Source organism: Schistocerca piceifrons, chromosome 8, assembly GCF_021461385.2.
Source record: "Schistocerca piceifrons isolate TAMUIC-IGC-003096 chromosome 8, iqSchPice1.1, whole genome shotgun sequence".
NCBI classification, from domain to species: Eukaryota; Metazoa; Arthropoda; class Insecta; order Orthoptera; family Acrididae; genus Schistocerca; species Schistocerca piceifrons.
In genome coordinates, this window is record NC_060145.1 from 33,941,524 (window position 1) to 34,085,702 (window position 144,179).

The following is a 144,179-nucleotide window of genomic DNA, read 5'->3' on the forward strand; positions in this document are numbered from 1 at the left end:
TTGTGGCAACTGCTGTTTACTGCTGTTATTCCTGGGCCGTTTCACAGACCTGACCACTCTGCGGAACACGGTGTATGTGTGACTACATTAGTTCTTATCAGAGAACGGAAGACTGAAACCTAACGAAATGACACACTAGTTAAGTCACTAGATTCGCAATCGGAAGAAGGGGCATCAAATCCATCTCTTGCTTTTCAGATTTAGATGCTCCGTCTTTTCTCTCACTCATTTTACATTCATTAATGCCGGAGAGGTTCCGTTGACAATGCCGTGGTCGAATTAATGCCCCATTCCTGTCCTATCCAATTTCCTTGTCTCTTATGACGTAAACTGAAGACGTGGCATGTAGTCACACAAGAGATAGGCGCCCATTTTATGAGATTTAAAATGTTGAACATTGTTGATATGGACACTGGATAAATATTTAAAAGTCACTAGATTAGGGCATCCAAACCATTTTCGGAGAAAACGGGAACACAATGAGCCAGAATCAAATGCCTCCTCCCCCCACCAAATGTACGCAAGTTCCTTTAATTATTAATATTAATATTTTGTTAAAACATTTCGTTAACCTTATGACAGCCTATTTACTATCGATGAAAAAGATAAACACAAGTTTTCTCTATTTATTTCTGTAATATCTGTTTAATGGATGATGTTTAATATACACTATTAAAAATGTATTATGATTTTTCAAAATATGAAAGCCATGAAATTTTTAATATAAGAAAATTAAAATAAGCTTTAAGTATCACTGAGGGCTGGTAGACGGCATTGACTGCTCTTGGAGAAAAAAAGTGTCTTTCACTGTTTCAAGACTTCTTGATAATTTTGGAAATAGATTATAAACATTCTCGACCGCAAAAACATTTATTTCAATGGTGATCCGTTTAGGTCAGTATTTGACCATCCTCAGACCCCCATACGATGATGATAGGCGGTGGCGGTGAACGCAGCAGACTTGTGTGACTCCACGAACGTCAATATTGCCATCCAAATAAATGTTTTGCGGTCGAGACTGTTTACAGTCCATTTTTAAAGTACTTTTAGTCAGAACTCTGTTTCTTCACGACAGATGTTCTCAAAAATGACTTCTTGATCATGTCTTTATTCTTTTAGACCCACTGGAAAATTCTACACACTCGATTTTTTCAGTTGTACAGGATCTGTTGGATTGCTTCAAGAGAGTCCCCCTCCAGTCTGTTCCTTGCATGAGTCTACTGGATATTCGTGAACGAAAAGTTCTTTCTACGTTGGCATTACGGACTGATGTTGCAAACAAATACGTTGCACTTATTAGTATCTCAAGAGTATTGCTGAAGACAGTCACAAAAAAAACTGACTCACTTTTCATCACACTGCAATGGTGCTTCGTCTACATTATTCTACTTGTAAAGATTTACAGCGAAATTTTGTTATTATCTATAACTGATCAAAGAGGGTGGGATCATCGATTTCAATTTTTCCTCTTCAAATAAGAAACTATCTCTTTAACACTTTCCCGTTTTGGCGTTCCCTTCAATAACATCCAACCAAACACGGACAATAATGGTAGATATGAGGTGGTCCAACTACTCAGATATTCCATGCAAGTATCATACAATTCGCTAACTTCTTCTTTTAAGTCCTTTTTTGGTGAATGGGTTACTTCTGCTATTTTTAAGAACAGATTTAACATTAAATGGAATAAACTTCTGCTCTTTTCTCTTAGCAAAAGTTCAAGGGTATTTTTCGAGACATCTTTACCACTATTACACTTTTCGTGCCTCCCTCACATTTCCTTCATCCCAAGCCGCAAAGTGCTAAGCTTGATATGAATGAACCTTACGTAGGATTCTCTTAAAATATCGCTGAAAAACTATACCAATGTTTTGGACGCTTTGTCCTCATTTAGGAAGAAAATCTTTTAATGCCTCAAAAAGCCTGACGACTTGTTCAGCTGCTGAAAAAAATGATAACCAGTGGATTTTCGAGTAAAACATTCCATCCATATATTTAGTCGCTACACAATCGCAAAACTCTTTAACCCTCTCTATTCTGTGTACGTAGAAATGAACGAGAATACCTTTACAATGATAGTTTCAAGATCACAGCTTAAAGTATTAGAGAGGTCTGTACGCCATTGTGTAAAACATGTGCAGGATAATCCATCCCTTAAAAAGATTTCATGCAATGTTCTCTTTAATTTGGTAAAAACTCTACATTTGCCTTCTATTTTTAAACCATCAAAGTTGGTGTTCGTATAGTCTTCACAAAATGTCACACATTCATTTTTTTTTCGAGATCAAACATTTCGGCAGTATTAATACAAAATATTGAAATTTCATCGTATGTTTCATTAGCTAGGGAACTCACCTTCAAAAGTTTGGGCTGAATTCCTTCGTTAATATCTAAAAGTTGAACAACAAACGGAAATATTTTGGCGGCTTTATGATCGCTACGATCAGGGGATATCCCGCATCTTGATGTACTCAGGGCTTTCCTTTAAGCTCTGTGGAGCAATAACTCCGCTTACTAAGGCTGATACTTTAGTTCCTGCTCAACTAAAATTTTTTCGCAGTGAAAGAATGATCAAACGTAATGCTATTAACCGCCCCTGGATTTGCATTCACGTTTCGGCGTTGCGTTTTGTAACTCACTGGCAACAATATGACTAATACGAGAAGCCACCGGTACAGCTTGTCGGACGCTGCTAGTACACTATTCTGAAAATATCCGTGCTTAGTCGTGCGACAGTAGGACAGTTATCGTAACTCTTCTCAATTTGCAAAGCCTGGAACTGTTACAGAACAGAATTGCTCTCCAGCGACAGTAGCTCTCAAGTATATTATTGTTTAGTGCATCGAAGTTGACTCTGTAATTACTGTGGGACTACGGAGGTTAGAAAAATAGGGTAAAATGTTTTAACTGAAAGTGTTGTAGTCCGTTTAGTTGAGCGAAATCTCTGAAACCTTGTAGACCTTCACAAAATATATTTAAAAACAGAATTCCGGGACCTTCGGGCGCCCCGAAACAATTTTTCGGCAACGGTATATTACCATGAAAATTCGGCGCAATCCCGTTTATCCTGGTTGTTTGGTCACCCTACTATAATCGCTCTTTCCGTTTAGGGCTTTCAATATTTGTTGGAGTGAATATAAAAATCAAAGAGAAAAATAATGATGAGAAGATCGACGAAACTCGGCGATGCCTGCGCTGTACTTAGGCCTATATTTGAGGCGATGATCAGTAACCGTGGAAATATCATTTATCAGTTTTGTGTGTCAGAATTAATGACGCTCATAAATCGGCATCGGACTTCACTATCACATAATTAAGCGAAGACAGTTTCGTTTTCTGGAAAGTGCCATGAGCACTTAAGGCTCCCACAATGGCGACGGATCCATTGCATCATCATATTAAAACGACCAGCAACGAATATTTGCTAAAAATATTAAAAAATATTAGATAAGGACAAAGAGTAAATTAAATAATACAAGAGAATAAATTAAATCTTCAGATTTATATAATTCAAGCTAGTTAAACAATCATAATAAGCCATCACCTTTTATTACATCCGTTCACTGACAGGGCTACGACAGAAGAGTGCGAGTACAAGAGAGTAATGAGGCACTAGCGTTTGTTATAAAACAATATCGTGTCGTAAATAAGTCACAGAACAAACCGGGTGTTTCAGAAGTGATGATCAATATTCAGGGATGTCACAAGATTGATCATTCGAAACAAAAAAGGCAAGCAAATATGGGGTCTAAAACGTTTACATTAAGAGGTAAGAGAAATTTATCTTCGATACTGCGAAACAAACTTCTTCTACCGCAAGCTCTTTGTTTTCCTTATTTTGGGAAGCGGTAGTATGGAACAAAACAAGGAAAAATGCCTAGTGAACATGTGGTCTAAAATGCGTACCCTAAAAGTTATGAGCACTTGTTCATTAAAAGAGTTGTGTTTCAAACTAGCGAAGATGAACAAGTGCTCATAGCTCTTAAGTATGCATTTTAGAGCCTTTGTTTACTAGACAATTTTTTCTTGCTTTGCTCCTTGCTACCACTTTCCAAAATATGGAAAGCATAAAGCTTGCAGTAGAAGAGATTTGTTGCACAGTATAGCAGATCAAGAATTGCCCGTAGCTCTTAAGGAATGCGTTGCAGAGCCCATGTTTACTTGACTTTTTTGTTTCGAATTATCATTCCTGTCATATCCCTGAATATTGACGATCACTTCTGAAACACCCTGTATATCAGATATCAGGGAGCTGTGACTAATAAATTTTGGGATTACACAACCCCTGTGAATGGCGTTGGAACAATTCTTCACAATGAATTTGACAATGCCGTTCAACAAGTCACTACATAATGTCTATCCATTACTTTTTTCCCTTGAACTCACGTAAGAATAAGTACATTTTATCATATACATACACAAACCAACAAAATTTACAGAGAAATGTAGAAATTGTTTTCTTACTTTTGAGCGGATATCTTTTCATTTCTTTATTTCTTTCTAATTTTTACCACCGATTGGTGTAACGGTAGACCACATGCCCAGGGAAGAAAGATGAAAGAGGCGACAAAAGTTGGTGGACAGTTCCATTTGGGGGAATGGCATCCAGAAGATGAGTTTCTTGTCCGTACTGTCCCTGGATGTCACGACTCGGCCAAAAAGTTATTTAGGTAGCCGTCAGATCTTCCACATAGGAGCAGAAACAATTGTACGACAGAATCTGTGCTGATTTTGCACAACTCAAGAAGACGGTTGCGCTGAAATAAATGTTTTGAAATACAAAGGATTTCTAAAACAAAATGAAAGTTGAGATGAAATTAGCGGTTTGGCGCCATTGCTCGGGGGGGGGGGGGGGGGGGGGGGGGGGCTTGCGGGGCAGGTCCTGCCGCCTTGGTGCAGGTCTTATTACATTCGACGCCACATTAGGCGACCTGTGCGCCGGATGGGGATGAAATGATGATGAAGACAACACAACACCCAGTCCCTGAGGGGAGATAACCTCCGACCCAGCCGGGAATCGAACCCGAGCCCGTAGGACGGCAATCCGTCAAGCTAACCACTCAGCTATCGGGAAAATTTATAAATACTGTAATAAATCGAAAGATATCTCAAGAGATTCTAGAATATCCTAGAAGATCTGCTCAGTATTATACAGGGACGCAAGTTTCTTTTAATCACACAACACAAGAAGTGCCCGGATAGTGTAACGTGTTACGAAAATCCAGACATAGTTCCTTATGAACTGTGACACAGTCGACCAGTAGGAAAACTTGATCACCTCAGAATTTTTGGAACAAGTACAGAGTTCATATAAACAAACAGTTTCTTTCGAAGTTTGATAACAAGGTTGTTTTTTGTCAACTTGTAGGGTATGTCGATTTAGAGACTAGATTCCATAAAAAAAAAGGTCATGAGTCATGATGTAACATTTAAGCCAGAAGCTGTTTGTAATTTCCGTACTGATCATATTAAATTTGAAATTCATTGACAGTCTGTTCGCGGAGGAAGTCAAATAATGCAGAATCAACAGAATTCCTGAAAGCTGAAGCCAGCGAATTTTCTGATGAAGATAAATTGGAGAGCAGAAGACAATGAAGAATACCAGCATGAATAGACAGTGGCCATTTCTTGACACCAGTAAAAGTTATTGCTGATGAACATAAAGATCCAAACTGTTTTGCTGAATTACTGCACTCAAATGAAAAGGAAAAATGTATACAAGCTATTAATGAAGAAATAGAAGGCTCAAGAGAAAAAATACGTTGGTGTTAGTTGAATGCCTCTCTAACTGGTTCAAATGGCTCTGAGCTCTATGGGGCTTAACATCTGAGGTCATCAGTCCCCTAGAACTTAGAACTACTTAAACCTAACTAACCTAAGGACATCACACACATCCATGCCCGAGCCAGGATTCGAACCTGCGACCGTAGCAGTCGCGCGGTTCCGGACTGAAGCGCCTAGAACAGCTTGGCCACCGCGGCAGGCCCTCTCTAATTCCAAAGTATTGACAATCTCTGGGTTCTACGTCGAAAAGTTGCATCTGATGGAAGCACTCTCTTCGAAGTCAGATTGGTTGCTAAAGAGTATATTCAGCAATCAGGAATTGATTATGAAGACGTCTCTAATCTTGCTGCAAGTTATAACACCATTCGAGTTTTTCTAGCGTTAGCTGCTTCAAAGAAGATAGTTTGAAACAATTTGATGAGAAGACGGCCTTTTTGAACGGAATACTTCCAGGAGAAATGTATAGGTGGAACAACCAGAAGGCTGTGAAGATAATGCATATAAAGTGTCTCTTGAAACGGAGTCTCTCTGGACTTAAATGAGTACCACCCTGCTGGAACAAACGTTTTATTTCACTCATGAGTAAGGCGAGTTTTCAAAACAGTGCTGCAGATCCTTGTAACTCCGGTCACGCCCACTTTCTACGATATATAAGTCGCTCTCAGACGTCCGACCCGTCAGTCGGCAAGACTCAGCGGAGGAGAAACACCCCTCTGAAGATGTCCAGCGCAGCTCTGGACGAAACGTTAGGAGCTGAAGAGTTTCATGGACCACGACCTTACATCCCGGAAGGTTTACCAGAAGATATGTCATCCGGTCGTGAAAGCTTTCATACTAAGATCCTTGTTTGTTTTATCTTACATACAATTAAAAAAACTTTATGTATCAATTCACGTTCATGGTGGTCTAACTGTTGGTAATGACAAAGAAGAAATTAAAGCTTTTCTGAACACTTTACAACATGAATTTGATATAACAGAGAGGACTTGTAAATTTCCGTGGCATAAAAATATAGCAAAATGTCGATGGAACCATTACGGTAAATCAAGGAAAATACTCATAAACAAATATTGAAAAGGTTTCTAATGGTAGAATTCAACATGGTTCAAATGGCTCTGAGCACTATGGGACTTAACAGCTGTGGTCATCAGTCCCCTAGAACTTAGAACTACTTAAACCTAACTAACCTAAGGACATCACACACATCCATGCCCGAGGCAGGATTCGAACCTGCGACAGTAGCAGTCGCGCGGTTCCGGACTGCGCGCCTAGAACCGCGAGACCACCGCGGCCGGCAATTCAACATGGTTTCAGCTCCCATTGGATATGAGGAAAATGATCAAGATGAAGCAGTTTCTTTCTCAGTCTCCTGTCGCGAGGCAATTCGATGTCTTACGCATCTCGTCCAGACATAACTTTCGCAATGAATAAAGCTGCTCGAGCTGTGGAAAAACCAACTACAGAGGACTGGAATCGAGTGAGGCGCATATTCCAGTATCAGAAATGTACATTTAATTACGGTATTATTTGTGCAGAGACAAAATTTGAGAATCTACGGTGATGCTGATTTTACTGGAAACAAGCGGACAAGACATTCAAAAACCGGCATTGTGGCAAAGTACTCTGTTGGAGCAATATCATGGACAAGTCAGTTACAAAAGATGGGTGAACTGAAGCAGAAATTATTTCAGCGAGATAAGGATCCAAAGAATTGATTTGGTTATGTCATTTATTAAGTGTAGTAGTTGAAATGCAGGGACAACCTCCAACATTTGATATTGACGATACTAGGGCATTAAAATTGGCAAAAAACTCTGAATATCATCGTCAGTCAAAGCGTATAAGGTCCAACACTTCTGTGTTCGTGAAAGATTTCTGAATGGTGTAACTATGTAGGAACATATATATGGAAATAATGAGTTAAAAACCTGACAAAGCCTTTTGAGAGAGTTCGATTTAATTTACTGCGTGCAGAGACTGGCGTTCAGTATGGTAACAGTAACTCTTTATTTGTTTATTTGACTGATTTCTTATTTTTTCCTTTTGGAGGATGTGTTGTGTCAAAAGGAAAAATGTTTTAGCGTTCACAATAAAGAGTTATTCCTCGGTATTTTTTTAAATATTTTATATTTTTATATAACCCCGAAGTTCGTTTTAATTAAGAAGAAAAGCTGTATCTTGAGAAAATTTGCCGTTCATAGATAAAACTGTTATGTTCAGACTTAATAATTTACAAAAGCTAGTGAACAAAATCTGCACATTTTACAGCAGGATTATCTTAGGTAGTGATCTGTTCCTTCGTACTTTTCTTACACATATGTGATTAATCTAAAATTCACACTATAAAAGCATAGGCTGCGTTCTTTGGTTACTTCAAGTTTCGCATATGCCATTTGCAAAAGAAACAAAAAAACCGTTAGTACATGTAATGATTTCTCAGATCAGAGAAAAAGACCGTTACCGTTAAACATGCGCGTATCTTTTCAGATCTTGGTGACAATAAAGTCTTTTAATTTGATCAGATTTTGAAAAAGCGAACAGATAACTACATGGTTGTGGTGTGCTGACTATTCGATAGGGTTATTGTCATTTGCTGTTTTTTAAATCTAAAGTAGACGATTTCGGATCCGATTTAAGTAGTACTGTTTCTCGAACTCAACATTTCTGAACATGGCCTAACCTACTGCAGTATGTATTTATTCTGATGCTGGCTTGATCAGTGAGTGCAAGTGCGTTCCTTACCTTTCCCTCCAGTACGGGTTCTTCTTTAGGAAGACGTGGCAATGGGGATTTATCCACTCGTTAGTTGCCTTATGGTTATTACGTAATTCTGCAGGTGTGTGTGTTGTTGTTGTTTAAACAGGTAAATTATTTACAATATTTTCAAACGGTTCAATAAATTCCATCCGTCTTGTGTGTTGTGTGCTAGCATAAGCTCTATGAAGCGACTAAATTCTCTGGCAATACATTAAAGCGAATGGTGCCGGGATATCAAAATGCGCTTAGTACTGTTATTGTCTTGTAAAAAGTCATTCCATCTCTTGCACGCAAAATTCGACGCACCATCTGTGAGAACGTGACAGTCTTGCCAACTGTTGGTATGTAATGTTTGAAGATTCTCCTGATGAAAGTGGACGCTACCGCCGATCGTGTAGCACACAGCTTGCCATATTTTGAAAAAAAAAAAAAAAGGTCATTCAGAGCAACTAAATTGGAGGGGCAATCATTAAAACGGAGGCGATTTTTTTGATACAATAATTTACCAACAGCCGTATGTGAAACGTCCCATTTGAACAATTTATACATGACTGTGCTTAAACTGACATACAATATTTTTAGCGCAACGCAATCTGACTTTCAAAAATCCCTACAAACGAATGGCCCTGACTAACATTAACCTATACGTTTCACAAATCACTTACCTCACAAAAATCTTGGTTACTCGAACTGCAATACAGTGAGTACCACTACTGCCAGCTAAATAAAAGATTCAAACTACGGAAGGCACTAACTACTGATAGGGATAGTTAGCAAATGAAAGATATTAATAGAGAACAAACAATGTATTTACCTTAATATCATCAAAAGTCATAATATATATAGGAGTTCATAACATCCATTCTTACAAATATCAAAACTCCGCCATTTCTCTCTCCACATCCACCACTGCTGGCGGCTCACCTCCAACTGCGCAACGCTACGCGCTGTTCACATCCAGCTGCCGCAGCCCAACACTACAATGGCAGACAACAATGCAAACTAGCCACAGACTGCACACAGCACAGCCAGTGATTCTCACACAGAGCGCTACGTGGCGTTACCAATAAGAACACCTAAACAGCCTACTTACATATGTATTGTAGAAATTTATTTTATGAACTTCATATATGCAACCAGTTTCGGCATTACAGTGATGCCATCTTCAAGCCCCACTCGTCATAGTCGTAAAATCGCTATACACTGGATCTGTGAATCAAATCGCTATGCAACAGCTCTTGGTGGCCAGGTGCCATCATCAGGCCCCACACGCCATAGTCGTAAAATCGCTATACAAAGTAGGTGCCATATAACTGGATCCGTGAACCAAATCGCTGTGCAACAGGTCTTGGTGTTGATTCACGGATCCAGTTATATGGCTCCTTCCGTGTCTAGCGATTTTACGACTATGACATGTGGGGCCTGAAGATGGCATGAATTTAATGCCGAAACTGGTTGCAATAAGAAGTTCATAAAATAAATTTCTAAAATACATACGGCTGTTGGTAAATTATTGTATCAAGAAATACCTGTCAGCCGTTGTCTCCTCCGATTGCAAAAACATTCTGTTGGCACTACCTACGTAGGGAGAAATGATCATCATGATAAAATAAGAGAAATCTGGGTTCGCACAGAAAAATTTAAGTGCTCGTTTTTCCCGCGTGCCGTTCAAGAATGGAACGGTAGAGAGACAACTTGAAGGTGATTCACTGAACCCTCTGCCAGGCACTTTATAGCAGAGGAATCACGTAGATATAGATGTAAATACTAAACCCGACCACGCCCAGAGGGCATTGTCCCGCTGACATCAAGAGAGTCAGGTTTTGCTTTTTGTACACAACAGACAAGATTTTAATAGCTGTTCAACATACCCTCGCAGATTTGGAAACAGTCTTGTTGCACTGATCAAGCTAGCATCAGAATAAATACATACGAGAGAAGGTTAGGCCATGTTCAGAAATACTGAGCTGGAGAAACAGTACTACTTAAATCGCATCCGAAATCGTCTACTTTACATTAAAGTAGCAATATAAATTCAGTTTCATTCAACATTTTGTGATACCGTTATCACCCCAAACATAATCAGTATGCCAAACTAAGGTTTCTTTAAAAGTATCAGGAATGCATACACCACACACTCACACTCACACACACACAAACCTCTCTGTCTGTGTTGTCACCAGAAACCTTGATATTTTGGATGCTGTAAAATTTTTACAGATGGGTTTCATGTAAAGAGAGTTTTTATTTTACACCACCTCGGATTTGCATCTTGCAATGTAATCATGCTGTTATTCATAATTACATAGTATTGTTTGTAATGTGTGTGTTTCATTAACAAAACTCTGTAATCAGTTATTTGTTCTGTTAAATTTGAAGGGTCAGTCAGTCCTTGCGTTAGACACGACAAAGCTTCATCAACATTGTTCTTACCTCGAAGTCTGATTCCCGTAGAAAAACTGTCAACATGGTAATCCTAGCCCTTAACTTACGAATTGTGGTCTCTCAGCCCGCGCGAAAATTTTCGAACTCGCTCTCCAAAGCCAGTTGTGGTGGAATGCTTCTATACTCCCCCTACCCTCCTTAAATTGCCAAGCCTACGATGTTTTGTTGTCGGATGCGTTATCGCCTTCTGTGTTCGTTGTTGACACGTATTATTGATACGTGTTGAGTCTCCTGCGCCGCGCCTCGTGAACTACGAACCTGTTTTCTTCATTACAGTACCGTATAGCTCAAAATGTGTTGGCACAAATGTGTCATTTTCAACTTTCCCGAGTTTGATGAAATGGTTTGACGGTATGAGGAAGCTGTTAGTAATATAGATCAAGAAGTAAACGAAAAAGGCGACGATTTTACATTAGTCAGTGATCACAGTCATGCTGTCCGCCCCCCGGTAGCTGAGTGGTCGGCGCGACAGAATGTCAATCCTAAGGACCAGGGTTCAATTCCCGGCTGAGTCGGAGATTTTCTCTGGGTGTTGTGTTGTCCTAACCATCATCATTTCATCCCCATCGACGCGCAAGTAGCCGAAGCGGCATCAAATCGAAAGACTTGCACCTGGCGAACGGTCTACCCGACGGGAGGTCATAGTCACACGACATTTACGTATACAGTTCTGCTATCGAACAAGAATATCATTCAGAGGAAGAACTTCTGGAACGTTGTGATAGGGATCTGTCTGTTTCTTTAATGAAGTACTTAAATACTGTTAAAATCGAATGTCTTCTGAGTGGTGATAAAAATGTAGTTCCCGGCAATGAATGTCAGTTTGACAGACTCTCTTTATGTACCTGTCGGGTGAAAATTTTATGCGCAAATTTAAACCCTGGAATTTAGTTTTTTTTTTAAATTTATGTGTTACAAGGGTTGTATAATTTACAGAATGTAATGAATACTCTAAGAGTATATTTATGTGTACTATTTAGAAGAACCACACAAAATTATGTGCCTCTGTGTGATAAATAATAAAACTCGGCAGTCTTTGTCTAGTGCAATAAAATAAACTAGAGGCCTTTAAACAACACTTAAATAATTGTAAGAATAAATGTTATATAGCAAAAATTAAAAATTTCAAATTATTTTTGCATTAAATATCGGTTTAAATGTAGGGATCCCAGAGACCCCATCTCGTGGTATACGTTATAGAGAAGTCACCTCGCGAGTTAAGGGCTGGGTTGCAGTAGTTTATAGGTTAGTAAAAAGCTCGGAGGGTGGAGGTCGCAAAATATTTGATGTGTTTTCCATCAACATAATAGCTGAACTTCTTAAACAAGATCTTCTAACTCTGTAGCATAATATCCACGCTTACACTCGGAAAGCGTTGAACTACAATACTAATCATGTTAAGTTCAAACTTTCTGTCCTTTTTAAACATCTAAAATAGACATGCACCGATTCCCCAAAAGCAGTGTTTCTTAACCTTTTTCAATACGCGATCACTTTCGAAGTAAAAATTTTCTGGCGACCTCCAGAACCATAATAAAAGTATGTCGGCGATTTCAGAGGCAACGTATGTAATTTTCTTTCTATTAATACTATACTGATTGAGAAATCAAGTGATCTGCGGAGAGAGATATAATTATATTCTTTCCCCGCGGTAGATGCGTGGGGGCGAGAAGGGGTCAGCGGGGGCATAGTCGCGCGTTTTCGGTCACTACAATCAGTGTACGGACGTGATTATAGTCTTCGTGCTACGCTCTGAACGAGCATGAAATGGACAAGTTTCTAAGATCTGTGAAGCCCTCCACGTCTGGCACAAGTGGCAGTGGCGGAAGCGAATCAAAATTAAAAAAAACAGACTTTATGACAACAGTTATCTGGAGTATGGTTTTACTCTAATGAACACTAAGCCGCAATGTGTAATTTGCAGGGATTTATTGTTACATGAGAGTATGAAACCATCAACGCTTCTGTATCACCTCTCAACTAAACATTCCAAGGAAGCTGATAAACCGTTGGAGCAGATGATCGTCATGAAACTTAACGTTAACAGCCATGCTGCAATTGCGGGTCGCAACCCACAGGTTGAAAAACACTGCCCTAAAAGAATGCGCCCGTGGCAACGCAAAAATCTCTGTTCATATCAGGACAACATAGGATTTCAGAATTTCCTAAAGTATTCTTTACTATGTCGAAATCTGCTTCACAATTTCACGACCGGTGCCATGCGACATTATTTTTTAATAGTGCCAACATGGAGAGCTGCATCAAACCAGTCTCAGGACTGAAGACCACAACAACAACAACAGTGCCAACAATGTTGACTATTAAGCAACTGTCCAGAAACAAAACGACAAGAAACAAACAAATGCCAAGAAAAGCTTTCAGCTGCAGTTTTGTGTTCGGAACTGGAAAATTTACTGCACTTATCGTATCAGGATCAGGTGTACTCGTGCAGGAGACGCATGACTCAAAAATTTTATTTCCTCACGACCGAACATTGATTCCTGCAAGTTAACTGCGACTCCAACTTTTGAAAATTTACGTAATGTACGGTCCAATTATTCAAGGTGTACTTCCCATGTGGCGGTTCCACTCAAGTTGTCATCAACATATAGTCTTACTTTGTCTAAGAGATTTGCTCCGAGAACTGTATTTAGTGCCACAATAAATACACCAGAACTTTCGTTAAGTCCAAACGGTAAAACACAACGTTAAACTTTTGCCAGTATGGACAAAAGCTGTGTATTTCCTAGACTCATTCGACAATAAGGCCTGGCAGGAGAAACAGTAACGATATAGGCTAGTCAAAAGAATACTGCATGAAACTTCTGTAATCGCTGTTCTAGGTTTTCTGCTTGCATGCAGATTGGTATTATTGTTTTATTAATGGCATGCCATCTTTACTGCTAATAATGGACTACAATATGGTGAACGTGATGGTTCAATTACTTTCTACTGACGCATTCATCTTATTTGCCGATAAACAGCCTCTCGTTCCATCCATGGCATGGAATATGGTTTACGGCAAAATGTATCACATGGCGTCACGTCCCGGTGTACACCTACGTGTTTATTACACCAGGTTTCTTCTCAAAAACACCTAAGCATTTCAAAAATGTGTTTCTTAAATCTAACTGCTGTTGGGAATCCAGTTAAGATGATTCCATTGCCTTATCTTGTATATACGCTTTGTTATTGTCATTGTCACCATAGTGGATTGAGAAACAACAGGTACACTCTCTGCCTTTACAAATTTTACTTTAATTACCTGGTAGTACTTACCATATTCCACTGGGATTTGTATTAAATCTTCTCCAATATCCTTGTCCTTCATGCGTAAATAGCACTTACCCAAAGAATAATCTAATTTTACACCCTTCTCCCTACAAAACTGTATACCCAGCAAGCAGTCGACGATAACATTTCTTAGAATCAGGAACAGCCATAAGATCACTCCGTTTCCGACAGCAATGTTTACTTGTTTCTGCCACTTGACAGTTTGCGACTTAGCTCCTAAAGCTTCAGCAATACAATTTTGTACAGGGTGGATGGACACTATGTCTGCTTTTTAAACAGGTTTTGTGTTGAAACATTAAAAGAGGCATCTGTTTCTTCTACTTTTGTAGGATTTTTTCCCACTATGGCAAGTACTTAGACTTGTACCAAAACTTATGTATGTTTAGTGTTCAGAGATTGCCCTTTAATCAATTCATCTCTGATATCAATACCGTCATTACACATTAAGAGATCGACGTGATTGCCCCCACTCTCTAATAGATCGTCATCGGAGGGCTTAATGAGATCTAAAGGAATTTGTCACAACTTGGTTATGGTTGTCCGATTGTGGTTTATGAATCACATCAGGGATATTTAAGGACAAGACGTAATTCTGTCAGCTAGTGTCAGGAGAACCATGGGACATCTGTGAGTAATTGAGTAATTTTTATTCTCACTTGGTTATGGTTCGCATTTCGCAAATCCCAGCACCGTTGCGTTTATTTCTGTAGAATAGTCCACCTGCACTTCCTTGGTGACGTGGTATCGATTACTGTACTTTCTTCTGCTTACGTTTCTGGTAGCGCGTACACTGGTCATCAAGCCGCGCGTCACACACATGTGACGTGCAGATGACGTCACCTGAGCAGCGCGGCAGCTATTAGGGGAGCTACACTGTGTTCATCATAGGAATAAGAAGGACGTTAACAGTACACCACGCATTATTCCGCGTTTGCTGGAATCTCAGTGGATTTCGTTTCAAGTGGAGCGGAAGCGAAGCTGTCTCGAGTATGGTTGAGTATGATAATAAGGAGGTGTTACTTACAGCCAGTTGTCAGTAATCTCTGAACTCCTCCCATATCCGAATCCGAGAAATACATTTCAGTACTGGAAGTGCAACCCGCTACAATGATAACGAGTCAATCAACAACAGAATTCACGAACCTGTCCAAGCGCCAGATCAGTGCTGTTGGGCTCATATTTCAGTGATATGGTAGCAACTGTAAAAATGGTGTGCTCGATGATGTGGAAATTATTGCTTTCCCTGTTTTCACGACACTAATCGCTCGTGTGACAACACATTTGTGCTAAAAACAATGGACATAGTCCAAATAAAGAGGATCTGGTTTAATATTTTTGTCCTAAAATTTGATTTGTTGCGCTTTCTTAATTTGAAAAACCTTTGGTAACAATATTTTATAAAATGTCGATAACGAAGAATTCATATTTGCAATGAAAACTGGAATTTTATGTGTAATATGTAATTAGAAACATGAAGGCGTACATTTTCATTAAAATGATGATTAGAAAGGCGTTAATTAGCATAAATTTGATGAATTTTACGTTTAAAATATGTAGATTTCCACACTGAACGGAGAAAAGAAACACCAAAGAGACACTGGAACTAACGAAACGCGGATTGTACAGGATTACCATTCAACAACGCAACCGATTCAGCTATACATCCCGCTTAAGGTTGCCCCTTAACTTTAGCAAATATAATTCCTCAAAAAACTTCGAAGCTAATTATTTCTGTAAATTTGTGAAAAAAATTAAGAACAACCTGTTTCTCACCACTTTTTATGATGTTCTACGGGCATGTTTCACTACAGAGGAGGAAGCAGCTTCTGCCATTTTCACACTACGTATTAACAGCGCGATAGTCAGACACAACAGTACGGACTGAGACTGTACACGATTTTTGAAATAAAAACTACATAGCTAAAGTAAGATTAGGAAAAACGTTGATGGCTGTTAACACATTAGAATATCTTAAAGCTTCATTTGCTGTGATGTAGTAGTAAGATATATAATACATAAGTAGTGCAAGCTGTTGCCTGTTTTAATCATAAATATGATGAATGATGCTAGGAGCGGTGCGCTGCGGCAGCTGTATGTTCTGATACGTCCACGAAAACATGCCAACTACGCGGTCTGGTGTTCTTATTATCAGAACGCGGGCAACTTCCCTATCAGAGACCTGAAATCCCGGCAGCTTTCAGTGTGAGTTGCACACGTTCGCTGGTCTGGCCGAACCAATTTGACTCACAGGCACGACGATGCATGGTGGATTTGTCAAACGTCACACGACCGACTCAGGACGAATAAGTACACCCTCGTGAATCACCATATGTCCGAGATGACAAGCAGTTCACTGTCGGTACAGTTGGAAACTGCCACTGGCTCATAGTCCACCACAAGATAAAAAGCGCAAATCTCACTCACTAGGGTAACTCTGAAGCTCTCCACCAGCGGAGGACCAGAAGACGAAGAAGGCAAAGAATCAAAACCGCTTTCCACCAAACCTCGGTATGGGAGCCGGATTAGCAGAATCGAAACCGCCCCCACATTGCACAAACCAATCGCACTATCCTCTGCTCACTGAATCAACCCTCTTGACTGTTCTGTTGGCCTGGTAGCCAATCCATAGACAGCACTAGGGAGCAAGCCTCCACTTTGAATATCCTCAGAGCAGACAATCAGCGACTCTAAATCTCTCTTGTCTGAAAAAAGAAGATTTTAGACTAGGGAGGCGTTCTCACGGTAACCACAGCCATGTTTTGGCAAAAGACATCTACCTAGATGGAACCACAGTCCCTCATTTATGGAGATATCTAATCTTTCCAGGCCAACCATTTCCAGTTTTTGAAAAAAGGCCGTTAAGCTTCCCAGACAGTCACACTCATGAAAAATATATGTTTTGTCCCCTTGCTAAAAGAACCTGGCGATTTCCTGGCTTTAGAAGAGTTACAGTCTTGTCTACACTAAACACATGCGCCAGCTGCTGTCTCCGTACCGCCCCAGCTTCTAACATGAGGTGCACAGCGTTTTATGACGTTCCCACAATTTGCACAATAGCTCAGTTTGCTGCAGTCCTTCTTAAATGGTTTCCTTCAGCCACTTTCTGCCATCCGCCCACCTTCGTGATGGACTGCCACCTGGCCCAGGTAAAATGTTTTGCAAACCGACGCCTTTCTGTCCAACCCTAAGCGGAAAGTGGAGAAGGCGTCGGCCAGAAGCCCCTCTGCAGGTAAGATCCACTGCGAGCTGGTTCCCAGAATCACTCTCATAGCCATGTCGCTGCAGTCAGCATTTATGGCCCCCAACTGATGTCTCTCCCTGTTGTCCGTCACCTCCACTGCAACCCCTCGGGTACAACTTCTGTACGTTCTCTACAGATTACACATGCAGTTATAAGAACATTCTGGACACAATTTCCTGATGCCAAAAGTTATTAACAACACACAGCAAATGTAGTATTGGAGAACACCGAAATCATGACTTAAAATACGAATATTAATCTGACAATGTCGTTAAAGTGAGAGAGTGGCTGCTGACCGATCATCACATTTGTCTTTGTTTACGTTAGGTTTATTCGTATTAATAAAAAGTAGAATTGTAATTCAGCTCTGCTACATGGTCCCGCGCTCAATTAAACTTTCTTCAGGTAGGATAAAAGAAAGTGATTGTGCAGTCATTACTTCATAATAGTACGAAAGCTTGCGACAGATTATTAGAATCTGTGTCGCTACCACTTGTTCACTGCAGTACGACTGGCGTAATAATTATGTAATTTACCGACATTCGGTGGGGTACTTTGAACCATGTCCCCGACTGTAGACAGTTCCTGTGGTACGTTTCCAACTTGCACATGTATCTGGTCACGCCATTCCAGTAAATCTTCACTTACTGTGGCCTCGATTTAACTTAATTCTGATTTTACAGGTTCGCTGTAACTGTTTCATTCAGACGTAGAGACTGTGACAGTTTCATCTACGACATACTCTAGTTAGGAATTTATTTTGTCATTTACCTCTTCATCCTTTTGTGAAAGCCACTGTGAAACATTAGCAGTAAATTTATCTATGTTACCAGGTTGTTTTCTTATTCTACCATCGTTTTCATAAATCTTTTTAAACAATAACGAGATCACTTGGTATTTCGGTGTTCATTTCAAAGTGAAATATACCGCCCCCCCCCCCCCCCCCCCCCAGAACATTTACTTCTTGGGTTGATGAATTATACTAGGTGAAAGATTACCTAAGTGAGCACCATCTTACACAATAAATTATATGTCATAACATCTGCTTCAATTCCAGAGCATGGTGCCAAATTAGGTTCTGAAACTCGTGCGTTTTCAACATCCATTTTAGCAAACGTGTACTGTTCAATGTTAAGCTCTACGTTATTATCTCCAGTTGGATCATTTTAGAAATCTTGCCTATATTCCTCATAACATTGATGTTAAATAAAAATTATTTTTGCAAAAATTTTGAAAAACTATGATCTGAAGAAACTTCTACAGGATAACGATGCCCACTCAGGAATGTTGGTACGACAATGTAAAGCAGCACACGCCATTACTGATAAATCACTAGGAAATTAGCCATTTCGCGACTTACATTCACAGTACCAAAATTCAACGCAGAAAATATTGTTATTGAATGACTCGGACGAGAATTTCCTTAATACACGTTGCACGCAGCATAAGAAGATAAAATTACGCGTAGCACGTTGCCCTTACCTTAAATAGTTACGCATTGACTTTCTGAAAATGTTTCCTGGATTTTATGAACGGGATTCTCGTAGTTTGACTGTGGTATTTTTTTTCTTTTTATTGCTTATTTCTTTTTCCTTTTTAAATGTAAATTCCCCGTTGAGATGTGGTACATGCAACATAGAAAAACAAAGAATGTTAGATGATTATAAATCCTTCCGCAGCCTCGCCATTCATAATCGCTCTTTCCGTTCCGTAAGCTGTAATTATTTGAAATAGTGAATATAAAAATCAAAAGAGAGAAAAGGCGATTATAGTGATGAGATGAACGACGAAAACCGGCGAAGCCTATGTTGCAGTCCTATCTTTAACACGACGATGTGTGTCTGTGGAAAGATGATTAATCACTTTTATGCGTTAGAATTAACTTTGCAATAAAATGACGCTCATAAATCGGCGCCGGACTTCGTTATCATGTGATTAAATGAAGATAGATTCGTTTTCTGGAATATGCAGTGAGCACTTAAGGCTGTAACGCTGCTGGGTTGATCCGTAGTATTCCTATTAAGGTGACCAACAGCGAATATTTGCTGAAAAATATTAAAAATTATTAGAGAGGACAAGGAGTAAATTAAATGAAACACGTGAATACTGTTGTGACTTGGCAAGACAGCCAAGTCACTATGCGAGGATGCCGAAATGCACGCGTTTAAGCTCACGCAGACTGGCGTGAGGTCTGGAACAGGACAAGTATTTGAGAACTTAGAAAAACGGATGCATTTGGTGTAATACTTAACTTTAATACATAATTGGAGAGCATCGCTCTTGATGACACAGGATTTACAATCTCAATATAAACTGGTAATGGCGCCTTGCTAGGTCGTAGCAAATGACGTAGCTGGAGGCTATGTTAACTATCGTCTCGGCAAATGAGAGCGTATTTGTCAGTGATCCATTCCTAGCAACGTCGGCTATACAACTGGGGCGAGTGCTAGGAAGTCTCTCTAGACCTGCCGTGTGGCGGCGCTCGGTCTGCAATCACTGACAGTGGCGACACGCGGGTCCGACGTATACTAACGGACCGCGGCCGATTTAACCTAGCAAGTGTGGTGTCTGGCGGTGACACCACAAATACAGTAAATTTTCAGATTTATATAATTCAAGCTAGTTTAACATCCGTTTTCTAAGACGGCTACGACAGAAGTGAGCGAGTGCAAGACAGTAATGGGACACTAGCATTGGTATACAACAAACTTGGCTTTCATAGCACTTCGACAAAGATTTCTGTGGCAGCTATTAGACTGTGACGTTCTAGATTTGTGTCATTGGGTTGACCACTGAAGGCTCTCCCAAAATTGGTCATGCATGCTGCACATCAGGTAACATACGAGGATTTCTTGATTGTTTGGGGGGGGGGGGGGGGGACCATCTCGGATGGTGAGCCATAGACAGATGCAGAAGTAAATTCAGGCATACACTAGCAAACCTTTTTGGGTTCCTTAGCGTTCCTGTATATCACTGACAGGACAGAGAGTATTAATAGTAACCTCAAATGTTCTGCGGATGCTGTTCGTGTCTACTGCGTGTAACAAAAAGGTACGGCCAAACTGTCAGGAAACATTCCTCACACTTAGAGGAATAAAATGTGTTACATGGAAATTAGTCTGCAAACCCTACGTTCCCACGTTAGAGCTCATTTTCTTCTTTTCTTCGTCATCATATTACGAGGGTAATCCCAAAAGTAAGGTCTCCTATTTTTTATAAGTACCTAGACCCGTATATTTCTACAATCGTTTACATCAGTTTACAGCTTGAACATTTAGCTATTTTTCGACATAATCACCATTTCTGTCGATGCATTTTTGTAGAGGCTGTGGCAGTTTTTGTATGCCCATGTCATACCAGCTCGCCACCAAGGTGTTCAGAAAGTTATGAACCTCTTCTTTTACCTCGTCATCGGAGATGAGTCGCTTTCCGGCCAAATGTTCTTTTAACCTAGACAACAGATGAAAGTCACTGGGCGCCATGTCAGGACTATAGGGTGAGTGGGTGGGTGATTATGTTCCACTGCAACTGCTGTAGGAGAGGAACGGTTTGCCGTGCGATGCGTGGGCGAGCGTTGTCATAGAGAATGTGTACGCCCTTGCACAACATTCCTCTTCTCCGGTTCTGAATTGCCCGTTTGAGTTTTTTCAGAGTCTCACAGTACCTGTCAGCGTTAATTGTGGTCCCAGTGGGCACAAAGTCGACCAACAATACCCCTTTCCGGTCCCAAAAAACTGTTGTCATGACTTTACCGGCAGACTGTGTTTGAATTTCCGCGGCTTTGGCGAAGAAGGATGCCGTCACGGTGTGATTGTTGCTTGGTCTCAGGTGTACAGTGGTATGCCCAGGTTTCGTCACCCGTGACAATTGAGTCCAGAAAGTTGTCCTGTTCGGCTGAAAGGCGGTGAAGAAATGCGCGGGAAGCCTCAACTCGTTGCCGCATTTTAGTCCTCAGTCAGCATGCGTGGCACCCATTTTGCTCACACCTTCCGGTAGTTCAATGTTTCCGTTAAAATTCTGTGAGCGGTAATTCGGGCAACCTCAGGAACCAACGTGCAGAGATCATCCAGGGTGATCCGCCGATCTTCACGCATGCTTTGCTCAACCTTCAACACTGTCTCCTCAGAAACTGACGGTCTCCCGCTTCATTGTTCGTCGTGAATTTCGGTCCGACCAGCTGCAAACTACCTACAGCACTTACGAACATTTTTGACATCCATGCACGACTCACCATATACTTCTGTCAGTTGGCGATGGATTTCAGTCGGGACGTGTTCAAAAACCGAATAACTGCGCGCATCTCGCACCAGGCGGTAACATCCAACGGGAGCTCCATTCTCAAAGACTGCCAAACTATGACTGAGCGCCTCAGCGCGGCGTGCGCATGTTTACACACATCGCATGAAGCACTCTTCATAACATTGTGACCAACTATCACACAAACAGAGCTCTGTACTTTTTTTAAAAAAAGGGAGACCTTTCTTATGGGATTACCCTCGTAGCTATGGGAAACACAACTGGCTTGATATATTGTCACGTAGAAGACGGTGTACTTAGATGAATGACGAACGCAAACTTCACTTAACGAAGGTTTATTCAGCAGTTACACATACAAGAGCGTTGAGCGAACTGCCTCTGGCCAGAACACATACAGTATATATACAGCTACAGAACATTCCAGAACAAAGATTCTTGACATTTGTGAATACCTCGAGAATGTACTCCAACCGAATATAGAAATTAAAATGGTACAGTCCAGGTGAGTTTTGAACTTACGACCCTCCATTCAACACGTTAGTATCATAACCACTACACCACGGTACTACTCAACCTTTCCTGCAACATCGCTCCCTCCTTAAGCGAACAGCGTCTCGGTGTTACGTCGTCCTAGTCCGGGAACGAGTCATCGGTCCTGCATACTCCGGCTGCCGATGACTGATGTTCGCCCTGGCTGTGATCTTCTTAGAACTCCCCTTGCCGCTACGTTCTTCGTTGCCTTTCCGCTTGTTACCTGTCGCTGGAGCTTCGAATTTACCCTGGGTTGCAGGATCCTTATAGGACTTCATTCGAAGGACGTGGACCGTATCTCTGATCTTTAGTCGTCTTGTGTCGGGGTCGAAATCTTCAACTTCATAATTAATGTCAGACAACTGTCTTAAAACCTTTTGCGGTCCAAAGTACCGCCTGAGGAGCTTCTCAGAGAGACCAACCTTCCGAACAGGAGTGAAGATACATACGAGGTCACCAGGCTGGCAGACAACAGGTCGGTGGCTCGCGTAATATCTTTGGCAGCGTGCGGCGTTGGGCTAAATGACGAGCTTCCTCAGCTCTGGTTAACACCGATGTAGTTGTAGTGCACGTCATCAGGATGTAACAGAAACACAGTGTCCATCGTCGTAGTCGTCTCACGCCCATGCACCAGGAAAAATGGCGTAAATCCTGTGGTGTCTTGTTTGGCGGTGTTGTAGGCAAACGTCACAAATGGTAGCACCTCATCCCAGTTGCTCTGCTCAACATTGACGAACATTGATAGCATGCCGGCCAAGGCGTTCAGTAAGCCCGTTAGTCTGTGGATGGTAGGCAATCGACATGAGTAATGTCGCACCAACAGGTTATCTCTGTTACAAGATTCGACTGAAAAACTTTCTCTCGATCCGAAAGTTAACTTCCTTGGGGCACCGTGTTTTAATATAATGTCTTCCACGATGAATTTGGCTACCTCGGTTGCTTCGGCTCTTTTCACAGCTTTTGTAATGGCATAGCGTGTCAGATAATCAGTGCAAACAATAATCCATCTATTGCCACTAGTAGACGTTGGAAATCACCCGAAAGGCGTTCGGCTGGTGGAATTGGTATGAGTCGGCCAGGTGGTTTCTGAGGATCTGCCTTTCTCCTCTGCTCTCTACAGTGCGACACATAGTGACGGACACTCCAAAATAAACCTGGCCAGAAAAATCTCTTGCAGGTTCTATCGTAGGTCTTGATAAATCGTAAATGTCCGGCCTCAGGTGTGTAATGGAATTTCTGCAGAACATCTAAGCGCATGTGTTTAGGAATCACTGGTAGCCACCTCTTTCCCAACGGATCAAAGTTTTTCTTGCAAAGTAATCCATTAACTACCTTAAATTGTCCTTTCACATCCTCTGATCGATTTAAGGCAAGCATAATTTGAGATATCTTGGCATCCTTCTTCTAGTCAGCAGAGAGATCCTGGAGTGCAGCGAGACAGTCTCTATCTTCATCAAAGTCTTGATGGTCTTGCAAGGGTTTCTTGAGAGATAGTCGGCATCTTGGTGTTTTCTTCCACTTTTGTACGCTATGGTAATGTCATACTCTTGAAGACGTAACGCCCACCTAGCGAGTCGTTCTGTTGGATCCTTAAGACCTGTCAGCCAACAAAGTGAATGATGCTCTGTAACAACTGTGAATGGCCTTCTATAGAGATACTGTCGAAACTTGCACATGGCCCAGATCACAGCAAGACATTCTCTTTCTGTAGTTGAGTAGTTTCTCTTAGCTTTTGTAAGTGTGCTAGAAGCATAGGCTATAACCTTCTCTTTTCCATCCGAAGTTTGCAACAGAACAGCACTGAGTCCATACCACTGGCATCTGTGTGCAGTTCTGTCGGTGCTCTCTCATCATACAGGCCAAGTACAGGGTCAGTGATCAAAGCTTTTAGCAGCACATCGAAAGAATCTTGTTGAGCACCATCCCAGATAAATTAAGCATCAGCTTTTAACAACACTTGGAGTGGCCTGGCTTTGATACAAAAGTCTTTGATAAAGCGACGGTAGTAAGAACATAATCCGAGGAAGCTTCTCACATCTCTAATACTTTTAGGAATAGGAAATTCCGTTATAGATCTCACATTTTCTGGGTTTGGCGGCACACCTTCGTTTGACGCAAGTTGTCCAAGTATTAAGATTTATTTTGCTCGAAAGAGACATTTTCTTGGATTATGTTTCAGTCCGCCTTGTTGAAGACACTTAAGAACGGCCCTAAGTCTTTTCATATGTGCATCAAATGTCACAGAGAACACTATAGTGTCATCTAAATCACAAAGACACATCGTCCACTTCAGGTGACGTAGAATATTATCCATCATCCGTTCAAAAGTTGCTAGTGCATTACACAAACCGAACGGCATTACCTTAAACTCATACAGGCCCTCAGGGTGGATGAATGCACTATTCTCATGATCAGCCTCATCTACCTCGATTTGCCAGTATCCCGAGTACATGTCCATGGTTGAGAAAAGCTTAGCCCCCTTCAGACAATCTAGTGTACCGTCAATTCGTGGAAGAGGTTAAACGTCCTTTTAAGTTATCTTATTAAGCTTCCTGTAATCAGCACAAAAGCGCCAACTGCCGTCCTTTTTCCTGACGAGGACCACTGGTGACGACCATGGGTTCTATGAAGACTGAATGTTCATTCTTCATCATTTTCTCTACCTCGTCGCGAATTATTCGATGTTCCATTGCTGACACACAGTATACTCTCTGGCTTATTGGTTGATGGTCTCCAGTACTAATCCAGAGCTTCACCATCGATTTGTCTAATTTGCTCTTCACCTGTGTATTGAAGCATTCAGAAACTCTTGAAGAAAGGCAAGTAGCTTCTTCCGTTGTTCCTTAGTGAGATCTGCTGACAGTCGAGCTATAAGATTTTGTCTCGTAGTGGTAGTGCTAATTTCGCCCACAGACTCGGCATGGGAGGTTTCTATGACGCTCAGCTGTTCTTCAATTAACGGCTCAGCGTTTGATACGAACATGCGTTTTGGAAGGATCTGCGGTTCTCGGCTACAGTTAACTATCCATAATTCACCGAATCCGTTCGTAAACAAGACGACAGAGGCTGAGAGGACCAAGTTATTCTTCAGTGGTATGCTTCTCTTACATTCCACTACAAGATCCATGGGTTGATGCATGGCATGACACGTGACAGTTACCTTTCTAGCGTTGACTGCAGGAATGATCACTTCATCCAGCACACATAGTCTCCACACACTCAGATGCGCGTCTTCCTGTCCACAGTATCTCATCTTGTCTAGCATAATCTTCGAGTGACTACAATCTGTAATTACCTGAGAAGCTTTCAAAAGGTCCCATCCGAGAATGACACCATGACTACACTATTATAAGATGATGAATTATAAGGGCTGTGTATGGCCACTTATACCCACACGAGTGGTACATCTTCCTGTAGGTTTTACATATTTCCCATTAGCCACCTTCAGCAGAGATGTTTTGCTGTCGACAAACACGGTTTTCTGCAACTGGAGACGGTACTTCTCCGAAATGACTGAATATGATGCTCCAGAGTCCACAAGAGCTTGGGCTGGTTGGCCATCCATGAGGATATCGACGTAGTTTCCTATCATTTTTGTAGTGATCGACGGCGGAGTATTTTTCTCTTCGGCGGCCTCACCTCCAAGGAAGTTCGCATCCTTTAGTTTTCCATGGTGCGACGGCTAGGTGATTGGCTGGAGCTTCTAAACAGCACTGGAGACCTTGATCGGCGTGTTGGGGAACATCCTCTCCAGCGGCTAGCTTGCGCCGATGGTGACCTATGTCGCCCTGCACCCACATCTTCTTGTTCGTCTTCGTCGTCCCGGAGTTGGCGTCGGCTAAGATCGGTCTGCTGTCTTCTGGTGAGGGCGTCATCAAATATCCGCCGCCTTTCTCGACAATAGCGCACCACATGTCCCGGTCGTCCGCAGTGGAAACATACTGGTTGGTTTTCCTGGGTCCTCCAGACGTCAGTCTTCCTTGGTGTCCAAACAGGTTCCTCATGCGGCATTGTAGGAACTACGCCTAGGTCTCGACTTTTTCGCCGTTTTAAAGGGAAATGAAGGACGAGAGATTGGGTTCAATGTCTGTTTCACTTCCTCCCTTTTGACCTCTTGAAGCGTCTCGGTTTTTTGCTCGCCGTGCAATCCAAGTGCTTACTGAACTTCCTCTGTCACTATCTGACGAAGAACACTTGTTAAATCAGTTGCTTCCTCCATCACAGACCTCAATACGACGTTTGGAAGCCGTTAAAACTTCTTGCGTGTAATTCTTTTTTGATGCATTGTCTCGATATACTTGCACCATTTTATGAAGTCGTCTACTGTCGAAACCTCCTTCAGGAGTAGGGCTTGATTCATGTCCTCAGCAATACCCTTCATTAGATGTGCAACCTTATCTTCCTCCTTCATTCTAGGATCCACTATAAAACATATTGTAAGCATTAATCTATTCATCCATTATTTCAATTGTAACTCTGAATAAAATAAATGCCAAGCATATTCTAGATACCAGCCTACACAATCAACTGTACTCTCTTCAGACCTCTCACAGAGATGAATACCTGCTTAAATATATCATAAAACTTCATTATTCCTTCTTGAGCAAAGTCAAATCTACTTTCATCTCCTATTGCTACTAATTAATTAACAGTCTATGCATCCAGCAATACCAGAATACCATAAAAAAGAAAAATGTTTGCACTGTTCATTCTCTTCACTGTTTATACTCATCACAGTTAAAAATGAAATAAAAGACAAACTTTGCTTTTGTCATTATGTTTTTTTCTGTGATTATACTGAGCTTTCCTGTTTTTGTGTTCACAAACAACCTACTTAACACTGCTAGTTTTATTATAATGTTCACATCTTACAGCAGCACCAACATCATTACACTGAATTTCACAATTAAGTGCTGGTCAGACGGTATCTGGAGCCTCTTCCAGACTGTTTCTCTACTGTACCATCTCAAATACTCCATGGGAAAAATGAGTACTATAATCTGTCTGTGCAGGCTCTGATTTTCGATTTTATTACAATGGCCATTTCTCTGCAAGCAGGTGGGATTCAACAGTATTTTGGCGCTCAGATTAGAAAGTTAGTGAGTGTGATATTGCCACAATAAAAATGCCTTTGTGTTAATGATTGCCATCCCAACTCACTTATCATATCCCTGACACTCTCTCCTATTTGGTAATAATGCTACATTAACTGCCCTTTTTTTAAACTTTTTCGTTGTCCTCTGTCAGTTCTACCTGGTATGGATCCCATATTAAACAGCAAACCCCCAGAAGATGATGGAAAAAGGTAGTGTTGGCAGTCTCTGTAGCAGATTTCTTGCACCTTATAACGGTTTTATCAATAAAATGCAGACTATTTAGTTGAACCAACCACCTTTAAATTAGTGTGGTTAATCATGTAACTGGAATTAAATAAAAAAATTTTAGTACTCATGTAGACGCCATCACACTTTTTATTGTTTAGAGTTATCTGTCACTTTTTGCACTGTGTATACAGCGTATCTAAATCATTTTGTAATTCATTTTGATCTTATGATCAGTTTACAAGGAGATAAATAGTGGTATCATCTGCAAACTGTCTAAGAAGGCTGCTCAGTTCATCTCCTAAATAGTTTATATAGACTAGAAATAGTGAAGGGCCTGTAATGCTTCTTTTGGGAAAGCCAAATATAATTTGAGTTTCACTAGGTAATTTCTCATCAGTTACTACTAACTGTGACATATCTGACAGGAAATCACGAATCCAGTTTCACATCTGAGATGAGGACCCCTGTTGATAACACTCACTGTTTTGTGTCAATAAAGAGCCAGTTATAACAAGAATGAAATTTATTCTGAACCTGTGCCATTTATGGTTCAATAGATTTAAATATTTCACAATGTTGGAATGCAGGAAATGTTCTAAAATACTAATACAAATCAATGTCAATGATATGAGTCTATAATTCAGTAGATTACTTCTATTTTCTTTCTCGTGTGTGGGTGTGACCTGTTTATTTTTCCAGTCTTCAACTACAGATCTTTTGTTGAAATAGTGGTCGTATATGACAGCTAAAATTGGAGCTATTTCATCAGCATGCTTTGAAGGGAACCTAAATGGTATATAATTTGGATCAGAAGATTTGAATTTATTAAGTGACTTGATTTTCTGTAGCGAGGGTACCTGCTTTGAAATTACTCATATTGGCAGCTGTTCCGGTTCAAATTCTGGAATATTTACTGCACCTTCTATGTTGTAATAATTACAGAAAACCATGTTTAGTAACTCCAGTACTGCTGTTGTTGGTTACCATTCTTATCATGTAGGAGAGGTGTGGTTGTGTCTTGCCGCTGAGATATTTTACATGTGACCCTCTGGATTTTCTGCCAGATTTTGAGACAGAATTTTGTTGTGGAACTTACTAAAAGAGTGTCACACTGATACCTACATTAAGTTTCTAGAACCTGTGAATTGTGCACAGTCTGAGAAGTTTTGCATTCTTTTAAATCTGACATATTCTTAATAGCTTCTGCAACAGTATCATGTTTTGTGTACCATGGAGAATCAGCTCCATCCCTTATTAATTTATTTGGAAAGAAGCTCACAACTGCCATCAACCCTGTTTCTTTGAATTTGAGCCACATTTAGTCAAGGCTCCAGCTGTCAGCTGATATGCATCTGCAGAGTGGCAGTTCAAGTGTTTATCTTTTTCTGTGGCTTTTTTCGTAACACATATATTAAATTTTGTGCATGTTTCTCTGTTTGAGAGTTTTACTCTTGTATTTTTGGAAGTGTAAATCCATTCTGTCTGTAGCACAATAGTTGCTCACTGAACAGCCAGCTACGTAGCTCATTAATGCATCAGCATCCATTGGTGACAAATCGGGAGTGTAGCAAGTTGCATATCTAGTATTGTCTGCTTTTATAATTAACTTCTTCAGTTATTCTTACTAGGATGGCTAGGATGTGTGTGCATGCTGTGTGCAGATGCAGTAGGAGCTGGTTGTAGTTCATGAACAGCTGAATGTCCTTTTGGCAACGGGCAGTCACCTTCAGGCTGCTGCCTCAGGGTGTAACAGTGGCGGAGAGTCTAGCACGTCACATGGGACACCTCAGGCATCACTTATTTTGCTCATGGGCTCTGCTTCCAAGGCATCTCCTAGTGGATCCAATGTGGTGGATCTGCCCTCACCGCAGGATGAGTTGCAGGTGATAACACATTCATGTCACTCGAAGTGGAGGATCAATGTGGAGACTGGGCACCTGGGCTCGCCGCCCATTCATCTTGTGAGTGGTCAAGCGGACACTCCTTTAGTGGGGTCCGAGCAGGCACATGGTGGGAGGGGTTTACCAGCTAGTGGGAGCTCCAATGTTAGGTGCATTATGGAACTCCTTAGGCAAATAGTGAGGTAGAAAGAAAGCCAATGTGCACTCAGTATGCCTGCCGGGGGGCCTCGTCCAAGATGTAGAGGCGGCCTTGCCTATGGCTATCAAGGGTGCAGGGTGCAGTTGTCTGCCTGTTATGGCTTGAGTCGGCACCAACAGTGTCTGTTACAGGAGTTTTGAGGTGATCCTCAGTTCGTACTGGTGGCTGATGGAGGTGGCAAAGACTTCCGGCCTTTCGAGTAGGGTGAAAGCAGAGCTTGCAATTTGCAGCATTGTTCCCAGAGTTGATTGAGGTACTTTTGTTTGGAACCAAGTGGAGGGTCTCAACCAAAGGCTTCGTCAACTCTGTGATGGTTCTGGCTGCAGATATACAGACGTGTTATTGTGGGGGGATTTGCGGGAGTCCCCTTGATAGGTCAGGAGTGCACTACACAAAGGAAGCAGCTGCTAGGGTAGCAGAGTACTTGTGGATTGCACAAGAGGTTTTTTTCTAGCCTAGGCAGTATTTTGAGGTGCTCTGATGAACACTCGCCAGTCAGTATGCAGCAAGGGAAGTCAAACAGCATTCAGAATAAGGACACTTCAACTGTCACAATTTTATCAGTAAACTGTCGAAGCATTTGTAATAAAGATTGTGAATTTACAGCCCTACCAGAAAGTTCTCATGCTCAAATTATTTTTGTCACCATGAGTTGGCTGAAACTCGAAGTGAAAAGCTCTGAGGTATTTTGCTAGTCATGGAATATTTATCAGAAAGACAGATTAGAGGCCACAGGAGAGGGAATGTTCATTGCAGTTCACAAAAATATTGACTCAAAGTTGAGTGTGACAGGGAAGTCATTCGGTCATGTATAACAGGTGTAGGTGAAACCAAATTAATTGTGTTTCTACTGGCCACCCAATTCTCTGTGACATTTTTAGAGTCATTCAAAGAAAGTCTACAGTCAATAGCATATAATACCCAGATCATGCAGTACTGGTTGGAGGGGACTTTAATCTGCTGAGTATAGACTGGGATGTCCATAGATTCATTGTTCATTGCAGGTGCTACAGACAGACAGTCACGCAAAATACTTTTGGACACACTTTCTGAAAACTGTCTTGAGCAGATAGTTCAGCAGCCCACTTGGAACGGAAATATCTTAGACCTTGCAGCTACAAATATGCCGGACCTTATTGACAATGTCAGTGTAGAAACTGGGATTAGTGATCATGATGTCATTATAGCAACTATGGTTTGAAAGTTAATGAATCAGTTATGAAGGCTAGGAGAGAGTTTCTGCTAGATATAGCAGATAAGCAGTTATTAACATCTCACTTAGACTGTGAATTGGCATCATTCGGTTCAGTAATATGGTTGTAAAGGAATCTCGGACAAAGTTTAAGTGGATTGTAAATCTTGGTCTGGAGAGAAAATTCTAGTTGTATGTAAAATTGCTAAGCGGGTCTGAGACTCATTGAGTTCCTTGTTGATCAGTCTTGTGTGGTACATGAAGATAGCAAAATGAAAGCTGTAGTTTCAAATTTCACATTCAAGAAATCGTTCAGACAGGAGAATTGTATAAACATACCATCATTTGACTCCTGTATGGAAGACATAAGAAGCATACCTGGCATAGAGAAACAACTGAAAGATCTGAAAGCAAATAAATCCTAGGTCTGGGTGGAATACCTGTTCAATTTTATAAAATGTACTCTACAGCATTGGCCACTTAACTAGCTTGCATTTATCATTAATCTCTCGTCCAGCGCAAAGCCGAAGTCACTGGAAAAAGGCGCAAGTGACTCAAGTATACAAGAAACATAAAAGAACGGACCCACAAAACTGTAGACCAATATTCCTGACTTCTGTTTGCTGCAGAATCCTTGAACATATTCTCAGTTCGAACATAATAAACCTTCTTGAGACTGAGAAGCTTGTGTCCACGAATCTGTGTGGTTTTAGAAAGCATGTTCAGAGACAGCAAAGGATTCAGAAGAGCAGATGAATGGAACAGACATTATATTGAAAGGAGGATATGTGCTGAACGTGAACAAAAGCAAAATAAGGATAATGGAATATAGCTGAATTAAACCTGGTGATGCTGAGAGAAATGGATTAGGAAATGAGACACTTAAAGTAGTAAATGAGTTTTGTTATTTGGGAAGCAAAATAACTGATGATCGTTGAAGTAGGGAGGATATAAAATGTAGACTGGCAATGGTGAGAAGAGCGTTTCTGAAGAAGAAAAATTTGTTAACATCGAGTATAGATTTAAGTTTTCTCTCTGAAAGTATTTTTATGGAGTGTAGCCATGTATGTAAGTGAAACATGGAAAATAAACAGTTAGGCAAGGAGAGAATAGAGGCTTTTGAAATGTGGTGCTACAGATAAGTGCTGGAGATTAGATGGGTAGATCACATAACTAATGGGGCGGTGCTGAATAGAATTGGGGAGCAGAGAAATTTGTGGTACAACCTGACCAAAAGAAGGGATCAGTTGGTAGGACATATTCCGAGGCATCAAGGGATCACCAATTTAGTATTGGAGGGAAGCGTGTGGGGTAAAAATCGTAGGGGGAGACCAAGAGATGAAAACAGTAACCAGATTCAGAGGGATATAGGTTACAATAGATGCAGGATAGAGTAGCATAGAGAGAGTTGCATCAAACCAGTCTTTGGACTGAAGACTACAACAACAACAATAAGCACAAACTGTTCGTAAGTGTCATGGAGATGCTTTGGGAACTCAAATGGGAATCCCTGGATGGTAGGCAATGTACGTTTTGAGAAACACTATTGAAAAAATTTAGAGAATGGGCATTTGAAGCTGATTGCCAAGTGATTCTACTGCTCCCAACATACATTGCGCTTAAGGATCACAAAGGTAAGATACTAGAAATTAGGGCTCAAACAGATGCATGCAGATTGCTGTTTTTCCCTCACTCTGTTTGTGAGTGGAGCAGGAAAAGAAATAACAAGTAGTGCTACAGGGTACCTTCCTCCATGCATTATACAGTGGCTTGTGGAGTATCTATGTAGATGTAGATGCAGATGCTTACATAGTTAGTATGGAAGAAATGAAACTGCCTTAGTTAGGTAAGTTTCAAGTGATTTTTATCTGTTTTCTTTTCTTTTTAAATAGATATATTTTATGTCTATTTTTGGGAGTTTTAGATGGTATGGTATCCTATTCTGCTTCAATGACCTTGTGATCTGGATCAGAGGTTTGGCCTGTTATTGCAAACATTTATATTTGGTCTGTACTCTTAACTAATTTTTTATGTTTTTACTATTCTGCTTCTATGAAATCCAAAATGATTTTTTTGTTGTTGGTGGAGTCATTCATTATTGTTCTTTGTTACTTAAAAATGTTAAAATACAGCATATAGCTCCACTTTGTCAGCAACATTCTATGTTATTAATTAGGAAAATAAGCCCCTGTGTTTAATAAGCTACATTCTTACTCTCTTTATCTTAGGATCTTGAGAAATGTTTCCTTTTTTCTTGCCAAATGTTGCTTCAAAATATGACATAAAATCATTTAACATTTGTGTAATTAAGTGTGAGCATTTATTTCTGCGCCGACCAGGGTGGCCGAGCGGTTCTAGGCGCCACATTCTGGAACCGTTCGACCACTACTGTCGCAGGTTTGAATCCTGCCTTGGGCATGGATGTGTGTGATGTCCTTAGGTTAGTTAGGTTTAAGTAGTTCTAAGTTCTAGGGGACTGATGACCTCAGATGTTGAGTCCCATAGTGCTCAGAGCCATGTGAACCATTTATTTCTAGACTCCAGTCAAACTTCTATAAAAGGTTGTTGCTGATTATTAACATACAACGTAGGAGACAAGATACTGGCAGAAGTAAAGCTGTGAGGACAGGGCATGAGTCATGCTTGGGTAGCTCAGTTGGTAGAGCACCTGCCCGCAAAAGGCAAAGGTCCAAGTTCGAGTCTCGTTCCTGCACACAGTTTTAATCTGCCAGGAAGTTTCATACAAAAACCTTGTTTTCTGAGTGCTAATTCTCACTGACTTGTTTCCAGGTGTTTACATTGTTTTGGATTGGCTTTGTAATTCATGTTGTCATGTGTGACAGCAGCTTAAATTTGGGGTAACATGCCAACTTAGAATCTATATTAGTTTTCGTTAGTTCTTTGATAGTGTCAAGTTGGTTTCTTTATTGTAATTTGTCCCTTGATTAAGAAAATAATCTTGCTCCAACATATGGGAAAACACAAAGGCCGATTTTTTTTGGTGACATTGTTGGCCTTGCCCTTCAATTTTTCTTATATAGGTGGATAAAATAGTACCAATTTTGGAGAATCATGACAACCACCTCTTGTTTATCTATTTTATTTTTGTACTTATGACTGGTATTACCTATTTACAGAATGAACGGATGAAGTTAACTTCATCTACTATATTCACATGTTGTCTTGAAATTCTGTCAGTATTAGTGGGGTGGTGTCTGACTAGATGAAGAGTTCACTTTTATTCTGAAGCAGCTTGCTGTATATTTTAAGTTTGAGTTTAACTTAGCTACATGTTCTGTGAAATTGTTTTATGTGTTAATTATGCCACAACTATTTCAGGTTCACCTGCTGTGTCATGTTTGTGGGTTGCAAGGGCCATCAGTTTATTTTTCAGTAGCAGCTTCACACCATCTAAATTAGATCTTGACATACACAACATAGTTTTCATCTATTAAATGTTTCACCCGCACACTTTCAAATTTTGGGACATGATTGTTTCACTTTTATTTTAATGAAAGAAAAACAATAAAGTTCTTTTACTGTGTTCCTGAGCCTCAGATAACACAAACAGTATCATGACCAATTTTGCTTCCTTGTAAGTTGTCAACTTATCAACTGTACAGGCGAAGAGGGTGCTCACAGTTTCATGCTGAGTGCCATCTGATGATGACTTACTGAGGATAAAAACTATTCACAATACTATTTATACGAAGCAAGGCTGAAAAATACAATAAAATAATTTCATTACACAATTGTCACTTTTTTCATTTTGGCAGTAAACCTAATCAGTGGGAATAAAACAAAATCACTGATGTCAATTAAAAAACAAGAAAGAGATTTACAAAACTCCCTTTATAATTTAACAATACAACAGGAAATTATTATACAATATGCACAAATAATGAAATGAAAGCTTGAAGGAAGGAAACTAAAAATGTAACTATCTTATAATTTTTCACTGTTATGTCTCATATATAAGAAATGTTCCATCCTGCACATCTGCTGTGCTGGATAGACAATACATGATGATCATGTACAGTCCATTGCTTGCCCCTTGTGGTCAACGGTAATTTCATGATGTACTATGTGCACATCAATCAAGCCCATGTTTGGTGTCAGGAATTCACGTAATGTACTGGCATCTGCACGTGGCATACGATCAAAAGGATATCCCATGTTGCGACGGTCTGGATAGTTGCGATTCTGAATGCCACAGTAGCTATGAGCAGGTCGACAAGTATTATCTGATGGAGGCTGGTCAACCTGTGAACATTTTGTCCAGATAATGAACAATATGACTAAGCAAACAACATGCAATTAAACTGGCATCACTTCCATAAGTTTACAATGCATTTTTCAGTTTAATGAACAGTAAACAAAACAATAAAAATCTGTATCTGTAGATTCATTGAGTTGACTTACCAGTTTCATAACCAACATGAAGTTTTGAGGAACAAGGCAAAAATGTATTTTGTTTAGTCTATACAATATACCATGTCACTGAAAGAACCCACAGTTGAATCCATTAAAACAACACAAATAATATACTTAGGTGTTTTTTGAATTATGTATGAGATGCTGTAAGTATGCACACTTGCATGCGTGTGCGCGCGCACACACACACACACACACACACACACACACACACACACACACATTTACTGTATCTCTTGGACGAGGTGTGTTTCCAGATAAGTGAAAATAATGTCATTGTTGGGTCCATGAACAAAGAGGAATTATGACAGACATTAATCATTCTCTACCAGTTGCAGAACATCTTTCTTTAAAATTTTTCCAGAGGCAATCTGCTTAGTAACTGTTGACTGTCTTTGCAAAAACAGAATTTCAGGCTAGTTATAGTTTGAACTTCAAATGGGTTTTTCACTGAATGTATGAGTTGTCAATCTATCAACTACATACTAAAAAAAATTAATATCATTTGACATTATGAACAGAACAACTGATAAATAATGGTTGTACACTAGTTGCATTCTTACGTAGATCTTTCCAATTGTATACAAATTAGAACATGTGATAAAAGAAAGTGTAATTCTGCTGTTTTCCAGGATCTCTCTCTCTCTCTCTCTCTCTCTCTCTCTCTCTCTCTCTCTCTCTCTCTCTCTCTCTCAGCCTCATCACTGTTTTTGCACGTTTTATTTTCTGATATCTGCCTTACCAACAACTCCATATCCTGTTTTTCCTCTGATTTATCAGCTGGTCTCTCTGACATTTCTAGTTTCTCAGGTTTTCAGATCTTCTGTCTAGATAGCATTTCATTTTTACATTGTTAATTTTTGCTTGGCATAGCTGCTGTGATTATTTATCTAATTACTTGTCACAGCAGTCTGTGATTATTTATCTAATCCTTATTAAGTCCACTTTATCCTTTTTCTTTCAGACAGAGTAATTACATGTTCATAAATCTAAGGAGTTGTGTGACTGTTGTATGTGATGGATAGTGCTGCTGTTTGATATGTAGATATTCATTATTATAAGTAGATTTTCATTATTTGATTTTAATTTCATTTCAGACAGTTTTGTACATAAAAACTGTGGATTAACAATCAATCATTCTTATACAATAACCAGTTGCTCCTATCTTTTCTCAACTAAATGTCAATGGTTGATCTGAAATAAATACTTGCTGGCTACAGACAGCTGATTAAGTGTAATTTGCTTTATAAATAATTTTATGGACCATTTTCTTGTAGGGTGCAAAAGAGATAATGCATATAATTGAAAAAACAAATCCACTCTGCTATGCATGTATCTGAAAAAAATCCACTCTGCTATCTTCTGTATCCTACCTGGCTCTGTAAGGAGCTCTATTTTATTCAGATATACACCGCTTCACCCTCCAACAGGTAGACAAAAACACATAAACACGAACTTTCCACTCCTCTTAATCAGCACCTTTTGTTTTGCATTTTCAGGATGTAATAATTATATCCTAGTGTTAATATGATATCAGCAAACAGCACGAGCATCCAGAGTAAGGTTTCAAAATTCATCTCCATTACCAGGGCAGCAATATGTGCTTATTACTGTATAATATCAAACAGCTGCAATGTTTAAAGTAACTGGTGTATTGTACCAGACAAAAGACCTCAAGTTATGGAGAAAAGAAACTGTTTGTTTCGATGCTGAAAAAATTATAGGTCAAACAGTTGGTGGTAGCTAGGGTGTAGATATGCTAAGAATAGGTTGCTATAAGAATAATGTGAAACAGGAATAAAAATTTGAACAATAAAAACCCCAGGTTGGAACATCATCAATGTAAGGAAAAGATAGATTGCTACTTGTCATAATGATGACACATTACGCTGCACACACACACACACACACACACACACACACACACATGCAAGCACACCTCAGTCTGGTCCGACTGACAGATACGACTGCCACGTGCATGTGTGTGTGTGCGTGTGTATGTGTGTGTGTGTGTGTGTGTGTGTGTGTGTGTGTGAGAGAGAGAGAGAGGTGTGTTTGCTTGTGTGAATGTATGTGTACTTGTTTCTCTTTCTTTTTCTGATTAAGGCTGTGGTCAAAAACTAATGTGTAAGTGTCTTTCAATTGTGCCTGTCTGCAACTTTACGTGTCATCCTTGTGGTAAGTAGCAGTCTACTTCTTCCTTACATTAGGAATAAAAATTTGCTTTGTAGCACAACTAAGAAAAAAATTCTGTGATGAGGTCACAAGAGACAATAATTTCATGAGGCTCATTGGCCTGGTGCAAGTCTTCCTATTGGATGCCACGTTGGTGACTTGCCTGTCTCTAACTTTCCCCAGTTATCCAAACAGGAAAATGGAAACTACAGTTTAATGTGGAATCCGAACCATATGTCTTCTCTGGCAATTCCTCACATCATTTACATGTGAAAACTAGGTTAAGACAAAGGCTGAAAAATCCAAGGTCTGACTGTGATTTGACCCTGTGACACCTTGGTTTCCAGAGAAGCACTTCACTGCTTGACCAACAGGCCCTGCAAGAGACGAGACCATACTATTATGGGAATTTGAAACATAATTCAGTACTATTGAACTACAAAGGGTATGATACTCCTTTGAGTGATGGGTGGCATCTTTGTGGCGGTGTAAGTGCTGATAGTTTGACATGATCTAGAATCGAGGCAGCAGTAAATAAACTGAAAAACAACAAGACAGCTATTTCAGTTACTTCAGTACAGACATGATCATAATACTTGGATAGTTTGGTTAATAATAGCTCTACAAAGGGCTCAACATCATGTGGAAATAAAATGTAATAATCAGCAACTGAATATAAGAAATAACCATCATACTGTTTAAACAGGATGATAGGAAGAAATGCACTAACTACAGAGGTATAACTTCTGCTTTCACATGATCTACAAATCTATTAGTCAGTCACTGAGAACAGAACAAGAAAATCTTCTGAATCTACACTTCAGTAAGAACAACATGGATTTAGACATTGAAAATAAACTATTAATCTCATTTTTACATAAAAATGCTTATTAGAAGTACCAGGAGAAAAGTAAAATACTCATACCTGTCCTTTTGGACACCAAAAAGACATATGAGGCCTGTTCAAAGAGTATCTTACCTTATTTTTTACTGGCAAAATGGCAAAACCAACAATGGTGTCAGAGCATGCATACTCTCTAAGTTTGTTGGCATAAATAGTGCACATGTCTGATTTGTTTCATGACTACAGAAACAACCAGTTGCTGGCTAGTCATTAACAAGTGAACATGTGTAAGTGGTAGTTATTGTATTTTGTGTTGTGGGCAAAATGACAGAAAAAGTGGGACAACATTACTGCATCAAATTTTGTTTCAAGCCAGTTAATTCTAAAGTTGAAACAATCCTCAAGATTTGACAAGTGCTTAGGAATGAAGCAGTGGGTACCACACAGATAAAGGAGTGGTACAACCACTTCAAAGATGACTGCTCATCAATGAAGACTGAAGCATGTTTAGGCAGGTCCTCAACATCAGCAAGTGAGATTGTTATTGATTACGTAAGGATCCTGCTGATGCAGGATGGATAAATCACATTCAGAGAACATGCAGACATGGTTAAAATAAGTATTGGATCCATTCAATCCATTTTTAACAGAACCTCAGGAGAATCTCAGCAAAATTTGTGCCAAAGTTACTAACATCAGAGCAAAAGCAACTTTGTTAGAAGATCACACAGGACATACTTGATGCTATGAACAGTAATCCCAATTCTCTTAACACAGTAATCATTGGTGATGAGTTCTGGGTGTATGGATGTGACTCAAAACAAAGTTCCACTCATCACAATGGAAGCATCCATCATCTCCAAGACCCAAAACAGTGAGGCAGATCCACAGCAGTGTTGAAGTCATGCTAACCATCTCTTTTGACTCAAATGGCATAGTCTATCATGACTACACCCCAGAAGCTACTAAAGGCAATAAGGAGTACTTCTAAGAGGTTGTGCACTGCATTCATGGAGCAGTGTGATGCAAGTGCAAGAGCCCAGACTTGTGGGCAGAGGACAGTTGGCACCTTCACCACAATGTTGTATCAGCTCATCATTCTCAATTAATTCAAAGATTTTTTGGCCAAATACAACACAGCTGTGGTTTGTTAACTTCTGTGTTCCCCTGACCTACTACTGAATAATTTTTGGCTTTTCCCTAAACTGAAAAAGATTATGATAAGGACCAGATTTCAAAATGGGGAAGATATTATACATAATACAACAGAGCAGCTGTGCACCACACCAAAAGAGGCTTTACAGTGATGCTTTCAGCAGTGGCAGCAGCATTGGGAGAGGAGTGAAGAAGCTGAAGGGAACTACTTTGAAGGTGATTATCGCCTAACAATTGTATCTGAATAAAGATTGATTTTATGTAAGTCGGATACCTTTTGAACAGCCCTTGCACAGCATGTATTATGACAAATTGAGGAGCCAACACCTAATAATGTAAGTTTACACTTTGGATGCTATGATATGGCATGAAACACGGACTGAACTGCATGTTAAAATAGATTTCTGGCATGAAACTTTTATGACAATGGGTCTCAAAATGATCAAACCACAAAACTGCAGGAATCAGCTTGGACTCAAGTTTGTTAGTTGTTTATTGTCCACACATCATTTTACAGTGATATCAGACACATCAACTTAACAACACAATAAAGCATAATAAAAAGTTAACAAACATGCAGGTGTATAATTACTAACAGGTTTAGGCCTACTTAATTTCAAAATGAGTGTCATACTGTTTAGACATGGAAAATCCAGGATGGAATAACAATACGTATCAAGTCTCACTGCTCAGAAGTGACAGTGGCCATGTGTATGTGTATGTGTTTCTACATCTGATTAGTCTTAGCTCAACACCTCATTCAACAGTTTACTTTTAAATGTGCCTGTCTGTTACTCAATGCCTCCTCTATGTGGTGAGTTGCAATCTATCCAAATTCAAATCATAACACTATTTCTTCACCTCTCATCACAAGTTACTGCTCACACTGTGCTCATTGCCCACATTACTCTCATATACTTGTAGCTGAAATCAGGACCACAGTAATACCCCTATTAATTCTATGAGTGTTCCATTTTTAAATAAATGAAATCTGTAAACTATGCAGAAAGCAGCACAGACATCAGAGAGAACTCACCTTGTCTTGAGCACCATCAGACACCATCACAAAATACTCTGCTGGTAATCCATCTGCCTGCCCCTTTGGAATCAACATGTGTTGTGGCCAACCACAGCCACAGAATGTATATGAAGCCTCCTCAGGTTTATCTCCAACCCCTGTTAAATTTCTAAATGAACGCTGATATGGTATTGTTACAGATGACTCCTCTGAACTACGACGTATGATGTTTCGCCCACTGTTCACTGCAACAATAAGAATAAGGTGTCAGAATCTAGCATTGAACTTTTTTTGATTGAATATAATAGAGGGAAATATTCCACGTGGGAAAAATATATCTAAAAACACAGATGATGTGACTTACCGAACGAAAGTGCTGGCAGGTCGATAGACACACAAACATACACACGAAATTCAAGCTTTCGCTGTTTGTTGCTCGTCATTCCCACATAGAAAGCAACAAACTGTCCATTTGCATGAATGGACACAGGCAGACAGTGTTTGTTGGTAATGAGGATCACCCTGTGGCTAAACATGCCTTGGTGCATGGCCAGCACATCTTGGCACAGTGTTACACCGTCCGGGTTATCTGGATACTTCCCACTAACACCAACCTGTCAGAACTCTGGAGATAGGAACTTGCCCTTCAGTATATCCTCTCTTCTCATTATCCGCCAGGCCTCAATCTCCGCTAATTTCAATTTGCCGCCGCTCATACCTCACCTGTCTTTCCACAACATCTTTGCCTCTTTACTTCCACCCGACTGACATCTCTGCCCAAACTCTTTGCCTTTACAAATGTCTGCTTGTGTCTGTGTATGTGCGGATGGATATGTGTGTGTGTGCGAGTGTATACCTGTCCTTTTTTCCCCCCTAAGGTAAGTCTTTCCGCTCCCGGGATTGGAATGACTCCTTACCCTCTCCCTTAAAACCCACATCCTTTCGTCTTTCCCTCTCCTTCCCTCTTTCCTGATGAGGTAGCAGTTTGTTGCAAAAGCTTGAATTTCGTGTGTATGTTTGTGTTTGTTTGTGTGTCTATTGACCTGCCAGCACTTTCGCTCGGTAAGTCACATCATCTGTGTTTTTAGACATATTGAACTTTTTTTTTTAGATATAACAAATAATTTGTAGTATTACTGCTCACAAGTAAATTACTACATATGAACTGCCATTAAGTGACTGCATACAAAAGATACTTTAGCAAATTCCATAAATGTGAGCGAACATTAAAATTTTACATTAGATTTTTATTTTTCTTGGCAGCATATCTCTGAGAATGTTTATTTAATTTTTGTTTGTGGTCACATATATCAGAATTATTATTTATTTAATTTATTAACATATATCTACCACCTACTCTCTTGAAATGCAGTTGCAAGTCATAGACTTTCAAATGACATTTACAATCTAAAGGAACATATTCTTTTTGATCGTCATCTAGTAAATAAATTTAAAAACATATATTTCACTGTTGTAGCAAAGTACTAACACAAATAAAAATTCAAATATATATTATTTTAAATTATTTCTTACTTTACAGCTGCATAACAAGGAAAGCGAAACTTAAAGAAAGGACCTCACCTTATTTTCTTTGTACTACTCAGTGCATATAGTTTTTACCTTATTGTGTATTGTGTTACATATAGGGCAAAAATTATTGAACTTTATTCATAATTTAAACATCACTAAAGTAATCAAATTTACGTTATGACATGTTCAATATACCTGCCATCATTGATGATTTTGTGGTGCAGACAAATAGCAACATTCTGTGTGACCTGCTGAAGCATCAGAACATCAGTGCTGATGATGACCTCCTGAATGGCTGTTTTCAACTCAGAAATAGTTTTGGGGTTATTGCTCTATACCTTGTCTTTAATGTAGCCCACAAAAAGAAATTGCATGTGTTTGGATTCCTAGAATATTGCGGTCATTTGAGGGTTGTTTTGGGGGAGGAGACCAGACAGCGAGTTCATCGGTCTCATCGGATTAGAGAAGGATGGGGAAGGAAGTCGGCCATGCTCTTTGAAATGAACCTTCCCAGCATTTGCCTGCAGCAATTTAGGGAAATCATGGAAAAGCTAAATCAGGATGGCCGGATGCGGGATTGAACCGTCATCCTCCCGAATGCGAGTCCTATGTGCTAACCACTGCACCACGCGGTCAATCGAGGCCAATGCCAGTGGCCTCTGGGTTCCCCAGAGCCAGAATGTGGTCCCCAAAGTGCTCCACTGGGACATCAAACACTCTCCTGCTTCAGTGGGGTTGAGATCCATCTTGTGTGAACCACATCTTGTCGAAATCAAGGTCACTTTGGATAAAGGAGATGAAATCATCTTTCAAATCTTCATGTACCATCTGGTAGTCACTGTTCCATCAAGGAATATCGCACCGATTATTCCGTGACTGGACCTTGCACACCACACAGTCACCCATTGAGGGTGAAGAGACTTCTCAATCACAGAGCGCTGATTCTCAGTCCCTCAAATGTGCAAATTTCACTTTCTTTCATGTGCAAATGGCTGACAATAACAACATGTGTGTGCATGTGCATACTAACTGCCATCACACCCCGCATCCAACCGTGCAGTTTGAATGTCCTAATGCAAACCGTTCAGAAGTTATGACGATTTGATTTCATGTAGTTCAACAATTGTCACACTGTAAATCTGTAACAAAATGTTCCTCAATACAAGTAGAGAGAGAAATAACACAAACTGTATTTCTGACATTAACACTTAGATTAACTTAAGTATTAACTGGGTACTGAGAATTTAAAATACCTCTAAACAAAAAATAACTTCAAACACAATTTCTGTTTAATGGCTTTGGCAAATTCATGTTTCAGACAGTTTTATTACAGTTGTGTACCGTATTTGCCAGAAAGACAGTCTTCTGTCTGTTAGATGTTGATGGTGGAACTGCTGTGGTACAATGCTTAACTGTGATATAACTTATTCTAAAGACTCAAATGGACTTCTGCACTTCCCTCTTTAGTGTGTCTTCTTTTTGTTCCTTGTTACTGCCCATTGGTATGTCTTTGGATTCATTTCCGTTGGCACAATGCTTGTTGAAATTTTTTGGCAGTCCTGCCATTTATTCATCCACATATGTTACATAAATATCGTGATGAAGGAGAACCTTGAGGGATGTGGAACAAGTCAAGAAGAATGTGGTTTTTGCAATGTGTAGATGGAGTCAGTCCAAACAAATACTACTCAAAATGTATGTAATGTGATATCCAATATAAACAGAATCTGTCGAATTGTTTCCTGTTTCAATCAGAATTTTTTAAGATGGAATTTTATGCACCAGTTCAACAGAGTAATTCGAAATCAGTATAATGCTGTATTTAGTTTAGCTGTATATATTAACAGGAGCAGAAAAATGCAAAGAATAAATAGTCCAGCAGTGACTTAGTAGTGTTGCTGCATGACGGTAATAGAGAGAGGACTTGGTGTAGGTGAGCACACAGAATTAGGCAAGGGAGCCATAGCCAAAATATGTTTCCTGCTCTTTCAGTGTCTGCTGTTATTGGTTAACCATACACAAGTCACATAGTCACAACACTAGTGCAGCTCAGTACAGGTATTACTCACAAACAAATATGCAAAAACACCTTGAACAAGCCCTTGCTTGTGTACTGGCTGTGCACTCACTTACTGTTTGCTGCCTTCATGCAGCAGAGCTCTCAGTTGTTGATCGAGTACTGGTTGTTATCGTTTTGCTGCTTTGTTAATATATATTGCTAAACTGAATACTACACTCGACTCATCTGGGGCTGCTCTGTTAGTTAGGCATGTAAAAATCCACTTGTGTGTTTGTGGTGGTGGTGGTGGTGGTGGTGGGGTTATTTTTGGAATGAGAAATAAGTCAGTGTTTCCAGGGGACAATGGGCATCACTTGACACACATAATCAGCAGTAACTACTTGGTTGACTTGAGCTACATGTTGTTGAAACAAAACTGCAGATATCTAGATACACATCAAAGAAATATGCCCGGAGACTCTTAGGAGAAATGTCTGGAATTTATGTGTGTATATTAGCAGAAAGAAGTTCCTTGAAAAAAGCCGCTGGCTGGAGTGGCCGAGCGGTTCTAGGCGCTACAGTCTGGAACTGTGCGATTTCCAGTTTGCTGCATGAGGTCTACCTGCAGACTTTTATGGATTTTTCCACCATTCTGAATCTTAGACAGGAACGTACAATTTACATGGATTTTTTAAATATTTTTATTTAATATTTGTCAGGCGTTCTTAAATTCACTCTTATTAATAACTACAAATATTATTACGAAGTAACTATATTAGCACATAGTATAAAAATCTGATGGAAACTGCAGAAGCCTCCTTAAAGTATTCAGTTATTAACTTTATACAATATTCTTACCGTGGAGCAAATTCTCATTTTTACTTTATCTGCAGTGCCCCAGAACGATATGCCATATGACAGTATAGAGAGAATGTACGAAAAATGTGCTAGTGCCACCTCACGTTGTTACCCTTCTGGAAACCAAGGAATTTCACATACACAGTTACATAATGTGTGTGCCCTCTGATCTCTACTCCTGGTTCTGACAGTCATTTTTATCTGTATGGAATTGACTAACATGAGTTTCTTTGAGATTAAGGTTTAAGTTGCTTGTTGTGAACCATGTGTACATTTACTGGATCATTTTCCTGGCTTTGCGTGGTGTGGATTTGTTTAGATTGTCTGTCTGTACACTTGCATCAGCAGCAAACACTATGGTTTTTGAAGTCATCCAATGTCTACAGTAAACCAAGTATGCAGATCTAGAACAGGTGTGAGCCAAGTACCAAACCTTGCTGGAAATCATATTTAATATCCCCCACTTCAAATTTAGTTTTATTCTTTTCATATCATTTACGAGTATTAATGTGTCCCTCTTGCTTCCTGTTGTTAAGGTATGATTACATTCATGCAAGAGGAATGCCATTAGTGCCTTAACATTTTAGTTTCACAACCAGAATTTTGTGATCTACACAACTGAAGACATTGGCGAGAGATCACAGAAAATGGTAACAGGCTACAGTTTCTTGTTTGGTTCTACCTGAACTAAGTATGTGATATTACACATTGCTTTCTCAGCAGAGAAGTCTTTATATAAGCTGAACTGAGCTGTTGGCAAAAGATTATTGACATAAAGGCTATTATTATGGGCTTCCTTCTTAAAATTTTTTGATATCATGAGAAGCAGAGAGGCAGGCCTATAGTTAGAAGTCATTAGCTTATCTCCACTTCAATAACTGGGTGGTCCTGCTATCCACTGAAACCTTTCAGGAAATACATATTGACTTATCAACTGCTTGCAAAGATAACTCAAGGTGGAAGGTGGCAAGGATGGAGGCTATAGTAAGCACAAATTTTAGTATTTTGATTGAAATACCATACTGGTCAGAAGTGTTGCTGCTTTTCAGTCATGTAATGATGTTTATGATCTGTTAACTGCTTAATTTGACTAAAATTGTGTCTGTTGGTGAAACATGCAGTCCCTGAATAAGGAAATCTAATGGGTATGCTTCTGATGTGCTGTGTGTGTGCCCTTATGTTTCCAGCACTGTATGGAAGAATTAATTGAATTTTACTGCCAAAGACTTGAATATAATATCAACTTTCTTGCTGCTACTGTCATCAGTGAGTTGAATATAATTTGCCTTACTGAGTGTATTCATATCATGCCTTTGCTTTGCCCTTGAAATTTTAGAGTTTTGGTACACAGTGCATGGTTTTTATTTTTTTGACTATGTGATGGACAATTTTGTGATAATGCTTATTGTTCACCTTTAAATCCTGATTACAGTTAGTCCTCTGTAATTGTACTAGATCCACTGAAATGAAACCAGAATTCATAATAGTGTATGATTATTTTAGGAGATAATTAAATTTCTTACCACCTGTGAGCTCCGGGTAAACTTCTTGCCATTGTTCATCCAGTAAATTGTTTTTGAATGATGTCTCTATGTGAGCAATTATAACTCTGTGAAACTGCACTTTTTGGTTCTTAACTACACCTACTGATGAGAATGCATTCTACTGCCATTTGATTATCATGATCTGATACACTGCTAACTTTGGGCTCACATCTATTTCATTAATAAGACTTGTATTTAGAAATAAATTATCAATTGCTGTTGAACTATATGTTTTTACTCTTGTTAGGAAAGTTATTGCAGGGAAGAAGCCAATTTTGGACATCACTGTCCTTCATCAGCATTATCCAAGGTGATTTCAGTATTGAAATGTCCATATACTAATACTTTCCAATTATTTCTACTAAGTCTTACTAGTTCTTTCTTTAACTGCTCAGTGCTGGTTAAATATATAATCAGCTATTTGCCTGCAGTTGTTGACTTATTTTATTCATAGATGCTTTTTCCTTTTGTTATTCTTCAGTACCCAATGAACAATTGCCAAACTAGTCCAGATACAGATTTTCTACACAGTTTCTTCTCATCTCTGCCACTCCCATGGCTCATGCCTCTGTGGATGACCTATGCAGAAGACCATCTCCTACTACAGGCGAGATACAGGCATTTCCTATGCTATCACAAGTAGTCCCACATATGAAAGGATCTGCATCATGTACTTGTTGGGCTACAATTACCATGCAGCATTCTACATGATTATTTCCATTACGCAACTGCCCATCCACATGACTGGCCTCTGTCCAACTAAACCACCCAGCTGCTACACAAGCTGGCATGACAGCATTAACCACCTCAACAGCTGATTCACTGTCCATGAAATATGGGTCCTTTGATTACACCTTCACGTTTTTCTCTCCTGTAATTTCCATGCCTTATGCCTTTCCTCGTCTATCTGACAGTGTTCTCCCATTTCTCCTTCATGTTTCTCAATCTTTCTTCCTCACAGGTTAGTGACCACTGTGAACAGTCTATTTCCCCCCTAATTCTGTCTCTTGGCCTTCCACTATTTGATGTGTGTGGAGAGAGAGAGATAGAGAGAATACTAATCTTAGAAAAGAGTGAAAGCTGGTATGTTTTCCTCATTTTTTGTCTGAACCTTTGCACAATTTATTATTCAACTGCAGGATACTGTTTGCATATTTTTATTTTCAGATTATTATTTCCATGCTGGAATTTTTATTATTGTAATTTACTAAAAATTAAATGATGGTATTGTCACACTGTTCAAGAAAGCAGCTTATATGAGACAAGTATAATTAGAATGGCTTCTTTAGTACTCAACCACTTTCTTTTCAATACAGAATTCAAAAGTATGGAATCAAGAGTCTAATAAAGAACATTATGCTAGCCATGACCAGTACTAAGAATCATGATGTAAATAACAGCAGAGTTGTCAAAGGCTACGTATTTAATTACATATTTAAAAACAAAGATGATGTGACTTACCAAACAAAAGTGCTGGCAGGTTGATAGACACACAAACAAACACAAACATACATACAAAATTCAAGCTTTTGCAACCAACGGTTGCTTCATCAGGAAAGAGGGAAGGAGAGGGAAAGACGAAAGGACGTGGGTTTTAAGGGAGAGGGTAAGGAGTCATTCCAATCCCGGGAGCGGAAAGACTTACCTTAGGGGGAAAAAAGGACAGGTATACACTCGCACACACACACATATCCATCCGCATATACACAGCCACAAGCAGGCTTCCTTAAAACCCACATTCTTTCGTCTTTCCTGATGAAGCAACCGTTGGTTGCGAAAGCTTGAATTTTGTGTGTATGTTTGTGTTTGTTTGTGTGTCTATCAACCTGCCAGTGCTTTCGTTTGGTAAGTCACATCATCTTTGTTTTTAGATATATATTTCGCACGTGGAATGTTTCCCTCTATTATATTCGTATTATTAATTACATATATTTGCATATTTACATATTTATATACGAATTACATATATTTACATATTTACATATATTAATTACATATATTTCCATAATATTATAGACTTACATTGCACAGCAAACTTGTCAATTTCAATGAAAAGGTCCTTCTGATCTTCAAAGAGCATTGAAAGACCACGTTCATCAAATTTAGGTGCCATGAAAATTCTAACAGTTCCCAGTCGTGGAGCACCGTTATTTTCAATCTAAAAAAATAATAGTTATTGTTTGAACCAAATGATTACATGCTAAACCTGAAATAAATAGAGGACAAGCCACGAACACTTACCAAAATTCTAGTGACAAATGGTAAATGCTGCAGATGAGTAAAACGAACAAACACTGATCCTCGTGGTGCAAAATCAATTCCTCTTGAGGTATCCACATCACTGCATTGCCAGAATGTGAATAATGTATTCCTTTCTGACTCTTTTGCTATGACTTCTACACCTGTTACACGAACTTTGTCAAAGCCAAGCTACATTTGGGAAAAGACAGAAAGAGTAATTCTGTTAGTCAGATTATGTCCCACAAAGCTCACATCAACAATTTTTTGTTCATAACTATTTGTAAAACTAATTCCTAATGAACTATATAAAACAATATAATCTCATTCCAGGAAAAATAAGTTCTTGTCACTTTTGCTTTCTTTATCTTATGGTATTGTTGATTCTCAATGTACTTGCTTTTATAGCTGGAATGATGAATTTTAATTCTTTAGAAGAAAAATGAAACTGAAAAAACACTGCAAAGTGAAACATGGGAAAAATAGGTTGAAATGTCTCATAATGCCAAAGGAATGAGCATAGTTGATATGGAAAACAATTCAAAGCACATGCAAAAGTGTGTCCAGTGACTGAAGATTGTTTTGTTGCTTATTATGTATTACTCTATGTTCAAGAGCAGTTTTTTGGTTGTAACTTCAGTTTATGGTAATGTGCACCATATCACAAGATTATCTTTTTACTGAGGAGGAAATTAATGCTCAGTTGAAAGTAGTATATGGAAGCAGAGATTCCTCCCTGAGAGTGACTAACAACAGTGACTGAATATGCCAAGAAAACTGTTATATTATCTATATGTCATTAATAGTGACCCACAAATACTGTGGAACTGCCATGGAGAGGTCACCATGGAGGGACTGAGTTTTTGAAACTATCTATATGGTGGTGTAGGTCAGGATCCCAGGTGTCACACTCTGTCGCTATTCATCCTGGTGGGACCATGTTTATGAGCAACAACAAAACAAAATTTCACAGTTTCTTGTGAATGACTACGGCCATGAAATTAGCAATGAATTCTAAGTGACGCCATAGCATTGAGGTTAAATTATGCTGAAGGTTGCAGATTGACAGGACTAAAATTACTATTTTAATTTAATTAAATGCTTTAAATAAAATTTGTTTCATTTATAATACTTAGCTGCATAATGTTAACCATTGTATTAACTTTTTTATTTGCTGTCTTTTTTGTTATGTTTCATTCTTCTTCTTTCATTTGGAATCTTTGTCTAAGTAATTTTAAATATCTTTGTTTATATGTTGTAAATGTTTGAAAATAATGTCCTATCAAATAAAAAATAAAAGACATAATTACCTATTCATATTTTTGGATGGTAATCAAAACGAAATTTAAGGAAAATGAATAAAAGGAGTAACAATTGCAGTAACATGGACAAAAATATAAAATAACAAAAAGGAAGAAATTAAATCAAAGTAAATACATAAAAATAATTAAAGTCACATGAATGAAGATTCCAAATGAGAAAAGAATAAAATTGAGTAAGAAGATCAGAGCACATAAAAAGTTAATAACGATGATTAAAATGATACAGCAAAGGATTAGAAATGAAACAAATTGTATTTAAATCAATTAATTGAGAAAAAAGATTGCAGGGGTTTCAGTAAATATGTAAGAAAGAAGTAGAATGTTTTTGACGGGATTTTAGCCCACAGCCTCCCAGCATACTAGCCACAAACTTAACCATTACACCATTGCACTGCTTAGAAATTTTTGCTAATGTCAAGGTTGTGTTCAGTCACAAGAAATTATGAAAGTTTGTTTTGTCAATCACTCACAAAGGAGGACCCATCAGGGTGAAAGGCAGGGGAAAAGGGGGGGGGGGGGGTCTTGACACCTGGGACATTAATCATTACTGTGTAGGTGGTTTTAAAAAGTCAATCCCACCCATGAGACTTTTCCTTGTCAGTTGTGTAATTTTAAAGTACCGATTGCTACTTTTAGTGATGCAGATCAGAAAGCCATACTTCAGTTAATGCAGAACAAACAACAAGAATATATACCGTGAAGTTACAGACACAGAAGAAAAATAATTTCTTCTCACATAGAATTTTTAAATTAGGTAATTTTTGTCATGATTATTATTATTATTATTATTATTATTATTATTGGTGTCATCATCTTTGGACATACATGAGCTGTACTTTCACAACATCTTTCTTACTCTGGTTTATAAATATTTTTCATCTAGAAACAATCCTAGATGTGTCCAAGAAGGTCTAAAATGATACTGCAGTCACAGTTGCCACTGGTTATGCTCATTGTTAGTGTCATGTTGTCATAAAATTCAGGTAACTCAGCTGAACAATCAGAAGCAAGGATCTTGCAGCTAGAGGCTAGAAAGTTCATGGTGACTGAAGCAGAGGCAGCAAAATTAAGTTTTTTTCCTTTTGATATAAATTTGCTATCTGTAGTGTTCACAATAGAAGGAAAAGCAATTTACATAGAAATGTTAAACAAATTTACAAAGGATAAACAGTTTTGTTATCTACAGTAAAAAATAAAACCATGGCTGGGGGAAGGGGGGGGGGGGGGCACTTGTGGAATAACAAAACCTTTGTGACAGGGCACTACAATCAAACTGATGAAAAGATGAAAGAATTTGTCAAAAATTGTAGTGTCATTATCCTAGAACAACCTGCTCACAGATCTGCCTGTGCAAAGTGTTTTAAGTTAGCCACTTATGGTTACTCAAAACTGGAGAAAATTTCAGTAATGCATATTACTGTGAGACTATACACATGGTATTCGACATTAGAAAAGATTTGAAAGACGTCATATATGTTCTCATTGCCTTCCCGTAAATAACAGGTTAACATTTAAGTGATTTTATGCTCAGTACCACACAGGTATAATAAATCACAAGAAGATGACAGAATATGTTTTTGGAACAAGATTGATAGCCTGCACAGTCATATCAAGTAGGTATGAAAAACGAAAGAGGAGATTTGGACATTCTTACAACATGCAGTCAACATCAAATCTTTCAAAAGTAGTCTGACATATGTTTTAATCTTCTGGCACAGGACCTTCAGTGGGTTATCAAACTGCTGGAAAATAGGTTCAACAGCAGATCCAAAGCTGATGTTTCAGAACAGAAATGTACAATTAAAGAACCAGAGACATCTCCCCCATTGACATGACAGTAATGATTTTTAAAAGCCCAGTAATGCAGCAGAAGATACACAGTTTAGGAGAGATAAGGCTGAGTTCACCCAGCATCCTAGAGACACTTTCAGATGAGAAAAGAAGGATGGTACCACAGTGATAGCAGATAGCCTTCAATATCAAACAACTTAGCTGAGAAATTTTCAGTGTGGTCAAGAAACCATGTATCATCTTCCCCCTAAATTTTTCAGAGCTTAACAACATGCCTGATTCAAATGCTGATTTACAGTGCCAGAGATAATTAAAATACTTGCTTTGTGGCTTAGAACTAAGTTTGTATATGTAACAACTGTGATGTTATTGGTATCAGTTTAGCACATAAAATGATGATAATGTATAGTAATCTTTGATACAACCCTTAAGCTATGTATAGGCTACATATGTTTTTAGTTACATTGCATTACCTCACATTACATCTGTATTTACTAATGTGTGTATAAATTGTTAAATCTAAAATTCAGTGGGCCTTTGTACAGTAATATAGCTTGCAGACTGTTAACCCTCAAGCGGGCGTGCCTGTGTATAAAGTGTGCCAACCACAAATAACATTGTCGTGCACAGTTCCATTGTTATTTTACAATAGCAAGCCCCTACCTATTCCTGCATTATTGTTTCAGCCAGCACTGTGACAAGTTGTGTTGTCATAGGTTCACATGAGCTACAGTAATTTAAAATAAACTGTGAGTGTGTCATCTTAATGCACAGAGTACGCTGTGCGCCCGGTCATGTAAGTAATTTTTCCTTCACTTTTATTTTGTTCCTTTCTCATCGAATCAAAAGATAACACATAGCACGCGGGTATATCACTGTGCAGGGCAAGATCAAAGCTGACAGACAACAAGCTTTATTGGTTAGTCAACGAGGATCCAGAGTTCAACTCTGTACCAGACAATGAAAATGATGACGACTCTGAAGAAGACGATGACTCTGAAGAAGAAGAGGAATTTATCACACGAAGTGACCATGATTCAGATTCTGATCAAGTCCATGATTCAAAAGATGACTGAATAACCACTCTCCACTGGTGGCATTGTTATTGGTGGGGGAGGGGGGGGGGAGGAGGGGGAGGGGGGGGGGGAGGGGATGTGTAAATGGAATAAAAAATGTTTTTATGTGACTTTGAAAACAAAAATAAAAAATATTGTGGAAGTATCCCTTGGGTCTACACGTGTTGCCAGTGGGGTCACAAGTGAAACAGAGGTTTTATGGACAATACATAGCCTGTAGATGGTTGATGACATTGTAAATATATGAACCTATACATTCAATCTAAGAAAGAATGTGGACAATATGCCAGAGAAACGGATGCTAAGGAAACTACAAGGTGTGAAATAATGGCACTGTTAGGATTACTGTATCTTGTCAGGACTAAGAAAGCAAACCACACAAATATCACTGAACTGTGGACAGCAGATGGTACTGGTATTGAGATTATGGGAGCTGTGATGAGCTACAGAAGATTTCTGTTCCTTTTATTATGTATCCATTTGGACGACAAGAGTACAAGGTAAGAAAGAAGAGTAACTGCTAAAGTTGCTGTAATAAGGCAAATATTGGATGCCTTTGTGGTGAACTGCAAGAACGTTTATATGTAGGACAATTTGTGAAAGGAGACAAAGAGTTGTGACCTTTCTGAGGTGACTGTTCTTTTGTTCAGTATATTCCAAACAAACCAGCAAAGTAAGGGATAAAGATTTTTGTTTTAGCAGATGCTAAAATATTCTTCAATAGTAATATTGAAGTATATTGTGGAAAATAACCCAAAGGACTATACGATGTTTCTAATTCTCCCTGTGATATTGTAGGAAGGCTAGTTACTCACACTGGTCTCAGGAAGGAACGTTACAATGGATAACTAACTATTCCTTAGCCGACTGCCTTTTGAAAAAACAAGTAACATGCATTGGCACATTGAGAAAGTACAAACACGAGATCCCACAAGAATTTTTACCTGGGAAATGTATGGCTATCCACCCCTCTTTATATGGTTTTCACAGTGATATGACACTAGTTTCGTATGTGCTGAAACAAAACAAGGCAGTTATATTACTTTCAACTATGCACGATTTTGGAACCATTGACGAAGTTACAGATAAACCAGAAATAGGTCTGGATTATGATATAACAAAGGGAGGAGTTGACAGTCAATCAGCTGGGAGGTGCGTATTCCATCACATGGGTGACAAGAAGATGGCCATTGGCTGTATTCTATGCTCTAATGGATATAGCAGGAATCAATGCTCAAATAATCTTTCATGCAAATGAGGCAAACCCAAAAAAGAAGAGAAGAATTTTCTTGAAAAATTTAGCTCTGTCCCTTATGAAGCCTCAACTACTGGAAGGAGCTAATATTCCTTCACTTCCTGCTGACGTTGCAACTTTCCTCGCGCGATACAAAAATCAACATGTTGAAAGATTTGAGAGGAGCCTACCACCAAGAAAAGAGGCTGGTGTGTGACATGTGGAGGAGCAAGAAACGCATCTACTATCATAAGGTGTAACTCATGCCATAGCTTTGTTTGCAAAGAACATGTAAAAACAGCACACACATGTGAGAAGTGTAAAGCATTTCTCGAAAATGCACAAGACAATTAACTGTGTAGGGGGAATGAAATTTGTGATGACTGATACTTCTTCAATATATAAAGCCTTTGTCCCTTTATATTGCAATGAAAGATTGTTTTTGTTCAGTATGTGCTTACGAATAGATTGATTTGTCAGCTGCAGCAATAGAATGATATGGAAGTTTCTTATATGTTTAATCAAATAGTAAATTAGGAATGTAATATAGTTTTTTGTATTGTTGTTTAATTAAACTAAAATTAAACTGTGATTTAGCTCATACATTGCCCTTGCTAGCATAATGACAGCTTTTGACTACATGTGTATAAGTTGTGCCGCGAGTCTGCTCATGTTATGAAAATCTGCTCGATGGTTAAGGGTAAAAATTATTTTAAACATTATTTTCTATATGTCACATGTTAAAAACTTTACAGCAGTTATTTAAAGAGTGGAAACTAAATAAAGACAATAAAATGTAATTTCACATACAAATAACAAAATGAAAGAAATGATCTAGTATAAACTATTCTCCTCTCTTTATCATAGAGATGTAAAATTAAGGCATCATTGGGATCCCCAAAAGAACCATTGCAATACATAACAAGAAAATACAATGAGGTCACTTTGTGTGCTTACAACAGTCAGTGTATCTAGAGGTCTAATGTTAACGGTTCTGATAATGTATTATATGCATTTATGAGAGAGAAGCAAGACGGTACAGGGTACAGCAAACACTTTTGGATGACATTATCCATACCCAATCATTGTCAGATTACAGGCTTACAGATTTGCAGTTGGATGTCTCCCACAGAATTATTTTATGTTTGTGGAGAAGAAGCCAGTAGGGAGTAAACATTCAAAGGCAAACAGGCAGTGTCAACTAAGCCCTACAACCCAATGCCAGGATTAGTATCCTGGTTTAAGTACCCAAAGACATTTGAAGAACACAGCACCTGCCAGAACTGGAGGTATCACTGCAGCATCTGGATTACGTATCTTCTGTCAGACTGTGTATCATTTACTTTCAGAGATTGTCCAGCATGCATGACCTACTGTCAGATGCAATCCCCTGGCATTAAGGCACTGTATGGTTCAATGAATATTGTTTGTTGTCCACTGTGAGAATATTTAAAAAAACAGCAAAGCATCTTGCTCATGGATAAGTAGTGGGTTTGTAGGGAGTATGAACCTTGCCAAATGTTCATTCTCTAGGGTAATATCACAACCATGCAAATACCATGGGAAAGGTATGTTCAACTTTTTTTAGCATATATGGGCCTGGATTCCAGTTCATTACTGCTAATCATACAGGACCAGCCTGGTGGACAAATGCTTACAATGCGAGGACATTATGTGTGTAGAGGGACTAGCTCATTCCCTAGACCTGAAAGTGCATGGTCACCATAGGCAAAGAATTTCTGGCCTAGAGCTTGCTGCCACACAGCCTTATCCACAGGATTGGTGGTGGTGGTGGGGGTTATTGTGCATTAAACAGAGTAACCCAAATGTCCACCAACAATTTAAAATTCAAAACTTCATGGAATAATGTAGACAAGTGCACAAAATGACCAGCACGTGATACAAAAGCAATACTTAACATGGCAATTGATTTTTAGCAAAGACAATGTTTTTTATAACAAATGCTCAAAATTTCGGCCATCATTCGTCAGCAACACCTGTTTGTCAAAGGACAATGTTATGAACAGCACTGTACAGCATATCAGTAGGTATGGTGAGAAATTGCAATCTAATATTGTCTTTTGGCTCTGCTAATGAGGTCAGATGATCACATCAGACTTGCGACTTTGACTATCCCACAAAGCAGTAATTACACAGATTGAGGTCTGGAGAGTTAGAAGGATGATTCAGCATTGATCCTCACCATATGATGTGCACAAGAGCTCTTTGACATATGTAGCAACATGGCGTGTAGCACTACCATGCATAAAAGTCATACCTTTCAGCAAGTGTTTATCAGCCAGTCTAGGGATGATATGATTCTCTAATATATTCATGTACCTTGCATCTTTCATGCTGACAATTTGAAAATCAGCACCCCACTTTTCTTTAAGTCAGAAGGATCTGGCCATGACTGATGAGGTAAATCTGCGCACTACCATGACTTTCTCACCATGTATGTGTTTCCACAACAGTTCTAGGATTTTTGGTAGCCCAAATTCAGAAGTTGTAGGCATTTTCATGCAGCATCACTGATGTACTACTGTCAAGCACCATCTGTTGGCCAGTTTTTGCACTCATTTTTGGTTTCAATAAAACTCCATGTCATTTCTGGCAAGTGTGCCAAGTTTTTCATCTCTGCCAACATTATTCTACGAATTGGTGTATTTTCAAATGTTAACAGACTTCAGGGTCACAATGTATATTGCCATGCTGGGCATCACACTGAGTACTGACATTCTGAATGCCACTGGCAAAGGGCATAGCACAGTAAGAGCCACTCATGCCGTATGTCCCATTTTATAGCAAGGGCACACTTTACTGGATGCATTATTGTAACATCTCATTTTTTGTGTGTAATTTGAAAAACGCTTGACTTAATGACATGAAAGTGTAAATATATAAGCCAGTGTTATTTTAAAAAAAGCTACACTTTATAAATGTAATGTACTATGACTAAAAGCAAAACATAATAAGTAGCTACAAATAATCTACAGCTTTAAGCATACCTGCTGAACTGTGTATCTTGGTAGAAGATTCTTATGTTCCAGGAAGATGCCATTCACAAATGCATGCCATCTGTAGAATATGGGATCCCTCATGGCTGTTGCAAAATCAGCAACAACACCAAAGCTTTCCTGTTATCAAAGTATAGAATTTAAAGACAATGCCACTTATTACAATATTATTGCACACATAAATCTAATATATGTTTTATTATATTAGCAGACACAGTCACAATAAGTTCATCGTAAGTATTTAAAGACAACATTCCAAGAACTTTTGTAATTGGAGACAGTGTCCTGGAGGGTTGTTCATTCATTCATAGTGTTATATAGATCCTGCCACAAAGAAGAACTTTCATGATGTTGGAATGAGTCAAGGTGTACATTAACAAAAGACAAGTAAATCATAGAACATTAATCCGTATACTGCAGTAACAATAAACAATCAGTACATCACTTAATACTGTTCATGTTTATTTCAGATTACTTTAAACAAGAAAATTAGAAATAAAGGTGCTACTTTGAAGTAAGCTACTGCCTCCTCAGCTGCCGTTTGTCTCCAATTAGTAACTTAATATCCACTTGCTGAGAATGGTATTCTTTTAAACAAAACAGTCACCCCCCCCCCCCCCCCCCTGTCAATACTGACTATTGTTTGTAGCATAGGGTGAGCCAAAATTATGCGAACAATGTCAGTTTTGTTTCCTTTTCTATTCCCAGTTGTTACCGTCCAAGTGTCCAAGGCTGAGTCAAAAGTATGTGAACAATGTTAATTTTGCTCTGTTTTCTATGACAGGTTGTTAGTACCCATGGCTGAGTCAAAAGAATGTGAACAATCTTAATTTTGCTCTATTTTCTATGACAGGTTGTTAGTGCCCATGGCTGAATCAAAATTATGTGAACATTCTTAATTTTGTTATGTTTTCTATTTCATGTTATTAGTACACATGGTTGACAGACTCACACTGGAGCAGGGAAGAGTGACTGCAAGTGAAAAGGAACTTGTGCACTCAATGACAGAAGTGCATTGAAGCTTTGCAGAAAGATTTCCAGACAGATGGCCACCTGTTCATTTAACAATTCAGTGCATTTACCAAAAGTTTGTACCAACTGGATCAGTAGCAGACAATTATCAGGGAAATGCAAGACAACCTCGAACAGGCAGAAGTGAAGTAAACATTGCTGTCGTGCAGGAAGCTATACTAAGAAGTCCATCAAAATTGACGAGACCTCGCAGTCTGGAAACAGGGATTCCATAGAGGACAGTGACCCATATTCCACCCAAGGACCTTAGTATGTGATCACATCACCTACAAATCGTTCAAGGTTTGACTGCGCACCAGAAACTTGTATCTGTAGAACACTGTGACATTCTGGCAGCCAGCCAGGTATTGTTCGGTAAGTGATTTTCAGTCACAAAGCTACCTTTTATGCCAGTGGTCATGCTAATCATATTAACACAATGTACTGAAAATCCAGGTTGATACCTGTCATGAGTGAGAAGGTGCATCCCGAAGATAAATGTATGGCATGCTGGGACCACTACTGGTGTACTTTGCCCATTTTTCTTTACAAACCCAATGGTGAATGTACTTAACTATCTGAAAATACTGAAAGAGTTTGCCATTGATAACATGCCCTACAACTTAGTTCCAACAGGATGGTGCACTGCCCCATTTTGCTAGTTCCGTCTATGTTTATTTTGATCAAACATTCCCAAATCGTTCAATTGGTCTTGACAAACTATTTTTATGGCCTCCCCCCCCCCCCCCCCCCCCCCCCCCAGTCTCTGGATCTCACACCCCGTGACTTCTGGTTATGGGGTATAGTAAAGGAATGCATATACAGTATAAAAGTGAGAGACCTTGAAGAACTAAAGGACAGAATAAAAGGTGTGATATCTAATATTTCCTCAAAAATTATACTGTTGAACATTGACTTGAATGTGTTAATCATGCTGGTAGTCAGGTGAGAACATGCTTTCTCTCAAATAGTGTTCACATGATTTTCACTTATGCTGTATGTTATTACAAGGGGGAGTGGAATTAAAATCCTAAATATCTTTTTAAATTTTTTTATTGAACAAAAGTGTATCATTTTTTGACAGTCTCCGTGTCATAGATAATAATAATCTCCCTCTCATAAATAATAATAATAATAATAATAATAATTTGCTTTGCTTGTGTGCGCAGCCACTTGTGCATTGCCTGCTGCACCTCTTCATCAGAACCGTAGTATAGCGCACATGGCAGAGCATCAAAGGGCAGGTTATCGATGGTTGCAAGAGTTTCATGGGCTATGAGGCTGAACACTGTCATGTTGCAAAATGACACTTGCACTTAGAAGTCCATGTCGCTTTGGTCTCATTGCAGACTGAAGCTGACTTCTTAACACATTGAAATATGATGCACTGGTGATAGCATTTGCACCGTCCTTGCAAGATAACATCTCATTTCTCCAGAAAGACAGTTAGCTCTCTTTGACTCAGGTTAATGGTATGTTTCATCTCCTGTAACAACTCTCATGAAGAAGATATTCAATTTCAGCTTCAAAGTGCCAAATTGTTCTTCACAGGTGTCAATGGGTGACTCTTTCAGATCTAAAGTGATCCGCTGTGGCACCCATCTAGCAGACAGTTTGGTAAAGGTAAGCATTTCATGGCACAGTGATGCACTGAGCCATGGCTAACGTTAGGATCTGTGGCTGTTTCATCACATGGCAATTTTCCATCACAATAGCTTCAACCGCTGCAGTAGACTTGGGGTGTCACAACACAGGGTTGTGACCTGGGCATTGAGCATCTGCCACAAAAGTCACACAATTTCTGAACTTCCCTCTTCACTCATACACTTGCATCAATATAATGGACATTCATATGCCAATGGATTCCAATAGGTTTTGCAGTTTCACTGCTCAGAATATATATGACAGAACACTGCCCTTCCTTGGTGCATGTTGGAAGTGGGACAGCCATTCTGAACTGGTATTGTGCCCATGTTGGTTGTCTATAGTATGTTGCCACCTGTAGGGCATTCCTTACATTACTGCTAACAGTACTGTGAACTTATGCTAACAGTACTGTGTACTTACAGAACAATGGCAAGAAACTTCGATTTTTTAATTAAACTTCTAATTTTTCATTTGACTCCCCCTCATACTTGTCATGCAGCTTTACAATGAACACTGTTACTAGGCGACATAACTAACACAACTTTTCAATTTTTGAGTCCAGATATTCTGATAATTTGTAGAAAGTGTAGTTAATGAGGTATATTTTTTATTTTCTTTTTGAAATGGTTGGGATTCCCAGTTTCTTGCTTTATGTTAGATGTGAAACTTTGCATCAGACTACATCACTCAACTCTGAACCATAGACAAGGAGGACACAATCTACATAAAAATTATTTTTGTGTCCTGTATTCTGATTGTGTGTATAATTGCTCAGCTGAAACAGATTTTTATTGTCAGTAATAAGTAAGTGTACTAAGTGTACTGGGAATTCCAAAATCCTTTAAAAAAAGGCTTCTGCAAGATATACATTTATTTACAACAAGTGAAAATTACCAGAATAAACCAACACTCTTATCTTTAGGTCAACACAGTTTTGTTGCATGATATTTCAACTGTATGACTTGCAATTTTCTTCAGGTGTGGTCTTATACTAGTTCCAGTGTGGAACGAGTCTGATATGTATGTCTATGTTGTGCTAAGTGCTCTATCTGTGGTTTGTGCCACATCTTGAACTCTACCCATGGTATGCATTGACCAGTAGCAATGACTGTAGTGCTTTCACCTGGCTACAGCAGTTCTGAATGCTGTGTGCATACTTTTGTGGTTATTATTCATTCCAACTGCCATCATTTAAGCCCTCCTGTGATCTAGGATGTTCTGTTACCATGGTATGCTGTGTCAGGCATTCTGTCCAATGTTTGTGCCCACCAGGAGCAGCTGCAGTGTTATTTTCAGGCCAATGGTGTTCTGATTGCCACACAAGACTCAGCAGAAAGTCCTCAGACATTGGGTCTATTGTCTAAGATACTATTTCACGTGTCTCCTTTATTACATGTACTAGGCTGTTTTCTCTAACTACACCTTCATACTTGTGTAGATGCAATCAAGGCAACATCAAGACTCCAGGGGACGCAAGTATAAAGATGTAGTAAGATACAACTGTCCAGTACATATAATAAAAGATGTAGTTGAAATAGTACCTCAGACAACAGACCCAACCCCAAGAATGTTCTGTCAAGTCTAGAGTGGCAATCTGGACACCATCAGCCTAAAAATAACACTGCAGCCACTCCTGGCAAACACAGCCCTTGGGCGGAATGCCTGACACACCACACCACAGTAATGGAACTTCCTAGATCACAAGAGGGCTTAAATGGAAACAGTCAGAAGGTAAAATTACTAGTGCAACTTGGACATCATACAGTAAGATTAACAATGGATGATAACCACAAAGTATGTGCACAATGCTCAGAACTACTGCGGCTAGAAGAAACCACCACAGTCACTAGTATTGGTTGGCACATACAATGGATAGAGTGCATGATGCAGTGCAGACCGCAGGTAGAGTGCCTAGCACAACATAAACATGAATACTGGACTCCATCTACACTGGAATCAGTATCAGATATCTCAACTAGATTATCTATGGTGTTATTTTTTTATATAGTCAGGATCAGTACACTAGCAATGTAAATATTCATTTGAAGATACAGTACCAAATGTGCAACTTTTTGTATGTACAGCTTATATTTATGGTATAAGTGTAAATGTACAAAAATGACAATGTCCAACATGGTACAGTTATTATGAGCAAATAACAATTATTATTATTTAGGGATTGACTAATAATAAAAGTGATATACCAAAATAAGCTATGAAGATTATACACTCAATAGTGGCTTTCTGTCATGTCTAGATAACTATACTTCTGATACTACATCCATTGTTTAATGGTCTAGTACAGTTTTGGTCAGTGGCTGATTCTCATATGCAGATTTTTCTTCTTGCCAGAATTATTTGTTGTGTGCTAGATGCTGTTTGACAATGGTGTTATCCTCAGATGTTCCCTCTCTTTCTACACTTAATTTACAGTAAAGAGTGCGTGTGTTTTCACTTTGCTGCGTTACACTAATTCATGTTGCCTCTGCAAGGTAGGGATAGTTTTATGATCAAAATGTTTTGTATCTCAATCCTGGACTTCAAGCCTTGTTGGATAACTTACAGTCTTTTGATACAATTCCCTCACCCCTTAGTCTGACTTCATAATATAGCTCCAGTCAGTTTCTTTAATAGAAGAAATTGTCCACCACCAGTGATATTTTTTTATATTTGTATTTTCAAAACATATCTTGCTTTCTCTGACCAAACTGTATGATGTTAGTTTCTAAATGACATTATTAATGATGAGTTTTCATTTTGCCTTGTCTCTCTTTAATTTATTCCAAGCTAATTTTTTTTGCCACATATTCATTCATATGGAACTGTTATTGAAGTCATCTTTAATGTGTCAGCATACACTGTTATTCAAGAACTTTAAGAGTCTCATAATTTAATATCACATCTATATTGCTTTTCTGTATTTTTCATTTCATTTGGTTGGTGACAATTCATCATAGATACAACACTGGAAAATCACTTTCTTGCATTACTGCTGTTTACGGTACATGCTTGTCTTTTTTGATTATGTATTTTTGTAATTGATATTTAGCTTTGGTAAGTCAAAATTATTTCTTAACTAGGTATGTCAAAGTTCAAGATTTCAAACATAAAATTCAATTACGTCGTCAGTTCGTCTGTACAAAAAAAAAATCATTTTGTTTTTCCACCACTTTATTGGAGAATCCTTCTCTTCCATATCTGATTTCAGTGTATTTTATCTGTTAGTGATCCCTTCCATGGTTAACAGAGTTTTTCACCTACCCCACCTGCCTTTCAAATACTGCCACACTTTTCACACACACACACACACACAAAGTGACATATATCTTTCTTTTTTCTACACATGTTTCATGTAACTATTATTTAATGAGTCACTTGCCTTGGCAGCTCACAGTTACAACATAGAACATTACTCACCAGATGTCTCCCATCAGGATCGTGGCAATAGCCCATCAACACATGTCCAAAATTGTGAAGGTCACCATAGTAGTTTGGATTAAGAGAAAGTGCACTTGCTTCAAGCAGGTTACCAAGGATGTCAATGCCTTCGAATTCTGTCAACTGAACTATTTCATTTCTTGACTAAAATGAAAGGTTAAAAAAAGAAGAAAAATAAATACTGATTACACAAAATGTTAATAGATTTAGCTTATCTGTTGTAATTGCTACAAAATTAACTAGTAGTACTGTCAGGATTAATGACTGAAATAATATGTTATCAATGTCTTGCTTAGACTGATCATGAGATTTTGATAACATGTGAAGACAGTAAAAAACAAATAATTAAAAATGGAGAAACCATTTTGTATTATGGTAAAATGTTTTTAACTAAGATAAAATATTGAAACAATTTTTTTTTAAATTGCCACAAATATTACAAACAAATATTGTTTATATTCTTCCACTTTATTATAGGATTGTCTTTTCTCAGTAATCAAATCTTTTCTCAGTAATCAAATCTCCTGTGCCGTATCTTTATCTTTCCAGTCTCCCATCATCTCCCAAAGTCCCACCGTATGGCCACAGAGGAGCATTCCTCTCGTAACTCAGTACCAGCTAGAACTGGAGCAACTGAATTACATTCTCTGCTAGGGTTTTGATTACCTCTCGTTGTGCTCTGAAATGAAAAATGTCCTGCCGACTATCCTTCCCACCCCTCCCACAGTGGTATTCCACCGTCTGCTGAACCTACTCAATATACTCATCCATCCTTACACAACCCCTGCTTCCAATTCCTTACCTCATGGCTCACACCCCTGCAATAGACCTAGATGCAAGAGCTGTCCCATACATCCTCCCACCACCACCTCTCCCATCAAAGACAGGGCTACCTGTGAAACCAGTCATGTGGTCTACAAGCTAAGCTGCAACCACTGTGTTGCATTCTATGTGGGCATGACAACCAACAAGCTGTCTGTCCACATGAATGGCCACTGACAAACTGTGACCGAGAAGAAAGTGGACAACCCTGTTGCTGAACACACTGCCAGACATGATAGCCTTCATTTTAATTACTGCTTCACAGCCTGAGCCATATAGATCCTTCCCACCAGCACCAGATTTTCTGAATTGTGCAGGTGGGAAATTTCCCTGCAATACATCCTACTTTCCCATAACACTCCTGGCCTCAACCTTCATTAGTCACTGTCCTCACCCATCCAGCCCCTTCCCTGTTCCCATTCCAGCACTACACAGCTGTCATTCCACCACCACACCCAGTCTTTTTATTTCTCTCCTTTTCCGCTACTTCCACCCCTCCCCCCCCCCCCCACCACCCCCTCCCCCACCACTCCCGTGTCCTCAACCTAACCTGCAGCCCTTCACTGGCCACCACCCCCACCATACTATTCCTCCCCATCACCGCACAGTCCCCATTCTCATCATGCACTGGTCTTGCTGTTCGCAGTGTGGTTTCAGTTGCTTGAGACTGCAGTTGTGTGTGTGAGTTGCATTTGTGCCTGTGTGTGTGTGTGGTCATGCATGCGCATATGTGAGTCTATTGTTGATGAAGGCCTTAATGGCTGAAAGCTTTAATTGTGTGAGTCTTTTTGTTGTGCCTATCTGCAGCTCAGCATCTCTGCTATATGGTAAGTAGCAACTTTCCTTCTCTTTTCAGTAAAAGTGTGTGTGTGTGTGTGTGTGTGTGTGTGTGTGTGTGTGTGTGTGTGTGTGTGAGTGAGTGAGTGAGTGAGTGAGTGAGAGAGAGAGAGAGATGGAGGAGTGAGTACAGGTGGATGAAAATTCAATTTACTGGCTTGAAAAGTGACAGTGGCTGCACAGTAAAAGAGAAGAGACAAATATATCTCTCTGAACAAGTGATTAGAGGAGATAAAACACTGTTAATTGAAAAAAAGCTATTTAGCAAAATCATTAAGGATACTTGTCTAATGTGAATTGCAAGGAGAGATGAAACTAAAGACAGATCTTTCACTATATTGTACTGCCCTCCCTTTTCCTAGCTGCCCCTGTTTTGTGATACTGGGTGACATGACATAGGACTCAAATTAAGGATGATAGAGTTTGAAATCTCCATCTGGCCAACCAGACTTGGGTTCTCTACGGTATTTGGGTAAGTGAATGAAGGCATATTATGCAATTGTTGCTTTGAAAAGGACAATGCTGACACCCTTCGACAATCTGAATTTGTGGTGGTGGTGGTTGTTGGGATGATTAAGGGGGACTAAACAGCTAAGGTCATCAGTCCCCCACTGAATTTGTCCTTTATCTCTAATGACTTATCACTGTCATGATGTTGAACAATAATCTTCATTCTATCCTTTTTGTGATGCATTTATTTCAATTACTCAATTACATCTTGTCCACTCTATAAAAAGATACACTTATTCTGAGTTTGAATAATTTTGTACCTATTATTAGCTCTTCTTTTCAAACTGTCTCATTTTTTGCCAGTTGAGTCTTACAGAATATCAGCTTTTCTTCTTGTCATTAATATCATTACATTCTTGCTAAACTCTGTCATATATTCTGTTTCTTTACCTCTGTTTATTCTTTGGTATTACTCTCTAGGAATTTTTAGTATGAATACTTAAGCCTGAAATTAATACATGTGAACAGCAGGTTCAAATACAACATTCTGTTAGCGTGTTACATCCATAAATTTTACCAAGTGGTGTGGCACAGTGGTTAGCACACAGGACTTGCATTCAGGAGGGTGACAGTTGAAACCCATGTCTGGCCATCCAGATTTAGGTTTTCTGTGATTTCCCTAAATTGCTTGAGGCAAATGCCAGGATGGTTTGTTTAAAAGGGCACAGTTGATATCCTTCCCCACCCTTGACACAATCTAAGCTTGTGGTTTGGCTCTAACGACCTTCATGTCGATGAGACATTAAACCCAATCTCCCTTCCTTGTTTTTCTATAAATTTCATTTTTCAGTTTTCATAAACACAAAATTCTATCATATATGAACATGTGGTGTCTGTTCTTTTGGACATGTCCGAAAGAACAGACACCATGCATTTATATATAACTGATTCGTCTTCATGGAAAATAAATCCACCACCTTCAGTGCATATGCACAGTTACATCCAATCTCCTGTGTAATCTCAAAGTAGCAAGCATGGAGGACATGGAAAGGTATTTTGGATAGGTGGCACTATGTGGGAATGTGGGTAGGCTAAGAGGTGTGGTATGATAGTCTGCGCAGCTCTGATAAACACTGTGTCTGGGTGACACAGTGGTTAAGGCAATTGGTTAGTAAGGAAGAGATCCAGTGTTCAAAACCCTGTCGAGCACAAATTTTCACTCATTGTCACTCATTATGCATAAAGTCGTGATGCAGCTGATATCAATAGTCCCTTTCATTCCGTTTCTCCCCCCTCCACCTTCAATTTACATAAAATTCTGTTTTTATATGAAACTGTATGATGCTCTGACCCTTCCACTACGCTCATGCACTATTGGATGCAATTAACCATAACAGAAAATTTGTAGGGTACATCCAAACACAAAAATTCAATTATGTAATAATAGAAAAATTCTTGTCTTCTGGCCAGAGTGTAGTATTATGAGAAAATAATGCAAAATGTTTTGATATTCACTAGTTTTTATAATGGGGATTACTTTGTCAAACAAAATAGGGTAAAGGGTCGGACTCTTCTGAAATTTCATAAATCTGTTAACTTTCATAAGCATCCTTCAGTTTTCTGCTGACTGGAAAGAAGACGTTGAGTTCATCTTCATTCAGTACCAATTCTACTTTTACACTCCATGGTTAACTTCCAGTTCATTCTACCTTGAGCTGTGGTCCTGAATGACTTTCCTGTGTTAACATTTAAAATGCTTGCACATATTTTGCTCTCCCTCTTCTGCATATGCTCTAGTACCACTATTCCAAAAGTCTGAGATTTTTTCCTCCCTGTGACACTAACAGAACCTTATATCTCCGCAAGAAGACGGTGATCTTGAATAACTGTAACTACAGGCTACTCACAGTTTTTCCTGTATACACATATAAATATTTTTTGAGAGCAGGTATATGTCATGCAAAAACACAGTTTTATCTTCTTCTTACTAATCATGTTTTGCCATTTTTGTAGTATCATCAATGGGCACACTAGTGATTCTGTTGAATTATTGTATGATAAAGGGGCATATTACAGAGTTAAAGTTTGCATAAAAATGCAGTACAAATTTCAATTTTCCATTTGCAGAGGATGCTACATAATATCTTGGCTAAGTTGGATTCCTCCAATGTCAGAGGTAAAATGAGGAACACAATATGCTGTCAGGATATCCTGGTAAATTACAACTCTGTAATGTGCCTACTCTACCATAAAGTAATGCAATAGATGCCACAATAATGCATAACATATTTGGATGTGAAGAAAAACAGTGTATTTTTTGCATAAGACAGAAAGCAAAAATATTAGTACAAATTTTTTAACTATCTTTATTTGGATGAAGTTTCCTTATGAGCTGATGTACATATCTTTCTGATAATCTTCTGCATCTACATCTATACTCTGCAAACCACAATGAGATGCATGGCAGAGGGTACATCCCATTGTACCATTATTAGGGTTTCTTCCTGTTCCATTCACATATGGAGAGCAGGAAGAAATTAGTTCGAATGCCTCTGTGCATGCAGTAATTATTATCCTCACAATTCCTATGAGAGCAACATGTAGGGGGTTGCAGTATATTCATAGAGTAATCATATAAATCCAGTTCTTAAAACTTTGTTAACAGACTTTTTCACATAGTTTATACCTATCTTCAAGAGTCTTCCAGTTCAGTTCCTTCAGTATCTCTGTGACACTGTCCCCTGGATTAAACAAAAATGTGAGCATTTGTGCTGCCCTTCTCTGTATATATTCAATATCCCCTGTTAGTACTATCTGATATGGATCCCACACACTTGAGCAATATTTTAGAATCAGTTGCATGAGTGATTTGTAAGCATTGAGAAGGTAATTCTGTTCAAGATACCTCATTATGTTTGAGCTCAGAATATGTTCCAAGATTTTACAACAAATTGATGTCAAGGATATTGGACAGCAGTCTTGTGGATCACTTCTACTATCCTTCTTCTAGACAGGTGTGAATTGCGCCTTTTTCCAAGAACTGGGCCCCATTTTTTGTTTGAGGGTTCTATGGTAGATTATAGTTAGCAGAGGGGCTAACTCAGCCAAAAATTCAGTACAGGATCCGACAGGGATTCCATCAGAGTCTGGAGCTTTGTTCAATTTTAACAATTTCAGCTGTTTCTCAATACCAGTGACACTAATACTTATTTTATTCATGTTTCCAGTGGTACAAGGATTAAATTGGGGCAATTCTCCTCAGTTTTCCTTTGTAAAGGAACATTTGAAAATGGAGTTAAGCATTTCAGCTTTTGCTTTTCTATCCTCTTTTTCAATTCCTACCTCATTCACTAGGGACTGGACACTAACTTTGGTGCTAATAACGGCCTTTATATATGACCTCAATTTCTTTGGGTTCTGTGAAAGATCACTTGACAATATTGTGCTATGGTAGTCACTGAAGGCATCAGACATTGATCTTTTGACAGCCAAACCCATTTCATTCAGCATCTCTCTCTCTATAGCCCCATGCTTTGTTTTACATCTATTATGCAGTAATCTCTGCTTCCTTAGAAATTTCCTTAGAGTGACTGTTCACCATGGAGGGTCCCTCCCATTACGAACTTCCTACTGGTTACATATCTTTCCAGTGCTTGGTCAAATATTCTTTTAAATGTGAGCCAAAGTTCCTGTACATGCTCCTGGACTGTGCTGAAAGTTTCATGTTCCTCATTGAGATTTGACACTACTGATTTTTTATGTAGTTTACTACTCATATATATCTCTCTGCTTGGGTCATCACTGTTGCCACAACTGCCCTTCATAGTCACTGATACCAGTTTCGATGCGGACATCCTCAAAGAAGTGAGGTCTATTTGTTGCCATTAGATCCAATCCATTCCATTATGAGAGAGGTTCTATCTGTTCTAGGTCATTTTCAGAGAAGGCATTTAGTAAAGTTTCACAGAATGTCTTATCAGCCAACCACTAACAAAACTGTAATTTTCCCAATTAATTGTTGGATGATTTAAGTCTCCATTGATAATTACAGTATGAGTGGGGAACTTACGTACAAATGAACTGAGGTTCTCTCTCAAGCTTTCAGTTGCATCAGGAGATGAGTCTTGTGGGCTATAGAAGGATCCAATAATCATTTTATGACTAACACTGATACTGAGTCTTGCCCAAACAATCTCACATGCAGCTTCAATTTCTGTCTCAGTGGATTTGAATTTCTTGTCTACTGCAACAAATACACCACCTCCATTTTCCATTTGCCTATCCTTTTGATATAAACTTAAATTTTTCTCAAAAATGTCACTACTATAAATTTCACTTTTCAACAGCTTTCTGTACCTAGCATTATGTGAGCTTCACTGCTTTTCATTAACACTTCAAACTCTGGCACTTTTCTGTGAGTGCTTCAGCAGTTTACAATTAGGATTTTAATACTCTCACTTGTTGGAGGCGTGTCTTTCGATCTTACACTTATACTTCGGAGTTTCCTACAACTATCGTTATCCGCATTGGATGGAGAGTTGCCTAATCTAAAAAAGCCTTCTGTGCAACCCACACACAGCTATTTGAGTAGCAGCCTCTGATGTATAGTGCACACCTGACCAATTTGGGGCAGCCCTACAGTTGTTAACCCTATGGAACAAGTCCAGGAAGTTGTAGCTTAGATTGTCACAGAACCTCTGGTTCAGTCCTTCCACTTGACTCAGAACCAAAGGGCCATGACCAGTTCCGGGAACAATGCTGAAATTGTGAGCTTTGTTGAAACTCTATGCTCAAGGCTGGCTTTCTCAACCTTCTCAGACAGTCAGTGTTACAACCCAAGAATGACCTCGGAACCCAGATGACAGGCATAATTTGTTCCAATGTGTACTACAATCTGCAGTTGGTTGCACCCTGTTCCCTCAATGGCTGTCTGAATAGCCTCTTCAACAAGCTGAAGTGAGGCCCCCAGGCATACATACTGGGTCCTTTCAAGATTCTTGCTGCTATTACCCTAAAGGGTGCCAGCATTTGCTGTAAGTTCTAACTGATGATGATTAGTAGATCCCTAACTTTCGTGTTTGCCTCCTCCTGATGCCTGCCAAAACAGGTTTCCAAAAAGATGTGAAGTGAATCTCACTAGCCCAGTTTCAGTGAAAGACAGCACATCAAACTTCTTGGTTAGGGGGATCGGTACAACACCCTGAGACCTCACTGGCCCATGTCCACTGGTCCCTAACCACACTGTAGAAGACATCTTTATGTATCATTGACAAGTTGATCAACTCCAAGAGTTTTCTACCGTCAATCTCGACAGAATGTACTTTGTTTTCCTCAGGTGTATTGAAAATGAATCTGAGAGAGAGAGACAGAGAGAGAGAGAGAGAGAGAGAGAGAGAGAGAAAGAGTGTTTGTATACTTAAAATGGAAAACAGTTATAGCTCAGAAGCTAGTGACATTGTTTCCTTACACATGGCTATATAACAAGCATGAGTCAGCTATAGACGGCGGTTGCCTTATCCCTTGTTTGATAATCATTTTGATCCTAGAATTTACATAATTTTAATACTTACATTTATAATAGCTCCACTGTGGATGGCCTCGTACAGCCGGTCACGCCACCTTTCCATGTCCTGGATGTCGACTTTAAGTCGCTGGAGTACTCGATTTACATCCTGCATGAAGAATTAAAATTCTTTATATCTTTATCCAGCCACATAAATTCAGATATATATCTGAATTGAAAATAATATTTAGTCAGCTCCTCACAAATGTTGCTCATGCTGTTATGGAAGAATCAATGAAACTGTATAATGGACAAGGTGTGGGGGAGCAAACAGCTATAGATAATTTAATGTGTACATAAATAATATCAAAATAAAAATGACTACTTGTAGTTTAATAATAGATTTAATTAAGTTTAAGATCACAGGGTATTACCACAAGTAAAAGCATTACAGTTTTAAATATGCTGAATGTTGTTCATCACAGGATGCCGTAAGTTATTAATTTTACAATATTTATTCATATAAAATTTAAAAACCTTATAACTTGTGATTTCTGAACTTTCCCTAGTGTGACTGGCAGATGATATATTGGTGTGTGTCCTGTGAGTTGACAGTCGCATTATTCTGTTCAGTATTTTGGAAGATGACATAATCAACCTTGTCAGATGTTGTGTTTTTTAATCAAAACTATTACTTGCAGCTACTGATCAGGATGACTAAATGAACCATCAAGATTTTGTGCTGGAATCTGGGTTCTTAAAAGCAATATGGACATTTGTAAATCTATCTTTTATGTCAGTAGTTTCTTAAAGTTCTTATGCATATACTATAAAAACACAAACTCTTCTGTGAAAAATAATGACAACGTTGCTCTGGAACCATATGGAAGAGGAATCTCTTACCCTTAGGATAGCACCTGAATGACGCTGTGGCCAAACTCTACTAGAGACAACATTATCCAGCTTTGGAAAGTATCCCTCCTCTACAGGTTCACGCCAGTTCAGCAAACGCTTCACACGACCAAGTTTGTTGGATAATCGCTCAAAATTGTATCTGTAAGGATGAAATAAAGACATGTGAAGAATAAGAAAAAAACATTTAATGTCATTGCAGTAGTGTAAATTCCTTAGTGCAAACAATAAACAAATACCATTCACTACCATCAAACAAATACAATCTTAGTCATTCTCCTTGCAGAAAAAGACTCTACATAATTCCTCAGACTTTTACATTCCACGTGCATTCCAAGGTCCCTAAACCATACCATCAGGGACATTCACTGTAACTGCCTATTACACCCACAGTGAAATACTCTCTACATCAATGTGCCAACACCTTTTATAGTCAGTGGCTACACCAGTTCCTGCTACTTCAACATTCCTACACCTGGCCCCAAGGAAGGCTGCCTTTATTAATACCTGACTATCACCAAACCCACAACTTTTTCTGGTAAGTGTGACCACATTCTCACACATAAATACTTCCACTTTGAAGACATCACTAACAAACAAATTTGCAATGCTGCCATGGACATCTCATACATGTCCAATGCCAGAATTATTTGTAGACAGAGTCCTAAAACACTCAACTGTTTCATAATCACTGAGACCACCTTTGTGATCTGGGATCAGGGCAAGGACAAACAACCTCCTCCTTCCGTGGTGATCCTCAGTTCACCAAGCCAGATTTCACCTCAATGATGGCTTTATAAGAATCTCTCTTGACATTAAATCACATCACTAACGAATCATCCACACAACAGCTACCACCCACTGCACACCAAAAGGCCCTCCTGAGTGATCTGGTCACCTGCAGGAATCACGTCTAGAGATACAAGCTCTCTCTCTTTCGTATTCTGACTGTCTTGTCAACACTCTGACAAACTGAAACTATCCAACCAGAATCACCCAGAAACAGATCTCCTTTACCTTATCTACTTGTATTCACAACAGTCTGCTGATCAACCGTGATAAAACACACCCTTTATTACTCACATCTGGAAATACTGAACCATATTTTTAGCATCTCAAATACCCTTTTGAAGCCTTAAAACAAATCCATTCAAGTAACTTATCACACCACTCAGTGTTGTTTGTAGCTCTATGGAATAAAAAGATAGTGTTTTACTGATGATGAGAGTATTAGACAGGGAGTAGAGTATAGATTAAAGCTGTGCAAGGAAATCAGACATGTTCTTTTTCAATTAAACTACCTTGTAACAATTTGGCTTAAAAAATTTAGGAAAACCACAGAAAATCTAAATCTGAATCACCAGATTGAGTACAACTCTTGAATGCAAGTTCATTGTCTTAGGTTGGGCTTTCAGTCGTTTTGTTTTGAGTGCTATCTATGTTAGTATAGGAACAACAAAATTACCGAAATTTATTCATTGAGCAAAATCCTTCATGCACTTTGTAGTGATGACACAGAGCAGAGTCGAGCTACACATCATCCAGAGAGTAACAGCCTAGGAAGGACTAAACAATTAATTATGTGTAATAGGCTATTGTGTTCAATTTCCAACCAGATAAAAGATTCCAGAACCGTGTTGATTATTTAATAAGTTCCAAAAGGAATATGAAGTATGCAACACAACACACTTTGAAATGAAATTTGCATACTGCTTGCATGGCAAAATGACAGCTGAGTACAATGCACATGTGTAATGGATTTGAAAGGAATCAGAAATGCTTCAGGCATGAATATCCTGGCCATGTAAAGTTTTCTATGGTACCAACTTCTTTAAATGACTGAAATTAAAAAGACATGAAGAAAAACACTGTAATAAAAACTGAATTTTTTTGGAAGCAACCACAAATGAGATTGATTGGTGAGAACTTGCTATTTTGTTACTCAATCTGAAACTATTAAAAATGTTATGTGGTCCATTGTGGAACTTATCATTTGTATAATACGTATGCTTCAGTGACAATGTTGTTTTAACTGGTATGAAAGTAACAACTGATGTACTGGTAAACATTTATTCTATAAATACCAGACAGATCCAACTGAACACCATTTGCCTCATGAATGATTGTTGCTGCTAAAATGCTCAAAAAGAATTTTTCTGTCAACCTTTTCCTTTTCCTCGGCACATTTGAATATGATTACTGTCATAAAACAAAACACATATGCTGAACAAATCTTATGTAGGTAGTAAACAAATGATCGTAGTGACTATCAACTGTCATGTGAAGAAAACTTTGTTTCTCAGAAACAGGCTGATACGCAGTACATTTTACAGAAACAGTGTGAGTGGGATGATTTTGCTGTTATATTGAACAACTTATGGGAATTAATCACTCTGTTACTGTACTACAAATACGCAGAAATTCTCTGTAAGTACCATACTAATTTATGCTGAAACAATTAGGTTCTCACCAAATGTTTTACAGATATGCTATCATCAAATGCTTCCAAGCTGTCTGTCATGGATGTGTAATTTACAGTTATAAACATTACTTTAGCTTTCATCCCATGTAGGAAAGGCGTTACCTCATACTCTGTAGCAACTTATTTTGGCTAAAAAATGTTACTTCTGTTAACCTTGTCCCAAAACAATCATGGTGAAAAGTAATTAATTTAACAGTTACGTTAAATATATTGCTAATAATCATTACTTCTGTTCATTTTCAAAAGTGAACAGTACATACCTTGCAAGAATTTGATGATGGAAATAGAAAAAAAGTTCACCACGGCGATTTTTATTTACGAGATCGATTGATCCAGTGTTTGGATAGACAAGATGCCACTGCCAGTGCATCAGATTAACACCCATGTCTTCTCTGAAGTATGCAATACGATGTTCTATTTCCAGATCAGAAGCTGTGTAGTCACGAGGAATCACAATTGGTCTCTAAAAGAGTAATTAACATTATAAAAATTAAAGATTTTACACTTGTTCTGAAGCATATATTCAGTGATTCTTCAGAATATAGTCATAAAATATAGCAGTATGTTATTGAATGTCATTCTTTTTCTGTTGCAATAATACCTGAACAGACTGGTTTATTGCTTACTGAAAAATTGCCCCCTAAAGTGTAAAGCACATTACAGGACCAGCACTTACTTAAAAGGAAAAGAAAAGTAAAGAGGCACACACTAGAGGCTAAATAGTTCTTTCTTCTTGAAATCTGTCAGATATTGATCAGAAACATATGCAAACTGATAAGTATATGACATGACATATGAGTTGTGATCTATGCTGTAAAAGTGCTCTTTTGCATCCTTGAATCTGAACTCATCATAATCATATAAATTCCAGTTAATCTGTCTTCTTCCCCACAGTGTGCATCAATGAATGTAGCATTTTACATGATATAAGGACTTTATCATTTGTCTGACACAAATACACACATAGCATCTACTTTGAAATCAGTATGCTTGTTTGAAAAATACCAGCTGGACAAAATAAAACTAGTCCAGAAACTGTTTCTGACATTTTGTAACACAGCAACAACTTCTGATTATGTTAAATGAGATCAAGCACCAAACAATATTGCTCAGGTGAAAGCTAGTATCTAACAAATATAGACACACCAGTTAGCTGTGCAAATGAGAATTAAAATTGTCAGAACATTTTCAAAGTCGACCTACATCTTTAGCACTGCAAATTTCCTCTTATATGTGCATCATTCATAGTTCATAGTTATTAATGAGAAGCATTAATACAAGTTGTTATGAATTTGACATAATGTACTGCTATTTTTACATGTTCTTTGTATAGCTTACCCTGCTTCCTTCACCAACAACATTAGCTTCTCTTCGACACCGTGCATAAACTGCACTGTCCATGAATCTGTCTGGAAACACTTCAGATAGTGGTGGCAGAGGTAGATTTTGTGTGTCCTTTCTATTTATCATGGCAATTGATAATGCATAAGCATACATGTATGGGTTGATACGGTCATGACAGTAGACTGACATGGAAAAGAAATCCTCAAACGACCGCATTCCTTTAAATGAAAAGAGAACATTTTTTACAATACAAAATATTTTATTTTAGTAAACATATCATTCTTTCCATATGTGTGTGTGTGTGTGTGTGTGTGTGTGTGTGTGTGTGTGTGTGCGTGTGTGTGTGCGCACATAATATTTTCATGTTTGACTTAAACGAGTACTTTATTTTAGTGTATGTTGAATTCTACCTTATTGTGAGTTTTATTGATAACAATTATTTAACACAATACATAATTTACTTAATTTTTTAAAAGTCTTTCTTAGTTATAGTCACTCATGCTAACAAGTTTCCTAAATTGTAGGCTTTCATATGTTAGCCATTAGTAGAACCTTCTGCACACAATATGTATATGTATTATAATAAATTATTTTGGTTATCGTTCAGTTTCTATTTTACAGAAAAGTATTCACTATCCATATGATTAACTATTTTACTCCCCCTTGAATCTAAGTTGACGTGTTTGCAGATATCCAAGTGATGAAAAACCTTTTTTGAGCAGTGTATATTTGTTCCTGATGTCTAAAAGATATCTTATTCCCTTGGAAATTTTGTCAAAGTTCTATAGCTACACAAATTATAGCTTTATGAGCCAGACAGATTCAGCATAGGACAGCAAAAATTGTTGTGGCACGTAGTGTTCCATTTCTGAACATAACTGTGATCATAAAGCAAAAGTACGAAAAGGATAAGTTGTTGCTCACCATTTAGGGGAGATGTCGAGTCACAGGTAGGCACAACGAAAAGACTGCCAAACAAGTTATCATTTGGCCAAACAGGCCTTCTTCTGAATTAGACAAAACACACACACACACACACACACACACACACACACACACACACACACACACACAGAGAGAGAGAGAGAGAGAGAGAGAGAGAGAGAGAGAGAGAGAGAGAGAGAGAGAAATTCTTCTGTGGAGTAGAGGGAGTTGTCAAGCAGATACAGTTTGTGTTTGATGTCAGTTTTATTATCCATTCAGTTCATTACATCAGTGGATAGACTGTCAAAGATTTTTATTGGTGATTACTTCACTCATTCTGGACTATACTAATGCTGGGTGATTAGTGGTATAAATCATTTCTCCTTGTAGTCTATGTTTTTTAATGTTACAGTTGTTTTCGAAGTACGATTGATTTGTTGGCAGAAAATACCATAAGGGGTTAAATGTATTGTAAGGCTGTTGTCAGTGTGTCCAACTGTTAAAAGAGCTATCTACAACAGCTGGAGTCAGTAAACTTACAAAAATGCTTAGTATTTACAAGTAAATAAAATGTACCTGAATACTATAAGAGAAAGAGCAGAAGCTTTTGGAAAAGTAGCTTCTTTTCTCCAAATACAGTTATGAAAAGTAGTAAAGAAGTAACTCCTGTAACTATCAAAAAATGGTTCAAATGGCTCTGAGCACTATGGGACTTAACATCTGAGGTCATCAGTCCCCTAGAACTTAGAACTACTTAAACCTAGATAACCTAAGGACATCACACACATCCATGCCCGAGGCAGGATTCGAACCTGCGACCGTAGCGGTCTCGTGGTTCCAGACTCAAGCGCCTAGAACCGCTCGGCCACACCGGCCGGCTGTAATTATCAGTGTGAGTGCATTAGCACTTCTCATAACTGATTGTAAGTAGCTGATTCTGTCTGCTATTGTATGATATATAACTTGAGACAGTCCACATCCCTGAATGCTCTCATTCATGATGAGATTTACAGAACAATATATGGGAATGGATGAATTCGTTTCCCAAAAGTTTAGAGCTATGGTGAAGTTAAATTATCATACCATTTTTAGTGTCAATAATATACTTTTCAGAGTACATCCTCACAACATGCCTCTCCAAACACTTCTCACACGCTTATGGATTTTAGTTGGGACATTATAGTTTTTTGATAATATGTCTGAAAAATCCTGCAGTAGAATACTGAATAAACAATTGTTTTGTACAAAAGGAGAATCCACTAGTGAAAATATGTAACTGAATGATTTCTTTCTAGTTTGGAACAGTATATGTTTTAAATGTGCCAGTATCTTCTGCAGGTGTTGGTGAATCCATTTTGTTTTATTCCTTTTATCTTTACTGATGCTTGAGATCAATATTGTTTTATTGTTGGAAAATTTTATTTTCGTACAATGCAAAATAATACACATATCTTAAGTGTTAAAATTCATGTAAAAAATACTTATTTGTAAACGTCATTCTAATTAGCAGACAAACTATTTAATTCTACAGAAAATTACTAATGATCAAAATCCTTCTGAATCCTTATGATACACAGGAATCATGATAATAAAGTAGCAAAACAGTGTGTAATGCCATTTGGTCAAAATGCCAGAATTCAAAATAATTTCTAAGAGTGTAGCACAGTGAATTGTTAAACAATTTCCTCCTGCTAATAATCTTTCACTTCAAATATTTAAAAAAATGTCATATTTAGGGACAGAAAGAGCTACTGATGAAATAAATTTTTGTTAGTTGATCATTATTGAGTTTCATAAAATTACAGTAGCCTGAATAGCAATGTTCTTACTGTGGTATCAAACGCATTATAAACCATACTCTGCCACTGCTGTCAAAAGTAAATTGCAATATTTAGCCAATAATAAAGTGCACTACTATAATTAATTAATCTTTGCACACTGCCATGATCACATTCCATCTTTCAGAGTGGAGAGCACAGAAAGAACACTGTCACAGTAACCTGTTTGTGATCAGATGATCAAAACTGGTAGTTAATAATTATTTATTTAATCAGCAACTCTTGGCATTTCTGGAATATGACTTTCTTCACATAATGGTATTTATGCTTCCACATTAAAATACAATGTATTATGGTGATAATTAGACTGTTTACTTACCTACAAGTGTTTCTGTCAAATATGTAGCCATTCTTCTGTGATGTGGTATAAAAGGAGAGAAACTCTCTTGGCGACCCAGGCTCTGGGGGAATGAGATGTCTGGTGGCTTGATAGGCTTCACTTCTAACTCTTGTGCATTCTTAACTCCACTCCATCGATTTATTAGTTCAGAAACTGCAGATTGGAAACGAGATGGCTGGAAGGAAAAAGATTCATATAATTTTGTACTATAGATTGATGATTGTTTTTCTGAATGTCAATTAATAGGTATAATATAGTGTAAAGTCTTATACTGTCATAATCATACTATTCTTACCCACATACACTGCATCCATAGGTATGGAATATTGTTGGGGTCAAAATGCAAGAAATATGGATTTGATTATCAAATTATGGATAAAGTTCATATGAATAACAGCTGAAACAAGTACTCAACCTCGTTTAAAGCTCTACTTGGAAACAGAGAGTGTGAATGCATGTACCAATGTAATGTCCATAATAACAGAAACATTAATAATTATTACACATCCCGGTTATGAAAATAAGGTATCTATCTTAAATAGTGTGCATTACATGAGGGTGTACCCAAAAGAAACTGGACTAATTTTTTGGTGGATAGAGCTTTTGTAATATCATGCTCTGCTGCTAGGAGCACACAGACTGAACATTCCAGAGTCAGTAAGCCAAGTGCTGTCAATTAAGAAGGCCAGGACTAGTTACAGCAGAGTTAATAGCAACAACCTGTTTTATGTGATTGTTGTTTTTGCAATGGCAGATTTTCGGGAACAGTGTGCAGTGGTGAAATTCTGCTTTTTACTCAGAAAAAGTGGAACAGAAACTCTTAAAATGTTAAAAATGGCGTACAAGGATGGTGCTATGGGGAAAAGTAAGGGTCTGAGGGGTTTTCCCATTTCAAAAATAGTGAAATGTCAGTTGATGACGAACCTCATTCTGGTCATCCTTCCATGGCCCAAACACATCAAAATGTTGAAAATATTCATGCAGTCATCAATGAAGGTCAATGATGGACCATTGAAAAAATTGTGGACCTGGCAGGAGTAGCTTGGAGATCAATGCTGTGATTTGGAAACGAAAAGGGTGGCTGCCATGACTCCTGACTGCTGAACAAAGCCTAGGTTGCATAGAAGCATGCTGTGTTTTGAAAAAGGATCCCAAAATATTTCAAACTTCTTCTCAAAAATTTTCACAAGTGGAAAAACTTGGTGCTGTGCTTACAAATCAGAATCAAAGCAACAAACAAGTCAGTGGAAGACTTCCAACTTGCCTCATCTCAAGGAAGCTAGTCAGATGAAAATAAGCATTAAGACAACACTGATCTTTTTTTTAATGTGAGATAAGTCGCCCATTCAGAGTTCATTCCACAGGATCAGACAGTTGACAGGCTTTCTACTTGGAAGTTTGAAAAGACTGAGCAACAGAGTGTGACGGAAGTGGCCTGATTGTGGCAGTTGGGTGACTGGTTTTGCATCATAAAAAAAATGGTATGACACATGCTCCTAGCCCCCACCCCCCAAAATAGTCACCTAACCTTGTCCCATGTGACTGTTTCCTAACAGAAAAAGTGAGGTACAGTAATAAATAACAGAGGTGTTCTCAAGCATCATGAAAGATGAATATAACCAATGTTTTGAAAAATGGAATAAAAGATTAGACAACTGTGTTACTGCAAGTGGAGAGTACTTTGAAGGGAATTTAATGTTTGTGCTTCAATGGGAATAAATAAGTTTGGTTTCTTTGGGGTACCCCCTCATACAGTCAATGGTTATCGAGATAATGCACAGTAGGGGTTGTCCAACATGTAAAACAAATTAATAAAAGAATCTTTCTGTCATTGAACAAAAACTTTCACAGTATAACACATTTTACTAGCAAATATTCTGCTTAAAAACGATAATGGATATGTCTAACTTCCATTCACCTTCTTAAGCTAGACATTTCAGGATGCTGACTCCAATGGAAAGGAAATGCTGACTCAAATGAGAAACAATGAAGGCTAAGATTGGCCCATTTGATGATCATGTTTGCTCCTGAGTGCAACAAACTGTGAACACTGCTGAAAGCAACTTTTCAAACATCTGTAATTTGACACATATCATGGACATCGATGAACTCGCCACCACTCAGATTTCAGATCCACAACAGCAGCATTTACTGGCCAACCCTTCCACAGGACTGCAGGAAACAAGTGAACATTATGATGTGATGTGTCTCACCAGAAGCCAACATCCTATGCTTCGCTAAAATTCTGCTGAGTTGCTTTCAACAGTGTTCGCAGTTTGTCAGAACTAGGAGCAAACACAGCCATCAAGTTAATGAACAACCATTTTGGTGGTCATTGATTAAAAAAGACACTTCTGATGAGGTCATGTTCATGTGTTCAATGCCAGCAATGCTAAAGAAGATGGCATGCACATGCTGACATCGGGCAGTTTCAAGACTCTCCAGCAAGATCTTCATCAATCTCATAGGCCCCCGTACACCTGCTGTTACCATCCCACCCACCAATCAGCAGGCTCCATCACTGTCACATCCAGTAGCTGCACCAAAGCCATGGCCAGCAGTCCATACAAGAAGTCAGTTCGCAAATACAATTTTTAATTTCCTTACATTCCAAGTGTTCCATACTATGTCAGAGAGGGGAAAGGGCAAGGGGCAGTTGTTGGGTATTTCTGGTACAAGGGGTATATCTGAAATTATTTCCAGTGTCAAGATATTTATGTTCATTTACGGACATGTATTTGTGTCATTAGATATAAAGTGTAATTCTGTGCACTTGAATTCTGTCTACATTATTTTGTGTGTGTGTAAGCCTAACACACATACAAAACTGGTCAATTTTGTTCACGGCATTGGACCACCGGAGGCAGAGAAACTAAAAAAACCTAACTCAGTATGCCCAGATGGAGTTTCGAGACTTGATGCTCTTGAATGAGAGCTAGCTGTCAGCTTGATTAAAAATAATTGCTCATATATATGTCTAGGTGGTAGAAATGCAGTGAATATTATCAGTGCCTTTATTAGAAACACTAATAGATGTTGTGTTAAACTATATAAATCTAATTAACAGCATCTAGAGGAACTGCTTATGGAAACTGGTTGACAGAACCAAAACATGATGAGAGTATATAGACCTGTTTTGAACTAGACTTTAAATTTGTATTAAAATTGTCCATGTATCCGAATTAAGTCCTCCAAACATATTTATATAATCAGTTTATTACAGGCTAGTCTCACACATATCAAGTGCTGAAACTATGAGTGAAATAAATAAAATTTACTAAAAGCTATTTTTATGTATAGAACTTAGAACATTCTGGAAGATGATTGCTGCACAATAGCTGCCGTCACTATTCATATTTCAAGGAGTAGATTTATTTAAAAGATAAATGCAGAAGAGGAAGTGCATGTGATGAATACCCAAAGAAAACCCAGAATCATATGACAGAGTAGACATTTCAGTATCACAGCAGAAAACAATGGGAAAAATAAGGGGGAGAAAAATGCCAAACAATCAATAAGCTGAAGAAATCACATTAGGAGATCCTTATCACACAGTGATTTATTTAAGCAGCAAACTAATTATTTTATATGATAGTTGAGATGGGACAGAAACTGTGATTTTTACTATACTAAGGACTTACAAATAGAAATTGACTGAAATGGGTTAGAGTATTGAACTGTGAATTTTTTTCAAAAGTTTAACTAAACAATGTGAGGGCTTAAGTCCCTCACTGATTGGTTGTGAGTGAAATAGTAATTGAGCATTCTGCCCGTTAAACTCAGTTACGCAGACACAGTTGTTGTAAGTGCAAAATCTTTTTCTGTAAAATTTACTAATTAAAAATATCCCGTCCTGCATCCTACTTGTAAACAGTTAAAAGTTTTATTTTGAGCCTATTTTGCCACTGTCACACCAACTAAGGAGTTTTATTTCAAATTCAATGATTAATGTTTTCTCATCAATGAAATAGCCACAGCAATCTTCAAAAACTGCAGAATGGCTTTACAGAGAAACTGCCTTCATGACAGGCAGTACCATGTTAGACAAGTGAACATATCAGTGACTTGCAGAACTAGCACTCCTGAAAGAAAGGATACTGCAGACACATGGCTTAGCCACAGCCTGGGGGATGTTTCCATAATGAGATTTTCACTCCGCAGCGGAGCCACTATGCTCATTTAGAACATTCCAGCTGCATACTCCAGTTGTCCTCCTGTTTCCTTGTCCTCCATACTCTTTCTCTTCATTCTTTTCTTTATCCTTGACTCCTTGGTAGCAGCTGTCTCTCTTCGGTTACCTGCTGCTTATCAACAGCAGTTAGAGCTGAAACCATATTCTTTCCCATCTGGATGTTCAATTTCTTCATAACATTGATCCTTGAAATTACACCATCTTTGAATGTTATTATTGCATCCATTACACCAATCTTCACCACTGTCAGCCCAACAAATACAGTTTTGTGTATCCTCTAACACATACAGCTGTTGAAGCTTTCATTTAAATTCTGAGAGAGACTATGCATATATTTCCTAAGCACATTTTTATTTTCCAGATCCCTATGTATAGGCCTAATTGCCTCCATTACAGCAAGTGGTAAGGAATGCTTGTTGGTATATTGTACGCCTGTAGCATAGCTCAACCAGTACTTGCATCACGAATATTCCCCTTTTGCACACAAACCATGCTGTGGGGTTTCATCTGTTGACACTCTGTGAAACCATGTTGTCCAAACAGCTCGTCTCATGTGATACAAATCTCCTACATTTCTCCTTATTGCTAGTCCATAATATTGAGTCAAAAAATCAATTTCACTTTTTGTAAGATGATCTGGACCACCTATGTGATTTCCACCTGACAGTTTTTTTCCTCTGAAGTCTTTACATAATTTTCTCAGCCGAGCTCCCAGTCTTTTTTTGTACATGCCCAACACATTCAAGCTTTTCTATCAGTGTGTCCCCATACGGTCTGTCATTAACAACAGTAGTGTGACCTAAACAGTCTCCATCCCCAAGGTAGCCTACACACCTCACACCACGACTGACCTCTGATCTTCTAAAAATGTTTAGAACTCCTTTCGTTTCAATGTTCCCACGTGGGCCATCAGAGTTCTTTACATAAACATGGGTGCCGATAAATTTACTTGAACAACCCTGACAGTGCTTTGTTAGGCATTCATAATTTAGTATCTTACCAGTTTCAATAAATGTGGTAGTTACAACCTGTTCAGAGAAGTATGACCTCTCTTCTACCAAGACCCATCAAATGCTGCTACAATGTCTGTATTCTCAGTCAAGGTTACTGCTTCTTCTGCTGCTCTTTTCATTGAATGTTCACTTACACCACATAAAGCATTATGTATTAATTTATTGTATCTGTCAAACCTCAGTAGAGGTGGAGGTAAATCCATCACTGCACAAAAAGTCTGAGCAGCTCTCCTTCTCCTTCCAATACATCACATTCCATAAGTAAGCTGAATATTTACACTGTAATGTCGACTATCAGTTACTGGCGATGTCATAGTATCTCTGTGCATCTTACACGAGTTACAGGCAATCGGTAACCAACTTAAAGATCCTTCCTTAATGATATGTCCTCAGACACATCAATATTATCTTTGCAATTGTAGTACTTACATTTCACAGCACTCTTCATAAGTCTTGACAGCATATTTAGGTTCACAATAACATTTCCATCATTATTGCATTCAGAAAGCGAAAGTTTATGTCTAGAAGCACTGCCTGTAGACACAGTTTCCTCGGGCAACTTTTGAAGCAATTGATGTGTATTATTCGGTTGTGTTTGGAATTGGTTGCCGCGAAACTTTCGTTTGGTGCTAAATTTCTTTACTTTCAGCATTTGTAGCACACACACACACACACACACACACACACACACACACACACACAAGGAAACAAAACAACACCCAATAACCACAAAACCACACGTGTATTAAATTCCAAAATCATATATTCTCAGATCAACTTTACAAGCAAACATCTGTATTTACATTCGAACCATAGCCTTTTAGACATGCCTGTACTTTGGTTCCAGGAGTCAGTGCCTTTTAGAATACACCTGTGTTAACAATCCATAACTAACAATGGGAAAAATGGAATAACAAAATAAAGTATCACGTATTCTGATGCACTTCAAACTGACAGATAGGTGTGGCCCCTGTGCAACATTACATTCAACCTCAATTTTAGAACGAATGGAAAATGATAATCCCCATAAACTATACATTTTTGAAATCAGCGTGAAATGCTCTTTTCTATAGACCAAGACTTTTTCCCACTTTTTGGTCATTTTCACGAGCATATGCTCTTAACATTAGAGATGTGCACAGAATATCACCTTTCTCCAATCTTTTACCTCTACCTGTTTTTAATTAAATGTAATTACATACTTTTGAGGAATTGGAAAACAAGATTAAAGCAACAGTAACTTAAACATATAAAATTAAAGCTAGGACTTGTGAAATATAAGCAAAGGCTACATTTAACTGAGAGCAACATTGAATTCAGAATTCATACAGATGTGACAATCTCATTTGTGGCAATACATTAACGAATTCACACTGTTGTAAGTAACCAGCATTTACAATAGTCAACATTTTGTTGTTACATTTGATCTATATGTACAGCATACTATGCCAAACTGCTAACACATATTAGGAGAGCAATTATGCCCACTTATATGTATGTATTGTATTGTATGTTAACCGGGGACCTAGAAATGATGAAGAGGCTTCGTCCCCACCGCATTCACAGTGATCCACAACCCCACAATGACTACCGCAGTTCACTTCACCCATCCACCGCCCCACACCGAACTCAGGGTTATTGTGCAGTTCGGCCCCCGGTGGACCCCCCCAAAGAACATCTCACACCAGATGAGTGTAATCCCTATATTTGCATGGTAGAGTAATGCTGGTGTATGCATATGTGGAGAACTTGTTTGTGCAGCAATCGCCGACATAGTGTAACTGAGGCGGAATAAGGGGAACCAGCCCGCATTCGCCAAGGCAGATGGTAAACTGCCTAAAAACCATCCACAGACTGGCCGGTTCACCGGACCTCAACACAAATCTGCTGGGCGGATTCATGCAGGGGACCAGGCACTCCTTCCCACCCGGAAAGCTGTGCGTTAGACCGCACGGCCAACTGGGCAGGCTTATGTCCACTTACTTTTTGCACAACAGCACATAGAAACGTAATTGAGATACGTGTCCACATATTCACCTACTATAACAAACAGTTATATTCCCACTAATCATTATTACAGCAGATCTTTCCAGCATATGTATATAATGTATGTATTTATTTGCATCCATTGTTTTGTAAGCATGAATATGTTACCTTGTTCATCTGCATCAGGCATAAAGGGCAATGTAACCAATTTTGGAGATTTGTTTAGTCGGTAGGATTTGAAGTATCTTATGTTAACTGAATCTGCCAAAAAGGCACTTACTTCAAGCTGACTGCAGTCAGTAGATCTATGGTGCTATGGTGACCATGTCATATACTAAGATATTTAGTATATTTTTTATACTGTAAGATATTTAGTATATATATACTATAAGATATGTAGTATATTTTTCCCACGTGGAATGTTTCCCTCTATTATATTCAAGACATTTAGTATTACGGACATTATACTGAACTCCTGTTATCAGAGCACTATGCATAGTATGGGGACAATACTGATTTCACTCATACTTGTTTATTACAGTTAGAGCTATCAAAGAGTATGTCAATGATTTAAAGTTCCATTAACATCTGTAAAACTGTCTTTACCAAACCAGTAAAAGTTGCAACTGTTAGTGAGACAGATAGGTAAAATAACAGAACCTTTTTACTCAAAATTATGGAGATAAGTTATTTAAAAAAATGAAGGAATATGCACATTATGTTAAAAATCAGTTACTCCAACCACAGGCTTAAGGTCTTATGGAATGTAGTGGAATGAGAGACAGGACAACGGTGGAAAGAGCAGGATATCATGACTACTGAATTAAATGGAAGGACTATAAATGCTCAGTCACAGGTAGAAAATGTGTTCAATAATCATTTCTTAAACATAGTATAAATTACAGAGCAAATAGTTCACAAGAAAAATCACAGAAATATGTCCAAAAAGCACCTCATAAAATTCAGTTATATGAATGTATCACCAACTTCTCCTCTGAAATTAAGGAAATTATATCTTCTCTCAAACATAAAAGTTCATCTGTGGATTTGATGGCATTTCTAATGGAGTACAATTTTTTCCAAAAAATGGAAAATCCAAGCTGGAATAATGCTAGTATTATGGAAAATATAGATGGCTACTCACCATACGGAGGAGAAGTCGCATTCGTAAAAAAAGGCTGCTATACATTTAAGCTTTTGGCCAAAATGCCTTGTTTTAAGTAGAAAATGCACACTCCCACTCACACTCACACACACAAAACTACTCACACAAATGTGGCCTCTGTCTGTGGCCAATGGGGCCTTGCTGCTTCCATCTGTGCCAATACAGGAAGTGTCCTTATCCCTCGCCAGAATTCAGATCCACATACTGTTGAGTCAGACCTCAGTGAGCAGAGACAGCGGCAATGTCTGTGTGAGTTGTGCTTGTGTGAATGTGTGTGTTTTCTACTTTGGAAGGTCTTTTGGCTGAAAGCTTAAATATATAACAGTGCCTCTCTGCGACTTAACATCTCCCCTAAATGATGAGTAGCAGTCTATCCTTCTCATAATTTTGTTGTGAATATTTGTTCCCATTTAGTAAGCCCAGTCTTATTTCAAATATGTAATGCATCATTAGCTCGAGGCATATTTTTCCAGAGACTCTGAAAGATGCCATTGTTAAACACCTTTACAAGAAAAATAATAGCAGAGACATCAGTAAGCTGTTTTGGGGAGAGACGAAACAGTATGCTGACGTATTCTGTATATTTTCATGCAACAGTGTCATATAGAATAATGTTCTGACGCAACTAGTCTTTAAGAAAGTCTTTATTGCTCAAAAAGATCCTCTAAGAATAATAATTGGTGCTCATCCATGATCATCTTCTATACACCTGTTTAAGGAGTTGGGCATTCTGACTGCTGCTTCACAATACATTTAGTCCTTGATGAAGTTCATTGTAAATAATCCACTGCAGTTCAAAAGGAAGAATGATTCACATAATTACAATATGAGAACAAAATGGCATTCACTACTCCACATTAACATAATATTTAGCACAAGGAGAAGGCACAAAGCTGCAGCTAAATTTTTCGTAACTTACTGAATGATATAAAATGTCTGATGGACAGCAAAGCAAAATTTTAAAACAAATTGAAAAAGCTCTCTCCAAAATCATGTTGTTTTCTGTAGAAGAACTGTTATTGTAATGTGTGAAAGATGGAGGGTAGGAATTACCACAATTCACATCTGTATATTAAAGAAAACCAGATGTTTAGCATGTTGCCATATTTACAAATTAATTTGTGATGTGAATGTAAAATAACTCATTCCACACTAATTCAGTTTATTGAGCAAATGTTCCTTAGAACATGAAATTAACAAAAACAAAAACTGTTACATTATGTAGGATAAAATAACAATTAACTAACTATAGATGATGAACTGATATGTGTATTTTGCAGACACTAGATAGTTTCACTATATTACCATGTAAACACTGGATCAGAAAAAAGTTATTTGTCATGAATATTGGCCATTATATTTAGCCTCTGTGCCTGCACTAGAAACATGAATCTCATCACTATATTTTTCTGTACAAGGGCTCTCATAACCTATTAATGAAAGACCATAGTTCCATTTTAAAGCTCCCCTTCTTTCTATAATAGAACTAAATACAGGAACCCCTCCCCCACTCCCCACTGTCCATATGCCTACCACTGTGGTCTTATTATAGCACGCCATTGTCTCCTTAACATAATGCTCAAGAAATTGGCTGAGTACTTTATATACAATCATAATAGCAAGCATTTTACACATTTCACAATGTCGTGTAAATTCCAATGGAGAAGTTTATACAGCAGCTAAGATTATGTGACATTTTTGTAAACTGTACAATGGTGGTTGTTCAGAATAAAGTTAAGGACTAAAATAATGACTTGCTCTAACAGTCAAATCTAACATGGAAAATCATTCTCTGAGAGATGTTGCATGCATATTACTCTGTTAACTCATTTCCATTCAGTGATAAGATGCTTTAAATATATCAAACATTTTCCCTAATTTTCAATGTAGAAATGAAAGGTGGCATTAATTTCATTGCAAGTCAAGGTTTTCAACACACACTACGTAAAAACAATTGTGACTATGGATTGTTGTTATTAGGAAGTGTTATAATTCAAGTAAATGATAAATTTATTGATATTTTTGTTAGCAAATATAGAAATAAATACTTCTTGAATATTTAGTAAATGGTTGGATGTTAATTTGCCTGAAAGACAGTTGCCAACAGATCAAACTACTGCATTAAACTATACTCACCAGATAGTCAGTTGGCAGCTTGAATACAATTTTGCTGTCTTTTCCTTTAGGCACAAAAAGTGGTTCTGTTGGGCGATCAAACATGAGATACAGATTTTTAGGGTTACTGAATGAAATAGGGTTTGATTTTGGCCCTGTTAAATTCAAGAAATTGTGTGGTATGTTCAGGCCACTCCATGAGAATGAACTGGATTCTGACTTTGATGAAGAGTAAGTCTGGGCCTGGAAAAAAATGACAAATATTATTAGCAAAAAACATTCATGTGTCATGTGACCTATCCTAGAATATTGCTCAAGAGTGTGAGATGTGAAGCAAATATGATTAATAGGGGATATTGAAAGTATGTACATAAATGGTCACAGCCTTGTCTGACCCAAGGGAGAGTGTTAGACAATTGCAAAAATATCTGAACTAGCAGATGCTTGAATAGAGACACAAACAATCCTGTGAAAGCCTGTTTGCAAAGTTTCAAGTACCTGCTTAAGTGAGGGTCCTTGGAATTTACTGCAACGTTGTATATATTGCTCCCACAGCTGCCGTTACAACAAGATTAGGCTAGCTGCAGCACGCAGAGAAGTGTTTAAGCAATCATTCCTCCTGCATTTCATAAGTGAACAGCATAAAAATAAGTCATAATAATGGGAAGTACCCTCTGCCACACACTTCAAAGTGGTGTGCAGGGTATAAATGTTGATGCAGAGGCAGACACTGATTAAATGATTACATAGCAACTTTGCAAAAACAGACATAATGTCTTATGGGATAACAGCAAACAGTGATTTTATAATGTTACTTAAAATCCGTCTTGACTGCAAATTTTTTATTCATATGACCGGTTTCGGTTCATTCAGAACCATCTTCAGATCTGATATTTCAGTTACAGGAGTAACCCGTCCAAATACAGAAACTTGATGTAGCATGTGAAAGTTGCTGGATTTGGATGGGTTACTCCTGTAACTGAAATATCAGATCTGAAGATGATTACATAGCAACTACTATGTTGTAGTAGGCCTGCAATAGGCCTACTGTTCAAAGGCAATGCATGAGTTTGCAAACACTACTTGTCAGAATCTTTTGTCTTCTGACAGTTATAATAAGGGAAGGAAACATCTATGTAATAAATCTCATGGTAAAAAAAAAAAAAAAAAATGGAGACTGCTTTCGTGAAGGGTGTTGGATGGTGGGCTTAAACTCTACCAAAAGGTAAAAATCTTAAAACAATCGACAGAGCTGTGCTCAAGTAGAACTAGATACTGGCAAAAAGTCTTAATGTTTCAGCTGACTGTGGAAAACCAATAACCCACAGGAACTGAGGACATAGTCTCCTTTCTGTCTGGGCTGGTTCTAGTACATCAAACACAACAGGTGGAGATGAATAAAATTTTCATGCTCTCCAAGTGCTATAAATGAATATCAGTTGGCCAGCTGTAGCAGTCTCTCACATTGTTTTATACACCAGTTTTTTGGCCATTACTACAAGTAGCTTTCATGAGGATCGTATAGCCCCTACTGTCATAAATACATAAACTGATGAAGTGAATTGAGCTTATAACAGTAATCCTGGTTAGTAAAACAACCCGACGAGATCTTTATAAACCTAGAATTGCTTTATTCAAGGAGACCATAGCCACAGAAGTCTACAATCATACTTCATGAGCTTGTAACAATACAAGCACTAGGCTCATGGAATGAGAGGTGGCAGAGGAAGCACCAACAGTTAGTGCGGTAGTTGCACAGGGCTACCTCTGGTAAGCAGTGCCAATGGACATGGGATTTTTCTTGACGAGTCCATTCAGGCATGGTTGAGGTGACTGGGAAAGACCTCATGGTGCCTATAGTGAAAGAAATATAAGATGCATACGGCATTTTCAAGAAAACTGCATTACAGACCTTACAAACACGGCACAATAAAACCAAATACACCATAAAATTGCAGTGCTAGGACAAGCTCATTGCAACTGTAAGTATGATTTTATGGTAAGCAATACGAAAGTTACAACTGGTTTTAATTATGAAATTTACACTGGGCAATAGAAATTGAAAAAGTTATACCATTTCAGTGATCACATCATATGAAGCAGCAAATGAAAGCTGAAAATATCTGCAAACAGCAAATAGACTACATTTCAAATACAGAATTCATATAAAAAGTTATATATGATTTTATAAAAGTTAGATATGCAACCATGACATCCATAAATCGTCCACAAACCCTGTAAAGTATGAAAGGACCATGACCTATCTAGTTCCTCACCTGATTATCCCAGGTAATGACTACCTAAAGTTGACTGTTGGTTCTATGTTATGTGACTTTATGTAAATGGCCATTAATGGTAGTTATATTAAGTAGCTAGGGAAGTGTGAATAATAGAAAGTCAAATGCAGTAGTAAAAGAACTGTATCTAGAGGGCAAAAGAATTCTGTTTCTTCATGCTGACAAAATGTATTTTGTAAATTTAACATAAATCTTTCATATTATAAAACTGTATGTAACGATATGTAGGAATTTAGCTAATAACTTATGTAATACTGTACTATTTTTTTAATAACTTTTGTCTGGGTGTAACATTTTTGATTAGTAATCAAAATGTCCTAGATCCCGAGTTTGTAACCAGTAACTGATTAAATTTAGAATAAAAATCATCAGCAATGACAGCTGAAGACTTCCAGTACAAGCAATCGCATTGAGTCTGCCACTGGTCCTGTCAAAGAGGCAGAGGAGTGAACAGAGGATCAGAGCACCTTCTTCACATTAGGATGGGAAACTGCTCCTAAAAGGCAGAAGAATCAGTGGTGATCAATGGCACGACAATGCAGAGGACAATGGAAATCAATACAGGAAAGACACACAATACGTATCCACAGGACATGTTGTCTATGACTGAAAAAGCATCATGATGATCTCTCCATTGGTGAAAGATTTTGTTATAGTGTACCATCTAGATCTCTGGGAGGGCACTCCCACAGGGAAAGTAACCATGAGGAAAAGATTGGATGTCCAACAGAAATGTAACATCCTATGAGTCGAAGTGTGGACCGTCAGAAGTTTAAATATGTTGGGGAAGCCAGAAAATATGAAAAGTGAAATGCAAAGGTTTAGTCTAGATATAATGCAGGTCAGTGAAGTGAAATGATAAAAGACAAGAATTTCTGGTTAGATGAGCATCAGATAGTATCAGTAGTGACAAAGAACGATACAATGACAGCATGATTCAGTATGAATAGGAAGGTAAAGCAGAGAATGAGTTACTGTGAACAGTTCAATAATACAATTATTCACATCAGAATCATCAGCAAGTGAGAACCACCTACAACAGTTCTTGTATGTATGCCAATGTCATAAGTAGAAGACAGTGGAAGTAAAATTATATCAGGAAGGAGGATTGGAATGTCGTGGTAGGGGAAAAAATAAAAGACAGAGTTACTGGAGAATATGGGCTCTGTAGTAGGAATGATAGAGGGAAAAGACTAACCTATTTCAGCAATGAATTTTAGGCAGTAATAGTGGATACACTGTTCAAAAATCACTTGAGGAGGACAAGGAGGAGGAGGAGGAGGAGGTGGTGGTGGTATACTTGGGATAGGCCTGGAGACATAAGAAGATTCCAACTGGATTACATGATGATTAGACACAGGTTCCAAAATCAGATCTGGAATCTGAAGCATACTGATTATTTATTCGAAGGTGAAGGTAGTTACAGTGCCTGTTATCACACGTGTTTAGCTCTTTGACATATCTAGTTATAGGAATTAAATAAAGTTTTTTCTTCCCACGATGTAATACTTTGATTGAATATATTAAATAATCTTTCTCCACATTTTTGTTTGAATTTACCTAATTGTCTGCAAGGTAAACAACTTTTAATTAGGAGCCACCAGTTTTCCTACCAAGCTCAATAAAAATTTATTTGCTGTCACAGCTGTACCAGTACATCAAAATAGTAAGATTACTAAAATAGTAAGTTAATAACAAAAATAGTAAGGTACAAAGGGCTCTATATGCAACCAATTTTCTGGCAGACTACACATATCCTGACCAACTGCACCCAGAGACTGCAATGCTGCACAATTCCTATCGCTGGTTGCAAATTGTTTATAGTAATTTCATTAAGATTATTTTTCGACACAAAAAAAACTGGGGTTTGTCTTGGCTGTTTTAGAGGTAACAAAGCCAAGAAATGCCAAAAGTAAGGAGTGTGCAAAGAAGTGTCTTTTACAAAGACTAAAATTGACCCATGCTCTGTTAGTTAAGGAGCTCAGAGCCATTCATTTTTGTAATTATCTCAGAAAGTATGAAACATGGTTTTCAGAGCTGTTGAACATTATGAAATCATTCTTAACGAAACAAAATACAGTCATGAGAGAGGCTGCAAGTTGCGAGGAGATGCTGTTAGCTATGGTACGTTGCACTTTCTAGACACTGGAAGAAATTAGAGGATCTCAAATTCACTGTTGTTGCACCTCCACAATCATCAAAGATGATTCCTGACACCTGGTGAGGAAACATATCAAAGTAATGAAAAAAAAAGAGACACTGAAGTACACTTTGTTATTATGCATTGGTAGCATAAATAGCCCCCCCCATGAACCATGGACCTTGCCGTTGGTGGGGAGGCTTGCGTGCCTCAGCGATACAGATAGCCGTACCGTAGGTGCAACCACAACGGAGGGGTATCTGTTGAGAGGCCAGACAAACGTGTGGTTCCTGAAGAGGGGCAGCAGCCTTTTCAGTAGTTGCAAGGGCAACAGTCTGGATGATTGACTGATCTGGCCTTGTAACAATAACCAAAACGGCCTTGCTGTGCTGGTACTGCGAACGGCTGAAAGCAAGGGGAAACTACAGCCGTAATTTTTCCTGAGGGCATGCAGCTTTACTGTATGATTACATGATGATGGCGTCCTCTTGGGTAAAATATTCCGGAGGTAAAATAGTCCCCCATTCGGATCTCCGGGCGGGGACTACTCAGGAGGATGTCGTTATCAGGAGAAAGAAAACTGGCGTTCTACGGATCGGAGCGTGGAATGTCAGATCCCTTAATCGGGCAGGTAGGTTAGAAAATTTAAAAAGGGAAATGGATAGGTTGAAGTTAGATATAGTGGGAATTAGTGAAGTTCGGTGGCAGGAGGAACAAGACTTCTGGTCAGGTGACTACAGGGTTATAAACACAAAATCAAATAGGGGTAATGCAGGAGTAGGTTTAATAATGAATAGGAAAATAGGAATGCGGGTAAGCTACTACAAACAGCATAGTGAACACATTATTGTGGCCAAGATAGATACGAAGCCCACACCTACTACAGTAGTACAAGTTTATATGCCAACTAGCTCTGCAGATGACGAAGAAATTGAAGAAATGTATGATGAAATAAAAGAAATTATTCAGATTGTGAAGGGAGACGAAAATTTAATAGTCATGGGTGACTGGAATTCGAGTGTAGGAAAAGGGAGAGAAGGAAACATAGTAGGTGAATATGGATTGGGGGACAGAAATGAAAGAGGAAGCCGCCTGGTAGAATTTTGCACAGAGCACAACATAATCATAACTAACACTTGGTTTAAGAATCATGAAAGAAGGTTGTATACATGGAAGAACCCTGGAGATACTAAAAGGTATCAGATAGATTATATAATGGTAAGACAGAGATTTAGGAACCAGGTTTTAAATTGTAAGACATTTCCAGGGGCAGATGTGGACTCTGACCACAATCTATTGGTTATGACCTGTAGATTAAAACTGAAGAAACTGCAAAAAGGTGGGAATTTAAGGAGATGGGACCTGGATAAACTAAAAGAACCAGAGGTTGTACAGAGATTCAGGGAGAGCATAAGGGAGCAATTGACAGGAATGGGGGAAATAAATACAGTAGAAGAAGAATGGGTAGCTTTGAGGGATGAAGTAGTGAAGGCAGCAGAGGATCAAGTAGGTAAAAAGACGAGGGCTAGTAGAAATCCTTGGGTAACAGAAGAAATATTGAATTTAATTGATGAAAGGAGAAAATATAAAAATGCAGTAAGTGAAACAGGCAAAAAGGAATACAAACGTCTCAAAAATGAGATCGACAGGAAGTGCAAAATGGCTAAGCAGGGATGGCTAGAGGACAAATGTAAGGATGTAGAGGCCTATCTCACTAGGGGTAAGATAGATACCGCCTACAGGAAAATTAAAGAGACCTTTGGAGATAAGAGAACGACTTGTATGAATATCAAGAGCTCAGATGGAAACCCAGTTCTAAGCAAAGAAGGGAAAGCAGAAAGGTGGAAGGAGTATATAGAGGGTCTATACAAGGGCGATGTACTTGAAGACAATGTTATGGAAATGGAAGAGGATGTAGATGAAGATGAAATGGGAGATATGATACTGCGTGAAGAATTTGACAGAGCACTGAAAGACCTGAGTCGAAACAAGGCCCCCGGAGTAGACAATATTCCATTGGAACTACTGATGGCCGTGGGAGAGCCAGTCCTGACAAAACTCTACCATCTGGTGAGCAAGATGTATGAAACAGGCGAAATACCCTCAGACTTCAAGAAGAATATAATAATTCCAATCCCAAAGAAAGCAGGTGTTGACAGATGTGAAAATTACCAAACTATCAGCTTAATAAGTCACAGCTGCAAAATACTAACACGAATTCTTTACAGACGAATGGAAAAACTAGTAGAAGCCAACCTCGGGGAAGATCAGTTTGGATTCCGTAGAAACACTGGAACACGTGAGGCAATACTGACCTTACGACTTATCTTAGAAGAAAGATTAAGGAAAGGCAAACCTACGTTTCTAGCATTTGTAGACTTAGAGAAAGCTTTTGACAATGTTGACTGGAATACTCTCTTTCAAATTCTAAAGGTGGCAGGGGTAAAATACAGGGAGCAAAAGGCTATTTACAATTTGTACAGAAACCAGATGGCAGTTATAAGAGTCGAGGGACATGAAAGGGAAGCAGTGGTTGGGAAGGGAGTAAGACAGGGTTGTAGCCTCTCCCCGATGTTGTTCAATCTGTATATTGAGCAAGCAGTAAAAGAAACAAAAGAAAAATTCGGAGTAGGTATTAAAATTCATGGAGAAGAAATAAAAACTTTGAGGTTCGCCGATGACATTGTAATTCTGTCAGAGACAGCAAAGGACTTGGAAGAGCAGTTGAATGGAATGGACAGTGTCTTGAAAGGAGGATATAAGATGAACATCAACAAAAGCAAAACAAGGATAATGGAATGTAGTCTAATTAAGTCGGGTGATGCTGAGGGAATTAGATTAGGAAATGAGGCACTTAAAGTAGTAAAGGGGTTTTGCTATTTCGGGAGCAAAATAACTGATGATGGTCGAAGTAGAGAGGATATAAAATGTAGACTGGCAATGGCAAGGAAAGCGTTTCTGAAGAAGAGAAATTTGTTAACATCCAGTATTGATTTAAGTGTCAGGAAGTCATTTCTGAAAGTATTTGTATGGAGTGTAGCCATGTATGGAAGTGAAACATGGACGATAAATAGTTTGGACAAGAAGAGAATAGAAGCTTTCGAAATGTGGTGCTACAGAAGAATGCTGAAGATTAGATGGGTAGATCACATAACTAATGAGGAAGTATTGAATAGGATTGGGGAGAAGAGAAGTTTGTGGCACAACTTGACCAGAAGAAGGGATCGGTTGATAGGACATGTTCTGAGGCATCAAGGGATCACCAATTTAGTATTGGAGGGCAGCGTGGAGGGTAAAAATCGTAGAGGGAGACCAAGAGATGAATACACTAAACAGATTCAGAAGGATGTAGGTTGCAGTAGGTACTGGGAGATGAAAAAGCTTGCACAGGGTAGAGTAGCTTGGAGAGCTGCATCAAACCAGTCTCAGGACTGAAGACCACAACAACAACAGCATAAATAGTCATAATAAATAATAGCAATGAAAGAAACGGAAGATACCTCATTGCTGATAAATAAAAAACTCTGTCATCACACTTCTATTTGCCTTGTCGTCTGCCTAATTAGCCATTTTATACAACATATAGTTTTGTGTGCACAAACGGCAGTTGACCCTCTGTTGGGAAACTGGTCAGACTGTGCCATACATGGCACTATTTGATGGGATGGATAGATCCAAGCAACTAACCATCTGCCCAACAAGAAAAACTTGTCAGGAAGTGCCTACACACATCCAATTTATTGGACAGCTAGTAAACTGGTCTGCTATCTAGGAACAGCCACAATTAAAATAAAGACCAAGGTGTAAAAATTAAGATTCAACATTTTGAACATGTATATGGCATCATAAACAGAACTTTGAATAACAAGATAAGAAAAGAGTCCAGAATTAAATTTATAAAATAATGGCAACATTAGTTTTAATATATGTGTGTCTGATCTGTATGCCTGCACAGAAGAACTTGTGTATCATCCAAACACTACAAATGAGATTTTTAAGAAAGGTAGAAGAATGCTCAAGATTAGACAGAATACATAATATAGACATAAGAATGGTACTTAGTGTTCATAATATTGAAAAATGGTGGGTGATTACAGAAGCAAATGGGATGAACACATTAACAGAATGAATGCAGATAAATTGCCAAATAATGTAAGTCATTATAAGCCACAAAGAGATCAGTATTCTCGAAGACCTTCAAAAAGATGTGAACATCTCTGAATGTGAAGTCACACAATGCATTTGGCCTAGACCACAAAGAACAAAAGAAGATTTATAACAAATTTTCCCAGTCTGTTATTAAATGAGAAGTGGAGAACTTCATAACATCACATATGTATCTTGACTCATTTCACATCTCTGAAGATACATCTGTGAATTTAAGTGGAACAGAGTGATGGAGATAACAAAGGATCCAAACTAACAAAGAGATAGAGGGGCTGGCCAGTACTTACCTCAGCTCAGTACAGCCGATAGATACACATAAAACAGAACTGAAAATTTACATTCCTAGCTTTCGGAACTTTGTTCCTTCATCAGGGAGGAGAGAGGGCAAAAAAAGGGAAGAAGGGAAAGTGGATTCAGTTACTCACAACCCAGGTTATGAAGCAACAGGGAAAGGTAAACAGGGAGGGTAGCAAGGATGGAGGCATGGTTGTCAGAGGGAAGCTTCCCTCTGACAACCATGCCTCCATCCTTGCTACCCTCCCTGTTTACCTTTCCCTGTTGCTTCATAACCTGGGTTGTGAGTAACTGAATCCACTTTCCCTTCTTCCCTTTTTTTGCCCTCTCTCCTCCCTGATGAAGGAACAAAGTTCCGAAAGCTAGGAATGTAAATTTTCAGTTCTGTTTTATGTGTATCTATCGGCTGTACTGAGCTGAGGTAAGTACTGGCCAGCCCCTCTATCTCTTTGTTAGTATTTGTTTCACATCTTATATGAGATTTTCCATTAATCATTTAGATCACCAAAGGATCCAAACTGTCAGTTAACTAACACAAATCCATTAAATATTTGATAATATAGTCTAGTCATGAAAGTTTCTGGATTATTAGATCTAACTTATGAAACTTGGTTTTTGGAGACCCACACTGACAGTGAGTAAAATATATTACTTGTTTTATACGGGAATTGTTTTGTTAGTCCAGACAGGGCAGGAACAGATGGAGAGGATTATGTTCCAAATAGGCTGTGTTGTTTACCAACACAATCAAGTGTTGTAAATGGAAGAAGCAAGCAAACCACAGCATGAACAATTATTCCTGTGGCTTATAAATGCTCTACTGGTTTCAACAGCATTTCATTGAGTTCACTCCCATGTTATGCTTCAAGAATCAAGCAAACACCAATGTATTGCTTCCACATGTAGTAACCACAATTTGTGACCACTTCCAATTACATATTCATCCTATTAATAGTTAATGCGGTACAAAAGTGAGAGTATTGTGAGCGGATGTAAATTATCAAAGAACAAATGCACCATTCAAAATTACCTGAGTGAAACACACAATTCAGGGAAGAAAAGTAACACTTTGAAAGTCTAAAATTTTATGCATGAATGACAGTTCCACTCCTATAGCACATCTTAATAATCACTTTAGAGAAACAAAATTGTGGCAATAACTGCAGAGAGAATACCATTTCCAGAACTGAAAAGGAAATGTATAAAATGCTGAAGAAAAATGTTGAACTGAACATGATTTTCAGGGATATAATTTTAAGAGAGACATGGGAGAAAAATAATATTCATATTGCATGCAGATAATAGACTATATAGTGAAGTTAAGAAATATATCAAGAAGTTCACATCCACAAAGTTTACCTGAACCAGCCAGCCATCCAGCCACAGCAGGCCCCAAACCACCAGCAGCCTGAGTTCCATGTTGGTGGCTGGCCTGTTCCAACATTGGCAGTGGCTTTATATAGCCTCTTGGTGTATAAACATTGGTTCTGGTCCAAGTGAACTTGGAAAGCAGCTGCTACTAACGTTTTCCTCATAATATTGTGCCCCACTGTGTTTGATAACAAATCAAACGCGATGAGACCTTAATGACACTGGATGCAACAGCTGAAGCTATTCAGATTTCATTTATAATTACCATAAATTTAATGTAATTGCATATATTATGTGGCTAGACATTATTTATGAGACAGATAAGTGGTACAGACAGTAATTTCACTCTGAAAATTTCTGAAACTCTACATGACAATATTCAACAAGCTTGAGTTGTGTTTTTCACTATTTTTTTGAACACAGGACCACTGGTAAAGGCACAGAACATTAGTGAATACATGTATTGTGACACAGGTGTAAAAATACAAAGCTGTTTGAAGAGCTCTGCAGAATGTTCTAGAATTTAAAGCAGATATAATTCTTATAACACACTTATGTATTCTGAAAATACTATCCCTTTAATTAGAGTTTCTCCAACTTAGAGAGACACATTTTCAAAATAAAAAAGTGTGCAAAAATTATAGCTAGTGATCTCTTTCCTGATGGCAGCAACATCATAGTCTCTGATAAAACAACAGAACTATTAGAGAAAGCAAATGAAATCTTCAAGGATGGTTATGATTTGGCAGTAACTAATAAATTAATACTGAACTTAAAACGAACAGTATGTACTTCAGTTAATACTGAATGAACTCACAAAGATACTGGCAAAAGAACGTTATGAGCATCTTATGCTCTTGTCATCAGTTTGTAACCACTAATGTCTTATGGTGGCATACTATATTTATGTACATTCAGATCTTGGCCATGTGTTTTTTTTCTGGGGATCAAAGGCATAAAACAGGTACAAAATTTTTAAACTGCAGAATAGGATTGTAAGAACAGTAACTGAAGTAGCAGCTCTACATCTGCTTCTACATGTACGTGATTACTCTGCAATTCACAATTAAGCGCATAGCAGAGGGTTCATTGAATCAACTTCAAGCTGTTTCTCTGCTATTACACTCTTGAAGAGCATGCATGAGAAATGAACAGTTAAATCTTTCCCTACTAGTTCTGATTTCTTTTATTTTATTATGATTATCATTTCTCCCTATGTGAATGGGTGCCAACAAATTATTTTCACAAGCTGAGGATGAAGTTGGTTATTGAAATTTCATGAGAAGATCCTGTCTCAACGAAAATCAGCTTAGCTCTAATGGTTGCCATACCAAGTCATGTATCATTTCCAAGGAATTATCTCACCTATTTTGCAATAATACAAAAGGAGCAGCTGTTCTTTGAACTTTTTCAATGTCCTTCATCAACTGCATCTGAAGCAGGTCCCACAATGCAATACTTCAGATGGCTGTGGACAAGTGTAGTGTAAGCTGTGTCTTTAATAGAGCTGTTTCATTTTCTAAGTGTTCTGCCAATAGATCACAATCTTTGGATTGCTTTCCCCACAACATTATCTATGTGGTCATTCCAGTTTGAGTAATTTATAATTGTAATCCCTAAGTATTGAGTTGAATTTACAGCCTTTAGATTTCTGTATTTTATCCTGCAACCAAAATTTAGTAAATTTATTTTAGTACTCATGTGGATGAATTCACATTTTTCATTATTTAGAGTAAATTGGCATTTTTTGCACCACACAGATATCCCACTTAAATAGATTTGCAGCTTGTTTTATCATCTGATAGCTTTATAAGACATAAGTGGCAGCATCATCTGCAAACAATCTAAGAGGGTTGCTCAGATTTTCTCCTAAATCATTTATGCAGATCAAGAACGTGAAAGGGCCTATAGTACTTCTTTGAGGAACGCCAGATATTACTTCTGTTTTATTTGGTGTCTTTCTATCAATTACTATGAACTGTGACCTTTATGATAGGAATTCATGAATCCAGTCACATAGCTGAGGTGACACTCCATAGATACACAATTTGATTAGAGTTACTTGTGAGGAATGGTGTCAAAAGCCTTCAGGGAATCTAAAAATATAGAATCAATTTGACATGCTCTGTTGATAGCAGTTGGGCTCATTGTACAAAACTGCTTAAAATACTGGGAACCCTTATTGTACCAAATGAACAAATCTACCAAAACGTTGCAAATACCATGGGAAAAATTACTAAGTGCTTCATTAATAGTTCTACACATAAACATGGGACAATAGCCAGTTTAGACTTACATTTACCACAGAAAACACACGAAAACTCATAACAGCATTTTCTAATATGGGATAAACTTGTATACTACCTTGCTCAAGGGCATGAAAAAGTTTCCTAAAATGCATTCATTTGAAAATGCAGCTGAATCATTCTTCACAAGTGCAGCATACTACATACTTGAAGATTATTTAGAGGACTGAGATTAGTGGTTAATAATGAAAGTGGATAACTACAAAACCCTATCACATTACAGTAGATCATTCCAACGAATCTTTTACAAGAAAATCATATGCCAGGATCTATATAGCATGATAGTAATGTCTTGTCATTCTCTTGAGTTTGTCATCTCACTCATCAGGGAGAGACTCAGTGTTCCAGATGAAGGGAAGTCTTAGAGACATGCATGTTCATGGTCCTGGAGTCATCAGTGGGCATCCAAAGTGTGTACACTACAAAACTATGTTTTCATTATACAAAGTAATTCCATGGGGATGTTATAAACTTTCAGAGCTCATGGTGAAGGTTAGAGGTATGAATTTGAGGTAAGGGATCCTGGTCTGGAACCAAACAACCTGAAAGTTATAACCAGAATCATTCTGATACCTCTGACAGTGGATCTCTTCTACAGCAAGCTATTTGCTTTCTGTAATTTGGGAACAGGTAGTGCGAACCAAAACAAGAGAAAAATGTCCAGTAAGCAAGAGTTCTACAGTGAATACCTTAAGAGTTACGAGCACTTGTTCATCTTTGCTACTGTGAAACACATCTCTGCTACTGAAAAAATGCTCATAGCTCTTAAGGTATGCATTTTAGAGCATGTTTACTATGTCTAGTAAACATGCTCTAAAATTTTCTTTTTTTGGTCTATACTACCACCTCCCAAAATATGGAAAGGAAAGAGCTTGCAGCAGAAAAGATCCACTGTCAGAGCAATCAGAACAATTTCACTTATAACTTTTGACTCAATAATCTCTAGACCAGGGTCCCTCACCTCAGATTGATGTATTAATGCTTTCCCTTAATCCCTGAAAGTTTGAAATGTAATCACATATTCATTCTGTATTAGGTGCAAAACTGTGTATGATCAAGAGAACATTGCACAGTACAGAGCAACAGAATGATTAAGTGCAATTAAGACACTGACTTCTTATTGGTAGATGGAGATTGATCAGTTCGGTCCTCCCAATTTAGATTTTGCATGGCTTACCTAAATCACTTCAGGGAAATCCTGGGATGGTTCCTTCAGCAAGGCCATGCCTGAGTTCTGTCCTATCCTTATAAATAAACTTACATATTTTATGTGTATGTATACCTGAACTATTTATTTTCATTGTATTATGATGACAAGCCAATGGCCTTGCCGCACTGGTAACACCGTTTCCCATCAGATCACCGAAGTTAAGTGCTGTCGAGCTGTGCTAGCATTTGGATGGGTGACTACCCAATTTGTCTAGTGCTGTTGGCAAGCGGGGTGTACCCAGCTCATGTGAGACAAACAGAGGAGCTACTTGATTGAGAAGTAGAAGTTCTGACCTTGTAAACTGACAAATGACCAGGAGAATGGTCTGCTGACCACTGACCCCTATATATCGACATACAGTGATGCTTGTGGGCTGAGGATGACATGATGGCTGGTCAGTACTATTGGGCCTTCATGGCCTGTTCGGGTGGAGATAGAGTTATGATGTCAAACCATTTATTCATTATGAGAAGATCCCTGGAGGGATAAATGAATGAAAAACTGAATAAATGAGAATGTTACTGTATTGTTACAATACCATACAATGTATAAAATCATTATCTGTGTAAGGGCTCCAATAGAGGAATTTTTGTCTCTAAATGACAGACACCTCAGATGACAGGTGACATAAAGGTTCATATGAGTATATAACCAATACAAAAGTACGTGGAACATGAGCATATGCTAAATTCTAACATTCACGGTAATCCATGTACTTGCCCTGTCTCTTGAAGAGAAATAAAGTCATTTATTCAGACAACTGCACTAAAGATAAATGTTACTGATTGTACTTAGTAGAGAATTCAGTGTTCTTATAAGGCCTTCCTTCAGATGAAACATTCATATATATCAAGAAAAGGAATTACTCTAAAAGTGCTATACTTAACAGCAGAATTGTGCTGATTATGAAGGAAAAGGCATGAACAAAAATTGGTATATAAAAATTGTAGGGAATTCTGATGGAATCTAAATAATTAGGAATAGCACAAGCATTGAGTCATCAACAAGCACACACAAAAGAGGATGAAAACTTGCTAGCTTTTGGTATGAATCCTTGTAAGAATACAAAGACACACACACACACACACACACACACACACACATACACACACAGACACACACACACACACACACACACACACACACACACACACACATACACACCTGTGCCCCTACATTGTGTCAGCTGAACTGAACACAAAATTGCATTTTGGCAGGTCAACTAGAGTGGGTTGGGGGTTGTGTTGGATGGGTTGATTAGAGGGAAAGAATAGTGAATAGTGTTTTATTCGTCTCATCACATACAATTTCTAATAATATGATTAGTGTACAGAAGACACATCAAAAAAATGGATAACACAACTTAGGCCTAATTGGTACAAAGAATTTTAACATTAATATAAACTTTTATTTTTCTTTCCTCCCTTTTGTGAATGACAGCTACATTTACACACAAGACTATATGTAAATTTATCCTGCTCAAATGTTCAGTTCATCCTTCATGAACTCCTCAACAGTGTAGTAGCAGCGTTTGACAAGTATATCATATAACTTTATTTTCACTGTCTCTAGGTTCATACTCAGAACATTCTTTCCTTTTAGCTTGTTATGAATTTTCATTGCCATATACTGAGGAGACTGTGCATATAGGTTTAAGCGATGACTCAGAAGGATACAATTGTCTTTGTTTCTCGTGTTATATGTGTGATTGAAACAGTTTTTCTTGAATAACTCTAAATTGCTGCGTAGAAAGATGATAATATCATAGATGTATAAGGAACGAACTGTTAATAACTGTTGTTTTCAAATAGTGGGCGACATGATGTCCTTGGATGGGCAGTACACATGTTCCTTATTATTCTTTTCTGTAACTGTAGTACGCGCAATGTATTGCTTGAATTTCCCCAAAAAATAATACCATGCCTTACAACTGATTGAAAGTAGCTGTGGTATGCAATTTTCCTTGTATTCATGTCTGTTGCACCAGATAATATTTGCATAGCAAATGCAAAGCTACATAATTTGCTTAAGAGGTAATCAACATGTTTATTCCAATTTAAATTTTTATCTAGGTGTGGATTAATAGAGAATGGATTATATGTGTAGATAGCAAGCATATTAAATAACAAACTGTAGAAAAAAAAGATATTCATTACTTCTAGAAAAAATCTAATCGTTATTTCATTGGGATTACTTTAGAAATTTTTAGCTTCAAGTTTATTAAACACTTAGGAACTACATGAAACTAAATGGTGTTGATATTTCTAAACATTTGTAACAAAATAGTGGGAGAGTGATTCCTGACAGCAAAATAATACAAAATGCTCCTATGTATACATGCTGCATACCTGTTGTTATTGTCCGCAGCTCGTGGTCGTGTGGTAGCATTCTCGCTTCCCACGCCCGGGTTCCCGGGTTCGATTCCCGGCGGGGTCAGGGATTTTCTCTGCCTCGTGATGACTGGGTGTTGTGTGATGTCCTTAGGTTAGTTAGGTTTAAGTAGTTTTAAGTTCTAGGGGACTGTTGACCATAGATGTTAAGTCCCATAGTGCTCAGAGCCATTTGAACCATTTTTGAACCTGTTGTTATTGCAATTCATGCTTCAGAATTATTGGATGTACAGTGGCTATCTCACAGAAGTGTTCAATGGTGCATGTCTCCTGTGAAACAGCTACACAGGTGCTACGAATGTGCTGTCCAGGTCACTGATGTCACTAACTGTAGTATCATACACCACACTTTCATGTGTCATGTAGCTTTCCAGATAATATAAAACACAGAGGAGAATTCTTTTTGCTCATGACAGCAACATTATAATCACTGATAAAATATGAGAATTCTTGGCAGAGCAGGCAAATAAAATCCTGAAGGATCTATACAATCACACAGTATGTAATCAATTAACAATGAACATAAAAACAAATTACTTGAATTTTTACTTAGAGTGTAAACTTCACATCACACATAAATATTATAAATCATTTAGGAGTAAAGGTGACCACTCACTGAACATCAGAATCACTAACAGGACAACTGGATAGAAAATGCCTGAATTGCATTTCAGCAGACAGACTAGGGTGGGCTGAGGATTTCGTTGGGTGGTGTGGATAGAGGGGGAAAGAAATGGGAGGCAGGAAGAGCAGTTTGGATTGGCAGCTGGCAGCTCAGAGGGAGGCAACAGGTTTGCTGGCGAGCACTGTGGGAGGGAGGGGTGGCAGGTGTGCAGGTTAGGCACATGTTGCACGGGAAACAAGCTGGTGGGGTGCAGTCATGATGAAGGTGATATGGAGTCATGGATAGGAAAGGGATGACAGGGCAGAGGAAGGGGAAACTGTTGAGTGCAGGATGTGAAACACTGGGTTAACAGAAATTGAGGCTAGGAAAGTTACAGGAGCAAAAGATGTGTTGCAAGGATAATTCCCACCTCCATCGTTCAGAAACGCAGCTGGTGGAGGGCAATATCCAGGTGACCCAGGTTATGAGCCAGCCATTCAAATTGAGCATGTTGTGCTCAGCTGAACGTTGCGTACCTGGGTGACCAATTTGTCCGTCGCCACAATTTGGTGGTGGCCTTTGTCCTGATGGACAGCTATTTGATTTTCATGCTGACATAAAAAGCTGTGGAATGATTGCAGCGGAGTTGGTGTAGGACACTGCTGCTTTCACAGATGGCCCTGCCTCTGGTGGGGTAAAATGAGCCTGTGATAGGACTGGAATAGGAAAAGCTGGGTATGTGGACAGGGCACCTGAGTCTTTCAGAGGGATATGACTCTTAAGGTATAGGGGTGGATCATGATGTTGTGTAGATTGCATGGGAAGGGGAAAGACCTGGACCATTTGGATCTTTTCTTCCACCAAACTTTTCAGAACTATGCACATAGAAGTTATCCTTGCAACACATGCTTCACTACCATAATCCTCATCATGTCAATATGCTTTTAGCCACTGTCTGCATACCCTTAACCTACCAGTTTTCCCTTTCTCTGTCTTGTCACTCCTTCCCAATCCAAGTCGGCATGTCATCTTCATTGTGTGCCACATCATATTGTCTACAGTAGCTGTGCATCACGTGCCTAGTCCACACACCTGTCACTGCTGCCCCCCACATTCCCAGCCGGAAAACCTGCTGCCTCCCTCCATCCTAAATGCTCTTCGGGCTTCTGCCTCTCTCCCTGTTTCTCTCTCTCTGTGTCTCTCTCCATCTACCCACCCCACTTGACACAATTCCAACTCCACCATACTGCTCCTGCCAAAATGCAATCTCAACAGAACTTTCCTACTATATAAATGATACATTTATAGACTGTGTAGCAAAGATAGTGTTTTTGGTGATGAATACTGGCTGTTAGCTGACATGGAATGAACACAAAAAGATAGTGGCAAGGAGAAAGTTTTCATCATGTGATGGCCTTAGGGTCCTAACATCAGTGGGTAAAAGCCATTGTCTTGTGGTGACATATTATTCACATTGTGCTCATTCCTTAGCTATGGAAATTTTTCATGGGTATCAAATGCATAAAACCTGGACACAGTCAGAAAACTGCAAAAAATGGCCGTAAGACTAGTAACTAAAAGTTTTAGTAAAACTCATTGTAAAGATACATCCACAAAGCAGTCTTCCTTAACTTCCCAAGTGAGTTCATCTACCAATCTCCTGTGCACACCAGGAAAAACGTTAGTAAGTATGCCGCAAATAGTTCTACGTGCAATCATGATTCAAGAGCCAGTGTAGACTTACATTTACTTAAAAGGAGGGGGCTAACAATTCCAAAACTGTGCTGTCTATCACGGATTAAAATTGTACAATAATCTGCCCAAAGAGATTTCTTTAAAATGACAGTCAAAGAGTACACTTAAACAACGTGCAACATAGAATTTAAGATAACTAAGAGAATTCAGAGTAGAGGTTAACAAAACAAAAAGAGACAATGCTTTTCAAGAGAAAATCCAACATCTAAGATCATTAGAGCATAATACTAATGTTTCACTGTTTTTCTGAGGTGATTCTGATTATTTTCCAGACAGGCAAAAGGAAAGACATGGAGATGTAACAGCGACATGGTAGCTGGCTGTGGTCATAAAGGCATCTACAAGTGTGTGTGTGTGTGTGTGTGTGTGTGTGTGTGTGTGTGTGTGTGTGTGTGTGTGTTTGTGTGTGTGTGTGTAGTGAAAACTGTTGAGAGCCTAAGGGTCAATTATACAAAGTGTTTCAAAAAGAATATACATATTACAAATATTATGTTGCTGAAACCATTGATCACTGTGTCACAGCATGGTTACTGGAGGAACGAATACATTGTCTAGATTAGATGCTGGTTTTCTTCTGTTTCCTTGGTTAGCATAACATGTTACAAAATGGCTACCAGTAATCCACAGTAGAAATCATTTTGTGTTCCAAAGTTTGCAAAGTATAATTCCATGCTTACTGTACAAAGATGTTTCAGACTGATGTACCACACTGATCCTCTGAATGGATGGAACATTTGCAGATGATATCAACAGTTTGTAGATGCAGTATGTGTACATAGAGGAAGAGTCCTGGCTGTCCTCATATTTCTGATAAAAATGTCACATGAATTCAAACTGCTTTCCAATGTAATCCTACAAAATCAACTTATCAAGCCATTTGAGAGTTACAGCTGTCTGCAAAAACAATTTGGTGTGTTTTGAGATGTAGGTTGGTAATGAAACCATACAAATTACAGCTATTACAGGCTGTGTGTCATGATGACAAATGCGGAGATGGGGTATTTTCTTATAAGCTTCAGTATGCTACTTGTAATATTAGTACCTGTTTCGATAGCTTAAATAAAATTACATTCGATAATCTAACCATGCATCAATTCTTTCTGTGAGGTTAGCCATGTGAGGTTAGTGGCTAACCTCACAGAAAGAATTGATACCCAACTAAAAATCGCGTTTCTTATGTATTACAGTAAAAGTCAACAAAATGCAGCAGACTCACACACACTGACAACATCAAAAGAAATGGCTTAACACACATCAAAAAAACGCACTTGAAAATGGGAATTATTTCTCGAAACGTGTCGTGTGAATAGTAAAATAAAGAAAAATCTTGACTGGTAGCAGAAGATTCACTAATTGCTTATTATAAAATATTACTATTGTGCAGTACTATGTAAGAATTTATGTGTGCAGCTAAGATGAAATGTCGAAAATGTTAAAGGACTTTGTTCAAAGAAACAGCCAGCAAGATATAAAATTGAAACGTACGGAGCCTATTGTTAGCAATACTGACTAAGGTAATTAAACTGGTTATTGTGCTCTCAAATGCTGTAGTGTCTGCTTATTACTTAAAGTATTTCTATGCTATCCATCTCATATTAATAGCAACAGAAATAACGAAGTTTTCATACAGCTACCAGGAACCGACTGCATGTCGGCAAACATCGTAGTTAAGGCAGAAGGCGCATTGCTATTTACTTTGTTTGTGATTTAAATCCAGTTTCTTTTACTGTGTGGTGTAGTATAGCAAAGAAAATTTCCAGCTCTGTCTGGTCCCTTAGGTTTCTCTGTTCGTAGTTGCTATGTCTCATATCCGGTCGTGATCGAACATGATCATGACACAAATAAATTAAGTGGCAATGCGAACCGTGTTCTCAATCTTGAGAACGCTGCGCCTTCTGCAAACGATTTCAGGTGAAATATAAACTATCACTTACAGTACCGGTGCTTAAGTTTTTTGAAAAGTCTGGTGCAAAACTCACAACAGATTGCTGAATCTTTACATGAGAATAATAATTTGATCAAAATATAAATATCGTTTTTTTTAAAAAAGAAATACACCACACTTGGCGCCTGAACAGGGACGTGGCTTAAATCACGAAAATCAGTCCTCTTGTGTTTGCTGCTAATATAGATGTACCAGTATCTAACACTACATTTATTTTTCATGTGCACGCTTAAAAAATTGTGGACGAAAATTTCAAAGAGGAAAGACGAGCCAACGGCGGAAAACGGAGAAATTTTATATCCAGCTGCCGATTTTCAAGACACCAAACGTAAGTTAAGAAAAAATTCATATGCAGTTGTGACGCTTCAGTAGTACAGTTGTCTTTCGAGCTACATTACCATTCTTCCTTTTATTTCCTTAAAATTATTTTTTTAAGTCAAAATTTAGTAGGATTTGCAACGTAGTGTCTAGATCCGTTCGTTGAGTCTTGGTTTCAGTGTCGTGTTAAATGTAAAATGCTGTGTGCTAATTCAGTTGTTCAGTGTGCCCGTCTTCAATCTTGTCTTCTCCGCTGCAGTTCACAGTCGTTTGTTAGGCGAGTGCAATTCCCATACTTGGCAGACAACACGTGACCTGACGTCACGAACCGCATAGCAGACGACGTGTAGCTGACGTAATACCGTTGACAGACACCGCGATTGGCGGAGGGTAAACAGAAATTAATCCCGACAGCAGGTGACTGTGAGGATATGAACAGCACTCAATATTCGTTGCGCTCACGTGCAATTAGCATGCGAGTGGAGGCGGAGGCTAACACCGGTGATATGACTGATATAGACCAAACAATTCAAACGATTCCCGCAGGTAGCAACCCAACTGTAAGATACGAATGCAATGCTCCTTCAAATCAAAATTGGATGGCAAATAATGATAGGGAAAAGGAACGAAAAGCAAGAGAGAGAGCTGAACGAGAGGAGGAAAACAAAAAAGAACTAATGCGAGCTTTTACCGATTTAAATGAAAAATTTGAAGTGCTAAAAACTGAAATAACTACCGTCTTGAAAAATGTTCTGAATACCCAATTGGGCGAGGTCAAGTCGGAAATAAGTGGGCAAATCGAAGCAGCAAAAACTGAGATCCGTAAACAGGTTGAGGCCGAGATCAAGCAGGTAACTAGTAAATTTGATGCAGCACTAGGAGCTGCCAAGGGTGAAATTAATGCCACGGTAGAAGCATACCATAAGGAAACTGTAGCATTAAAGGGTAATTGTGATACCATGTCGAAGGAGGTTGTCGCTAATATGGGAAAGGAGATTGATGATTTCACGAAACAAGTAGAATCACCTGACATAGAGGAGCAGGTAAAACTTACGGTAAACGTTCACGCCGAAGTATTATCCGACCACTACACAAAGTGGATAAAAACCAAAGACCATCTCATACGAAAAAGGTAAAGAGAGAATTGAAGGAAGTAGTAAGGGAAGTTACTTATGATCATTTGGCGGAACCAGGAAAATCGGGAGACACTGTGTTATCTGAGCTAGGACAGATAAGGCGAACTTTGGCACAAGACCTTCGTCAATGGAAGCAGCAGGTCATTGAAGAGGTGCAGACACTAAAGAACAAAGTGGAAAGTCCCTCACATCCGATGGGTAGCGAATGGAATCACTCCCCATACCGAAATGCAATAGGCAAGTTCATTACAGCACTCCACTTGATCACACGTCATACCACAGTCCGACAGACATAGTGCATAACAACACTGAAGTGAACAGCCCACCAATATTCATAACCCAATTGCAGGAAAAAAGTGTATTGAAACACAAAACATTTCCAACCTTTCACCCGCAAAAATGTGACATACACCCGATCGCATTTTTGTGAAACTTCTTTGGGGTATTTCCGAACAGTTGGACAGACTAGCAAAGAATAGAGTTTGTAACGGGTCATATAACGGGAGATGCCGCCTTATGGGGAATAGAAATGACAGACAAGTGCACGCCATATAATGAATTCGAGCGGATGTTTCTGAACAAATTTTGGAGTGATGGCGTTCAGCAGCGCTTAAGAAAAGAAGTGCTCAATGCCGAAATGTTAAATTCAAAACACGACAGTCTCAGAAGATATTTCGAAAAATGTTTAGCAAAAATTAAATTCTGGGACTCGCCAATTACAAATAAAGACGCGATCATGATTTTGAGAACTAAATTGCCCTTCTCTATAAGGGAGAAATTAGTTAATGTTTCCAAGGACGATACCGAAGCATTTCTTTCCATATTGGACTTATTGGATTTGATTCGCGAATACGTGGTAACAAATGTTGGTAGCGCTCCGAATGAAGTGAGCAGGCGAAACAGTGAAGGTTACGCGGTCAACAATGGCAATTAGAGAAGAGCGTGCGGTAGCGACAGTCCGGCGGCTACAAAAATCAACAGGTGTACGGAAATGGACAGTTTCGACCGAAAAATAATAATAAACAATCGTGCAATCCAATGGATAGTACACAACGGCCACAGTACGGAAACTCAACACACAATTATCCACAAAATCAGTACGGAAACAAACCACTACAGCAAGGAAGTTATCAGAGCGGACCAGCCTTCAACAGGACGCGTGAGTGGAGATCATATAAATGGCATGGGGCAAGTGGAGGACGACATTTTGCTAATAATTACAACACAATACACTACATCGCCCAGAACACATTCCGACCACTGACAAATACAAATTTTTCCGGTCATTAAAATGATTATGCAGGAAATCCGAAGCCGAAACGGCAAAGGACTACACAAATCTTTTATGCGCAAAGTGGATCGTACACGGGACAAGATCCTTGTCCACCACCCTTCGTGCCACAGTCACAACACCAACACGAAACGGAGGAGACGTTAAGGGCGATACCGATAGGGAGAACCACCACAATCAGGAAAATTAGAAACAGCATTTTTTTTAGCCTCCATCAGAAGCTGACACCAACATCAGGCAGGCGTTGATTTCACTGACAACGTATGCAAACCTCCGTAAGAAAGCATTTGACAAAAAGGTAAATAAGGTTATTGAATATAGAGAAGGTGAGAGAATCTTACTAAGGACTCATTTTAAACCATCGAAGCTAAGAAAGAAAAATATTAAGTGGCAGCGCGTTTATGAAGGCCCATATGTTATTGTCAGGAAGCCGCACACAGAAAGTTACTTGCTAGCCGACCCCATGATTGGAAGGATTAAAGGTCTGTTCCAACATAGTGACTTAAGAAAATTCCACAAGAAATTTGCATCATCAGAGAACGAGGTAAGTCGTCGACGTCGAATGATTACTCAAGAAAAATGACAAGCCAGCAGTTAATACGTCTGGTGGTCATCATACAGTGCTGACTGTATGAGGAAAGTTTGTACCGATCTTTTAATTGGCTCTGAGCACTATGCGACTTAACTTCTGAGGTCATCAGTCGCGTAGAACTTAGAACTAATTAAACTTAACTAACCTAAGGACATCACACACATCCATGCCCGAGGCAGGATTCGAACCTGCGACCGTTGCGGTCGCTCGGCTCCTGACTGTAGAGCCTAGAACTGCACGGCCACTCCGGCCGGCGATCTATTAATTGAATACGGGTAAAGGAAAATGTCAAAGAGAGAATTTAGTATTAGATTTAAGTTAGTATATAAGTATATGATGCTCGTGTGGTAATCAGCCCCCGAGATGTATAAATCAAAGAGGAAGGAGTGATCAATGCCCTTCTCTCAGGTCTTATAACGAAGAAATTTTTTTTTAGAAACTAAAGTCTCTCGGAGGACAAGTTGTAGTCCTGTGTAAAATAAAGGGTCATAACTTTTCGTGACTAGAATCAAAGAATAACAGAGGATATCGTAATGAGAGCGACACATTACCTAAAAAAGGAGTAAATTATAATATACTAAAGAACATGTGTAAGATCTGATGCTTAGAAGAAGTGGTGTATGTGGAAAACTTCATTAGGAATAGAGTTTTAAAGTCTGTGGCAGAAAAGTTATGCTGAGAAATTCGAAGGTGTAGCAAGTAAAAGAAGGGGTAGAGATAACGCTATATTATAAGTTCCATGGAAATATTATACTTAGAAAATGCCAGCCGCAAGACTAAATATAGCGATTAAGAACAGGAGTCCGCAACGCTACAGAGAATAATTGGTCAAACAAGCACATGCATAGAGGCATGTTAACGAATCAATTATATTTTCTAAGTGAATGACACGCAAAAAGCAATTCCACCAGCATAAGCGCTCGCATATAAACGTTTCTTGTTTAGTGAGATAATTTTCATAATGTCCAGATTATTTAAATGCTGATTTTTGTGTTCCTTTATAAAATCTTATCCAAGATACTGACCCCTGATAATCTTTCAAACATCCTATTCCAAGGATCAGCTCGTAGAGATTTACTTGTACTGTCTGAGCGAAGCAACTCATAAACTCATATGAAAAGCGTGTAGGTTCGCGAGATCAGTTAAATTTTGCCTATTGAAGCCAATTAGAGTCAAGCCACTTGTGTGGCATGCAAATGAGTTTGTTGTCTTTGAAACGCGGGCATATTTTTAAGCGAATAGTATTCCGCATGGAGAAGGAGGCAGTCTCTCTGTCTGGAGCCTGTCCTCAATTTAAATAACGCAATAAACACAAAGTAATGGACACATAAATGGAAAGAGTAATAAAAAGAGGCGTGTTCTCCAAGAGGAAGTCAATTAAAAAATGTAATAAGAATTTGACCGTAAAGAATAAATGAAACTGGTAGCTGAGTTTATAAGAGGAGATTGAAAAGTGGAAGACGTAAATTTTAACTGGTAAGCAAGAGAGAGCCATAAAGATAATGATCGACAGCATATCTGTACCGGACGTGACCATTAGATTGAGAATGTATATGTATATATAAGCAAACTATGTAAATATTATTAGTCAAGGTATCTTGTTATCCTTCCGTGAAAGTGTTATTTTTGCAAAGACAAAGTGAGATGAAGCACGACGTTTAGTTCACGAACGCCTATGAAAGTGAAAGTGAAAAATTTGTGCGTCGAAAAGCGAGTCTGCGTCACGACTCTTTAAATCACAACTTGTGTGTATTAGTTTTATTTTTAACGTGTGCAACGTTCAGTGAATAAGTATCGTTCGCCATGCAGCCCTCGCAAGCCAGCAAAATAACTTCTTTTCACTTACCTGTGAGTCCTTACGGACTAGAGATGGGCAATGTAATGTTTCGATACGATGTTTCGAAACAGTGAAACAGTTGTTTTGTAATCTAATAAACCTACACATTTTATCATCTTGAATGTCTACTGTATAAGTGTGTCCATATAAACACAAATGAAGTGCGAGAGCGCTAATCATGTCGCAGAAAGTGGGAAACTATCACTCAGGCATCTTGGCAGTTTCGTATTTCCTGCAGCAAAAGCGCTGCTTTCGTGTCGTGTGACTTTCATACTTTTCAATTGACTGAGGGCAGCCATAGCTGAAGACAGTAGAGTTGGGCAACACGATTCTTTTTTCCGATTCGATTCTTACGATTCAATCTCACATTGCGAATCGATTCCTACGATTCGTTCACGATTCATTCTAGTCTGCGGTGGCACGATTCTTACGGAATGCACAAAGTTCTACATCTTACTCACAGATGGCAGGACATGTTTGAAATTGTCAATGGCGTTAGAATCGAACTCTGTCATGATAAGATATGCCAGAAATAGTTTATTTATGAGTAAACATGCATATGACGTTACGAGTGTGATTCTCGATTTATACGTGTAATGCCTTAATTGATGAAAGGTCACGTTTGATTTGATTGCATCTATTGTTTTATTTCAGTATGCCAGGAAAGAGGAGTCGATTTGTGCGGAAGGTGGTGCAAAATTACGTGGTATGCCAGTTTGGTTGCGTGGCTTGAACGTATCAAACTACAGACGTCTGTTTTATAGTAACAAAATCTAGCAGCGAGGCAGACGTGGTTTGGCTCATATCATCCTATGTTTTTCTGTGCTAAGATGTCTTTCCAAGTCCACATCACCCTTGTAATTCATAACGCAGCTGACAGCCCTCCCACACAGCAAATTTAGCGTAACTTTCATTTCTTCTAAATACTAAGCGTAGGTATTTTGCTTTTAATTTGTCTGAGAACTTGCCGCTGTCACTACTATTTACGTGAGAAGACGACATAATTCTAAACAGTAGGATTCTATCGCATACAGCGACATTACTTCACTAAAATTTAATATGAATCTGAACACGATAACATTCGAAAATTCGAACTTGAAATTATTAATTAAAAAGCTTTTGTTTAAAGACGGTATTACACGGCGATCCGCCAAGAAAGGTAGGCCTATTGGTTAGAGGGTCTATATTCTCTGTTTTTTTTCCCGCGAGTAATATTACGGCCCACGAACTTCGTTTATTCGTTCCGAGCTTCCTTTGTTCACACGCATCCTCCACTTGACTGCCATCTGATGGTCGTAATCATTCGACACAACTCTGCAATCTGCATGATTCGGAAGTTGCCTTCGAAGCATAGCGTACTAAGAATCGATGAATCGTTGGAACTTGGAATCGTCACGACTCGGAAACACGCAATCGTTCTTACGATTCTTTTGAACGACGGTTCGTCCGTATCACGATTCGATTCTTACGATTCTTTATTTAGAGTCGTTCAAATGAACGACTCTTTCACGAATCGCCACAACTCTAGAAGACAGACGAACCACCACGAACGGCACTGGAGGTGGGAGCGAACTGCAGAAACAACGGATATGCTACTGGGATCCCCACATTCCGTTAGTATGGGTAATATACCCATCCTGCACACAAAGGGAATAATTGTGGATAATAGGCACAGTGACTATAGACTCACAAATAACGCCAAATAATTCGAATAAACAACGAAATATAACAGAAAAAATTTTGTCTTACAAGGTGTTTCCAAGCGTTACTATAAATCCACCATGCTTCCCAGCCCTTCCCGTTCACCATTACACTACCAGTGATATGTGAAACAGATTGCTTGCAATTATACCTACATCGAATTTATGTATATGTCTAATAACTGTCACTCTACGCCTTTTGTTATTCAAAATGTTGTAGGCTTACTTGCGTTTATTAATATGATTCCTGGACATGAACAGAGAAGCGTATATTATAAAAAAAGTGTAATTTAACTGAATGATTTTCACATATTTATTATTTTGAATGTGAATGGCATGCGTTGTTTTATTGTTTGGTTATTGTTTATAAAGCAGATGTTACGCCACTTCGGAATAGGACAGTCAGCTAGAAACGAAGCTTTATTTTCGGATATCTTAAGCTTCATGCTATTGCTTGTCAAAAAGATTTCGACACTCTTGAAAGTGTTTTATGTAGTGGTATGTACTGTTTCAGTACCAGTGCCGAGCCCGAATCTCGTCCGACACAGAGCGGAATGAAACATCACTGTTTCGATACAATTAGTCCGTTCCAAGCACAGGTGGATTGACACAGCCTTATTTTGAAACAACGATACAGTTTCTGTGTTTGGCTCGAGATCGAATCTGGTGCGGTTATCCGAGACAGGGGCGGAATGAAACACCACTGTTTCGAAACAGTGAACCACAACCGTTCCGAAACAGTGAAACAGTTCCACATATCGATACACTGTATCGAAGCATAGAAACAGTGGCCAAGTCTATTACGGATAGTTGACAAGTGGTACGTCGAGATGACTCCGTGCAGGCTTCGTCGGTGAAGCAACAGCAGCAATCCTCAACGTGCTTTAAACGCAGCACATTATCGGCGGACAACACAACACACACCCCAATATAAGATTGCGCGCGCGATACTGGCCGGTGTTGGTCTGTCAACATTGCCGCGCAGCGGCGTATGACGAAATAATGGCTATTTGGAACTTTAATGGTGGGGTCCGCGTGGCTCGCTCCGGCAATAGTTGAGACTTCATACTACTTTGAAGGACGTTGTTCTATATGCATAGCAAACACCATACTTCAGAGACTAAAATAGAACGATTTGTTTTAAGCAAAGAATAAAATGGTCATGACTAGAATAAATTCCGGTCACGATCAGAAAGAGGTTGATATTTGCCCTAGCCGCTGTCATAAACAAGAGCAGAAATCAGTGCGAAATGAAAGAAAGAAAGAAACGATCCTTACCCATCCTGAACCCATTGTAATTAAACCGATAATTTTAAGTAATACTAATGCACAGTATTCTGTATTTATGTTCCATATTCCAAGAGTTGACGGAGAATGGCAAATTCCATTCAGTGAAGTGATAGAAAAGGGACTCCCATCGTGAGCGATTCTTGACAAACAATTCGACTGCAAAGTGTGATCCACGAACCAATGTGCAATGTGTGTAAAATAAGAAAGAATATTACCATGAAATAAACAGGAGCCTATCAAGCTTGTAGAGACATTGAAAATTTGGAAACCGTGTGAAAGAGTAATGAAAAGGTAATGTCAATTTCATAGCTTGTAAGCACTTTAGGATTATATAGGGACTTCTATGTGTATGTATTTTTTTTCTTTGTAACAATGCCTGTCATCTCCACTTAATGTACATAGCTCTTTATTGTGAATAGTAATACTTTCCATGTTGTTGTAGATGTTAAGAAAGCCTGTGACCAAAACACAGATGCAGATGAACTACACAAAGACAATTTTTACTGATGATCTTAACAATGAATGTTTTCTCTAGTATGGTAACTTTATGTAACGTCAAGTGTATAGTACTATATGAGTACTCAATTTCAGCAATAGACATGTATTAAAAGCCACTAATATTACGAGTGACATGAGGAAAGAAGTAATACTTCCGATATTCTTCCCCTCCTCATCGGAGGCAGTGTAATATTAGTATCTGTTTCGATAGCTTAAATAAACTTACATTCGATTAGACTTGGCCGCTGTTGCTATGTTTCGGTACAGTGTATCGATACGTGGAACTGTTTCAGTGTTTCGGAACGACTCTGTTTCACGGTTTCGAAACAGTGGTGTTTATTCCGCTCTGTGTCGGATAACGGGACCAGATTCGATCTCGAGCCAGACACAGAAACAATATCGTTGTTCCAAAATAACGCTGTTTCAGTCCACTTGTGCTTGGAACGGACTAACTGTATCGAAACAGTGATACTTCATTTCGCTTTGTCTCGGACGAGATTCGGGCACTTCACAGATACGGAAATACGTTTAATATACTACTTCATTAAACTCTTTCGAGAGTGTCGAAATCTTTTTGACACACAACAGCATGAAGCTTACGATTTCCGAAAATAAAGCTTCGTTTCTAATTGACTGCTCTATTCCGAAATGGCGTAATATATGCTTTATAAACACTAATAAACAAAATAAAGCACACTATTATCATTGAAAGTAATAAAAATGTGAAAAACATTCAGTTAAATTACACATCTCCTATAACATATGCTTCTCTGTTCATGTACAGTAATCATATTAAAAATCGCAAGTAAACCTACAACATTTTGAATCAAAAAAGTTTTTAGACATATACGTAAATTGGATGTACTTCCAAGCAATGTGATTGACGGATCATTGATGATGTAATGGTGAACGGGAAGGGCTGGGAAGCATGGTGGGGATTTATAGAAATGATTCGAAACACCTTGAGGGACAAAATTTTTTTTCTCTTATATTTTCTTATTTATTCGAATTATGTGGCTTTATTTGTGAGTCTGTAGTCAATGTGCCTATTCTCCACAATGATTTCTTTTGTGTGCATGGATATTAGCAGTCCGGGTATATATTATCCATACTAACGAAATGTGGGAATCCCAGTAGGGTATCCGTTGTTTCTGCAGTTTGTTCCCGCCTCCAGTACCGTTCGTGTTGGTTCCTCTGTCTTCAGCTATGGCATTACGAAGCCCGGTGTGGCATTATTTTATGAAGATAAATCCTGAGAAAATTAAATGTAACTTGTGCTCGGCAGGGTTGTCGTTTAAAAGTAGTTCAACTTATTGCTTAAACAGACACTTGCGACGTAAGCATCCAACAGTTAATTTAAGTGAAACTCGTTTGAAAATGAATCTGGGCAGTGACGAAGCCAATTCAGTTCCCACAGTAACTGTTCAGGAATCTGCTATTTCAGTACCTGTGCGTCAAGATGAACAATCTGTGCAAGAAATTACACAGCACTTCCACCAGTTCAGTTCTGGGTAGTTGTGGTAGACAAACAAAGATTACTAGATTTGCATCAAGACCAGTGGCTTCATCCAATCGAGCCAAAATAGAAGAACAGATTTTAAGACTTGTTGTTAAAGGATACCTTCCATTTAGTGTAGATGAGAGTGTAGAGTTTAGAAAAATGACTTTTTTATTAAATGAAAACTATGTACCTCCCAGTAGAAAACCCGTCTCCAACAGTTTACTGTCTCATGTGTTCGATAACACACTAATGCGAGTAATATCTGCAGTGCAAGCTGCATCCTACATCTGCATGACAACTGATGGATGGACATTGTGAAAAATGAGAATAATGTTGCAGTGACTGCTCACTTCATTGTTGAAAACTGCAATCTGAAGTCATATTTGTTATCTAGTTTTAAATTCCATGACAAGTATACAGCAGAAAACGTTTCCAGTGAATTACAAAATGTGATTTCAACTTGGGGTATCACCAATAAAATTGTAGCTTCCACTACAGATAGTGCACCTAATATGGTGAAGGCAGTGATGATGTGCAAATGGTGGCATGTACGTTGTTTTGCACATACACCGAATTTAATTGTGCGAGCAAGCCTTGAACCAATTACAGACACAAGGGCAAAAGTGAAGTCAATAGTGGAATTTTTCAAAACAAGTCCTCAAGCACTTGAGAAATTACACAATATTCAGAAGCTTCCCTATTTTAACACAGAAACAAGATTGCCCTAGGAGATGGAATTCTACGCATGAAATGTTTGACAGGCTTTTGAAAATCAAAGAGCCTTTGCAAAGCACCCTCGCAATCCTCAGTGTGGATTCACAAACAAAACTGTCCAATGAAGACTAGTCACTTATTGAAAAGTTTTGTTAAATACTATCTTGTTTTGAACAAGTCGCAACAGAAATTAAAAGTGAAAGAAATGTAACGTTGTCAAAATTTGTCTTATTATGCAAACGTTTACGAAGTCACTGTCTGAGACTGAAAAACTCAGATCACAGGAATTAAACCACTAATACAGTAACTGCTAAACTTGAGGACGGAATCTGTACCCGCCTCGTTCAAAAGTTTGCAGGTAAAGCAATTGCTTGTGAAGCAACATTATTAGATCCTCACTTCAGGGAGCATGGTTTTCCAAAAACTGGCCATCGATTAAAAGAAACAAAAGATGCCATAATTAACAAATGCTGTGCAATACGACAGAAACCCACTCGGTATTCTACAGAAAATCCACCACCAGCCAAACCAGTTGTGGTGAGCGCATCCACCACTAGCAGTGGCAACATTTGGCAAGATTTTGACCAAGCTGTAGGTGGCTTGATCCGAAGTGTAGACAATCCACGTGCTGCAAGTATAGTCGAGATTGATAAATATGTGAAGATGCCACTGATACACAGATCACAAGATCCACTGCTGTGGTGCAAAGAAAATCGTGTGTTGTTTCCTACACTGTTTTAAATAATGAAACGACGTCTTTGTATTATGGCCACCTCTGTTCCATGTGAGCGTATATTTTCAAAGCAGGGGCAAACAATAACAGACAGACGATCCCGTCTTTCAAGCGAAAAACTGTCAAAAATGATATTTCTAAACTACAACTTAGAATAGGTACAGCAGATCTACTCAGAAATGAAACAATAAAATTTCAGTTGATTTTGTTCTTCTCTGGACAGAGTACACTGAGTTTATATTTGATAGTATTTTGTTCAGTCCACTAAATAGTGCATGTAGCTACCTTGCAACAACATTTTTCTCAAGTTTGTTGCACACGGAAGACACGTTTTTGCTCACCACTCAGTGAGTTTAATTTTTTTTGAGTATGTTATTTATTGATTTATGTGTTCGAGAATAATCATCTGATTTGTGTATGTATATGTTTGTGTGTTTATTTTTATAAATATGCTGTGTTTGGTTATTACACTATAGGCATCTTGATACTTGTGTATGATAAATAATTATCAGGCAAATCAATAATGGTACATCGATACTTTTGTTTTTGGCGCTCAGATACTGGGATAAAAATTGCATTTCAACAGCAACGTAACTTAATCTCTGATTTCCTGGGGAAGTTTATAATAAAATGGTAATACATCTGCTTGCTGTGAGTACTTGAGGGAACTCCATGTGCCTGTAACTCAAACAAACTTCTTTAGCAAGAACTATGGTGTAGAGGCAGATCTGCCATGACATAGGTATCACGAAGGCATTACACTGTATGAATTGATTTAAATTTTAGTCTGGATTTTATATTTCAAAGAAACATACCTATCTCTGCATTTCAGTTACTTTGAAATGTTTTCCAATTCCATCAAGTGTACTTACTATGAGATGTATCCAGCTAACTTGTGAATGTTTGTTGAGAAACTGCCATACTTGACCACTGTGCTATATCCTCCAGTCTGTTACGGTAATTTTTTGACCTGTGTGCATTAGTCACTTTGCATCCTGCTCTGTGTGAAAAACAATGGAAAACTTAACTGTGAGTAGTAAAAGTGTGAGTGGCCTCTCATAAATGTTAATTTAGTGTCTCGCTTCCCAGAATGTTATCTCAATAAATTATATCTCACGATAAGCCTTTTCAAGAGGACATACAGATTGTCACTCATAAAACCTATCAAAATTGTGCACTAGAATACAGGAAAACGAGTTTGGCAAAATCTGTTATGTCAAACATATTTAGTCTGACCTCCGCCACTTGGAAAGTATGAAAGTCCAATGACACGAAAGCAGCGCATTTGCTACCGGAAATATGGAACTGCAAAGACGCTTAAGTGAAAGTTTTATAGTTTCTGCGATATGATTGGCGATCTCGAACCTTATTTGTGTTTTTATGCCAATATTTATATAGTAGACACTCAAGATGATATAATGTGAAGGGCTATACTATCACAAAACACAAACTGTTTCACTGTTTCGAAACAGCGTTTCGAAACATTACATTGAACTGTTTCATTTGTTTCGAAACAGTTAGGTGTTTCAGTTTGCCCATCTCTACATTCGATAATCTAACCATGCAGGGTCTTAAAAGCCATACAATTTGTGTAAATTTTTTTTAGATCGTCGCTGAGCAGCGACCATCTGATATTTCAAAGAATACCTTACGTGCCACGGCGCAGAATACGAACTGTTCATAAATTGTTTCGATAGAGAAATTTTGTGTTTCTTTTTTGAGAGCTGAAGAATTGTAACCCTCTTCTGTTACCACAGTCGTGATATTTTTTAAAGACGGCGGACGAGTATATGGCGTGGTCCGCAATCACTAATTACTTATAAAATATTACTATTGTGCAGTACTATGTAAGAGTATGACAGAGCACTGAAAGACCTGAGTCGAAACAAGGCCCCGGGAGTAGACAACATTCCATTAGAACTACTGACGGCCTTGGGAGAGCCAGCCACTCCTGACAAAACTCTACCATCTGGTGAGCAAGATGTATGAGACAGGCGAAATACCCTCAGACTTCAAGAAGAATATGATAATTCCAGTCCCAAAGAAAGCAGGTGTTGACAGATGTGAAAATTACCGAACTATCAGTTTAGTAAGTCGCATCTGCAAAATACTAACGCGAATTCTTTACAGACGAATGGAAAAACTGGTAGAAGCCGACCTCCGGAAAGAGCTGTCTGGATTCCGTAGAAATGTTGGAACACGTGAGGCAATACTGACCTTACGACTTATCTTAGAAGAAGGATTTAGGAAAGGCAAACCTACGTTTCTAGCATTTGTAGACGTAGAGAAGGTTTTTGACAATGTTGATTGGAATACTCTTTTTCAAATTCTAAAGGTGGCAGGGGTAAAATACAGGGAGCGAAAGGCTATTTACAATTTGTACAGAAACCAAATGGCAGTTATAAGAGTTGAGGGGCATGAGAGGGAAGCAGTGGTTGAAAAGGGAGTGAGGCAGGGTTGTAGCCTCTCCCCAATGTTGTTCAATCTGTATATTGAGCAAGCAGGAAAGGAAACAAAAGAAAAATTCGGAGTAGGTGTTAAAATCCATGGAGAAGAAATAAAAACTTTGAGGTTAGCCGATGACATTGTAATTCTGTCAGAGACAGCAAAGGACTTGGAAGAGCAGCTGAACGGAATGGACAGTGTCTTGAAAGGAGGATATAAGATGAACATCAACAGAAGCAAAACGAGGATAATGGAATGTAGTCGAATTAGGTCGGGTGATGCTGAGGGAACTAAATTAGGAAATGAGACACTTAAAGTAGTAAAGGAGTTTTGTTATTTGAGGTTCAAAACAACTGATCATGGTCAAAGTAGAGAGGACATAAAATGTAGACTGGCAATGGCAAGGAAAGCGTTTCTGAAGAAGAGAAATTTGTTAACATCGAGTATAGATTCAAGTGTCAGGAAGTCGTTTCTCAAAGTATTTGTATGGAGTGTAGCCATGTATGGAAGTGAAACATGGACGATAAATAGTTTGGACAATAAGAGAATTGAGGCTTTCGAAATGTGGTGCTACGGAAGAATGCTGAAGATCAGACGGGTAGATCACATAAATAATGAGGAAGTATTGAATAGAATTAGGGAGAAGAGGAGTTTGTGGCATAACTTGACAAGAAGAAGGGACCGGTTGGTAGGACACGTTCTGAGGCATCAATGGATCACAAATTTAGCATCGGAGGGCAGCGTGGAGGGTAAAAATCGTAGAGGGAGACCAAGATGTGAATACACTAAGCAGATTCAGAAGGATGTGGGTTGCCATAAGTACTGGGAGATGAAGAAGCTTGCACAGGATAGAGTAGCATGGAGAGCTGCATCAAACCAATCTCAGACTGAAGACCACAACAACAACATGTAAGAATTTATGTGTGCAACTGAGAGGAAATGTCGTAAATGTTAAAGGACTTTATTTAAAGAAACAGCCAGCTAGATATAAAACTGAAATGTACGGTGCCTATTGTTAGCAATACTGACTAAGGTAATTAAACTGGTTATTGTGCTCTCAAATGCTGTATTGTCTGCTTATTACTTAAAGTATTTCAATGCTATCCATATCCTATTATCCGCAACAGAAATAACGATGTTTTTATAGTTTTCATGCAGCTATCAGGGACCGACTGTATGTCGGCAAACGTCGTAGTTAAGGCAGAAGGCGCATTGCTATTTACCATGTTTGTGATTTAAATCCAGTTTCTTTTAATGTGTGTTGTAGTACAGGAAAGAAAATTTCCAGCTCTGTCTGGTCCCTTAGGTTTCTCTGTTCGTAGTTGTTATGTCTCATGATCGGACATGATCACGACACAAATAAATTAAGTGGCTATGCAAACCCTGTTCTTAATCTTGAAAACGCTATGCCTTCTGCAAACGATTTCAGGTGAAATATAAACTATCACTTACAGTACTTAAGTATTTTGTAAAGTCTTTGCTCTTCCCACCAAGAAGTGGTGCAAAACTCACAACAGATTTCTGAATCTTCACAAGAGAATAATAATTTGACTAAAATATAAATCTTGTTTAAAAAAAGAAATACACCACATACTGTCAATGATAACACGTTTGCACAACACATCATGCTCAGAAATGAAGCAACTTTCCACCTTACTGAGACAGTAACAAACAAAATGTTTGAATTTTCCCCTACATAACCCACATACACACACACTGAACATGTACAAAATTCACCTAAAGTAAATGTGTTTCGTACAATATCCCAATCTGTGTTTATCGCCAATTATTATGTGATGAAAACATGGTTAACTAGCAGCGGTACCTTGCTATGTTACTAAACTGGTTGTTTTCGAGGTTGAACAAGGCTAACTTCTTTTTTCTACAAGACAGGGCACCCCCTCACTGGAGATGCCAAGTGCGTGAATATCTGAATTTAACTCTACTGAGCTATGGGGTTGGTCATCAAATAGCCGGCAACTTAGCACTTCTCAGCTGGCCTCCACGGTCACTGGATTTGACACCCTTGACTTCTTGAGGACAAAGTTTATGCAACAACACTACCTCAGAATCTAGAAGAGTTGAAGAATGAGGTCCTTGCTGGCATAACATTAGTGATGATGGACTTGCTTACCTGATTATTGGAGGAGTTTGAGCATCTATTTGATCTTGTTCATGTTGCTGGTGGAGGATATACTGAACATCTGTAACCTAAGGTTGAGAGATTCATAAATATGTGTCCCAAGTTTTATAGTGCTAAATCTTACAGTTCTATAAATATATGTGCTCTAAATGTGTGTATTCTTTTTGAAACACACTGTATAAAGCAGCTGATCTTAGGTTAGCATGCAATGTGAACTTCGTTCAGACTGAACTACAACATCTGCACTGTAAAAACATTAATCTCAGATTATTTTGCTGTCTGCCAGGATCAACTTTGGCAGGCAAAATTTTACAGATCATCCCAAGTTTAACTGACTGCTCGTTGACAACCTAGTGGCACTGCAAAAGAACAGATTTTGACAATGTTATGAGTTTTCATAATATTTTCATAATATTGACATATTACATCCTGGATTTTCCATTGTTTAAAGAACAGATTCTGTTTTGCAAAAATACGAGTTGAAAAAAAGTAAATAATAAACAAAATTGCTGCACTGCTAAAGTAAAATTTTTTTTTAAATCTGTGAGGTAAAGTTAATGAGAAAATCACCAATGTAATTAATGAGTGTAGATACATAGTAAGAATTCATTGTGGCAATTTGCAGTTAATGTGAAAAAAATGTGAAGGTGTTTCACAGACATTTAGTGCCAGAGTAAGAAAGGGAAATTTGGATTACTTGCAGGGACCAGTTAATTGTATGGAGTTCGACAGTAGCCAGTAATGAATGAACACCTCTTACAAAAGTCTGCTGTACCATTGAATGACAGTAATTACACAATTCGTATTAAGTTTTTAGCTACTAAAAATGTACTTAAATTGCTGTGACAACTGCTTGCACATTGATGAAGAGAAATAGTAAGCATCTAAAAATCAATGAGCAACATCATGTTTATTGTCTAACTTGTAATTGAAGGTGTGCCTTGCACATGCCAGACTATGTGTCCAAAGGGGCAGGTTCGATTACTTATCAATCCTCAGATTATTTTATTTTTTCACTTATCATTTCTTTTACGTTTAGCAACGTTTGTAAAAGTGAAAACGCTGAGTTACATCATGGTTCAGATTCCAAGATAAACTGGTTGGGTAAGTCTGTTCACAGGTTTGATGAAGGCAAGGGTACATCACTCCCGAAAGCATCATGCCCACCGTGTTGGTCAAACTACTTTTGGCTTGATGACAGCACTACTTCAGCAAATATATACATCAGCCAATCTCTGCATCAACTTTCTTTAGCTTTGAGTGATGATGGTTCAAAACCTGTAAACTACTGAAGTTTTTGTCCATGCAAAAGGCCACCTAACGTCATGGCCAATAATCTGTAAGATGTATGTTTTCGTCATTGTCAGCAAACATCTGGAAACCAGATGAGAAATCGCTATCATCTACACGTTATGTTAACAATCAAATCAGCACCAAATAGATAGGTATGAATTATCAGTGCAGTTCAAGATGGCCACCGAGTAAGATCACAGGTATTTTATTCGTCCGCCAAAAGAACTTATTTAAGAGGAAATAATGTCAAATTTTCTTTGTTTCGTATACTTGCTGTAGTGTCCGTTCTTGTAGCACAACTGAACATTAGCGTCCCAGCAGAGCTTGTTCTTGAAAAAACTTGCGTGTTATCTGAAGTCCCGATAATGGCGACATAACCCGAAATTTTGCGTGACGTAAACACAAAAAATTCTATTCAAGTTTTCTTGATAGTGCAAAATTCGTTAAAAAAAGACAGCTACTAGTTTCATCTGTCTCTATTGTCGCAATAAAAGTGTAATTAAACGTTTCTAAATCGTATTTAACTTACTCATTTCGTATTGTTTACCAGTTATATAGACGCGTTCTAGGCCTAAATTTTCCAAGTTATAAACGTTTAAAAACCTGAGCAAATACGCATGATAACGTACATCCTCTAAAAACAAAGTAATTATTAATTCATTCTTCTCTCGTTGTATCTCTAGATCAGTACAAAAACAATAACTGCACATAAGACCTTTGTGTCCTTTTTTGTTTACATACAGCCAGTTTCACACCTGTGACAAATTTAAAACATTCTTTAAACTTAATTATTCTTTCGAAACTGGCCATGAGTGAGAAATGTGGAAGCTGTAATAGTGTAGTGAGTAGAGAGATTTGTTGCCATTCTTGTAGGAAATATTTTCACTGGGGGGGGGGGGGGGGTATGCAGTGGGGATAATGTTGGAAGAACAGAAGAGGCTCTCTCCTGCAATTGCAGAGTATGCCGTAGGAACATTTTGATTGGGGAACAGGAAAGGAAACTCTGTGCCCTTCAGGCACAGTTGGAGGAAGCAAGGAAGGAACTGATAACGATCAAGGGAGGTTGGGGGGAGGAGGGTGGTTGTGAACTGACAGCTGGTAGGAGGATAGGAAGAAAGAGAACGCGATCTGACAGTTTTATAATCAACACCAAAAACAGATATCTACCACTGCCAGAGTTAAGTGGAGAAGAGCCTCAAGTAGAACCAGGAGCAGAAAATGTGCAGTACACTTCAACCGAGGCCAAGAAGCCTAGGAGTGTACAAAGTGATAGGAAGAAGAAAGTGCTGCTGCTAGGTAGTGGCCATGGGCGAGGTGTAGGCCCTCAGTTACAGGAAAGTTTACGGGCAGTATACCAGGCCATCAGTATCTTCAAGCCAAATGCAGGGCTAAGTCATGTGATAGAGGACTTACAGGCTTTATGTAAGGACTTTAGAAAGGAGGACCATGTAGTGATAGTGGGTGGGGTGGGAAACAGTTTGGACAGGGATGGGGCATATGAAATAGATGGTGACCTGGACAAGATAGCTTCCCTGACTCATGGCACCAACGTACACTTTGTCGAGCTGTTCCACTGTCATGATTGGCCACACCTTGATGGAGCTGTGAGGCAAATCAATGTGGGGTTAGGGTTGGCTCTACGGGCAGCCGACTTTGCTCAGGTTTCTCTGGTGCCTGTCGGGACTATCAGCAGATGGGGTTTCATTAGGCATGGCCTACACGTAAACAGGACTGTGAAGGGAAGATTGGTACAGCTGTTTCATGAAAGTGTAGCGGGTGGATCTCAGGCCTCACATGGTAAAATACCTGTTGTCATGGGTAGAACAAGAAATTCTTTTTTTAGGATAAATCCAGACAACAGGTCCCCTCCCTAAAGAATATCTCCAGCACTTTAAAAAATACTGAAACAATCACTCACAAGACATATTTTATCACTCCACATATCACACATACCAGATGTCACAAAGAGAAAGAAACAACTGGAAAGAGTAACATGGGACATTTCACAGACTTAATAATCTTCCATCAAAACATACAATCAATAAAAAATAAAATACAACGGTTAGAAGTTGAGCTCCAATCTTTGAACTACACAGTTGTTTGTGTTACTGAGCACTGGTGTAGGGAGATAGAAATCCAGCATGTAGTGTTATCATCGTATGAAAAGACAAACTCATACTGCAGAGCTGCTTCAAGTGGTGAAGGATTGTGTATTTGTATGAGAAAAGGAACACAGTTCAAGTCAAGACATGACCTCAATACAGCAAGTGAAGACAAACACTTTGACATATCAGCTACTGAATCAACATTCTTGATGTCATCAAGAAATTAATCATTTTATGTGTCTATAGATCTCCCAGTGGTAGTGTGGACACTTTTTTAATAAATTAACTGAAGTTCTAAATAAAATCTCAAGTACAAAGGTCAACATAATTCTGAGTGGGGACATTAACATCAACACTAATATCATAAATGAATCCAGCAGCACCCTCATAAATATCCTTCAAAGTTTTGGCATGTCCCTATAGTGTCAATAGCGCAACAAGGGTTACTACAATGACTGCAACAGCAATTGACCATGTGGCCACAAATATGGACAGAGAAAAATGTGATGCAGCTGTACAAGATCTCAGACTATCAGACTATGTCTGTCAAATATCAACAGTAAAATCAGGCATCGAATCATTCCATAAACTACAAGCCTACAAACGACATCTATCAGAAATAAAAATACAAGATTTTTCAAAGGAACTAGCAAAACAAAGCTGGGATTAAGTGCATAAGGAAACTAATGCAAATACGAAATTCTCTAAATTTTCCACATTATTTAAATAGAACTTTGAAAAGGCATTTCCAAAAGTATAAATGTCTGTGTCAACATCTCACAAAAACAGATGGATAACAGCAGGTATTAAGAAGTCCTCCCAAACACTTTAATACCTCAGTTCCATGAAAAAGAATTGCAATGATCTGGAATTCTTAAATTACTATCATAGATAGAAAAAGATCTACAGAAAGGTGCTGGTTGCTGCAAATATGTCATTTAATGATGAAAAAATGTATAATGCAGAGAATAAATGCAAAGCAATGTGGAATTTTATAAAAAAGGACAAGTGAGAGACAAACAAACCCAGAATAACATACTGCTAAGGGAGGGGGATAAGGTAATAAATGATCCACAACATTTAGCAAACTATGTATTTTTCATGTGTTGCTGAGAGGTTACAGCAAAAATACCCCAAAGCAAATAATATAACACCTGTAAATAATGTTGTACTAAATGCAGTGATGTTACTTCCAACCACAGAGAATGAAATAAATAAAACTGTTCAAAACTAAAAAATAAAAAGTTAGTAGGCTTTGACGAAGTACCAATGTGTGTACTAAAACAATGAATGGAGGTTATACAAGGCCCCTTGACAAGTATAATAAATGAATACTTCACATCAGGGACAGTTCCAGAGCAGTTAAAACAGGCAAGAGCTGTACCTTTGCTTAAGAAAGGTAATGCAGAAGACATAGAAAATTACTGGCCCATTTTCCCTGCTGTCACCATTCTCAGAGATAATAGATGGAATTATGAAAAACAGATTAATGAATTACCTGAATAAATGCAATCTTTTAAGGAAATCATAAATTGGTTTCCAAAGTGGCAAAAGTATGGAGTCAGCCATAGTAGAATTCACAAGGGTTGCACTTGATGCTCTTGACAAATATGAGCATGTCACGGGCATATTTTTGGATCATTCTAAGGTCTTTGATATAGTGGACCACAAGAGTCTATTAAATAAATTAGAAGCGTTAGGAATAAGAGGAGTAGCTAATGACTGGTTTCGATCATACCTAGCAGATAGGGTACAAAGAGTAGAGCTGGCTAGTGTGGCTGTGCGGTTATAGGCGTTTCAGTCTGGAACTGCGTGACCGCTACGGTCGCAGGTTCGAATCCTGCCTCGGGCATGGATGTGTGTGATGTCCTTAGGTTAGTTAGGTTTAATTAGTTCTAAGTTCTAGGCGACTGATGACCTCAGAAGTTAAGTCACACAATGCTCAGAGCCATTAGAACAAAGAGTAGATATAACACATACTTCAAATAGATCTAAACATTTAGTAAAACACTTATCAGAACCAAAATACATTAATGTAGGGGTTCCGCAAGGTAGCATATTAGGACCAATACTATTCCTGATATACATCAGTGACTTTCCCAGTGGTATTACCCATGGTGAAAAAATTCTCTTCGCTGAGGACAGCAATATTATAGTCACTGAGAAAACAAGAGAACTCCTTGCTTTTCTTCATAAAAATGGTTCCATCATCTACAGATAGGACTGATTGTTTTAACATGGATTAAGAGCAGTCTTGACCACAATAAATGTTAATTGGCAGCAGTTACCGATTTCGAACAGTTTGGTAACCATAGTAAACAAATATTTTACTGTGATCAAGACTGTTTTTAATCCACTTTTAACGTATTTTGGCCAGAGCGCTGTTTTCCTCCATGAGAAACGTTCTTGGACTAATTACACCTTCTGATTCAAATAAGGTGAGAATACTTGTGGCTGACTGATCTCGTATCGTAAGTTCTCCACACGCAGACGATGTGGGATCGCTATTTGTATTACTTGAATAGCTTAGTGTAACTTCCTGTATTCTGTTTCTTAAATAAGAAGTAAACCAGGCGTTTGCTGATCTGTGTACCTTCTCAAAACTTCACTTCTCATATAGAATGTTATGACTGACACAATAAAATTCCTTCGATAAATCACAGAAGATGCCAGCTGGTGATATTTTATAATTTAAAGATTTAATTATGTGCTTTGTAAATGTATAAATAGCTGACTCAGTAGAATGATTCTTTTGAAACTGTTATTGGCTAAGTATTCCACTACTACACACATGGGTGATAACCCTGTAGTACTGGCGGCTTGTACAAACATGACATGTTCACACGAAAAAAAGTGAAAATTATCCTAGTATAAGATTTGTATGCACGAATTGTTGTTCCAAAACGCCACGAATGGAAACGGTATTTTTCTGGGGCTCACACCTCGGGTTCTGTTGGTGGTAGAAACGTAGAGTCAAGTGTTTTAGATGTAATTGGCCTAGGGACCGTATACATGGAAGAATCCTGGAGATACTAGAAGGTATCAGATAGATTATATAATGGTACGACAAAGATCTAGGAACCAGGTTTTAAATTGTAAGACATTTCCAGGGGCGGATGTGGACTCTGACCACAATCTATTGGTTACGAACTGTAGATTAAAACTGAAAAAACTGCAAAAAGGTGGGAATTTAAGGAGGTGGGACCTGGATAAACTGAAAGAACCAAAGGTTGTACAGAGTTTCAGCGAGAGCATAAGGAAACAATTGACAGGAGTGAGGGAAAGTAATACAGTAGAAGAAGAATAGGTAGCTTTGAGGGATGAAGTAGCAAAGGCAGCAGAGGATCAAGTAGGTAAAAAGACGAGGGCTAGTAGAAATCCTTGGGTAACAGAAGAAATATTGAATTTAACTGATGAAAGGAGAAAATATAAAAATGCAGTAAATGAAGCAGGCAAAAAGGAATACAAACGTCTCAAAAATGAGATCGACAGGAAGTGCAAAATGGATAAGCAGGGATGGCTAGAGGAAAAATGTAAAGATTTAGAGGCTTATCTCACTAGGGGTAAGATAGATACTGCCCCCAGGAAAATTAAAGAGACCCTTGGAGAAAAGAGAGCCACTTGTACGAATATCAAGAGCTCAGATGGAAACCCAGTTCTAAGCAAAGAAGGGAAAGCAGAAAGGTGGAAGGAGTATATAGAGGGTCTATACAAGGGCGATGCTCTCAAGGACAATATTATAGAAATGGAAGAGAATGTAGATGAAGATGAAATGTAAGATACGATACTGCGTGAAGAGTTTGACAGAGCACTGAAAGACCTGAGTCGAAACAAGGCCCCTGGAGTAGACAACATTCCATTAGAACTATTCACGGCCTTGGGAGAACCAGTTCTGACAAAACTCTACCATCTGGTGAGCAAAATGTATGAGACAGGCGAAATACCCTCAGACTTCAAGAAGAATATAATAATTCCAATCCCAAAGAAAGCAGGTGTGACAGATATGAAAATCACCGAACTATCAGTTTAACAAGTGACGTCTGCAAAATACTAACGCGAATTCTTTACAGACGAATGGAAAAACTGGTAGAAGCCGACCTCGGGGAAGAGCAGTTTGGATTCCGTAGAAATGTTGGAACACGTGAGGCAATACTGACCTTACGACTTATCTTAGAAGAAAGATTTAGGAAAGGCAAACCTACGTTTCTAACATTTGTAGACATAGAGAAAGCTTTTGACAATGTTGATTGGAATACTCTTTTTCAAATTCTAAAGGTGGCAAGGGTAAAATACAGGGAGCGAAAGGCTATTTACAATTTGTACAGAAACCAGATGGCAGTTATAAGAGTCAAGGGGCATGAAAGGGAAGCAGCGGTTGGGAAGGGAGTGAGACAGGGTTGTAGCCTCGCCCTGATGTTATTCAATCTGTATATTGAGCAAGCAGTAAAGGAAACAAAAGAAAAATTCGGAGTAGGTATTAAAAACCATGGAGAAGAAATAAAAACATTGAGGTTCGCCGATGACATTGTAATTCTGTCAGAGACAGCAAAGGACTTGGAAGAGCAGTTGAACAGAATGGACAGTGTCTTGAAAGGAGGGTATAAGATGAACATCAACAAAAGCAAAAAGTGGATAATGGAATGCAGTCGAATTAAGTCGGGTGATGTTGAAAGAAGTAGATTAGGAAATGAGACGCTTAAAGTAGTAAATGAGTTTTGCTATTTGGGGAACAAAATAACTGATGATGGTCGAAGTAGAGAGGATATAAAATGTAGACTGGGAATGGCAAGGAAAGTGTTTCTGAAGAAAAGAAATTTGTTAACATCGAGTATAGATTTAAGTGTGAGGAAGTCGTTTCTGAAAGTATTTGTATGGAGTTTAGCCATGTATGGAAGTGACACATGGACGATAAATAGTTTGGACGAGAAGAAAATAGAAGCTTTCGATATGTGGTGCTACAGAAGAATGCTGAAGATTAGATGGGTAGATCACATAACTAATGAGGAGGTATTGAGTAGAATTAGGGAGAAGAGGAGTTTGTGGCACAACTTGACAAGAAGAATGGACCGGTTGGTAGGACATGTTCTGAGGCATCAATGGATCACAAATTTAGCAATGGAGGGCAGCGTGGAGGGTAAAAATCGTAGAGGGAGACCAAGAGATGAATACAATAAGCAGATTCAGAAGGGTGTAGGTTGTAGTAAGTACTGGGAGAAGAAGAAGCTTGCACAGGATAGAGTAGGATGGAGAGTTGCATCAAACCAGTCCCAGGACTGAAGACCACAACAACAACAGCAACAATGAACTGCGTCAGTTGCACTGTTTAACTTGAATTTACCTAGGTTTTAGTCGGGACAACTCAACCTTCTTCAAAATAACAGTATCTATCGTTTGTCCATAGTGGACATCGTCAAGCCAAAACTACAAATCCATAAATTGTCGTCAGACTGTAAAACTTATCTGGCACTGCCTCGGCCCCACTTCGCGACCGCGATGCGGCAGGCACGAGTGCTGTACTGGAGTTATCATTCTACATTCTATAAAGCAACAGTCTCAGACTTCAGCTGCATCCATTTTGGATAAAATTAATTCTAATATCGGTTTTGAGTTACATATGATAGGAAATATTAAAATTCGTCCAACATTAAGGAGACATAGTCGCAAACTTGTATCCTGTCGAAGTGCTATATTTGAAATACACAATGCTACACTGATTTTAGAAAAGTGTTTTCATAGTTCTCTGTCCGGTTAGTAAACTAATGTCACGATTCCTATACCAAATCTCAGAGAAGTATTTATTTTCTCAAGTGGAGTCTGGATTTTCAGAGACTGTCCCCAATTGCTTTCCAAATAACAATTACGAAAAATGAATACGTTGGTCTCTGTCCGGTCAAAGTACGTTTGCAAGAGACTGCGTATAAGGAACTACTTCAAAACTTATACATATGCAAACACACAATCGAATACAGTAAGAAAAGGCATGGAAAGACACACAAAAACAAGTGCTACTTACAAAACAGTATTAGTGAAATTTTTAGTGATGATTTAAGTCATATAGTTATTTATTTAAGGAAAACAAATGTACTTTTTAAATTTATTTGTTCTGCTTTAATACTAATGACCAACGAAAGAAGTTCGTATGTGTTGGTCAGCGAAATTAAACTTTGTTAATACATTGAACAAAAGATGGCAAGTTGCTTGTCTTTGTCACAAATGTAATCTCATTTCCTGAAGCACAGCAATTAGGGAATGGTTTGTTCTTTGATCAATCCTGTATTAATAAGAAAACTATTACCACCAATTTCGGAGGCGTTCCTCTCAACATTATTTACGAAAATAAAATTTATATTCGTTTTTGCCAATTTTTGTTTCACTCAAGCCCTGTTTATACAGAAAAGGAAGGACGATTAGAGATTAACGTCCTGTCAACGGTGTGATCATTAGGACGGAGCACAAGCTTGGATAAATCTCAATTGATCTCTATATATAGTTGATATGAAATTGTAGCTTTTATTTTAGAATCTCCAGTTAACATTATTACGCAAAGCTGAAACAATTAGAAACATAGTGTCAAGACAATTCTGAAGAGATTATCACTAGGTAGAGAGATTCCACTTTTGAACACGCACTTCTTATCTAAACTCATTTTACTCAGTTCTGCCGAACGTAAGCATTTTATGAAGCTTTAGGTCTTTTCTGTCTGTCTCTTCTGATTCTGTCGATGGTTACTACATTTTAGTGTTGATTTTTTATGTTCATTTATAGATTTTGCAGTCAATGGTTTGCTTATCTGTAGTATGCCAGGGTGTCCCTTCTAGTTTTGCCAATTTCCTGAACTGGTTTATTTATCTGTTTAGTCATAATTTATGTCACTGTTAATTACGTCTTTTGAGTTACGTGTCTTGAATTTTTAGCATAGTGGTACGTATTTTGCAGCAGAACAGCATAAGCCATCTTAGCCGTTGGTACCTCCCATGGACCGTCCAATCGGTACTGGTAATTTAACAACTCTTGTTTCCTGTCCTTTTACACAAGCTTCAGTCTGGAAACGTCCCGGCGACAGTGGGGCCTGTAATGCGACAGATCGACCAAGGTGGTGGGTGAGACACTGGACTCGTATCTGGAAGGCCAGTGGTTCAAATTCTCTTCCGGCTGTCCACAATTATGTCTTCCATGGTATCATTAAATCACTTAAACACTGGACTGATTTTCCTTTTAAAGCAATGCGGCCTATTATCTTCTGTAATTGGCGCTTGTGGCTTCCGACTCTTAACTACCAATCGCCTCAACATAGCGGCATGGGGCGAGAGGATTGGGGTGGGAGAGGGGGAGGAGGAGACATTAAACTCCAAAATTCCTCCATCCCTTTTTCCAAACAGTGAACCAGTCCAATGGGAAGAGAAGCGATCTTTGTCTTCTAAATGGAACTGTACCAGCGTAAGCTTGAAGATATTTAGGGAACCCACAAGGTTCGGTAGTCATTCCCAGTTCATCACGGATTAATGGCAATTTAAAAAATGTAGACATACTGCTAATATGCCATCAGACAAAGAATAGAGCTGAAACCTCTCTGATTTTGTTTATAAATGGCATAAAATCATCTGAACACTGATAACCATAAAACAGGTCGCCTGAAAGATAATTTAGAAATTTTACTGTAACAAACTGGAATCTGTGTTCGCGGCATAGGAGAAGAACAACGCCTGCTTAACGAAGAAAATAATTTCATGTTAAACTGGGCTTCTAAGATTTACTAGGGTAACCGGGCAGCGAGTGGGGTTTGCTGGACCGATGACAGTGCCTGCCTATCGTCCACTGTGTGTACATTGGTCGTGGGCCACGGCAAATATGCCGGTACTTTCAGCATCAATAACATAAGTAAACACGACAGTTGCGAGATGCCTACAATACCAAGTCTACAGTTCCTTTTTTACGTTAATGTTTAAATGTCCTCGATGTGTATTTTAATAACAGAGTCATGTTTTGTGTCCCCGTTTTATAAAAAGAAAATGGTTGCATACAGCCCTACATAATTTGTAGTAGAAGTAAAAGTTACGTCAGGTTCTGCTATCCATTATTTTAAGCGCTACTATTTCGTGTAGCTCCAAATAAATAAGTAAGGCGCGCTACTTTTTCTAACAACAAGAAACTTGTTCACACCAAAGAGAAAAAGAATCATACGGAGATATAACACACAATTCTACTGCGCCACGACATGCTCCCCACCCTGGAAAATCTCCAATGTTATAGCAGGTTGAGGTCTGACTGGGCTGTTAATCTTTCTTCGCTCTGGCGTACTGTAGTAAGAATAACACTCCAGTAAACTGCGTTCCGACCAGTTCGCATTTTACCCTCTCCCCTTTCCATTAATATCGCAGAAAGACCTCTTCTAGGATAATGACGATGTCGCCGATTCTAATCTTCTGGCTTCTACCTACTTTCTAAACGTAATAAAAACTTCTGAAATGTCTTGAGTACTATCAGAACTTAGTAATCTTTTCACAAGTCAGTGATTGTCAAGTATAAATCCAAATTATAGCAGCAGCAAGTAAACATACTGGCGACAGAGACAGCAGAATTCAACCAGAGACAATAACAAACGCAAGCTACACCTACTTTCAATACACCGAGATCTGCAGTAAACACGGAGGCGTAATAAGGGAAGATGGCTCTACGGCGCTACGCTTTCATTGTTCTAACGCCGGCGTCATCATATTTGTAGCCCCTAAATATTACTAGACTACTGTTTACAATTGCTTCTTGTTCTTAACTTCTGTCGTGTCCACGCAACAGTTATTTTAAATAGTAAATATTACAGTGCCTTCGTGAATAACACAGTGAATAGACTCCTTTCGTAACCCAGCGTTTCCCTTAACACGGAATGACAAACCTGATGATCCATCTATGTTCTCATCGCGAAAATGCTGAGAACATACACTGAACAGCCAAAGAAACTGGTACACCTGCCTAATTTCGTGTAGGGTGCCTGCGAGCACGCAGAAGTGCCGCAACACGACGTGGCATGGACTCGACTAACGTTTCAAGTAATGCTGGACACCATTAATCCTGCAGGGCTGTCCATAAATCCGTAAGAGTATGAGGGGATGGAGATCTCTTCTGCGCAGCACGTAGCAAGGCATTCCAGATATGCTCAAAATGTTCATGTCTGGGGAGTTTGGTGACCAGCGGAAGTGTTTAAGCTCAGAACAGTGTTCCTGGAGCCACTCTGTAGCAATTCTGGATGTGTGGCGTGTCGTGTTGTCCTGCTGGAATTGTCCAAGTCCGTCGGAATGCATAATGAACATGAATGGATGCAGGTGATCAGACAGGATGCTTACGAACGTGTCACCCGTCAGAGTCGTATCTAGGCATATCAGGGCTCCTATATCACTCTAACTGCACACGCCCCACACCATTACAGAGCCTCCACCAGCTTGAACAGTCCCCTGCTGACATGCTGGGTCCATGGATTCATGAGGTTGTCTCCATATCCGCACACGTCCATCCGTTCGATACAATTTGAAACTGGACTCGTTCGACCAGGCAACATGTTTCCAGTCATAAACAAATCAATGTGTATGTTGACGGGCTCAGGCAAGGCGTAAAGCTTTGTGTCGTGCAGTCGTGAAGGGTACACGAGTGAGCCTTCGGCTCCGAAAGCCCATATCGATGACATTTCGTTGAATGGCTCGCACGCTGACACTTGTTGATGGCCCAGCACTGAAATCTGCAGCAATTTGCGGAAGAGATGCACTCCTGTCACAATGAATGATTTGCTTGAGTCGTCGTTGGTCTCGTTCTTGTAGGATCTTTTTCCGGCCGCGGCGATGTCGGAATTTGACGTTTTATCGGATTCCTGATATTCACGGTACACTCGTGGAATGGTCGTACGGGAAAATCCCCACATCATTGCTACCTCGGAGATGCTGTGTCCCATCGCTCGTGCGCCGACTATAACACCACGTTCAAACTCACTTAAATTTTGATTACCTGCCAATGTAGCAGCAGTAACCGATCTAAGAACTGCACCATACACTTGTTGTCTTATATAGGCGTTGCCGACCTAAACACCGTACTTTTACTGTTTTTTTTTTCTTTTTTTGCGCTTTAGTGTATTTCGCTAAGTCTGGACGGTTTGTAATATTTCCTTCAGCGTTCAACCAGAGCGCTGTTCGAGATGTATTGATAGCAAATCTAAAGTCGAATTACAGAAATAAAAACACTACAGTAAAAGTAAACAGTGTAACTAAAAGTCACGTTTATGAAAGAAAATATCGCTTGAATGAATTCACTTAGGAATGGAATGTGTTTCACATTATTTTTGTTTGCTTGGCCACTTTCGTAACAGCTATTGAAATCAATTATTATTGGTTTTTTCGTCTTAAGGTTACTGCAGAATGATCACAGAAGATGTACGGTAACTAAAAGCGAAACGCGTTTGGTGTAAAATTATTTTGAGTTAATTAATTAGTAATTAATGTTGAGAAACTAATAGTGACTGAAATGTGATTCGTCTGTACTTTGGACTACAATCAGAATGACTAGTACACCTGTAAATGATACAAACTTTTTTTTTATCAATACACGTCCACCAGAAGGTAATGTTTGGAATTACTCACATGGCGGACATCGCCTTCAAGATTGTGATGTCATGGCAACTCCCCTTATTAATAACTCCATGACAGTAAATTTCACACAGCAGTATTAATAGCAATAATGGACTTGTAAAGGGATTGTCATTTCCTCGAAAAGTAGAGCATGGCGAATTATGTATCAGGCGTGGAACAGTCCAATTCTACGAGCGTGAATGTAATTGCGTGTCTGCTCCCCCTTATTAGCCAAGGCAGGAGTGTTGCTGGCAGAAATTCTTCCACGTGTCATCTGCGGCGATTCTCCTCTGGATTTCGGCAGTAAATATTCAGCATAGCTCCAAGTAAATAGGTAAGCCGCGCTGCTTGCTTTCACAACAACAAGAATATTTTCTTAGAAAGAGAAAAAGTGTCAGACAGAGATATAATACATCATTATACTGCGCCGCGACACAAATGTTAAATTGTTTTAATCGTCGCAATTGTTCAGTTTATTATTTTTAGATTATTTTTTATGAAAGGACTGTATGCTCAATTTGTACAGTGTACTTTTTTTTAGCATGACAGTTCAAAAAATGGCTCTGAGCACTATGGGACGCAACATCTGAGGTCATCAGTCCTTTAGAACCTAGAACTACTTAAACCTAACTAACCTAAGGACATAAACACATCCATACCCGAGGCAGGATTCGAACCTGCGACCGTAGCAGTCGCGCGGTTCCGGACTGAAGTGCCTAGAACCGCTCGGTCACCGCGTCCGGCTAGCATGACAGTCCCAGTTTATTGTTTTTATAGATAGTTTTTTGAAATGACAGCATGCTTAATTTGCAGATGTTAATTTGAATTTTAGCTGGAAAGTACAATTGCATTTAGCGCCACTTAACAGGCACAGACTGCGTCACTCAACAATATTAGTCTGTGGTACAAGTGTACGTGTGAATTGATAAGATACACTGTATCGATGTTTTCAATGCTGTATGTTTTCATTTTATTCAATAAATGTGTTACTGTAACACTTGTAGAAATGTTTCACCTCATTTATTCTGTTTATCTGACGGTTCTAATGATGGCTGTGTCCGAAACACGTTTAAGGTGTGTAACGTTTAAAAAATAAGAATATAAATAATATAAATAGCGATCGAGATGGACGATTACATTGTCTTTAATTTTACGAGTACATGTGCCAAGAGCAAGCCATTAATGCTTATTTTGCTCTGGGCAGCAGGCCAGGTGATGAAGTGTGGACACGTGGATGCAAAACGGTTGTTCTATAGGCATAATCCGCTCAGTGGTGCGGTTACGACCATACATTAAACATCAGCTAGTAAATAATGTGACGTGTTTGTGGCAAAACTATTAGACGCAGAGGAAAGAAAACAACTAACACAAAGAAGTGGGTAAATGGTAAGTCACCAATGATCACAGTACCTGCACTTATACCCCCTGTGTGTTGGCTGTGCTGGGAACATGCGCTCACGGTAATTTAACAATCAGCCACACCGTGACGCACGACGCCTCCCTTGCAACGTCTGCCATGGAGTTTGTTGAGCATGTGCGCGACAACTTCACGCTTGCTCACGAATTACGCTGCCGTTCTGACTCTTCTCCAATGCTCTATGCATCCGTTCTAGTACAGTTCCCAGGATACTAAAATGAGATGTAGGGTAGAACGAAGGTTTTATGAGCTATCTCCATCGTGGGTGGCCTACGCATCCTGAAGATTTTGTCAGTGAACCTCAGTGTGGCATCTGTCATCCCCTTGACGTCGTTTATGTGGTCGTTCTACTTTAAGTCGCTCTGTAAGCATTGTCCCCGATATTTAAAAGATTGACTGCCTCCAGTGCTCATTCGGTAATTGTGTAATCATTCAGTAACGGATCTACACGCCTGTTTATGCCAAATAAGTTACATTTGTTAATGCCGACGGTCAACTGCCAATTCATGCCTTCAATCCTTTTCGTGTGTTCCTGCATTAAAGGAAAAATTTTCTAGCGTTGCGACGTTGGTGTTCAGAACAGCATATTCCGCGAGCAGTCCCTTGAAGCTACCGAGGTTATCCACGAAGTTATACATGTGTCGGGAATAGTAACAGTCCTTTAAAATTATGTCGGGTTTCGCCCTCAGTTTCTGTGACATCTGAAGATGTCTCTCCGCTAAGAATAAGGTTCGAAATTCTGAGAAAAATAGGGGTAAGCTATATGGAGACATGGCTAGTGTACAATATGGACAAGGGCCAAGAGGGAATAATAAGCGTGGACGACCAAGAAAGAAGTGCTCGGATTAAAAAGTGTGTAAGACAGGGATATAGTTTCCCGCCCCTGCTGTTCAATCTGTACATCGAAATAAAAGAAAGGTCCAGGAGTGGAATTAAAATTCAAGGTCAGAGGATATCAGTGATACGATTCGCTGATGACATGGCTATCTTGAGTGAAAGTGAAGAAGAATTACATGATCTGCTGAATCGAATGAACAGTCTAATGTGTGCAGAATATGGATTGAGAGTAACTGGAAGAAAGACAAAAATAGGAAGAAATTTCTGAGAATGTATGTTCGGAGCACAGCATTGCGTGCACTGTGGAAAAAACGGAACAGAAGAAAATCGAAATATTTGAGATGTGGTGCTGTAGACGAATGTTGAAAATTAGGTGGAGTGATATGGTAAGGAATGTGGAGGATCTGCACAGAATCGGAGAGGAAAGGAATATCGGGAAAACACTGACAAGGGACAGGTTGATAGAACATCTGTTAACACATGAGGGAATGACTTCCATGGCACTAGCGGGAACTGTGGAGGGCAAAACCTGTAGAGGGAGACAGAGATTGGAATACATCCAGCAAATAATTGAGAATGTGTGTTGCAACTGCTACTCGGAGCATAAGAGGCTGCCACAGGAAAGGAATTCGTGGCGGTCCGCATCAAACCAATCAGAAAACTGATGATAAAAAAATGTTGTGTTCTCTTTGCTACGAATTCTTTTGTCCAATCTCACGTCCATTAAGCGACGGTGCGGAACTGCTGTGTCGAACGCCTAACGGAAGTCAAGGAACACGGTATCAATCTGGGCACAGGTATCTACTACCTTCTTCAACTACTAGTTTAGCGGCAGTTATAACGTATGCAATACACGTATGTAGTGCAGTCTGTAAGGTATTGATCAGATCTCGGCAACGTCTATCATACAGTAATATTAAGAATGTACCTACTACCTCGGAAAAGAGGTTCGAGTATTCAAACGCATATGAACTAAATGCAGATAACGAAAGGTAAAAACTTAATATAATTTTATTTTTCAGTTCGCTTTTTTCGTGTTCCGGTTTACTAAAGGCCTGGGAATCTCTCTTCTATATATATAGCAGCTGTGGGGAAATCCCCTTCTTCACTAGTGGTTCCATCTCATCTTAAGGTAAGTCTCAGCATTCCGAAGCTGAGGAGACGGGACAAAGACCGAACTGCGCGTAAGCGATTTCGCTTTTCTTCAGTGCACCCGATCAGTGCGTGTGTCAGTGACGGTTCTGAAAGTTATCGTTTACCCCCGGTTTGTAGGTGATGGGAAACCCTTGTAGAGAGCAAAAGCACTTCGAATTGTCATAGCACTTTGGGAGTCCAGATACTCTTTCAAAATCTCTTATTCATAAAAATATGTAGTTTTGGTTAAGAGTGCAGTATGAGTTACGTAACTGAGTTACTGGTATTCGCTGTCTAAAATTCTAATGAGTTTAACCACAATTTTGAAGGATCACTTACTGTAAAAAAATTGAGTTTGTAAACGTTAAGAACTATCTCAACTCTAATGAAATGTTTCTTAACATTTGCTGTATGGTGGCATTAATTTACACCTCGGCTGCATAAACAGCTGTGTTCTCTCGTGGTCTCTTGTGGTAACAATTTCGTGTAGTCAAACGACTGTACCTCAAAGAGATTAGAGGAACTGCCAGGAAGCTACTTTTGTGCGTTGCATAACAATCAGCCGAAACGCAGTCAGGTCGTTGGAATGCTTTGGGGATGATAGTACATTCCAAAGTCACAGCTTCAACTTCACGGCTTATTTCTTATGTAAAGACCTTCACTGCGATGTCAGTACGCCTCTATATTATTTTGATCCTAAAGACCTGGAACAACATGTTTTGACTTATGCCCTAAATTGGTTCAAATGGCTCTGAGCACTATAGGACTTAACACCTGAGGTCATCAGTCCCCCAGAGCTTAGAACTACTCAAACTTAACTAATCTAAGGACATCACACACATCCATGCCCGAGGCAGGATTCGAACCTGCGACCGAAGCGGTCGCGCGGTTCCAGACTGAAGCGCCTAGAACCGCTCGGCCACATCGGTC

General features: G+C 38.7%; 1 protein-coding gene across 1 annotated transcript; it reads right to left on the reverse strand.

The window, feature by feature from the left end:
• Positions 1 to 34,954: 34,954 nt before the first annotated feature.
• LOC124711541 (phenoloxidase 2-like) lies at positions 34,955 to 89,342 on the reverse strand. The gene is made up of 12 exons (XM_047241675.1): positions 89,201 to 89,342; positions 78,688 to 78,883; positions 75,601 to 75,824; positions 74,523 to 74,725; positions 71,772 to 71,922; positions 70,936 to 71,037; positions 63,236 to 63,400; positions 57,152 to 57,280; positions 48,724 to 48,912; positions 48,505 to 48,640; positions 40,570 to 40,796; positions 34,955 to 35,188 (listed from the first exon to the last, which is right to left on the reverse strand). The coding sequence occupies exons 1-12, from the start codon at positions 89,282 to 89,284 to the stop codon at positions 34,955 to 34,957; spliced, it is 2,040 nt and encodes a 679-aa protein (XP_047097631.1). The 5' UTR covers positions 89,285 to 89,342.
• Between the last annotated feature and the right edge of the window lie 54,837 nt (positions 89,343 to 144,179).

Coding starts and splice junctions, on each gene's coding strand:
- LOC124711541 (XM_047241675.1), bottom strand. CDS start 89,284: ATGTTTGATCGCCCAACAGAACCACTTTTTGTGCCTAAAGGAAAAGAC. Junction 48,913..57,151: donor CAAGATACACAGTTCAGCAG/GTATGCTTAAAG, acceptor TCCCAAATGTAG/CTTGGCTTTGACAAAGTTCG. Junction 40,797..48,504: donor TGACAAGTTTGCTGTGCAAT/GTAAGTCTATAA, acceptor TTATTGTTGCAG/TGAACAGTGGGCGAAACATC.